Source organism: Limanda limanda, chromosome 17 (assembly GCF_963576545.1).
Source record: "Limanda limanda chromosome 17, fLimLim1.1, whole genome shotgun sequence".
NCBI lineage: Eukaryota > Metazoa > Chordata > Actinopteri > Pleuronectiformes > Pleuronectidae > Limanda > Limanda limanda.
Window position 1 is genome coordinate 11,414,501 of NC_083652.1, and position 138,587 is coordinate 11,553,087.

At 44.8% G+C, this 138,587-nt stretch overlaps 6 protein-coding genes and 1 long non-coding RNA gene across 8 annotated transcripts in view; 5 read left to right on the top strand and 2 right to left on the bottom strand.

The window, feature by feature from the left end:
• The first annotated feature begins 2,252 nt into the window (after positions 1–2,252).
• LOC133023637 (cyclin-dependent kinase 5 activator 1-like) lies at positions 2,253–3,689 on the top strand. Its single transcript, XM_061090711.1, has 2 exons — positions 2,253–2,756; positions 3,198–3,689. Exons 1-2 carry the CDS (start codon positions 2,253–2,255, stop codon positions 3,687–3,689), a joined length of 996 nt encoding a protein of 331 aa, XP_060946694.1.
• An 8,773-nt stretch (positions 3,690–12,462) lies between these two features.
• Positions 12,463–29,273, top strand: nsfa (N-ethylmaleimide-sensitive factor a). Its single transcript, XM_061089885.1, has 21 exons — positions 12,463–12,480; positions 17,362–17,379; positions 19,391–19,476; positions 20,038–20,137; positions 20,258–20,297; positions 20,874–21,040; positions 21,126–21,233; positions 21,852–21,927; positions 22,124–22,279; positions 22,640–22,839; positions 22,922–23,087; positions 23,273–23,347; positions 23,538–23,725; positions 24,949–25,044; positions 25,136–25,292; positions 25,973–26,106; positions 27,156–27,302; positions 27,590–27,724; positions 28,105–28,218; positions 28,886–28,941; positions 29,243–29,273. Exons 1-21 carry the CDS (start codon positions 12,463–12,465, stop codon positions 29,271–29,273), a joined length of 2,268 nt encoding a protein of 755 aa, XP_060945868.1.
• Positions 29,274–34,114: 4,841 nt separating this feature from the next.
• Positions 34,115–94,537, top strand: LOC133023357 (thyroid hormone receptor alpha). The gene is made up of 11 exons (XM_061090380.1): positions 34,115–34,288; positions 43,212–43,293; positions 58,898–60,148; positions 76,148–76,357; positions 85,465–85,526; positions 86,339–86,460; positions 87,849–87,996; positions 90,227–90,432; positions 91,879–92,025; positions 92,782–93,040; positions 94,287–94,537. Exons 4-11 carry the CDS (start codon positions 76,302–76,304, stop codon positions 94,535–94,537), a joined length of 1,251 nt encoding a protein of 416 aa, XP_060946363.1. The 5' UTR covers positions 34,115–34,288; positions 43,212–43,293; positions 58,898–60,148; positions 76,148–76,301.
• A 12,125-nt stretch (positions 94,538–106,662) lies between these two features.
• dusp3b (dual specificity phosphatase 3b) lies at positions 106,663–108,571 on the bottom strand. Its single transcript, XM_061090394.1, has 3 exons — positions 108,432–108,571; positions 106,985–107,217; positions 106,663–106,871 (listed from the first exon to the last, which is right to left on the bottom strand). The coding sequence occupies exons 1-3, from the start codon at positions 108,569–108,571 to the stop codon at positions 106,663–106,665; spliced, it is 582 nt and encodes a 193-aa protein (XP_060946377.1).
• A 1,268-nt stretch (positions 108,572–109,839) lies between these two features.
• On the bottom strand, positions 109,840–111,504 carry prl (prolactin). The gene is made up of 5 exons (XM_061090393.1): positions 111,471–111,504; positions 110,815–110,936; positions 110,463–110,570; positions 110,112–110,294; positions 109,840–110,028 (listed from the first exon to the last, which is right to left on the bottom strand). The coding sequence occupies exons 1-5, from the start codon at positions 111,502–111,504 to the stop codon at positions 109,840–109,842; spliced, it is 636 nt and encodes a 211-aa protein (XP_060946376.1).
• A 2,633-nt stretch (positions 111,505–114,137) lies between these two features.
• On the top strand, positions 114,138–122,452 carry LOC133023370 (uncharacterized). Of its 2 annotated transcripts, XR_009683054.1 has the most exons (4): positions 114,138–114,205; positions 116,511–116,644; positions 121,717–121,841; positions 122,131–122,452. It is a non-coding gene; the product is annotated as an uncharacterized LOC133023370 (long non-coding RNA). The 2 variants fall into 2 exon arrangements; XR_009683053.1 differs by lacking the exon at positions 114,138–114,205 and having other exon boundaries at positions 116,471–116,644.
• Positions 122,453–128,470: 6,018 nt separating this feature from the next.
• The window catches only part of brsk1b (BR serine/threonine kinase 1b), an 11,678-nt gene continuing 1,561 nt past the window's right edge, over positions 128,471–138,587 (top strand). Inside the window, 19 exon segments of the mRNA XM_061090373.1 lie at positions 128,471–128,558; positions 129,025–129,119; positions 130,836–130,921; positions 131,233–131,373; positions 132,151–132,267; positions 132,464–132,497; positions 132,587–132,655; positions 132,794–132,940; positions 134,487–134,518; positions 134,766–134,930; positions 135,224–135,321; positions 135,572–135,722; positions 135,831–135,891; positions 136,609–137,227; positions 137,504–137,552; positions 138,004–138,127; positions 138,228–138,297; positions 138,300–138,328; positions 138,425–138,530. Of these exon segments, the coding sequence (XP_060946356.1) occupies positions 128,471–128,558; positions 129,025–129,119; positions 130,836–130,921; positions 131,233–131,373; positions 132,151–132,267; positions 132,464–132,497; positions 132,587–132,655; positions 132,794–132,940; positions 134,487–134,518; positions 134,766–134,930; positions 135,224–135,321; positions 135,572–135,722; positions 135,831–135,891; positions 136,609–137,227; positions 137,504–137,552; positions 138,004–138,127; positions 138,228–138,297; positions 138,300–138,328; positions 138,425–138,530 (2,281 nt within the window).

Sequence of the window (138,587 nt, forward strand, 5' to 3'; positions counted from 1 at the left end):
CTGCCTCTACTCCCTCGTCTTCCTCCTCTCCCTCTTTTACGTCCTCTTCTTCATTCACCTACTCTCCCTCCTCTTCCTCCTCTATCTCCTATATATCTCCTCAGCCTCTTATATCTCTTACATCCTCTCTGCCTCCTCTATTTCCTTTTCCCCCTCTATATCTTCTGTCTCCTCTTCCTCCTCCATCTCCTCTTCGTCATCCATCTCCTCTGCCTCCTCTCCCACCTCCGCTGTTTCAGCACCTCGGACAGTGACCTCTCTGATTGGTGGACTCGCTCGCGGACCAATGGTTTCAGAGCTGAGCATCAGCAGCATCCCGTCCTCAGCCAATCAGAGAGCTCCGTATCTCTCCTGCATCCAACCCGAATAACTGCAGATGCCCGCATCTCTCTCTCTCTCTCTCTCTCTCTCTCTCTCTCTCTCTCTCTCTCTCTCTCTCTCTCTCTCTCTCTCTCGTTGAGGGTTTAAGCTCACATCTATTTTGGGATTTCATAGTGGCCATCTTTCCCCTCTCGGTAAAGACCCGTGTTGTGTTGTGTTGTGTGGTCCATGTTGTGTGTGTGCGGGAGCTCTGTCAGCTGTCACCTCTCCAGCAGCGGGACATCAGAGATGCTCGCTTCTCGATGGAAGACACGTTTCCACTTCCAGGGGTGAATCCACATCTGGTTCGCATCTGTATTCCAGCCGAGGAGCGGATGAAGATTTGAGGAATCAGACCCGTGAGCCTGCAGCTCTTCAGGGTTCGCATCCCTGCAGGGACCGATCCGCTTCACACCCGGACCCTGCGGGCTGCAGGCGGTGCGGGAACCAGCGACCTGCGGTGCCGGTGGACGAGCCGCTCATCGTGAGGGAGCGAGGTGCGATAGATGGATTTGAAACGAAGAGCAGATTGATCAGAAGGTAAAAACACTAACCGTCTTTCTTTATCCTCCAGTTCTGAAAATGATAAAACCCTGAACCTGCCTGTTTGTGGAGGAGGCCTCAGAAAACACTCAAATACCAAATGTGAGGCGGTTCTTTCCACATGGAGATGAGAATGTATTAAAATGGATCAGGCACGATTCAAGTCATCATTTGATATGTGTGGAATATGCACGGTGTGTGTTTGAGTGTGTTTCTGAAGCTGCTTTATGTTGGGGGTGGGGGGCGTTTTCCTGGCTTCCATTTTGAAGCTAAGATGGATGCTCGTGCTCACTTGTTTCTCATGAAGCCTCTGTGGCCTCATCTTGTTTCTTATATAACACATCAGGCTTCTGGTTTAACACCGAGGCCTCAGCATCGACCTGTGCTTCATGAGTCCGGAGACACATTAAGAACCTGGTCTCACATCAGGACTCGATGGGAGATTCGATCCCAGCACAAGAGGAATTCATGCAGAGGAATTCTCACTGACAGGGAGAGGAAGCTGCAGATACTGTGTTTAGAAACCTGTTTATTAATTCATATTTAGGTTTAATATCTCTGAGATGAAGTCAGATGATAAAACAATTGGCTCTTTAGTTCAATGAATTAATGGCAAGCAAATATGAATGAATTAAAATGTTTTTTATTCCTGATTGATTGAAGCCAAAAGAGGTTTTTAGTTGTGAAGGTTTTTGAGGTCTTGATCTCACTGATGTGTCCTGAGATAATGTCTGTTATGATTTGATGTTTTACAAAATGAAAATGGACTTGAACTTCACTCAAGGGGAACTTGTAGCTTTTGGTTTCAACCACACGTCTTGGTCTTCCACAGAGAAAGCTCTGAAAAAGGGTTTTCTCCTTAATCACACTGTGTCAGAGACAGAGTATTAAAAGGTTTTCTACTGTTTCTTGAAGTTGTTTCATAGTCTCAGTAGATGTGAGATAATATCACCATCAATTGTGTATATTCAGGTTTTTGGATCAGTAACATCGAGGACGTTCTGCAGTTTAATTTGTTATGATTCATGAGCTGAGGAAGACAATGAACTGTGATTGAAGCAACTCTGTGTGAAGCTTCGTTATTTTCTCCAGATTCCTCTCACAGTTTGAACACAGGTTGTGTTAATGGAGGGTTGGAAGTAACAGTAAAATGTTTTCTATTGGATGTTTTCAGTTTCTTATAGTAATGTAACAAGTGGAAAGCACTGACGCTGCTTCCCGTTCTTTTCTCACAGGTGCAACTTCCTGCAGAAGTGACATTTTGAAGATCTTTGTCGCGACCAACCAGAGAGCTTCCCCCGCTGCCCCCCCACTCCACCGTGTCCGCCCGCTAACCCCCACCAGGCATCATGGGTACAGTGCTGTCGCTGTCTCCCAGCTACCGGAAGGCGGCGCTGTTTGAGGACGGCCCGGCCACGGTCGGCCACTACACAGCCGTCCAGAACAGCAAGAACGCCAAGGACGCCGCCGCCGCTGCCAAGTCCCTCAAGCGGCCGTCCATCATCAGCGTGTTGCCATGGAAGCGAATCGTGGCTGTTTCTGCAAAGAGGAAGGGCTCCAAGAAGCTCCAGTCCGAGGGCGGGGACGGTGGAAAAGGAAGCTCTCCGGACGGGCACGCCACCGCCAACTCCGCCTCCGACCTCCTGCAGCTGAAGAAGTCTCAGTCCTGCGCCAACCTTTCATCCTACACGTCCGGCCAGGACCCGTCAGGCACCAGCACCACTACCTCCTCACACCTGCCCACCTCCAAGACCCTGGCCAACGTGGCTGTCGCTGCTAAGAAGAACTCGCTCACGGGCTCGGGGATCCAGCCAGCCACCGCAGTGGGCACGCCAAAACGGGTCATCGTCCAGGTAAGAGCTGTCATAGAAAACTCGATAAATCGGGATAATTCAAAACCCAAACATTGCTCTTTCTTACCTTCTCTCTATCTCGTGTATTCCCTGTTCTGACTTGGACTCTTATCCCGCACTCACGCCTCAATTCCATGTTACAATAACACACACAACAGTATATTGCATATTGCACATCCACATTTCTCTCCTGTTTTGCATTTTACTTTTTATTTTACTTTTTATATCTTGTATATATCTGTTTTGCATTTTACTCTTTATTTAAGTTTTTATATCTTGTATATATTTTTGTTTTGTTTTATATACAGTTATTTCTTTCTTATGCGAAGTACTTATCGTGTTTTTATGCTTTATGTTAAATGTATGCACCTATTTACCAAAGAAAATTCAAGGTAGGTGTAAACCTACTTGGCAATAAATCCTTTCTGATTCTCCACCCAGGCCTCCACCAGTGAGCTGATGCGCAGCCTGGGGGAGTTCCTGTGCCGTCGGTGTTACCGGCTGAAGCGTCTCTCCCCCACGGACCCGGTGCTGTGGCTGCGCAGCGTGGACCGCTCCCTCCTCCTGCAGGGCTGGCAGGACCAGGGCTTCATCACCCCGGCCAACGTGGTCTTCCTCTACATGCTGTGCCGCGACGTGGTCTCCTCGGAGGTGGCGTCGGAGCGCGAGCTGCAGGCCTCGCTGCTCACCTGCCTCTACCTGTCCTATTCCTACATGGGCAACGAGATCTCCTACCCGCTGAAGCCCTTCCTGGTGGAGGCGGAGAAGGAGGCCTTCTGGGACCGCTGCCTGGAGATCATCAACCGCATGAGTGGCAAGATGCTCCAGATCAACACCGACCCGCACTACTTCACACAGGTGTTCGCCGACCTGAAGAACGAGAGCAAGAAAGAAGAGGAGAAGACCAAACTCCTCATAGGCATCGACCGATAAGAAGGAGGCTGGAGGGGGGGAGAGAGGATGGATAGAAAGATGGATGGAGTGGAAAGTTTGAGGACTAGTGTAAAGAATCGTAGCGACACCTTGGCGTAGTGCTGTTGTCTGGCGTCTCTACTGGTGTGTGATTCACTGAATTTCTTGTTTGTTACTCAGAGCTAAGAGCTTCTGGGATTAAACATAAATTATTTCACTGGGACATTGAGCCACAGGAACAGGATCTTTAGGTTTTCACTCACAATGTAACTGACACACATTTGATCCAATGCCTGCACATCAGGCTTTATGATATTACGTGAACAGACTAGAGAAGCAGATCTTTATCGTCTGACCTGAACCTGGTTTGCTGAGATGAGACATGATATCTGATTCCTGTTAAAGTCCTGATTCGGTTTGGAAACGCCAGACAACACAGACTTACAGAACTAAGGGTGAACATTATTATAAATATAAGGAATATTGATATTGTGTGATAGCGTCCAGGCATTTTTGATTGCGTATTGCAAAATACGAATCACACTGCATGAGGTCACCTCATATCTTCTTGCACATGACCACCTGCTTATTGCCAACTCCATTTTACCTTGTCCCTTATTGACCTGCTCGAGCTTATTACACTCACCAACACTGGCTGCGAGACTTTAAGAGCATTAACTAATTCACCATAACCAGCCAGAATCTACCAGAACAAAACCAGTCTGCAAACTGGTCAGCAGACTGGACTGTGAAATTTACATCCTGATTAGGTGTAATCGTGCTGAAGCAGATTAATTGATTCGTTTTAGATCAAGTTTAGAACTCAAAGGGGAACATGTGGGTTTATCTGTGGATTAGGAGCTCCCTTCTTTTATCTAATCCCTTCGCTCACAGATTAATAATCATTCACCGAGCTCTGCTGAAAGCTGTTTACTTTTACAAAAATATTAAGGGAAAATGCAATACTGACCCCTCTAGGGAAAACAAGGAATTACTTCATTCCTTCCTTTACCCTGCACTTTGTCCTGCATTGGTGCTGAAGGAAGGAAGGAAGGAAGGAAGGAAGGAAGGAAGGAAGGAAGGAAGGAAGGAAGGAAGGAAGGAAGGAAGGAAGGAAGGAAGGAAGGAAGGAAGGAAGGAAGGAAGGAAGGAAGGAAGGAAGGAAGGAAGGAAGGAAGGAAGGAAGGAAGGAAGGAAGGAAGGAAGGAAGGAAGGAAGGACGGAAGGACGGAAGGAAGGAAGGAAGGAAGGAAGGAAGGAAGGAAGGAAGGAAGGAAGGAAGGAAGGAACAAGGTGCTTCATACTGTATGAATGACTGAGTCATGGAGGACATGGATCATCGAAGCCACAAACCTCAGAATGACAGGAAATGGGATCAGATCCCAGATGTGCGAGTTCGGGGGCAGATGTGACTTTTCTTCCAAAACAATGCTTCATGTCCCCGCCCCCCCCGCAATCTCTCCTCCCCCCTCGCCACTCATTTGTCTCCTCACCACCTGGACTGAGACAACTCGTCTGGTCTCATGTCCACAGACTCTGAGGTCCACCGACCCGACGGCTTAGTATTCAGTTGTTTGATCTGCATGTGTGCTTCTATAGGTTTCCTAGCATGCTGCTTTGTGTTGGGCACACTGCACCACGTGTTCCAGAAGAGACTGAGCCTCACCCGGCAGCTGGGAGCCCGACTCTGAGATGTGACCCCCGCTCAGCTGAGGTGCGGGGCGGCGGTTGTATCCGTAGATTGCACATGTCGGCAAATCCAAACATTGGTCCTTTATCCAAATCGTCCTAACTCTTGATTCCAGGCGGCGTCCGGGTCTGAAAGGTTCGTTCAAGACTAAATCATTCTTTAAAAAACGAAAATTTCTAAATCTAAAAGTTTCCTTGTTTACAACTGGAGCGCATCAGAAACACACACTGCCTCCTGAAGCCAAGCATCAAATCCCACACCTCCAGTTTGAAATGAAATATATCACATTTCAAACAAAAAGGCTTGGTCCTACACCTCATGCACAGATGATGTTTATTGGGATCCAGCTGCTCCAGATGTTTCCTGAGAGGAGATCCCCTGCTGTGATGATGTCACATCACTCAGTCTTTAATGTGGGTGAAGCTCTGCCTTCTCACACGGGGGGGGCAGAGATCTTGTGCCATATCATCCTAAAGACTCGTGATTTCATACAAAACAACAACAAAGGAAACACAAAGAAACACGAGCCGACTCAAAGTGGTGACGGCTGAAACCAGAGAGACTCTCCTGGAGGAACCTGTCAACCTGAAGAGAGAGTTTTTGTGTAGAAATGTTTAACATGCAGGGAAAGTTTCATGTGCCACAAAGTGTAACGTGGAGTCAGGGGGTGGGGCGGAGCGCTCAGCGTGGTGTTCTCCAGTTTATTATTTTTGGTCTGATGTGAATATGAAGAATCAAAGTATTGAGGATTTGACGTGTAAAAGCCGAATGACGCCTGTTTGTTGGTGTCTCCACTCGAGAGCTGGTTCCGCTGGTTGAGTTCAGATCACAAAGCGACTGGGATGTTGAACACACACATGTAGCTTCGATCCAGAGTCGACCTCAGGACACAAATATGCACATGAAGAATGAATCCATGGCAAACGAGCGTGTTCACAAATGTTTCTGATGGGTTGAACAGTCGATAAGTAGCATTCCTCGCAGTCCCAACACGACTGTTCAATCATGTTTGTTTTGTGCTGTAAGAGCCAAGCTGTAGGTTATTGGGGTGAAAACACAAACATCCCTGCAGGTTGAGATGCATTTAAAGGTGCTGTATGTAGGTTTTCTCCAATTGCAAGTTCAGCATCGACCTGCGTCCTCCGCAGGATTCAGCCTCTGAATCTGGACCAAGCCCCTGATTCTCTGTGTTTAGGTTTGTTTCTTCTCAGTTTCCAACAGGAGACGCTGTAGCCTCCAGTCTGTCCTGAGGAAGTAGCACCGATCAGAACACAACTGGTCTTTTAAACACTTTTAGCGCCGAGGCTCTTGGCAACGTCCATCGCCACGGGCAGGAATGCACATTGCAGAGAAAATTTACATAAAGCAACTTTAAAGGTGGAAAAGACATCGAGAGGGATGAAACCTAAAACCTAAATTCATCGTCCAGGATGTTCCTGTTGAAATCCAGAACTGTGACTTGTTGGTTCTTGTGGTGAATCTCAGCTCCTTTAGTTACTGCTCCTGTTTTACTCTATTTTACAGATTTCCTTTTAAACAATGGCTCCTTGATTTTAGGCTGAGACAGAAACATGAGCTTCTCATCTCTTGCCAGATGTTTGTCAGCCGTCAGTGGGAGAGTGGATCAGCTGTAGATAGATATTAAACCTGATATCTGCTCAATGAGTTGGTTGAACTGTGTCCTGATGACGTCCCTTCGGTTTCCATCCAGTAAAAACACCTGATTCCTGCTCGAGGACTGAAGCTGCAGCCGAGTCCAGTTGAGTCAGAATTATTCAGATCATGATTCACTATGAACCTCGATTCCTCAAGTTCAACAAACATCAGGACCGAGCTGCGATCGAGAGCCGATCCTCTGATAGTGTCCGGGATCATCTCCAGTGGTGAACAAGGCTTTTTATTTTTTATGTGACCACAAACACCACAAAGTGATGAATGTGCCCCTGAGCCCTGAAGGGGGGGGGGACTGAAGGTGCAGCGATCCGGTCGGAGCAGATCTGAACTCACGGCTTCTTCCAAACGACACCTTCACTCTCACGCTTTTAGAAAAGACGACAAAGACGGCAACCTCCTGCAAACTGTGGAGATGCCGTGAGTTCCTCCTTCTAACGACAGCAGCAAGCAAACCGCCTCACCATGCGTGGAACTATGAGGCTTAATATGATGAGTGACACACATGCATTAAAAGGGTTATATATTGATTCCTCAGTATCACGTGGACGACAGACAAGACGAGTTCTGGTGATTTTCTCTGTGAAACAAAAGAACTGTTGAGCAAACGTCCCGACATGTGAAGCTGCTCAGCTCAGATCCTCCGGCTGCGCAGACGCAGACACCAGGAGGTGGGGCGGCGGTCTGGATTGACCACGCCCACTTCCTCCACATCCTATCATCATCGACCGACTCATTACGATGTGCCATATTTTATCTTGCAACGCGTACAAGACGAAAAAAACGATTGATCGTGTAACATATGAAGTTAATGGTAATGATGACAAAGTTATTGCAGTTTTTTCTTCCTTTTCATTTGTGAATTGTGCAAACGAGAATCTTCATGGAACAAAGGTCGAGGCCTCTCGTGACCCTGAGGCTGCTGTCGCCATGGGGATGTATGAATATGTATGTGAGACATAAGAATCATTTGATCAACTGTTACAGGTACTTTATATAAAAACCTTTACAAGCACGGTCGTCCTCCTTTCTTTCCACGTGGTTTTATACAGATTGAGACGGTTGCTGGTTCGAATCCCAGTTGGACCAGGGTCCCTGTGTGACAGGAGACACTGGTGCTGACCGTGGTGCTGAATGTGCTCCTCACTCAGCCACCAGGGGGAGCTGCTGCGGTTTAATCTCATGTTCAATGTTACAGCAGGATTTCATCACTGGTGCAGCCCCGCCCCCTTCCACATGACGGGACCTGGTCTGTACAGGAGGGGGCGCTCTCCTCGACTGAAAAGACAAAACAATATTAAAAGATAGATTTAATTTATTACTTTCCTACATTTGGAAAAAGAAGAAATAACACAATTTTTAGAATCATAAAAAAGATATATCATCAGTAACATACAGATAAAATAAGAATAAACATAAATGTAACATAAGTTACTGAACAAACATTAAAAAATTAAAAAATACGTTTTATGATCAGTACAGAAAACAAGAGGAGGAATAAAAACACGTTGATACAAGAAGAGAAGAAGATTTGCATTTTTAACCTTTGATTATTTAGAAGAGAGAACAGAACAATCAATATTTGTTAATTCATGATGTTGTTATGTTGTGTTATTGTGATTTTTTATTTATATTACCTTTTAAATGTTTGAAATAAAGTAAAATAAACTGACTGGACAGTGGGGGGTGCACAGGCTCATGTTTGTGAAGTGTCCTGGTTGAATGTGTGTTAAAGTTGGTTCGTGTGTATTTGTGGTGTTTGTCTGCTCAGGATTGTTTTGAGTTGTGTTTGCTGATTTTGACTCTTTAGGATCCAGCATCTGTTGATTGGATCTGAATGAACTGTTCACGTGTGGCAGACTGAAGTGGATCCTCAGAACCTGGATCCTCAGAACCTGGATCCTCAGAACCTGGATCATCAGAACCTGGATCCTCAGAACCTGGATCATCAGAACCTGGATCATCAGAACCTGGTTCATCAAACTCTCTCCACAGTGAGGATTGAACCAGAGTCACGTCATATGTGAAAAGAGACGAAATTAGAGTCAGTTTCACACAAACACACACACACACACACACACACACACACACACACACACACACACACACACACACACACACACACACACACACACACACACACACACACACACACATACACTTCTCACGCACGCCACATGTTTTCCACCTCTGTCACTGCTTCCACGTGAGGAGGAGTGATGCGACCCATCCTCACGCACGCGCCTCCCACCGTCAGCACGCTTCCGGCGCGCTCAGCCAATCACAGCTCGGCATCCTGCTGCCTATAAGCCCCTGTGCTGCCTGGCTCATCAGTCCCCTGCCCCCCCCGCCGACCTGAGAACCACCGACCCGAGCTACAGACCCGATCCACCAGCCGCGAAGATGACGACCCGGGTAAGATGCACAGATTTATACACGTTATAGATATACACGTTATAGAAATACACGTTATAGATATACACGTTATAGATATACATACGTCACGGGTTTAACCCCCCCCTGCACCGAGCTGCTGGGATCGAACATCCAGTAGCAAGATGTCGGTCGAGCTCCCGGTTCCATCTCCGGTGTGAATGTCACCGTGAGGAGGGGGGGTGGGGGTCCTCGGGAAGCTTCAGCCTCACACCTGTCCGGGGGTTCGATTCCCATCCGGCCGCAGGAACCCGCCCGGGCCCGCAGCCGGTTCCCGCTCCGCTTGTCCTTGAGACGACGCTGTCACGCGCCGTGCACGTGCAAGAACGGGTGTGCGCGCGTCGGTGAGGAAGCACCAGAGGGGATCGAACCCACGGCACCGAGGTGCAGCGGGCTGACCGAGTGACGCGCTTTGCTTTAGATCCAAACCCGAAGCTTAGTGGCGTCGTGTAAGCGGGTTGCGCAGCAGAGCCTGGTGCGTGTGTGTGTGTGTCCGTGCGTGTGTGTGTGTGTGTGTGTCCGTGCGTGTGTGTATGTGTGTCCGACCTGTGCACGCACCAGGGACAAGGGGGAGCCCGGTGTCCACTGCAGAGCTGAAGGTCCCCGGTCCTCCAGAGCTGAGGTCCCCGGTCCTCCAGAGCTGAAGGTCCTCGGTCCTCCAGAGCTGAGGTCCCCGGTCCTCCAGAGCTGAAGGTCCCTGGTCCTCCAGAGCTGAGGTCCCCGGTCCTCCAGAGCTGAAGGTCTTCGGTCCTCCAGAGCTGAGGTCCCCGGTCCTCCAGAGCTGAAGGTCCCTGGTCCTCCAGAGCTGAGGTCCCCGGTCCTCCAGAGCTGAAGGTCCCCGGTCCTCCAGAGCTGAAGGTCCCCGGTCCTCCAGAACTGAAGGTCCCCGGTCCTCCAGAGCTGAAGGTCCCGGTCCCTTAGAGCTGAAGGTCCCCGGTCCTCCAGAGATGAAGGTCCCGGTCCCTTAGAGCTGAAGGTCCCTGGTCCTCCAGAACCTGGGTTCAGTCAGGATTCCACAGACGGAGCATTTCATTTATTCTATTGGTCTCTGCGTCATCTGCTAGCTACATACAGGAGATGATACAGGAGATGATACAGATGTTGATACAGAAGATGATACAGATGTGGTCCACCTCAGGCAGTGATGCAGCCCTGGTGGTCTCCTCGTGGTCCAGACAGAATAAACATGATCCCACTCGTTAAATATCAAACGTGGCGTGATATCAAATCGTCCTCTACTGGTAAACATGTAGATCTGATGGAACCTCTGTGGTGAATTGGGTCTAAATAGCACGAAGCTACTTCAGTTGGTTGAATTGCTGTGTTGCTTTGAGCAGACTGCCCAGGTGCCATCAGTGCACGTGGTGTGTGTGTGGGCCGAACCACAGGGGAACAGTTTGGTCCAGGACCATGTTGTGGTGTGGGTTTGTTGTGTTGAAGCATCTCAGAAGCAGCAGGTTGTGTTTGAAACGGAACAAAGATGTTTCCATGCAGCTGGAAACAGGGTGCATCTCCATGCAAGCTTACTGTTCTGACCACAGGGGGTCAGAACAGAATGCTAGTTTGACAACTTGCATTCTGTGACTTTCTGGCCAGTCATGCTGCAGCACTTTCACGAGCCAGCACCGGAGGCTGAGGGAGGAAACTACCACCTGGTGTTTTCAGGCCAAATCAAAGCAAACTCTGCAACAAGGTGGAAAGTGAAGAGAGGAACCGAGCAGAGTGATGAGTACTGTTCACCTCTGTGACAGTAAATCTTTGTCTGGTGTATTTCTCCATCACCTCATCATGAGTCGGCACTTTAGAAGAAGTTAGAGATGGAGACGAGCACTGGAGGACACGTGTGATTAGGCCGGTGCTTTTATCCAAAGAGCCTCGATTATAGATTTTTCTCGTGTATCAGTGTCACGGTAACATTAGAAGCATCACAGGCTCTGTCACATGCACTCTCACACTTGCACTCTCACACTTGCACTCTCACACATGCACTCTCACACGTGCACTCTCACACATGCACTCTCACACATGCACTCCAACAGCGCTAATGGTGCTTTTCTCTTTAAAGTTCACTAGCAAGATGAATCTGTAGGACACCATCAGGAGAACTGGTCACTGACTGGTTTGTGCTGCAGAACCCAGACGTGTGGTCACCAGTCAAACTGCTGCTGGGTCTGATCATGTGACCTGATGTGTTGATGGCGCTCAGCGTCCAGAGGGGCTCGGTCAATACTGCACCGAGTTCTCAGGTCATATTCTACATAAGCAATTGGATTTACCTCTTCGAGTGACTCATTAGTTGAAACGTTTCCAAGCGGCTGCACGGTCGTGACGGATCATTTCTAATAGTTCGATCCACGAAGCTGCACAGAGGAGAACGAGCTTCGCACTTGATTAATATATTATAAAATGGCTTTAATAAAAGCTCTAAACTGGAGAAACGTTGCCAGACAACCCTTAGTTACTGTTGCTACGCCCGTGATGTTTCTGTCCTCGTGTGCTCAGCTTCTCTGAGAGGTTTAGAACAATGGGTCCTCGATGTCTCACAAACGTGGACAAAAGCAACATCTGGTTTCCAGGTGACGTCTGTGAGAATCGTGTGAAAAGGTTTTTCATCCTGAACACGTTCGATAAAACGCTGAGGCTGCATCGTTATCTGGAAAAAGATCCTTCTAGAAGAAATGGTTCTTTTAGTTCATTTTCAGTATTATCATACTGAGGGTTGTGATGTCGACCCCCTGGACAAGTCTCCAGCATCTAATTTAAACCAAAGTGACCAGAAATCTATTCACTCTACCAACGGGCTGGTCCCCCCCCCCCCCTCACTCTCAGACAGTGCAGACAGATCTTTTGTGTGCGCAGGTGAGCGCCCTGTAGATTCAGCTGATGACTGAATCCTGGGGTCCGCAGTTTATTTCCTGTGCGTGGGCGGGTCCAAAGCAAAACAAGAGGTCTGAGCCAAGCGGGTGTCAGAGGCGGGGCTAACTGTTAATCAAAGAAGTAATGGCGGCAGCAAGCGAGGTGAACAAACGACAGAGGAAGTCTTTTTTAATGTTAGTATTATATTATAGCCGTCGCTCTTTAGTTATAAACTGAAGAGCGACGGCTGAAAGGAGAAGCTGACGATGCAATAACAGCAGCCGAGCGTTTCTCATTGGTTCAGTCGACACCGAGCTGTGGAGATTCATCAGGATGAGTCAACTGTGTCCACTGGCATGTTGTCCACACACACACACACACAAACACACACACACACACACACGACCTTCCCCCTCAGCTGACCATGTGCTGTTGCAGTCGCTTGTCAGAGAGAATCAGGACAAAGAAAAAAAGAGACATATCCAGAAACTCAACATCAGTGTTGTGTAACCAGTCACGGTATTAATGTTATTAATCTTCTGTTAACATGAGGATGAAGAGGAGGAGGAGCAGGAAGATGATGATGATGAGGAGGAGGAAGAGGAGGAGCAGGAGGAGAAGAAGGAGGAGGAGTCAGGGAACAGGGCGAGAGGCCTTAGTTAAAGTCTGGCCTCATATGCATCAAGCTCTTTGGCTAATTGTTTTTTCTGATTCAAATCTTAATTGACATGTCAGTGGTAACAGTAATATCCAGATGGTCCAGATGTTGGCTCTGATGTATATATCATAAGTCATGATATAGTGGAAGTTTGCTGTCCTCTGTCACTGAAGCTGATTCATCAGGCTCCGATCACATGACCCTTCTAGAAGGAAACAACCTGCTGATAAACGCTTGTATGGACAGAGATCGTCTTAGTTTTTAAAAACGCTGTTGAGACATATTTAATAAATATATATCACAGCCGCCCTCCTTCATTTATTTAGCTCCTGTGGGATTCAGATGCAGGAGCAGCTTGATCAGTATCGATCAGCAGGTCAAGTGTTCAAGTGACCTCAGGATTCAGGGAGGGATTGAAACACAGACTTCAGTGCTGCTCCGCCTCCTCCTGGAGTGGGTTGAAGGTCAGGGAGGAGGAAGAGGAGTCAGAGGAAAGAACCAAAGACCCTTTGTCTCACTGGTCCTCATGAAGCCACTGACACAAATATTAAGGAATAACTTGGTTTAGCCTAAATTACCAAAGACCTGAGCAGATGTACTGATCTGTGAGGGAACCGGAGTTCATGTCTAAAACTGACTCAATTAACTTAACTCTAGTCTGAGGCTCGTAACGGGATTCAAACCTGTAACCTTCTGCTGTGAATGAATCACCTTATGAGTGAAGTGAGATAGATTAAATCAGGTTGCAGTGTTTGACTTGAGGTGTTGGAGACAAGAGCTGAATCGTTCAACTCAATTTAACCTCTGACAGTTCACCAGCTCTGTGTCGCAGCTCACAATGCAAATCCACTCAATCTGAAAGAGAGAGGAGAGAGAGAGAGAGTGGGGGGGGGGGGAGAGAGAGGGAGAGGCTTCTCCTGTGATGGAACAAGTGACGGGTGATAAAAGATGGAAACTCTCCATCTCTCTCGCCGTCTTAATGAAGTGGAGCCGCTGCTTCTCCGTGTGATTTCCCTGCAGTGCAGCCGTCGGCTCCTCAGCAGCTTCCCCTGCTGCACTTTAATCAGACACACACACCACGCCCCCTTGCAGCTCTATCTTCTTCCTGATCAATCGACTGCACCAGCGTTGACCCACAACCTGTTTTGTGTACGACATCAACACCAGCATCTCCGCCCCGCCTCCTTTTTCATTTGCAGCCTTCCTCTCCAGTCTTTCCTTTTTCTGTCTTTGCTTCTCTTCCTCCCCTGCTTCCCTTCGCGACACACACACACACACACACACACACACACACACACATAGTGTAGATTGCCAGGGTGCACCACCCGAATATCAGATGATTTTATTTCCGGTTTAAGCCTCAGTAATTCTCTCGTATAATCCCTGCAGCACAATGTGGATGTCGGCCTCACACAGTGTCACTCCGTCTTCTTCTCTGGTATTTGACAGATTGTTGATGGAGACTTCATTGCCCCCTACAGGCTGAAGGGGCTTTTTTTTCTAGATTTTTTAATTGGGGTAAAACCTGCGTCGACAGCAGCGTCGACAAGGCCTCAGTGTGTGTGTGAGCAGGATCCAGATGGAAACCTGATGTGTGTGTGTGTCTTCTGTAGCTGCAATGTGTGTGTGCGTGTGTGTGTCTGTGAGACTTCTGTACATGCAATCTGTATGTGTGTGTGTTTGTGTGTGTGAGAGAGATAGTAATGGTTAATCCGAGTCTCAATGCTGGGCCTCCCTCTCTGAGCTCTGAGCTGTTGCTATTTTTAGAGAACCTCCCTCGCTCTCTGCTGGGGGCAGCCGACACACACACACACACACACTCACGCACACACACACACACACACGCACACACACACGCACACACACACACACGTTTACACACACACACAAACACAAACAGAGAGACACCCACCTACGCAGTGTCTGTGAAGCAGCAGCGTTCTTGAGTGTCTGTGTTTCTCGTCTGTTCTGTCATCAGCTCAGATAATGTGACCTGAATCAATACCACAACTATAATGATACCATAAATTATTCATAATAATAATGTCGTGGTTAATGTTCAGATTTGATTAATACATTTCCTAAAACTTCTCTTTTAAATCTTTTAGTAATGATTTGCATTTATTTATAATGTGGTCATTTATTTTATTATTTATTATGTTACTTTACAGAGAGTGGTGATCCATCTCTTGTCATGTGTTTTTGAATCATACATGTCTGCAGCGGATTTTAGCAAATTAATAAGCCTGTGTAATAACAATAAGAGAAGCTCCGCCCCCTTTTCAGTGTTACTCACTCACTGTACTTCAGGCTGTTTCAGCTGCTCCGCTCCGCTACACTCAAACCTGTCCCACGTAAAACAAAAACAGGTAGGAACCAAGTTACCTGGAGGGACCGGGGACAGGCAGCAGCAACTTAAATGTTACACAGGAAAATATATATAAATCCAATACTAATTATACAATCTTTGATTAAGTGCTGCTGAACGATTGATGCTCAGTCACAGTATAATTAATCTCAAAGAGAGAAGGAGCCCGTGGAAAATAAAAAGCACGATGTCGCCAAGACTTTACTTAGTTTGATTTATGGAAATGGGAAAGTGAGTTGGCTCTTTTATGCTTCTTATTAATTTGATAATGTGCAGTGAGATGCATAGGGTTAGGGTTGAATCCTAACACACAACTCACAGCTTCACACACACACGCACGCACACACAGAGGTGCAGGGCTCATATTCAGGTTTAGCTGCAGTGACATAAATGATTTTCAGATTTTGGACGAGTACGAAAAAACAAAAGAGTCAAGACGAGTCTCCTGTGGAAAATAAATGATTTTCCTATAATGTGCTGAGATCAAATCTGAGCACTTTGCAGCAGCTGTTAGAAACTTGATGATGTGCGACACCAGCAGTGATGTCAACAGTGTGGACATTTTGTGTGTGTGTGTGTGTGTGTGTGTGTGTGTGTGTGTGTTTTGAGTCAGAAGATGGAGTCTTCTCTGTTGGAGGCTGTAACACATTGATAATATATTGATATCAGATAAATCAGTAAATCTGTATCGGTAAAATAATTATCACTTGATTGCTGGTCAGACACGTGACACAGCAGAATGAATCATTTAATGGGACGGTGATTATTTTGCTGCTGGAGGGCAGATCTTTAAACTAATGGAAAGTTAGAATCACCTCAGACTCTCGACCTCGCATCTTGAAGTCGCTGAGTCGTGTTTCTGACTCTGCTTAGTCGTCGCTGTGTCGCAGACGCTTCAGTTTTTTAAAACCAGAACTGAGCTCCGAGCTCCTTCTCTGTGAGCTCCTCCTCTGTGAGCTCCTCCTCTGTGAGCTCCTCCTCCGTCAGACCCTGTGTCTCAAACCCTCAGATTCTGCTGCAGCTTCACCGCCCATCGACTGCAAACGTCTGCCTGGATTCAACGGGATGAATAATTTAAAGAGGTGCCTGGAATCAGAGGAATATTTAGAGCCGGTGGGGGGGGGGGGAAACCAGGGAGAGAGACTTCGTTCTGCTGCCTCTGTTTCTGCAGAGTCACCCACTGCTCATGTTATTCTTCTTCTTATGAGTCAATGGTTCCGTTACCCATTTCTATAGAATCTGTGTTTTAGTCCCAATGCATCCAAACCTTCTCAATACACAAGGAGTTATTTTAAAATGACGCAGAAGATGATGATCAATAGAAAGTTATGCAGCCGGTGCAGAAGTTGTTGAATCTCTGCTGCCGGTCGTCATGAGTTCATAAAGCTCGGATCAGGAGACGAACAGGGAGAAAGAAACGTGATGTTAATAACTTGATCTTGTATATTTCTTCTAACCTGTGATGTTTTGACAGTTTGAGCTAATGCAGCCTGCTCCGGTCCAGAGACACAAACCATTTACTTGTACTGGTTTGAATAACGTCCCTGTGTTCTCTACCAGAAAGTGTTACCGAATGAATAATTGGTGAAAGCACGTACTGGCACATCCCAGTCAAAGTTCCCAGTATGATCATTTCCCCTTTTATCTCTGAACAAGCATCTGAATCCATGTCTCTCACCACAAGAAGACACTTGTCCCTCTGTCTCTTATGTGGGGAAGATGATAAACGTGACACTGTATGTTGGCATGACGATCTGAACATGGCTCATCAATCCACCACCAGATTTGGGGAGTAACTTAAAACTGGAAAATGTTTAACTCTGAAAATTGGACGTGAAAATTGAAATTGGTTTTAAATCCAGTCAAAGTGCCCCCCCCCAGCTCTGGCCTGCATGCACCATCCCAACCTGCAGCCTGAACGCACCCGACTGCAGCCACCGCTCCTCTTCGCCCCCCCCCTGTCTCAATCCATGTCTTCTGTCCTCCCTCTCTGCTTGCCTGCGCTGGCGGCCACAAGGTCGTCATATTTTTCAAGGTATGTATGGAAGCACTCTCGTTCTAGCTGCCACCTTCCTCATCATGTGGACTGTATTTGCTGCTGTAGTGTGGTTCCGTGCTGCAGGACGGATCTCTGCCTGGAGACACGTGCACATAGAACGTCTCGCACCATTGCAACCCAGCGACTGAGTTGCAATGTCAAAGTGGTGTTAGCTGCTTAGACATCAACTCGCCTGTTGCACTTCAACTTGTACAGAATGCTTCACACTCCTTGTTCCACGAGGAGCCGGATGTTTGGATTCATTTAGAAACTCATCTACTCTGCTGCAGAGCTTCAGAGCCACTGACACAGTTTGAGTCTGAGAACTCAACTGAGATGTTTGTAAACGATGACGCTCACGACCTCTGGCTCCTATAACCTTCTCTTATTCTTCAGGCTCCTGTCACATGACTCCAGAACAGAAGAAAACAAGCAGCTGCCAGAGTAGAACACAACACGGAGAATCAACTTCACGTGTTACTGACCCTGTTCAGTTCAATCCTGTTCTAACAGTTACACATTTCTTTATTTCTCCCTTTTCTGATCCGTCTCTGTCTTCGTGCTTCGTGCTCGGTCAGAAAACAACATTATCCTCAAATAAAATCAGTTTCAATGGATGTCGGGACCAGTCTGAAATCACCACAAGTTAAAACCTCCTCAAATGTCCTCTCTCTATTATATTTCACTTAAAGTTCACGTGTTTGCTCCAACAGGTTCTCAGAAAATCCAGCAAACCTGTCGTGTGCAGTGAATTCTTTCTCTTCACCTGCAGCCGGACATGTGTCCGTTTGTCTCTCTGTTTGTTAGCAGGATTAAAATCTTAGTGCGAGGCTGGAACACGGGTCAGGGGGCGGAGCTAGGAATGTGTCCAGACACGGCTCAGATATTTAAAGATCGTTACTTTTGGGTTTTTAATAAACCATGTTGACTTTCTATCTAGGTTACCCAGAGTCCTCTAGGACAGTCAGTTCACAAATAACCACACGTCCTTTATTTATTTTCTGCTGGAAGCAAAATCTCTACCGTCTCCATCTCCACTTTTTGGTTTTTGATAATATCTGAGCCATTTGCAGGTGAATCTCCAGGACTCATAGAAACTCAACGACTCACTTGTGAAACACCTGAACCTTAGACTCTAGTGTTTATTGAATATATTGATGTAAACCTTCTCAAATTCAATCTGAGACTTGGCCCTTTAACGTAAAATCCACTGAGTATTTGTAGAAGCTGCACACAAATCAAATAGGACACATGTTGAGTGTGATGTAATTCACCATATATAAAATCCACGAGAGCGGAGATGAATGAGTTGAAACAATCTGCGCTACGGAGCCGTTCCAGCCTTCAGCCGACTGTAAATCCTGATTTGTCATCAGAGGCCCCGTGTGATGGCTCGGTGCAGTTGCCATGGTTACCACTTCACGTGATCGGTGGGATTTCTCTCTGTGCCTAACGCCGGTGGTTGAATCTTTGCACCTTTGCTTCCCTGCGGCAGAGAAGTTGGTTGTGTCTTTTCCATTGAGCTGGACGGTGAGAGGAAGAGAAGACTTCCTGTTGAATAATTCACGAGTCTCTCTGCCGGACGCACTTTACTGTGAAAGGTCATTTAACCAGTTTGAGCTCAAAATAGAGGGAGATCCTGAAAGATGAGAAATCATACGCTTTGTGAATTTTGTTGAAAGAAAAACAAAAACAGACTAAATATTATTTCTGTGGACGACACTGGTGCAGATTAGATAAAAGATGAGGTCCCTGTTTCTGTTCTTTCAACATCCAGAAGGTTTTCACTTCAGAAATAATCAAATTCCAACAAATAAAGTAGAAATTCATTTAGTATGCACCTCTGATGTTCAACTGATATTTAAAAAATTTAAACCTGCACAGATTTGTTAGAACTTGTTTTTTGACACCAACTCAGGATTCATGTTTTGCAGTAAATTCAAACTAAAACACGTACAACTGGAATTGATAATTTTCCTCCTCTTCCTCCTCCTCCTCTTCTTCACAGACCATGCAAGCGGCGCGATGCCCGACGGACGAGCTGTCGCTGACTAACTGTGCTGTGGTGAGCGAGAAGGATCTGCAGTCGGGACAGTGAGTCATCGTTTAAATCACGTGTTCATCTTTGGATTTGTCACCACACACACGTTGAATCAGCTGCTCTCTATTCAAACTCCCACGTTATCAAATCACATAATCCTCAGCATCGATTTCTGTTTCTGCCAAACTGAAAAAGTCTTCTCATTAAAGTCTGGATCTCATGAGAAGCTGGTATCCTAGTAACCATCAGCCGTTAACCAATCAGAAGTGAGCTGTAATGGCTCTGAACTGGTTGAACTGGGCTCTAATCACACTGATGTGCAGAACTCACCACCAGAGACGTGCACCAGTGAAAAGGAATTCATTAAATAAACTCAAATCAGTTTTTCAATCGACGGAATAATTCTGTTTATTAAAAAAGAAGAAGGCAGAGCAGGAAAATAGATGAAATTTAAAATTGTGGTCACTGCACAGATCAGAAAATAAAACGTTGGGTTCAGATAATTTAAACAGTTGTTAAGATGAGTGAGTGTTTTCACATTGACTAGAATCTCCACATCACTGTCTCATCAACACAAAGAAGAAATAATAATCACGTGTCTCCTCTGTCCTCAGACACGTGACCGTGAAGACGACGCCCAACCACAAGTTCGCTTTTACAGTCAAGACTCATCACACTGTGGCACCTGGAAGCATCGCCTTCAGCCTGCCGCAGGTACACACACACACACACACACACACACACATACACACACACACACACACACACACACATACACACACACACTGGCTCTCTGTGCTCAGTCTCTAATGATCCTTTCCTTTATCTCTCCAGAGGAAATGGGCGGGACTCTCCATCGGTCAGGAGGTGGAAGGTAAAGTCCTCTGAGGTTCACTGCTCATGGAGACGAGTCACATTCTGATCTTATACCGTTTATACTTTTAGCACAAAAAAGATTTACCACTTGAAAGTTGTTGATTTTATAACAGTAAAATAACAGCAGCTCAGTTATATGTGGCAGCTGGGGATAGACAGACAGACAGACAGACAGACAGACAGACAGACAGACAGACAGACAGACAGACAGACAGACAGACAGACAGACAGACAGACAGACAGACAGACAGACAGACAGACAGACAGACAGACAGACAGACAGACAGACAGACAGACAGACAGACAGACAGACAGACAGACAGACAGACAGACAGACAGACAGACAGACAGACAGACAGACAGACAGACAGACAGACAGACAGACAGACAGATAGATAGATAGATAGATGGATGGATGGATGGATGGATAGATATATATACAGATAGATATACAGATGATGGATGGATGGATTGATGGATAGATAGATGGATAGATAGATAGTTTCAATCTCTCGTTCTGTCTCACACTCACGTTGTTGTAACAGATACATTTCTCCATTTTGTCTCCCGACAGTTTCCAACTACAACTTCGACAAGTCGAGGCAGTGCATCGGCTCCATGACGATCGAGATCGACTTCCTGCAGAAGAAGAGCACCGACTCTTCTCCCTACGACTCCGACAAGATGGCCGCCGAGTTCGTGCAGCAGTTCAACAACCAGGCGTTCTCCGTCACTCAGCAGGTTCACGTCCACACGCTCACACACAGAGGAACACGACTCTCCGGCCTCCTTCTTGACTTTTAAAATCCTCTTCTCTGTGTCTCAGCTTGTGTTCAGCTTCTGTGACAAGCTGTTCGGTTTGATGGTGAAAGACATCGAGGCGATGGACGCCAGCATCCTCAAAGGAGAGCCGGTCACCGGGAAGAAGCAGAAGGTACGAGGCCTCGCCGGCACCGCTCAGGCTTCAGCTGTGATGAAGCAGCTCCGGGTTGAAAGTCTTTGTGAAACAGAAAAACTGCAGATGCTAGTCGGAGGAAACAGGAACGTGTGGACTGACTCTGGTTCCTCAGGGTTTCACTGATCGTTCAGGACAAACACATTCACATGAACCCTTCATCACGAAGCTCTAATTAATAGAAACGGTTCCTCATCATAAATCACATTAAGATGGCAAACATTGGTAAATCATATTATACAGTGAACCGCACAGTGGTGATGTTTAATGGCCTCTAGTTACTCAACACGGTCACGTTTGAGGATCAATTATTATCTGTTCATCTTCGTGCTGAAGTGAGAACAATAAATTAATAAATTAATAATAATAAACTTCATGTATATATAAAATACAGTTTTACGGGGGTCTTAAAGATCTAAAGAGAGATTTGAAAGAGGATGAGGAGTTTGTGTTGTTCCACAGAGAGGGGGCGCTCTAACAGAAAAGGACTGGTAACCTCTGTTAAGTTATGATTATTATGGTGCATTGATGGTGTTAATAACATCAGCCTCATGTTGCTGAATGAACAGAGTCTCAGTGTAAATGTTCCTCTGACAGATCGACGTGGGCCTGATGGTGGGAAACAGTCAGGTGGTGTTTGAGAAGGCCGAGAGTTCTTCCCTCACACTCGTTGGTAGGTTTCCTCTTTCTCCTTATTCATCTTCAGGTAACTGTCCACAAGATGGCAGTAGAACAACATCACAGTTGTATCTCAGAGAGAGAGAGAGAGAAATATGAAAATATATACACAGTTTATAGTCAATATAAAGTGTAACTTTCCTTAATAATATACTTTGTATTTCCCACCTAACCTGTTCTCGTCCTCACAGGAAAGGCAAAGACCAAAGAGGCTCGACAGACCATCATCAACCCCGAGTGGAACTTTGAGAAGATGGGAATCGGAGGTCTGGACCGGGAGTTCTCCGACATCTTCCGCCGAGCCTTCGCTTCCCGAGTCTTCCCTCCGGACATCGTGGAGCAGATGGGTGAGAAACACATGATTTTAACAAGGTTTCTCTGTCCAATTAGGAAATATTCTGTCTAAATATTTGAGTACATCTCATTGATTTTGATGGATCAGATTATTTGGAAGAGGTACTTTGTGTTACATGTTTTCACAGGGTTACACACACACACACACACACAGTAGTTGTTGTATGATTCATTCTATTAAACCAGTGTTTATTTCACTCTGGTTCTGAGCGCATAGAGCGATCATAAGATTCAATCATCTTTTCCTCTTTCCATCTCTTCTTTGTCGACTCACATTTTCTTCTCTCTCTCTCTCTCTCTCCCCTCCCCTCCCCTCCCTCCCTCTCCTCCCTCTCTCCCTTCCTCCTCTGCAGGGTGTAAGCACGTGAAGGGCATCATGCTCTTTGGCCCTCCTGGCTGTGGTAAGACACTGATGGCCCGGCAGATCGGCAAAATGCTGAACGCCCGCGAGCCGAAGGTCGTCAACGGGCCGGAGATCCTGAATAAGTACGTGGGCGAGTCCGAGGCCAACATCCGGAAGCTGTTCGCAGATGCAGAGGACGAGCAGAAGAGGGTGAGAGCAGCTGCCTGCACCTCTGTGTCTGTACGACTAACACAACCTGAAGCTAACAGTTCTAAACTCCACCTTCCTCCAGCTGGGAGCCAACAGCGGCCTCCACATAATCATATTCGACGAGCTGGACGCCATCTGCAAGCAGAGAGGCACGGGCGCCAGCAGCACGGGCGTGCACGACACGGTGGTCAACCAGCTCCTGTCAAAGATCGACGGCGTGGAGCAGCTGAACAATATCCTGGTCATCGGTGCGTAGCTGCAGATTTATCCTGAGCACACCAGAAGGTTCCCGGTTCAAATCCCAGAGGGAGATTTTGATCAAAATGACAAATGCCTAATGTCTCCAGAAAGTGCAGTTTTAATTTGTCGGTGATTCATAAATTGAGGAATATTTCCTGAGTCTGACCCATAACACCCCCCCTCCTCTGCCCAGGTATGACCAACAGACCCGACCTGATCGATGACGCCCTGATGAGGCCCGGCAGGTTCGAGGTCAAGATGGAAATCAGTGAGTAAATAAAACTCTGTCTCGCTCTTCAGGCAGCAGATCTCTCCTGTTCTTCCTCCCTCCTCCTCCTCCTCCTCCTCCTCCTCCTCCTCCTCCTCCTCCTCCTCCTCCTCCTCCTCCTCCTCCTCCTCCTCCTCCTCCTCCTCCTCCTCCTCCTCCTCATCACTCTCTCCCTTCCTCTGACCTCCAGGTCTGCCCGATGAGAAGGGCCGGGTCCAGATCCTGACCATTCACACCAACAAGATGCGAGGCTTCAATCTTCTGGCCACTGACGTGGACATCACGGAGCTGGCGGCTGAGACCAAGAACTACAGCGGAGCCGAGCTGGAGGGTTTGGTCCGGGCGGCTCAGTCCACGGCCATGAACCGGCACATCAAGGTCCTTTCAACACACTTCTCATTTCTATCGACATCTACTTATAGATCCTGCGTCCTCCTTCAAATACACCTCACTCAAATGCTCACCACGAAATAATGATGTGATGTTACTTTACCTATTTTATTCTCATTTCTATCATCTACTTATAGATCCTGGTTCTTCATTAATCAGTTCACACTTATTTTTATTAGGGCTGGGCAAGTTAACTCGTTTTAATCGAATTAATTATTTTATCTCGCATTAACTCAGGTTTGATTATTTATTGTTTTATTGTGAAAGTCAGGCTTTTATTTTGTGAAAGTCTGTTGCTGACTGCTGCGGAACCGGAAAAAAGAAAATAATTGGCGGATAAACCATGGATAAGGGTACGGAGCTTTTACATGGCCATTTTCATTTTAAAGTTCTTCCAGACGGCGGAGTCGACAGAACCAAAGTAATTTGTAGCCACTGCCAAGGTGAATTTTCTTATCACCGGAGTACTTCCAGTCTAAAATATCACCTGAATGCAAAACACACAGTTGATATCAGCAAATCACTCAACGAAACAGCGAGCGGAGCCAGGCTTCGGCAGACTACGTTAGACGCAGGGAGGAGTATACATTTTTCATAACGAAGAGGATAACATTAATGCCCTGGCAGTGGCATTGAGCTTTAATTTTGTATTTGCTTTGATAACATTGTTAATATTTACACTGAATATTTTATTTAACTGCTACTGTATTAAATACTGATGTTAAAAGTGTTTGCACAACAAATGTTATGGCACTTTCCTTCATATGGCAGAACATTGAAAATAAAATTGCGCTATACACTACTTTTTAATTCATTATTGGATTTTGCGTATACAAATGCGATTAATCGTGATTAATCAGGGAAATCATGCGATTAATCGCGATTAAAACTTTTAATCGTTGCCCAGCCCTAATTTTTATCTTCACTTATATTTTAGACTTAATTCTTTATTTATTCTTGCTTCTATATATTGTTCTGTTCTGTAATCTTCAAACAAGCTGTTACAAGATTTTCCTTCAGGATTAATAACGTCTTATCTGATCTTATCTAATAAAAAACACAGTGTAATGTCAAAATCTATGTGAAAGTAATTTAGTGTCATGTTAACAAATCGACTCCTTACTTGCTCAGAGTGTGTTTGTCCTGAGCTCAGAGACGTTGACGGACTGTGAACTCGCTCTGAAGCAGATCATGTGATTGTTGCTCCTCAGGCCACATCCACAGTGGAGGTGGACATGGAGCGAGCGGAGAAGCTGAAGGTCACCAGAGCCGACTTCCTGGGATCCCTCAACAACGACATCAAACCCGTAAGAACCAGCTGGCGTCCTCACTGCAGGATCCAGGCCAACGCTCCCTGAACCCCCGCCCCCCCCTCACGCTGTAGTTCTGTTTCCTCAGATGTTCGGTACCAACACGGAGGATTACTCCAGCTACATCATGAACGGGATCATCAAGTGGGGCGACCCGGTGACTCACGTCCTGGATGACGGAGAGCTGCTGGTGCAACAGACCAAGAACAGTGACCGCACCCCCCTGGTGGCTGTGCTAGTGGAGGGTGAGGATCCCTATTCAATCTATTCATTCACCGTCACAGTTGTTTACAAAAACTTACATCAGCCCAAGGGCAATTTTCTTTCTTCTGCTGTCAACCTTTTTCAAAATTGGGTGACTTTGTACATTCTGGGAGAGGTACAGTGCGTTCATGTTGACAATAATCACAGATCAGTAGAGAAAAAAAATAATAACTGAATAAAAACAAGCCGAATAAAAAGCAACATGTAAGAGGGTGATTTGAGCGAGAATGGGATAGCGGTCCGTGAGGCTCGCTAAATCAAGGCAACATTACAGGGTCATTCATTCAATACTTCCACAAAGTCTGGCCTTAGGGGTTTTACATATCTCACCCGTTTGCTCCATAATTGGATGAACACAGTTTTCCGAAGACGAAGGGAGAAAGTAATCCTTTCCATAACATAAATGTCATTTACTATATCTATCCACTCCTCTATCGTGGGGGGCTCAGGAAGCAGCCAGCGCCTTGTGAGCGCTTTTTCGTAACAAGGGTTTTATTGTGAAAGGAGCAGGAGCAGAGGATTCACAGCTTCCTGTCGAGTCCTGACCCGAGTACAGAGACCTCATGTAGCAGCTCTGCAGACACACAACCTGTGCAATGCAGGCGTTACACAAACACACACACACAATAAACTGTTCCCCTCCTCTGCTCTCGACACTCAGGCCCCCCCCACAGTGGAAAGACGGCCCTGGCAGCGAAGATCGCCGAGGATTCTCAGTTCCCCTTCATTAAGATGTGCTCTCCAGACAAGATGATTGGACACTCGGAGATCTCCAAGTGCCAGGCAATCAAGAAGGTAAGAGCTGTTTGTGTTGTAATCACAGAATCACCACACGTCCACACTGAAAACATGGAAGGATTTCATCTGTTTGATTCTGTCTCTCTGTCCCTCCTCATCCCTCCCTCTGTCCCTCCTCATCCCTCTCTCCCTCTGTCTCTCTGTCCCTCCTCATCCCTCCCTCTGTCCCTCCTCATCCCTCTCTCCCTCTGTCTCTCTGTCCCTCCTCATCCCTCCCTCGCTCTGTCCCTCCTCATCCCTCCCTCGCTCTGTCTCTCTGTCCCTCCTCATCCCTCCCTCTGTCCCTCTTCCCTCCTCATCCCTCCCTCCCTCCGTCCCTCTGTCCCTCCTCATCCCTCCCTTGCTCCGTACCTCCTCATCCCTCCCTCGCTCCGTCCCTCTTCCCTCCTCATCACTCCCTCGCTCTGTCTCTCTGTCCCTCCTCATCCCTCCCTCGCTCTGTCTCTCTGTCCCTCCTCATCCCTCCCTCGCTCTGTCTCTCTGTCTCTCCTCATCCCTCCATTCCTCTGTCCCTCCTCATCCCTCCCTCGCTCCGTCTCTCTGTCCCTCCTCATCCCTCCATCCCTCTGTCTCTCTGTCTCTCCTCATCCCTCTGTCCCTCTCCCCTCCTCATTCCTCCCTCGCCCGTCTCTCTGTGCCTCCTCATCCATCCCTCGCTCTGTCTCTCTGTCCCTCCTCATCCCTCCCTCGCTCTGTCTCTCTGTCCCTCCTCATCCCTCCATCCATCTGTCTCTCCTCATCCCTCCATCCCTCTGTCCCTCCTCATCCCTCCCTCGCTCCGTCTCTCTGTCCCTCCTCATCCCTCCATCCCTCTGTCTCTCTGTCTCTCCTCATCCCTCTGTCCCTCTCCCCTCCTCATTCCTCCCTCGCCCCGTCTCTCTGTGCCTCCTCATCCATCCCTCGCTCTGTCTCTCTGTGCCTCCTCATCCCTCCCTCGCTCTGTCTCTCTGTCCCTCCTCATCCCTCCATCCATCTGTCTCTCCTCATCCCTCCATCCCTCTGTCCCTCCTCATCCCTCCCTCGCTCCGTCCCTCCGTCTGTTTCAGATCTTCGAGGATGCCTATAAGTCCCAGCTCAGCTGTGTGGTGGTGGATGATATTGAGCGTCTGCTGGACTACGTGCCCATCGGTCCTCGATTCTCTAACTTGGTCCTCCAGGCTCTGCTGGTGCTGCTGAAAAAAGCTCCACCCAAGGTCAGAGTTCATCAGCGTCCTGTCTTCATGTTGTTTTATTATGAAACCTTTAGCTTCGTTCCTTCTCACCTCATCCTTCCACATGGTTCATGTTCTTTTTCCTGCTGACTAACAAACACACAAACAGCAGAGGAGGTGATGGAGGGAACATCTCCGCTGCATCAACACATCAGTTCAGGCCTCCTCCTTCATGTCTCTGTCTCATTCAGTATTGTTGTGTGTGCTGTATTCACCCACATTACATTTCTAAACCGACAATTAACCTTGTGACTTCCTCGTGTGCACAGGGTCGGAAGCTGCTGATCATCGGCACCACCAGCAGGAAGGACGTGCTGCAAGAGATGGAGATGCTGGACGCCTTCAGCACCACGATCCACATCCCGAACATCTCAACCGGGGAGCAGCTGGTCGACGCCCTCGAGGTGAAGTGTGAACGCACACGTGCACAAACTCTTAATGTGACACAACACAAGCGCATTAGAATGTTTGAAGGTAAAGATGCTCACAGTCGTGCACAAGGACACGAAGAGAGATTAAATTAAATATAGCCTTCCACCCGTTCTCAAGAGAACACACATGAACACACGGACACCTACACACACACACACACACACACACACACACACACACACACGTACACACAGCCTTGAAAATCCGTAATGAATGAAGAACTCTATTCACCGAAGCTGCAGAGACGATGATAAGTGGCAGACCGATGATTCCGAGGCTGTTTTCTTCTTCCTCTTCACGTCGGGTCTTATTTTGAAACATCTCTAACAGATCTGTTGTTTGCTTTCTGCAGCTGCTCGGGAGTTTCTCGGATAAAGAGCGAGTCAGCATCGCTCAGCAGCTCAAAGGGAAGCGAGTGTGGATCGGCATCAAGAAGCTCCTGGTGCTCATCGAGATGTCACTGCAGGTCTGTGCCCCTTTGTTCAGATGACCTTGAATAACCCTTGTGGAGTTTGCAGGATCTCCTTGTGTCTCTGTGTGTGTTTCCTCTGGTTTCATCCCAAAGTCCAAACATACAGATTAGGTTTGGTGGAGACTTTAAGAATGAGTGGAATCATTTTACTGCTCCGGACTTTTCATGAAATAACAGTTTGTCTTTAGTCTCATACGTTAAAGATCAAAAAGTATTTTTACTGTTTGCCCTTGTGTGATCATTGTTCACTTCTGTTGCTGAAACCGACTCGAGCAGCAGAGCTCAGCGTTTCTTCTCGTATGATAATCAGAAGTTTCACATTCTGTACGACAGACCCGTGGAGATCTGAGCTCAGCGCACAGGGGAAACCACCCGCTGCACCAGTTGAACCGAGTCAACTGTGGACGTGCATGTGCAAAAAGCAGGAATTCAGTGTGTGTTTAACGTTTGAGAAGAGAAGTCCGACTGGTTGATGAAGCTGGTTTTGATCATGTCGCTGGACATCGGAGGAGAACGAGTGTAGACCTCAGACAGCCGAGCTTCACTAGCTCCAGTTGCTGGGAGATTTCTGACGTGTCGACACCTTATTGACTCTGTACGTCTGTTTGTTTATGCTCTTGACAAACTGTTCGATCCCTCCCTCTCTTCGCTTCTCTTCTAGATGGAACCGGATTACAGAGTGACCAAGTTTGTGACTCTGCTCAGAGACGAGGGGGCGTGAGTACAGCCGCTCTGCACAGATTCACCTTCACTTCCACTGCATCGCTTTAAAAAAGACATTTTATCTCTTCATTTTCCCTTTTTATGTTTAATCCTGCAAGCTTCTTTTTTTAGACCGTAACATGTCAGAATATCGTAATTCCTATAGACGCCATTGACCGAGTGTATAATGAACAAGGCTCAGTAATGACACAGAAGAAAACATATTGATTTCCACAGAGTGGGTGTTTTCACTCTCAGTCTCTGAACTCTTCTCATTAAACTTCTGACCTTAACGGCTTTATTTTACCATCACCAGGTTGAATGAAGGAGATCAGATCAGAATTTAACGTGTCCGTCCCCCCCCCCCGTGCACCGGTAAGATCAACGACTCATCGTCGAGGCTCAAGCCCGACGGGCGAAGCTGCTCACACACTGTGCAACCTCAGAAACGAGATTCAGTCTCACACTGGTCCAGAAAATCCTCTGAGACGAGAAGACAAAGCTCATTTCAGTCACAGGAGAAGTTGTTGTCTGACAAAGCTAACGAGGGAGAAACGTGCCGCCTCGACCACATGTGTAATTTTATAATAATACACTATGTTTGTACAAAACCTTTCATACCAGAAATGCAGCTTTACATAGAATATAAATCAAATGTAGTTCAAAATAAGCAGAGAGCAGATTTTAAGAAACACAAGAACATGTTAAAATGAAATTTCTGGAGGCGTCAGCATCTCAACACTCAGGCCGACCAGGATTTGGCTTCTATAAAGTAAATGGATCTTTATCTCCTGTGCTGTGAGAAGCATCCTCCAGCCATAAATCACATTTCTCCCTATTGGGTTTAGGCCATTTGTGCCAACACAGTGAGGGAAAATGTGCTGAGTGTGTTGGAATCGACTCGTGACTCTGCCTCAGCTGCAAGAGACCTGATGACACTTCTGACGTCTCAAGAATCTGATCCTTCTGTTCACTGCATGACAACTAATGCTCCACAAAGCTGGAAATCTGTTCGACTCTAAAATGTGAAGCGCGACTCAGAAACTCGCTGAACTCGCACAGTGTGTGTGACGCTAGACGCACAAAGTGTGTAGCTTCCCAGTCAGTCAGTAGATTAGACGTTTCCCTGCCCTGTAGGATAGTGATTTGAGTAACAGCTTCAAATATCCAGGGGTTGTGTTTTAGTGTAATTAGTATAATTTTAATGTAAAATTCATTTTAGTGAATGTTACTGGAATTAAAAATGTCACAACATCTTCACTTCTTTCTTAAGAGCTGAAGTGATTCTTACATTTTAATTTGTGGTTTTGTATCTTCTATAATTTAAAGCTGCCTCTAAATTCACCATCATCTTTCATTATCTTTTCACTTCATTTCATTTGTCACTTCCATGCAAGCACCTTCATATGTATTTGAATGATTCTTTGTATTAATGTTGTATATGTATTTGGTTTGGTTGCACACTTTGGTTCTTATAGCCCTAATGTAGTTGCAGAACTGGTCCTTAGGTTTAGTTTTAATTAGTTGGTTTCACCCGCTTCTGGTCAATTCACTCTTAAAAACAACTCATTGCTCAAAACTCATTCTTCTGCAGGAGAGGACCTGTACATACATGTAGCTGGAACTTAATTATCTGACCTGATCATTATAATGCTGTTTAATAAAAGGTATTAGTGGAAAGATTTATCACAAAACTAACAGTTTACATTCCAATCCAAACACTGTGCTGATAAGATCAGACTAAAGCAAGTCAGATATTTTCCCTTCAGTCTAAAATCAATGAATTCTATTAACTCTGAGTCTTGAACCTGGAGCAGAGCTGCCGGGGGACAGAGACACAAGAGGGACAGAGACGCCTGCACACACTGCTCGACACTTTGAGTTGAGTTGTTTGAATTTGTGTTAAAGACGAAATAAACTATGATAACACGTGATTGGTTTGTCTCTGGTTGTCCAGCTCAGCTCTGTCCACATGTCTCTGTCCACATGTCTCTTGTCTCTGAAGCCAGGGAGGGTTAATTGTCTAACATTGACACTGGGAGTTAGATGCACTGGAGTTTTTTCTTAATTGGTACGTCTACCCACCGGATACTAAAATACATGTTGTCCTCTTTCTAGTGGACGCAACTTCTACGAGTAGAAGAATGAAACGAGCATCTCGCCATCAACAAGCCGATCCATGGGACACAACGAGGAAGAGGAGGAGGAGGAGAGATCTTCCTCCTGTTGATTCACCCGCTGATCCATCTGAATCCACTCCGAGTCTATGAGAGACAGCAGTCCTCTTTATCTCAGCATGTTCCCACAGCCAGACTCAGCTCCCTCTTCTCCCTCTCCCTCCTCCTCCTCCTCCATCTTCCTCTTCCTCATCCGACGCTGGCAACATACACAGCAAACAAGTGGAAGTCGTATACTGTTATAAACCTGTCATCTGTAAAGAAGTTGCAATAGATGATTGTATAAAAGTTCTGTTTCGTGCATCAGACATTAAGAAAAGTTGTGTGTTTAGCTGTAGTGTTTGATGTATTCGTTGCATATCTCTTGTGTAGCTGATGTAGTTGTTGTTTCCTCACACACGAGAGCAGTATAAACACAATATACCAGAGGCTTTTAGTGAAAGTGTAGTGGCTGTAAAAAGATGCTGTCATGTGTAAATGTTTCCCTCTAATTATACAGTATGTCCACGTTCTGTAAATAGTATATATAGACAAAAGGTATATCTTAAAAACGATATAAATGACGTCTCCAGTTTATTTGGTGCTTTATCAGTATATGATTCTTCTTCCCTGTTGCTCCACAGATGTTTGACTGTGATAGTGAAAGTGATTACTGGGTAGTGGGTCTGTGTGTGTGCGTTGTGTTCAGTTCAGTTCAGTCCGAGTGTAGCTGCGGAATCATCAGTGTTAAAAAAAGACGACAAAACCAATAAAAAAACACTTTTAACTTCCACTCGACAAAAACCTTCAGTACTTCTCTCATCTGTGACTTGTGGGAGTTGGAGCTTGTGTCCACTTGTGTGCATGTGTGAGGAACTAAATGCTGCATGTGTGTGTGTGTCTGTGTGCATCTGAATCCAGGTTTTTTGACGGTCGATGGTTAATTTGTATTCTTTCTCACATCACGTGTTCAGTGCTTCTCGTCCACAGTTCTTGTTTCGTTTGTGTGTGTAAATATATGTCAATATGCAGATGTATTATTGCAATAAAAATAACACAGATGCACAAGAAACGACTCTTCCATCTTCTCGTCTCGTTCATTCATCCTGGATTTGGTGCACTCGGGGAATCTGAGCTCGATATCCACTCTCTCTCAGCTGTGTCTGATCTCCACCGGCACCGGGGGGGGGGGGGGGGGGGGGGGGCGGCTCGGCAGCTGCTAAGTGCTGCACCATGTTCACCAGCTCCTCTCCGGCTTTGTGTGTCTGTGGTGCGGTGCCAGTTGTGTGAAGTGGCTTTTTAGAGACATTTCACAGAAAGTAATTGCAGCTGAGAGCCAGGCCAATAGAGGGGGGGTGGGGGGGCATGAACTGTAAATAAAGATGGACGACACAACTCCTGTATTTGGAGTCTGTGCAATATGACAATAAAGGGGCGGAGCCGCGTAATCAAACTCCCACTGACACAAATACTCGACCAATCAGCTGTCAATCATCCAACATTTGTGTAACATCAAATAACTAATTAATACCAAACTTACAGGAACAATCATCAGATTCTTAAATGACAGAAACTATCTTTGAGAAAATTTTTCATCTTTGTTTCTGTGTGTTGTGCTGATGTTGAACAAAGGAAAGTTGTGAGCAGATGATTCTCTGTATTAAGAATCAGTGAATCACACAATCAACACACAGACAACTTCAAGTCTCCATCAAACACCATCAGCGTTTGTTTCGACTGTGGGAGGAAGACGGAGCTGCTCCACCTGAGATCTCCTCCACTAGAGACCCAGAGCTGCTGGTCTGAGTCTCTATGAACCTGGATCCTGGGTCTAGAACATCTGAGTCTCTGATCTCAGACGTGAAAGGTTCCAGAGTGGAATCAGATCATTATAGATGCAGACGTCTATATGTGACTAGTTTCTGTCTTTTTTACTCTTCTTGGCTTTTATGTGTATTTTAATCTATGTTTTTTTATCAGGACCCAGAGTCTGATAAGAAGATATATTTTACTTTATGTTTCTGAATGTAACTGAATGTTATTGTTTCTGAATGTAACCGAATGTTACTGAATGTAACTGAATGTTTCTGAATGTAACTAAATGTTACTGAATGTTTCTGAATGTTTCTGAATGTAACTGAATGTAACTGTTTCTGAATGTAACCGAATGTTTCTGAATGTTACTGCATGTTTCTGAATGTTATTGTTTCTGAATGTTTCTGAATGTTATTGTTACTGAATGTAACCAAATGTTACTGAATGTAACTGAATGTTTCTGATTGTAACTGAATGTTTCTGATTGTAACTGAATGTTTCTGAAAGTTTCTGCATGTAACTGAACGTTTCTGAATGTTTCTGAATGTTTCTGAATGTTACTGCATGTTTCTGAATGTTATTGTTTCTGAATGTTTCTGCATGTAACTGAATGTTTCTGAATGTTACTGCATGTTTCTGAATGTTACTGCATGTTTCTGAATGTTATTGTTTCTGAATGTTTCTGAATGTTATTGTTACTGAATGTAACCAAATGTTACTGAATGTAACTGAATGTTTCTGATTGTAACTGAATGTTTCTGATTGTAACTGAATGTTTCTGAATGTTTCTGAATGTTTCTGATTGTAACTGAATGTTTCTGATTGTAACTGAATGTTTCTGAATGTTTCTGAATGTTTCTGAACGTTTCTGAATGTTTCTGAATGTTTCTGAATGTTTCTGAATGTTTCTGAATGTTTCTGAATGTTTCTGATTGTAACTGAATGTTTCTGAATGTTTCTGCATGTTTCTGAATGTTATTGTTTCTATATGTTTCTAAATGTATCTAAATGTTTCTATATGTTTCTGAATGTTTCTGAATGTTTCTGATGAAAACAAACGGTCCCTTTAATGCTCGGTGATTATGCAAACCCCCCCCCCCCCTGTCTGGGCGGGACAGTACCCCCTCTGGCCGCTGGAGGCCGCTGCAGAGCCCGGTGGTGAATCATCCAAGCGGCGGCTCCGCGGCTCCTGACCCGCATTCACCCGCACTGTACCGGCAGGGGAGGAGCACCGAGCCCCGGGAGCAGACCCACAGAACCCTCCGGCCCCCGGCTCCATGGCTCAGCGGACGGTCCCCGGCGGCTCCCCGGGACCCGCTCACCTGACAGCGGACTGAGGAGAGGCCGGACCCGGACCCGGAGGAGGAAGCAGCGCCGCCGCGGATCAGACGGTAAAACCTCCGGACTCCGCTCGGGTCCTGCGCGTCGGTTCCGCTGGGTGTCCCGGATCCGGTCCCGCGGCTGCACGGGACCGGACCCGGTTCTGATCGGATCGTGTTTACGGTGTAAAACCGGGTCTTTCTCCGCGGGGGGGAGGGAGGGAGGGAGGGAAGGGAAGGGGAGGGGGGGGGGGGGGGTCTGCTGGCCGGGGGACGGCGGTGCAAGGTGAGCGGTGTCCTCACGTCAACCCGGCGGCCCTACAGGTGACCGGGGCCCGGGAGCCCCCCCACCCCCAGTCCCGGTGCAGCCCGACCCCCCCGGCCATGTGCTCCCGCGGATCCAAAGTGCACGAGCAAAGTTGGAGCTATAGGACGAGCGAGTGCAATCAGAGAGAGACGTGCACGCGCGGGACTCGGTGCCCTACATGTAGATCTGACCCTAACCCGGGGGGGGGGCACCGGGCTTTGTGCACGGCTGCTCACGGGCTGCGTGTGCATGTACAGTATGTGTGGAACCTCCCAGTGTGAGATTTACTGCGCAGTCATTGTTCACATTCCTGTGCTGTGACGTGTCCAAGTGGGTCTGACTGGGAACCAGTGGGTCCTGCAGACTGGGTGCGTGCGTGTTGCTGGGGCAGAACGTGCGCACCCACCTATAGACAGAGGCGTGGTGTGGGTCTGTGTGTGTGTGTGTGTGGAGAGGTTCAGGTAACTGTCCCTGTTCATTCCAATCAGGTGTGAGGCGTGAGGTTCAAGAGGTCAGAGCAGGGGTCAGAGGTCAGGGTGAGATATAAGAGGTATAATCTGATCTGTGAAGTTGAACCTGAGGTCGCCTCACGCGTCGTCATGTGGAAGAGACGAAGCACTTCCCACAGGACGCCACTTCTGATTTCTGATTTTGTCTTATTATTGTAAATCTTTAAACGTATAGTCAAGAAATCTGTCGTGCGTGTGACGTGTTTCAGATCAACACATCCAGAGAAAACATGTAAACAAGGCTGAGTGTGAAGCTGGAGTCACTGTGAATTAAAAGGTTTGGGAGCTCGGCCTGAATTTAAAGTAGTTTGAGATCTCCTGGGTTCCAGCTGTTGAGCGTGAGATATAAGAAGTAAAACAGGACAGTGAAGGTTCATCAGCCGCCAAGGTGTCGAGCTTCCACGTGAGCTGACACTTCTCCTCCACGCTGCCATCGATTAGCTGAACACGTCCAGAGGGAAACTGTCACGTAAACACAGCTGAGACAGGAAGTGGAATCCCAGCGACAGGATGAGATCTCCTGGTTGCCCTGGTAACCCAGTTCATCATCCCGCTCGCCAGGTCAGGAGCATTTTATTAGTTTCCAGCTCCTTCCCAAAGGTTGAGTGTTTGTCTGTGGGAGTGGGCGGGGGGGGGTTGTGTGTGTGTGTGTGTGCATTGTTCTCTTCAGACAGCGTTAGAAGCCAGGGCACAACACAGAGATCCTCTTAAAACACATTTATTAATAAATTGTGTGAAGCCGAGTAAAACGGTAAAACTGAAATGAATCTTCCTCTTGAAGAAAATTATCTGAAAACGATGCTGCGGTGAATCCAAGTAAAAATATATATGTATGTCCGTGTAAATGTATACGTGTGCAATGCATACAAAGCCATAATCTCCGCCAGCAGCCAGACGTGACCTCTTTTGACGTCTATATCCCTAACGCCACCCCCCCCCCCCCCCCCTCACTCCCACAGCTCGCTGCTGGGAGGCAGTGCCCTGGTTTCCCGAGGTAGGCTGAGGCTTAATGTATAGAGCGAGGGGAGGGGTGAGGGGGAGAGACAGCCCCACCCCCCCTCTCTCTCTCTCTCTCCTTCCTCAGTCTGAGGGAAACGGGTTACATAACATACATAATAGGGCGTATGGCGTCGGCCCCCGAGGTCCCACGGCCGGCTGACGTCACACGGAGCGAGACAGAGAAGGGGGAGGGGCTTAGACTCACACATGTATGTGCATGCAGCTGGTTCTGAGGAGAATTAACCCCTTCAACGTGCCGTCACAGGGGGAGTGATGGGTCGCCCACAAGCGTCCAAAACCCCCGGTGACTGAATCCACAGAGAGAGAGAGAGAGAGGGAAGGAGAGAGAGAGAGGGAGGGAGGAAACCAGTTAGAGCTCAGCAGCTTCCACGTCTAATAATCTATATAACACATTTATATCATCTAAGTTGCACTAAACCGTTAAGCTGCTGATTATTTCACCATTGATTTTCTGACCAACAGTCCAATAACCTATAATTAGGTATTTTAGTACAAAGGTGTTTTAGGTGCTTCGTTATAAATCACAAAAACAATTTATTGGAGAATAAAGGAAGGAGCAGATATTCAGAATCCTGCAGATTCTATAAAGCAACTTAACTGGTTGATTGATTAATCAACTCCACACCTTCTATCTGTCAACACTCTAATTGATTCAATGCTACATTTAAGTTCATAATGGAAAAATAGAAAAGAGAGTTTTTGCCATTACAATGTTTTTATACAGTTTGATAAAACATTTTGCAGCTTTCTAAACCAGGGATTGTTTTGTTTTGATTATTTTGATTACACCGTGTCGGACTGACTGATTGATGCGGATCTCAGCAGTTTGTCTACAAATTAAAAACACATTTGTTTATTATTTTGCTGCAATACTTCATATCGAGCTGAATTACGGAGCTTTTATTTTGAAAAGCTGTGAACTTGGGTCTGCAGATTGTGTCGGTTGTTTAACAGAAAAACTTCAGTTTCATTTAAAGAAAAACAGTGACTGTAAAATCTTCAGTGCAGATGAACGAGGTTGGATGAACACAAAGTCAATTCAGATACTTCACTGATATAGTACACAGTGTACAATGTGAGTACAAAGTGTACTATGTGTACTCAAGGGTGTGGTGCATGGATTTCAACTGGGAGTTGTCTCAAGTAAAACTGTTTCCCACTCACTAGAATGAGGATGGTGATGATGATGATGATGATGATGATGATGATGATGAGCCCAACATTTGTACCGTGGGCCCTTGATGTTTTGAGCACTGATGGAGATGACCCCCCCCCCCCCTTCGCTGCGTAGCCAAGATGGCGGGTGGTGAGGGCGAGTAGCGTCCATTTCTGTCCACACAACCTTGTGTCTGTTATGACGACAACATGCGAGTACTCACAGTTCACTGCATGTTGAAGTACTTCTTCAGATGTGAGTATGGAAGTACACGGTCCTGTACTACTGGGTTAGGGTCCAATCCACCACAGGAAGTGAAATTATATGGTGAAGATGGCTGCATACCATTTAGTTCTGCTGGTTTAGGGCCTTTACATTGAACATGGTGGGTCAGTGGATCAGTGGGAGGACGTCCAGGAGACATCAGGTCCTCACAGGACAGACATGTATCACCAGTCACATGTGTGATTCTACTACTAAATATCTGCATCTACACTCAGGCTTCAACTGGAGAGTTTTATTCATTTTCATTTTCCTCCTACGTTCTCTTCTTCTCTCTGCCGGAGGAAACGTGCACGACTGCACTGAAATGCTCATTTCAGGGAATTTGCTTTTTTTGTCAGTTTCCAAATTTGCACAAGCTGCCTCTGAAATTAAAGAAGAGGCGTTAATTAGCGGCTGCACCAATCTGCCCACATCACCGTCGGTGGAGTTCTCTGCCAAATTGAAAGCGTGCGTGCTGATTAAAAGGCGAAGTCAGTAAACCTGCTCTGGTTCGTCCGTGGGGTCGATTCTCATCCAATTAGCAGAATACTCACATCCAGCTGCAAAAGAAAACAGCTCAAATTCATAATGTCAAACAAAATCAAAATGGCTCTTCAAATGTAAAGGACGCTGTAAATAGCATTTAAAGTTCTAGCACTTTAAATTAGATCTTTGTAATTGAGTTAGGATTAGATGCATTAGACTGAGACGCCGCTGGCGGGGGGGGTGAAGTGGTTAAACTCACACAGCTCCTCTGGAGGAGGGAGGTTGTTCTCCCTGTGCCTCCCACACTCCTCCATGCAGGTACATGGTTCTCTGTCCTTCCGTCCATCTGTCTCCTCCTAGGTTGTCTCAGCATGTGAGACAATACGTCTTCATCACTCTCAGTGTGTCCACTCTCTTTGTCCTCTCGGTACTTTAGCTGTAACTCATCTAACTGCGTCTCAGCCTTTAAGAAACACTCTGTCCTCTGGGAAGCAGCGATGCTGAGGACAACTGTGGGGGGGGGGGTAGACCTGCAGCAAGTGACTCAGAGGACAGACAGTAGATTCTTTACCAGCTGTACATACTCACACAGGAGTATTTTATCATAACAGTATAACATGTTGTGAGCGGGAATGTGCATAATTAACGTTTTAACCAACAACAAGTATATTGAGCGATTAACAGTTTCACAGTAAAAACCGACGGGTCAAATAGACGGTGCCGGCCGCTTCAGTTTAATTAATTAGGTAATAAATGGGAAACACTGATTTCTTCATTGTATTTGGAATAAACCAACATGAGGACATATTACAACCTGGAGGATTCATTGTTCTGCCTTTAACTTTCTCAACGGATCGAACAGGAATAAACTATAATGTAGTTTGAAATAGATTATGTGTGTTAATGTTTTGCACTTGTGGCACTACTGTACCGGCTTATCTGTGTCTCGTCATACTAACAAAATGATATATCTTTGGATTTTGGACTCTTGTTCGGACAAAAGAAGACATTTGAAGACATTGACCTAGTCTGTTGTAAACTGTTTAGAAACAAAGACACAGAGGAGCCGAGGCTGTTAGAGCGGGAGGCGTCCCCACCTGGTGGATGAACACAACGTGTACACAACGCCCGACTGACTACAACATCAATCATGCAGCAATATAAAACATAGTTCTTAAACACACATACAGGATTACAGAAGAGCCTCAGGGTTCCTGCGTGGTACCAGCTTCTCTGGAATGTCCTGTTCCTTTCCTGTGTTTAATGCAGCCGCTATTCAATTATTGTCGAACACATGCGTCTCCCACGCAGAGAATGAAACATGCATCGGTCCATCAAGGACAGTTCTCCTTCCATCTGGCAGGAAATAACTTATAAATGTATTAAATCAGGGTTGAGAGTCACCAAATCTCCTGACATGTCCTTTTAGGGCCGTGACGTGCTGCTGGAATTGCTTTTCAGTCTCAGTATCATAACATGTTGTGTCTTATGTGTGATTAAGAGGAAGATGCAGTAAAACCAGGATGATTAAGAGTTGGAGTCGTGCGTAGGAACGAGTTTATGTACGTTTCTTCACTTTTTTTTAGTGCAAATGCAATTTGTTTATGGATCAAGCGAACATATGGAGGGATTCCAGTGTAGCCACAGAAAAACAATAAGTGCTTAGCTCACATTCTTCCAGGAAAGAGGACAAAGTGGAACAGTCTCTGCTTGAGAAGGGAGCAGGAAGGTTTCCTGCCCCAGAGGCGAGACTCGGGTCTGTCTGCGAAGCCGGAACGATTCCTGTTTTACACTAGCTATTGTTCAAGTTTATTCTTTTCAGCCTCAGGATGATTTGTAGTTTTATTGATTCTAATTTGTTCTGCCACTGTTTCATAATGATGACTTTCACTCCCCAGAAATAACAATCAAGGTCTCTAAGGTGTTTTACGCTGTTATTTCACTTTAGATCTCTTTCTCTCACTCTCCTCTCTTCAGTGTGCTATTAAAACATCCATAAAGTGTCCCTGTCCTCTCGTCCTAGCTCCGCCTGTAGGTGTGTGTTGTAGGTGTGTGTGTGTGATGACAGTTTACCTTCTCCCAATGACCCCCACCAGCACTTCATCAGCCACACCACAGTATTCATCAATTCATCAAATCAAGAGAGATTTTCATGTTACCGAGCCTCACGTTGCTGCATTTTCAAAATAAACCAATAAAAAACACTTAAGGAAAGTCTTTGTAGAGTGTAGTTTAATAGTGTAATAAAAATATATATAACCTTATCAATACAGGATGTGTTTGAGTGAATCTGGAGGCTCTCGACAGAATAATGGCGCCCACTGTCCATTTTAATTCATTTGGAATCATGTGTCTGGCAAATCTAATATTCAATCTATTTTAGCTCTGTAGGGAAATACCTGCCTCTTTAGCTGCTTAGTGCTCGACTGTGTTCCCCAGCTGTTTGGTGCTGGGGGGGGGGGGGGGGAGGGAGTGTTCACTTGGTTTATTGGAGCTCGGGGTCGATGAGAGTATGAGAGTTGATGTGAGGAAGTCCACCTCCTTCCTGGGCCACATGGACCTTGAAGGCCAAACCCAAACGAGACGGTCCATTACCATGAGCGGAGTCATCAACTCGTCCCGCCCTTATTGCTGTTGCCTAGCAACAGAGCTGAAGTTGGCCATGATGAGAAAGTCTGAAGGCCCCATTGGCCGTTCAGTCGAGTTGAAGCGTGGAACTGGAGCGTCCATTACCTCTCTGAGCTGCTCACTAAAGTGCAATGAGTCCTGTTCAGAAGAAAATCCAGTGTTATTAATTTGATTCCTGAATATCTTGTTATTGTATTGAAGTGATGCTGTGTTAGGCTCCTCCCTCGTCCCCGGCGCCGCTGCTGTGAAGTCTCTCTCACTTCCAGCAGCTTCCCTCAGGAGCCTTGTATTGTGTTAGCGGATAAAAGAGGAAGACAAAAAAAAAACTGCTTCAGTGAGATGAGAGAAAGACTTCATAACAATCTCCCACCCTCCAGGGAGGATTCTCTCTCTCACATGTCCTCTGTGCACCGTGCAACACACACACCCCCCCACACACACACGTACTCTGTGCACACACACATGTACTCTGTGCAGTACACACACATGTACTCTGTCCTACGGAGAAAGGAACCAAGGCGTCGGGAGTGGCCACAACAGGAAGTGGTCCAGGGATACATTAAGAGGACGGACTCCCTGCTCAGAATGAACCGCAGCCGAGAGGTCGAGCCCTTTGCTGCTCCCCTCGGGGGGGGTGGGGGGGGGGTACAGAAAAGCTCACGCAGTGACTTTAAAAAGAATATTTTTCTGGCATCGTGCTGTTCTGAACATCTGAGCGAGATGGGGCAGATGGGGGGGGGGGAGACGGGACGCTGCCGAGGGAATCAAGATCAGGAGAGACAGAAGGAGGCTGAAGTAAAGGGAGGCGCAGTAAAGGTCATGTCCCCCCCCCCACTCCTCCTGGAAGCCTCCGACAGAGAGGACCTGCACTGAGCTCCGTCTGATGAATTTCATCAGCTGCGTATTAGCATCGCTCTTATTGTTTTTCTTTATTTTTCTGATCAGATACGAGTTATTGAGCCGGGAGCACATGGAGGTGGGGGGGCAGTCTGAGGCTTCTAGGGTCAGAGTTCGGAAAAGAAAGGAAATGTCACAGAGGCCGAGCAGTCTGCTAGTCCAACCATATTTAAATCCTCCAAATCTATCAAGTTAAACGCGTTAAAATCATATGCAAACTTCATATAGACGCCAAGAGGCAAATAAATGTTGACTCCGTTATGTCTGTGATTTCTTTCGGCTAAAGGATAAATCAGTCGGGCTCTTCTTACCACAGCAGACGTCTTAGTGCTGCTGATGTCTTAACATATCAACATATCACGACTTGTATATAATATCATTCCATAAAAAGCCCCAAACCCTGAAACTATTAAATTCATAGTGGATAATAGAGATAACAAGATAACTGACTATCAAATGGAATCTGTGCCTGATGAGTGAATTAAAGGAGGATTTCTTATCTGATGAGTTTGTGATTATCTTTCTCATTTCAAATCATTTCCCAGTTTCTGACGTCACACAGTTTATGTTAATTTGCAAAGAATAGAACAGGCTTAATTGTCTCAGTCTGAGGTCAGAGAAGTGACTAAGTAGTTAGTCCAGACTATCAGGTGGAACCCACACACAGTCAGAGTGAAGGTCGGACTCGGGTCAGCACCAGGTTTGTTTAGTCCTGGTGGAGGATTCACCAGCGGCTTCACTCACAGCCACCAGTTCACCGGCTGCTGGATTAACTGGTTCTGGGTTTTTCATTAATCTCACTAGTTCCAGGCCAGCAGCCGATATTCCACTGGAAGACGGAAACTCCACCTGGAATCAGAACCATGTGATCTGACTTGAGGCTCAAGTTGACCCTCTTATAAACAGTCTGGACATTCAGACCCCCCCCCCCTCCCCTTTCATTTAAACTAAATCAGCTTATCAAGGACACACACACACTGTCCCATATGTTGTGCAGCTTCACATTATTTAACAGTCAGTGTTTCATTGGACTCGATGCTCAGAGTCACAGGAGAAACCAACAAGGCTGCAAATAGCAACAAAGCCGAATCTCTGGAAGTGATTTCAAACTGGAAGTGCTGGTTTCCCCTGGTGATTGTCAAACTGGTAATGAGGCAGAATCAATAAGGAGCCAACAGGTCGGTACCATTCAGACTTCAGTGAGTCTCACCTCTGAACTCGAAGGTGTAATCCTGCCTCCGAGCGCCGAGGGAACAGTTTGATTTGATTTGATTTGACTTTACATTACAGCAAATTGTATATTTCTCGTCTAGATCGTCTGAAACAGTTTGAACCGAACAGACGACCTGGTAGCGGCTAAAGCTAACGGCGGCTGAAGCTAACGCCTGCTAAAGCTAACGTCTGTGACAACCATGATTACACAAACACCTTAAGTTAGATTTTTTCTGCCATGTCTGAAATAAAACTCATTCCATAACCTCAGCGTTGTTTGAAATACATCACGTGAAACCTGAGTTCTCTAACGTTTACAAATTATTTTAATTTCTCAGCGTCTGAAGCCGATAGAGACACGAATTTAAAGTATTCGGACGAATCACAAAGTATTTCATCAGCATCATGTTGTTAAATGATGACGTCAAATAAGAAAACATGATCAAATATATTCATTGATGAAAAGAGTCAAATGTCATATTTTCACACAAGATGTTTTCTTCTGTTTCCTTCCAGAGTTCCTTGTTCCCTTGAAGACGTGCCGCTGTCCGATGGTCGTGTGGGAGAAGGAGGCCGGACTCTGTGGTCACAGCAGCAGGTTGGTTCACCTCCTCAAACCCCCCCCCCCCCCGCCCGCTCCAGAGCAGTGGAAGTTAACGCACAGATGGTTTTCAATCAAAGCTCCTGGTATTCACTCGGCTCCTCCCGTGACTTTCTGAATCTTATTCGGCTGTAAAATTGTTTTGAGATGACGGTAATTTACATAATTATGAATAAGTGCTGGAACCATGCTAAATTATGCTAATTGAAAAATCTGCAGAGGTGACATGTACAGTGACTCACAAGTTGTGTCGAAGAAAGAAGAAACTGGGGGCTGAGTAGAGAAACGCACACAGACACACACTAATTGAAAAATCTCAGCGGTGTCATCTGATGCAGCTTCGGTTTGTTTACCTGCTGCACATCTGTGACCCGGTCGCTGGCAGACTGTGGATTCCAGAGAGCGGAAGTGAAATCAGCAGTTTGTGAGTGAGTGAGATGATTGTGTGGAGCCTGCAGGGCGCCGCCGCTACACAACCACAAGGTGAGAGAAGAGAGAGAGTCTCCACAGACGAGCAGCTCCAGGCTTCTGCCTCAGGAAGTTCTCCTCGTGAGGCTTTAATTAGAAAAGGCAGACGTGCATTGACATGAGCTTATTAGACCCTTTCCCATGTTTTGACACATTTTTTTCCAACAAGAATTCGTACACTGTGTATCGGAGCATAAGTAACTTGCTCAAACCCTCATGTTCCTGCCGACTGTGGTGAATACTGATTTGTGTCAAACGCATCAAACCAGAAGCTGAAGTTTCCTTCTGATCACGGTAGTCAGAAAATACATATTTTTAGTTTTGGTTTTTGTAGAAAATCTTCCTGAATAAACTGAGGAGTTAGAGGGAAACAAAACCCCCAAAAGATTTATATCAAGAATGTGCGTAAATAGGCTCAAGCATAAATACTGTGCATTACTTCTTATGTAACTGAGTGTATTTGTGTTATTCATGTGAAACACACAACAAATCCTTTATTGACCTGTGAAGCTGGATTAGGCAACAATGACCCTTTTAAAACACAAAGTGTCAAGTCACCTCGACCCCTGCTACACTCTGAGTACATCACAGCAGTTCTGTTACTTGAACCTGTGGACATGAGCAGCAGCTTGTCTCCCTAACCCAACACAACACAACACAACACAACACAACTACAACCAAGTAGCTTCATCAAACTCACTTCTTAGACTGTATTTCTGGAGAAAGGATCCCAACTCTGGGATGTGTGCACTTACTTTTATTTGTATATTTAAGAAAAGTATAGTTTAAACTTAACATACCTATATGTTTTAACATTTAGACCTTAACAATAAAAAAGTTATCATTGTTATCGAGTTTAGGATCAAGCATCGTTGTAAAAGTATCACTTTAGCACCGTTATCGACAGAAACCCCAAAGCTGTCTGGAAGATACAACAAAAGTTATATCAAGATTTAATTAATAAATATCAATAATTATCACGACAAAAAGTCACATGATTATTTATTAGCAGATTTTTCCTCCTGAATGAAGGTTTTGGTTTTAAACTCTTCCTTATGGGCATTATTTAAATGTTTGTAATTCTCTCCATGTGCAGAGTTCATCACTGTTGTTTACTTTTCTTCTTCACACCTGTAATGTTTAATCTAGTAAAATAATCGGCTCATTCATTCGATCTCTGCAGCAGAAGAACTCTCACGGGTTCCCCAGGTCTTAAATTAGCAGTGCAGAAGAAGTGTGTGAGTGTGTGTTGACTGTAAAGTGCTGCCCCCCCCTGCTGTGAGAGAAATGCACGGACAATAGATCATCCTTGTATGGCGTTATTACCCCCCCCGCTGGGTGAATGTGGAGAAAGCCGTGGGACTCTGAGATCTGTGCTGTCGACGCCCTGACCTGATGCAACATGACAGGACGTATTGTGACGTGAGGGAAGACGTGATTGGATTTGAAATAACTTCATGTCTCACGCAGCCCAAATCATCTCCACACTCGTCAGTTCCCTGGATGCTCAGACGCTCCAACACATGTTCAGGACTCGCTTCCAGGCCGAGTTCACATCGTCCTGATTCCCTCACATGCGACGTCTGAGCTGAGAAGCTGCAGCTGCACCACATGGTGTGATGCTTCTATCTGGAGGACAGGGTCGGGCAAGAGTTTAAGAACCAGGCTTTTATTTATTTAAGCCACTTCAGTAAAGTGCATAACCTTCAATTGTACAATGATATGTGGGAAATATCCAAAGTAAAATAGATAAAATAAAACTGGTTGAGCTTTCCTGCAGCAAGAAGAAGAAATTGAATGTTAATGTGAACGATAAACACATCAGAATCAGATCAGAATTCTTTTATTTGCCAACTATGTTTGCACATACAGGAAATTGCCTTGGTCTCAGCTAGTCAGGTGCAGCTCATAGAACCAATAAAGAAGGAAACCAGCAAACTCTTCAATGTTGAAGATGCACTGAACATAAAACAACAATATATAACAAAATAGAATAAAAAAAAAAATAGAATAAAATAGAATAAAAAATATACATTAACAGAGTTATGGGCACGTGCGGTGCTAAGGTGCAGACATTTAAATAAAGGTTTTGATAAAAAGAATATTCCTGATCTACCGAATCCAACGTGTTTTATTTTCAAATTTTCTATTAATTTAGGATCAGATAATTAACGGTAAACACTGGATTTCATTTCTCGATCAGCTGAGACATGGAGCGAACCACCATGAGAGTTCAGCGAGTTCACCAGTTGTCTTCCATGGTTTGATCATATCGCAGCAGTTATGTCATCACACGTTGCAGTTTTACTTAAACAGTTTGCTTGAGTGTGAAGTTCGTGTTGTGGAGTTTTTGTGGGATCTAAAAAAAAAAACCCTGAAACCCTCAGTTCATGGTGAGTTCACGTCACTCATCCGAAAGTGTTTCTGGGCCAGTGGGCGTTCAACCCTCTCAGAGCCACGAACATGTGCTGTAGGATGCAACCCCCCCCCACCCCCCCCTCGGCCTAAATTATACAGTCTTCTAAATGTTGCATAAATGATTTTGGTCGTTGGTCGTCCATGAACACACGCGAGTACACGAGCGACCCAAAGGCAGAAAATGCATTAACCTACATAACAGCGGCGGTGAGTTGTCATGAGCAGTTTAGTTTGAATCTACTTTTCATTTAAACTGTTTGTTTTACTTCAGTTATGAGACACTCCAAAAAAAAAAAAAGATCTGCATACATTTGGCTCTAAGCCACAAAAGCTGTTAAAGGTTATGGAATATGATTTACCGCTGATAAAAATAAACCCTGGCTCCCTAATGGCCGTGCTAATTACCTAGACACTGAGGGGTTTGTCCATCTCCAGGCAAAGCGCTCGACCCCCCCCCCCCCCCCCACGGCCTCGTGCACTGTCCAATTATTCCCACAGCTCGTAGAGCATCCTGCAGTCAGACGCTCTGCAGCCGATTCACCCGTCGTCCAGCAGCGTGGAGCCGACTGAGCTGGAGACGGACTCAGAGATGTCTTCCTCCTCCGCTGATCCACCAGCTCACGGCGTTAGCAGCCACGGCCTAATGGCCTCTCTAATGCAGACGCTTCCTGTCCAGCCCAATCCTTCCTCTGCTTGCCTCCTCCAGTCTGGCTGTACATGCATTATCACATCCTGAATCCATATGCAAAGGTCCGAGGTGGTTTACTGTAGACGAGTCTCAGAGATCACACTCACGCCTCTTTAACCTGAAGTTAGCGGCTTTAAATGCGTTTTTTTTAAATGCTGGTAAAGGCTCCTGTCAAATCGCTTGTAGAGGAGTTAACATTTAGATTTTTGAATTTTTCTGAGCTTTAAGATTAAGATTTTTGCTTAGATCACTGCACGTTGAAATAGTTTTGACCTTGGTTCTCTCAGTCACAGGTAATTTAAACAACAGCTCGGTGAATATGGAGCTGCAGAGGTGTTTGTCTCTATCCCGTGCGACAGCGACTCCTCATCTCAGGGACATTTCAATGTAACTTAGATAGATTGATGGATACTTTATTAATCCCGTGGGAAATTTAGATTATCCATTAGCTTATACATTTATACACTTATACACCTCACCGACATACATACATAAATCACAGAAACTAAGGACAACATATTACAGATACATGAATGGGTCTGACCTTATGCTACAGAATACAGTGATTGTGTCAGTGTCAGTACGAAAGTGTTCTTGTGCTGCCGGAGTGGATAGTACAAAAAACTTAGTGATGTGGGTACATGTAGGAGGAGTAAATATTATTAATACGTCTTGAGAAGATGGATCAGATCAGATCTGAAACCTCCCGAGTGAGACTCAGGATTCTTCCTATGTGGAATGTGTCTCGGATTCGTTGAATCTGTGTTTCTCTCTCTCGTGGAAAACCCAAAACAATAGAACATCTGTTTTGCTTATGTCTCATGTGAAGTCCTTACTATGCCAGAATGGTCTCATTTAACCAGTGTGTCCCTGGAGCCTTTTAAAACAACCACATGCTTACGTCCTAATTGTCCTCGTGATGGTTTGGATATTAAAACGTTTCCAGACCCACAAGCAGGAAGTGAACGACACAAGAAGAACACAATCATGTAACACGCTCAAACTGTCTTTTCTCTAAGTAACATTGTCTGGATTTAATCGGCCAAAATAGAGATGCATCCTCATAATGTTATTCCCAGGGAATCCCAAAGAGTTCATCAGCATTCTGTGAGCGTCTCTGAACAGAAGTTTCTTCCAGAGGCGTTTTGGTTGAGTCAGTCACATAATCTGCATTATACAACAGAAGCATCGCTGCTATTTCCGTGGCTGCGGTAAAAGATCTGAAGACAGAATAATGTGAACAAAGTGTTTGATTTATTTTCAGTCTTGTTCATATAGGAGATCAGAGCCGATGATAAAAGCCTGCGGGCCCCAGGGTGACATCTTCCTTCTGGATGCAGCGTTTCCGACGTGATGTGATTTATGTTCCGCTCCAGCTGTGAATCAGAATCTCCGGCGCTGACACAAAGAGGCAGAGCTGCTTCCTCAGCGGCTTTGGTCTCAGTGCTTTAGATGTGGCTGTCGCACAACTGGTCATATGGAGGAAATTGTTTATAATCCTCGGCCATGAGCCTTAAAGAGAAAGACCAATTACACATATAGAAATTCACTCATTTCGCTAATTGGACGAGTTTTGGACCAAAGAGTTTCTGCTCAGGAGAAAGTTAAAGTCTGTGAAGTCTGTGCAAACAACCTGTTTTTATATATGTTTAAAGATTATGTATATAGAGTGTTTTACACTTGGCTGAGGTGGAATGTGTGAATGCAAGAAGTGTTACTCTGACTCAGGCTGCAACTTTGTGTGTGTGTCTGTGTGTGTCTGTGTGTGTGTGCACCACCATGTCCAAAACTTACGTCGCTGACCAAATCAAAACACTGTTAGGTATCATGCTTCTTTCCTGCCCCTCCCCCCTATACATGTGTATATCTCTGTGTGCCAATTTATTTTGTGGACACAAGTTTGTTGTGTGTGAGTTCCATTAGTTGTCTGTGCTCATCAGACTCATCCTGTCCGTCTCAGAGTTGCCGGGACAGGATCGGACGCCGAGCTCGTCTCCAGAACCATATTGAGAAGCATGAATCAGAAGCATGAAGCTCTAATGAAGCAGCTTCTCTGAGCAGCTCCCTCATCTGTTGTGGTCCCAGGCCTCGTTTAGAAAAGGGTCGAGTTCTGCAGGGTAGGTTTGGATAATCTGGTGTGAGGCCCATACACCACGGGCGAGCCCTGAGACAAGGAAACCCTTGTTCCCCTCGGAGCGTCCCCCCAAAACCCACCAGCACCACCGCCCCCCCGTTGTCCCCCGTCTCCTGTACGATGCTGCATGATTGAGTTGAACGTCAAACCTCCAGCTGGCAGCTGACCGGGGGATGACCTCATCGTCAGGTCGGGGTCAAAGGTGACGGTGGACATCTGTGGGGAGACCCAATTCCTGTCCTCCAAGGTCGTGGTTCTTACGATGTCGGGGAACTCGTCTCGCTTTGTTGTGACGTCCTGAACCGACCGAGAGATCGAAGCCAATCAAAGCTTTTTGAATGACTCGGTATCAGCTGCGTACGAGGTTCTGTTTACTGGGTTTCAGTCTCGATGCAGCTGGTTCTGTGCATCAGACTGAACTGCTCCGGGCTACATGGTGTTAAACAGTCACAAGAAGAAGTTTGTTCCTTTCTTTAGTTCTGCAGGAAAACAACCAGATGAGATGATGCTCGTCTTGCAGCAGAAACACCAGCAGAGTTCATTCTTCAAACCAGTCAGAGGAAAAACCAGTTCCCAGTGAACCCACTGTAAATTACCTGGAGAACAAATGACCAGTTTCTGCTCTCCTGGACTCAGGAACAGTGTCTTAGACTTGTTTACTTACACTCTGTAGTAAAAGTACCCTCAGTGTGTACTTCTGTATTCGCGTTATATATTTTAATTCCACAAAGTTTCAAGATTTATTAAAATAACATTAGGCCTTAATACTAGAAATCTAACAAGGTCTAATGCCCAATTACCACAGCAGCTCAGGGTTTTCTCTTCATCTCTTTCCTTCCCAGCTTCACTCGAACACAGAAACAGCAACAACACATTTGACATTTAATATAAAAACACACATTCAGGACTCATGGACTCACACCTCGGCAAAGTGAACACAATCCTCGGAACTGAATCCCCCGATGAAGGCCTGGTGGCAGCTGTGCACTGAGCCGTGAGAAACTGAATGTGACTGTACATGACCACAGTGTCACTTACCCCCCCCCCCAGGAGTCTGGGACTACGTTTTGGTTGGTATTGCATTCACCTGATTGGTTCTTATCAGGCGCAGGTTGTGTCTTTACTGTGTGTGATGAACCAGGAGCTTCTGATCAGCTCCTCACGTCCATGGAGCTGATGATCCTGTTCCTGAACATGATGCTTTGCCTAAAGACATAGGTGCTAAACTAATTATCTGCTATCGTGTGCACTTTATGTTTGATGGATAAACTTACTATTTAATAAAGTCTTTCAATGTTTGCTTTTATATTTTAGCAAGGACTGACAGGTCTGCTGTGCCTGGTTAGGTTGAGATATGATTGGATGATGATTGGATGATGATTGGGCGATTCAGTAAAGACTCAGTTAACTACATCTATTTGAAATAACTCAGACCATCGATTGAGTCTCGATTTGAAACATATCTCTGGTGACTCGTCGAAGCAGCTTCATCGTGTTCAGCTGGTGAAAAGTGTCTCGTTGTTCCGAGCTGTGATCGACACCTGATGTGTTGCAGAGTCGGCTCCTGGCTGAAGTGTGCTCAACACTTTGAGAATAGATTGCAGAAGAGCTGAGCTAACAAGTGAGTGTAGATACTTGTGAAGAGGCTCGTTGGTCTCTTGAAGGGAGAGAAACACTTCGCTGCATTGATCTGCTATTGAGAAGAATCTCTCAGAGAGTCGGGAGGAATCTGGGCGGGCGGCGGAATACATAACGTCAAATATATTCATGAAGCATATTCAGGATTCAATATGTCCACATATTCAAAACCTGCAGGTGACGAGTGTCCAACAGCTTCATGTGACATCCAGATAATCTATGCATCACAGAGAACGAGTGACAGCAGAGAAATCACTGAGAACATTCACTGAATCTGTGATGAGACTCTTACTGTTCAGCTCACCGGTTTAAAATGATACTAGAAGCTTTAAATGACACATCTGACAACTGGAATATCATCTTATCTTATATTGTATTATATATTCATATACATATTACAGATCTGATGTTTTATAATAACAGATCTGAACCCTCGGTGATGAAACTCATCTGTTTGGATTTGATTAGATCGGGTGATGGAGGCAGAGACTTGCTGCGCTTCAGTGGATCTACATCTCTTTACATATTCAACCTTTTGGATTTATGTTTTCATATGTAGTTATTTTAATTTAAAATGTGGCTCCAGCCCATGTGTCCTGGGTCATTTCAGACGCCAGATTATGAAGATACAGATCTGCACGTGAACGTATTGAGCGATGAATATCGTTTCCACTGGGACATGCAGAACATTCAGTGTCAGTTTTACAGGATTTCTGCTTCGGTGACATTAATGATAACACGGTACTGTACTTAAGAATTTCCATTTATTCCTTCCACATACTTCAATCCAATAAATCAGAAGTAATGTCTGTATTTTGTATATTTATTTGACAGCTTAAGTTACTTTTAGAATAAGGATTTTAAACGATGGATGATAATGTAAAAGACATGTCTCCACATGTTCTCTGTAAAGTGTCCTCAGTGGATTACATTCACAGTTCACTGTAAAACGTGTTAATGTGTATATGTGCTCATGTATGCATGTGACAAACTAAGCAAACACGGGCCTGTAATGTCCCTGTTCTATAACCTCACACTCTGTAGATCTGTGTCCCGGTCCAGGGTCAATATTTGCGTGGTGAGGTAAGTGAGTGCAGACAGGCAGCAGATCCTGCATGTTCCTCAGTGCACAGCACACAGCCTCCTATAGCACCGCCCCCCCAGCCCGGCCTCAGGGGACAGTTACACAAGCAGGCCACGCGAGGACACATGGACGCAGAGACACGTACATTACCAGGACAGCCAATCACGTGCAGGCACAGGCGCAGTCACGACGTATAGGAAAATGCATCAGGGAATGCACATGCAAGGGAATTAGGGCAACAACACACACACACACACGCAGAAGGGATTATTCACACGCACACAGGCAGACACGCACACGCACACGGTAGTTGTGTGTGTTGAGCATGAGGACAAGGCTGTTGTATGTAAGGAATTCTCTATCGCACACACACATCAGCCCACTTGTCAGACTGCGAGCACGGTATAGGTGACCTTGGATGGCGTAAGCTTTGCCAGCAGTTGAACCAAGACCAAGACAGAGGGGGGGAGGGAGGGAGCATGAACAGATTGGAAGTGGTGCCGGTGCAGGAGGGACAAAGAATGAGGATGGTGACAGATTAGCAGGCAGAACCTTGGAAGGAATGAAGAACACGAGGGAGAGGATGAAGAGGAAGAGCAGCGGGTGGAGGTGTGGAGAGAAATGAAAAGTGAGAGAAGTGAACTCTGCTCAATCTGCCAAAAAGAGAAGAGAGAGTCCGTCTCTGCTGTTCAGCCAATCAGAGACAGAACATCTCCCCCCTTTGTGCAGCAAATACATCCATACATCATCCTACACACACACACACACACACACACACACACACACACACACACACACACAGACACACACACCCTGCAGTGCCAGAGAGGAGGTGGTTACAGAGTGATGAAGGAGGAACACAGGGAGATGAAACAGGGAGATATGAGGAGGGAAGTTATCCAAAGAAAAAACGTGTAGCAGGAAAAAAAAAGGAAAGATAAAAGCTAATTATTTATGAACGCCATTCAAGGCATTGTGGGTAATGTTTCCTCTTGTTCATTTTTCATTCCATCCATCCGTGACGCTGTGCTACACGCAAACATTCATCAATCTCCATTTTGTGTTTGTTGTTTTGGACCCAAATGGAGGGAACTTGTTTTAGATTAATCAATTTGTGTTGAGCTGGATCTTATGAAGACGAATGCGTGTTAGTGGCATGTTGGTGGCGTGCTATTGGCGTGCTCCAGCCTCTTCAGCGTGTGTAGTTACCTTCTGAGCAAGGCTGGCTGAGCAATAAACGCTTTCAATTCCACTCCAGCCGCTTCTCTTCATCAGGCGCCGGCGCGAAAAGCTGAAAATGAGAATCTCTTCATTCACCGCATGGACGAGGTTAAAACTTGCAGTTCAGAGCAGTGGCCTCGGAAAACTCTCCTTTATTTTATTACTACTCTTCTTTATGCTTATTCACGGCTCACTTGACCAGCTGCGCTGCAGACGGATACAAATAAAAAAGTGACAAATTATCTCCTCAGAAGGTTAAAGTGAAACCAGCAAAATGAGACGATGAATGTTATTATCACACTCTGGATCTGTTCTGCTACGTTTTCACATATTATTTATGATCTAATATCTGTAGATTCACCTGGTGTCCACAGTCCAGCTGCAACATGTTCACACAGCAGACACATCTCATTAACTGCTTAATGAAGCACAGTTAATACGTTTACTTTAACTATATAACCACAGGTGTTAACTAAGACCACAGAACTGACACTGACAGATAATTTCAACCTGAGTTCTGCTCTGCTCTCGTCTGACGTGTCCTCATCACCCGGTGAGAACGTCTCTCTGTGTGTTTCTACACTAAACAGTCCTGAGGCTCAATCATTCTATTCACTCTCTCTCTTTCTTCTTCTTGAAGCCCTGCAGGTGTTCCTGTCCCTGCTCTCTGGCTGCAGGTTGAGTCAAACCTGTTCTGATAATAGATCCACAGGCAGCGTGAACTCTCTCACTCCTCCGGGTCCCGAGCACACAGAGGACAACATGTCCCAATTAGTATTTCAGTACAGGAGAAAATTAGCCACATTCTGCGAAACTGGTTAATTTATAGAAATGTGTTAATTTGCATTTGAGCACACGTCACTTCCACCTTCATTCATTCAACGCTGATTGGCTTTCGGGACATTTCATCTTTCATCTCCAGTGAGTGAAGTCGTGTCTCACAGACAAACTGGAAGAGCAGCATTCTGTGTAAGGACACAACAAACTGGAAGAGTAAAGATCCATAAATTCAGCTCTCAGGGTTTAATTTCATTATTTGCAGGTTTGAATAAAACATTAACACGAGTTATCAGCGTCCGTGGTGTTTTCTGCGTTGTTCCATTATGAGAGACAGTTCCACATAAGTGGCTTCAATTTCACTGTAGAGGTGGATGATGTTACTACAAGAGACGAGTCGGCTGTTGTGGAATCATCGGAGCGTGAAAAACACACACACACACACAAACACTCGCACACACACACACACACACACACACACACACACACACACACACACACACACACACACACACACACACACACACACACACACCAAAAGCAGATGAAATAAAATTAGAATTCAAATTAAGCTACATATACTCGTGTCCCAAAGCGAACAGCGCTCACTCCTGGAACATCAAAACATATTTTTAATACTTTCACAGATTTCCAGACTTTTTTTGGGGGTGGTGGGGGAGGAATTCTAATTAAAGAAGCCGTATCATTTACATGTTGTTAGCTCATTGGTTCTGTGATATTAAATCAGGTCCGTGTGGAGGCATCCGTGTGTATTAATCAAGTTGTAAAAATTTCATTAAAGCTCGTGTTTTGTACCAGAGAGATTCTTCATTTGCATGACATTACTGTGAAATGGAAATTATAACGAGTGCGACTGGTTGTGCGGCTGAACTCGCCCCCCCCCCTCCTGAGTGGACTGTGGTTTTGGTCCACGCTGTCCTACAGATCGTCTTTCTGTCCTCAGCGTTAATCATCTCAGACCCTCCAGTCACTGATCATGTGTCCTAACCTACATACCAGCTTCCCCCTCTGTATTTACTCAACCTGCGTATGTCATATTGCATATACATCCTGGAGTCACATGGTTCCTGAACGGCAGCGAGCGCGTCTCCGCCCCCCCGCAGTCCGCACGGCGGGAGAGCAACTCCACACTTAACAGGCCGGACGTGGACCGAATATTAATTCATATATAACGGATATCTTCACATGAGACTCCAGCTACATTCTGATGTGATTCCTCATTTTACGGAATTATGAAGACTTGTCTTTGTTCTATTTAATTTATCTTTATAGAATAAGACTGCGTGGACACACACGTTGTCTTGGTGGATATGGGAACTGTCGCAGATTGTTTTAATATCATCGTCTCCTCATGTTGCATGATAGTAAAATGCAGAGTTTAACTGCATTTTACTTAAAGATTTTGTACTTATTGTTGAAACTCGTGGCAAAATGAGCAATTTGAACATAACTTTATTGAGCTTGTGTTATGAGGTCATCCCTGAAGATTTATACATCAAATGTTAAATATCAAACCTTGATTGCTCCGTGGTTTTCAACTTCTTGCAACTTTTACAAGGAAATATCAGCTTTCTGCAGAAGGTCACATGACACCAAGTATCACATGAATTCACATCATAAATCTAGTTCCTTTGTTATTTCCTTGTTTCTCACATGTTTCCTTGTAAGACCAACAGTTTTCAGCTGCTGATTTTCAGACAGTTTCAAAAGAGAGAAGGTTGAATTCAGACGTGTGAACTGTCAGAGAACTATTCATTAACCCCCCCGGTGAGAACAGCACTCAACCCAAACACAGCTGGGATATTATCAGCCGGTAGCAACGGTTTACTTCCCTCAGTCTATAGAACTCAATGCATTGCTGAACAGGTTCCTCCAGGTCCGTGGTGTTAGGTTTCCTGTCTCAGCCTCAGAGCTTCACATGCACAGCTTCACGTGCACAGCTTCACTCCACAGTGCCACACGCTGATGGAAAGATACATGAACCCAAACCTACAGCTCAGATACAAATGTGTTCATGTTCAGTTACACTCACAGATTGTTCTATTGTCTTTGTTCGTGCTCGTTTGTGAAATCAGATCTTTGTAAATACTGCGAAAAGAACATTTATTTAGCATCTGACGGTCGAAGGGTTTATATCCTCCTCACTGTTTGGAAGTCAGAAGGTCTTACACACACACACACACACACACACACACATTTGGCTTAAAACCAGCAGTCGTCCCTGCAGAGTGTGTGTAGGCGGGGGGGTGGTGGGTGTTTTTTCCAGCCTCCAAATCCATACTCTTCCAAAAAATCCTAGAGGAGTCATGATAAAACACAACAACCTTCGATAAGAATGCAGCGTGACCTCATCGCTACCTGCTGCCAAATACTAAGCCGGCCAAGTGGCTGCTCACCACACACACACACACACACACACACACACACACACACACACACACACACACACACACACACACACACACACACACACACACACACACACACACGTGCACACACACACACACGTGCACACTGATCAGCTGCCAGCTGGTTGTGCCAGCCTCTTATAGGAGAAGACAAGTCAGCAGGTTCAGAGACAATAAAAGCAACACGCTGATAGTTTATTGATAATCTTTGGTTTCCAGTCTCCTCTGAAGTTTCAGGTCAGAGTCAGAAAACGACAGGCGGCCGAGTCACTTGCCAAGGTCCTACTAAATATATACGCGTGTTTATTATATAGATATATATTTAGTATTGGATAAGTATAGTTGCCTTTCCAGTTTTCACATCTTTATATCTGCAGACATGCTTCTATATGTCTTTAATTATCTGGTCTGATTTTCCAAAGACTTAAATCCCTGAAAACTACAAAACCAATCTGAAAAAATTGAATTACTCAATCAGATGAATTTAGAAACTGACCACACTGACCACAGCTCATCCGCCTGGTTCCTGAATATCTGGGCTGGAATTTTTTGGTCATCTCTTTAGACCACAGAGTGACCACCAGACCCCCCCCCCCCTCTTTTTACTTTTCATCTCTTGTCTCCTCCTCCTCGGCCAAGTGGTCACTAATTTGGACAGCGGCCGGTCATTTATTTATTTTTTTGGACTTCGCAGCTAATTTGGCAGCCGGCAGCGGTGATAACAGGCTGCACTGTAAATCTGTCACAGCCCCCAATGGGGGGGGGGGTTACAGAATGATGCATATTGTTAGAAATGACTCTCTGCTCTCATCCCACTCGCTCTCCTTCCATCTTCCTTCATCACATTAATCTGGACGTCTCTTTCATTTGTCGTTTCCTGCTGTTGCTTCATCCGAGTCTCCGGTGTTTGCCTCAGAGATGTGTGTGTTGGAGGAAGAGGAGGGTTGTGTGTTTGGAGGAAGAGGACGGTTGTGTGTTTGTTGTTGTTTGTCACAGAATAGAATTAAAGACAGCAGAGGGACAGATGGGTAAATGTGCTGATATCAAGATCAAGATTTCTAGTTTTATCAAACAAGAAGGATATTTCCAGGAACATATACATGTATTTATGTATATATGTACACGTTTGTACATATAAATATACAATTTATATACATGTTTATATATGAATATACAAACATGTATGTATTGTTTAGTGGAGCTACTAATTATGTCCAGTTTTATGCAACTTACTGTATTAACCCCCCACCCCCCCATGTGTGGGTGTAGAGTTTTAATGCATCTCATTTCATTTGAATATGTGAGTTGTGTGTTTGTGTGTGAGTTTGAATGTGTAGGAGTGTGTGTGTGTACCCGTTTTACATAGAGCCTCAAGTCACTCAGATGGAGGCTGCACAGTTGAAAAGGTTTTAGGTCTTGAATCAAGTGGTGGTTTAAGTCGGATCATGGTGACTCCCGTGTGTGTGTGTGTGTGTGTGTGTGTGTGTGTGTGTGTGTGTGTGTGTGTGTGTGTGTGTGTGTGTGTGTGTGTGTGTGTGTGTGTGTGTGTGTGTGTGTGTGTGTGTGTGTGTGTGTGTGTGTGTGTGTGTGTGTGTGTGTTTGTGTGTGTGCGCCCCATGAACCTACCTTTCCCTCATAAGGAAGATGGTCACACAAAGAGAATTATGTGCGTCTGTCAGAAACCCAACCCAAGTGCAGCTTGCACAGATGGAGACAGATTAACACGGAATGTGTGTGTGTCTGTGTGAACATTGTGTGCATTCGAATGCGGGCTGCCAACAATAGATTTTCCTCCCAGTAGCTGCTTTGCATACTGAACAAGTACTGTAGCTTTTGTGATTGCAAGAAGAACATCCCTCATTTGTTTTCTGTTCTGTCGTCCCTGCAGAGCCCGTGTGTGTGTTTGTGTTGTGCAGGGTCACAACACAAACACACACTGGAGCTTTTGTTTGCTTCTTTACATTTATCACTTGTCTGCTGCAGCATGTGTAGTATATCATTTTGCATCGCTAAACTCTAAAGAAGAAAAAGCATCATTTAGTTTGCATGTGTAAATTCTCTGTCACTTCCGATGTGCAGCCGGAGGATTTGCTGCTCAGCTGGGAAATCTGCTCTGGAAGCATTTGACGAAATTACATTTGTTAAAGAACAAAATCCAGATCCCTCGTGATTCAGAAATCTGATAGAAGCTCGAGTCCTATATGTGCTGGTAGAAGTTTTCCTGTAACAAGACGAACAATCCAGACTCTTCCAATCACCTTATATGTTATCGTCTGGGTTTGTTTCTGTGAAAGTCGTTTTTGTTCCAGGCGAATGAGAGTGTGATCTCCATGCTGTTCAGTGCCAGCTCAGTTCTGCTCTGGCTTTAATATCAAACTGTGACAGTGAAGTGTTTCTGTTCTTCACTGGGAAGTTCCATCCCATTCACGGTGGAAACCAAGCTTCCCAGATTCTCTCCTGCTGTTTTAACCTCATTGCTCCTCTTCAAGTCCTCGGCCTGAGGACTTCCTGGTCGGGTGGGAAATCGGCTCCGGGTCGTTTTCTCATAAACTCACTGTAGTCGTTAGTAGTTCTGATATTGTCGGAGAACTCTTCCAGTTATTAGCTCAGCAAACTCAACACCCGGGGAAGTTTGGTGAATTATTCCTTTGTGATTGGCCTCCCTTCCCCCTAGTGTCCAATTACAGTACTGCTCTGGATGTTCTGCTGGGGTCGCACTCTGACCTGTTGTTGTTTCTCCGCAGGTGGAACCCCTGAAGGAACCGACCTGTTCATGTCAAGAGGCCGAGCAGAGCATCGACTTCCTCAGATGGACACTGGAAAACCACCAGCATTCTACTTTTTCAAAAGACACAAGATAGAAAAAAACAGTGAAGATTGAAGCAGCACAGTTTTACCTCCCGCCATCCTCTCCTCTCGCTCTGAGCCAATCAGAGAACACCTCTTCAGCGTTCTACCTCCCAGCGAAACAGAAAAGGAAAAACAAAATCAGCAACTTATTATTTGCTCTCAGTTTCCTCTTTTTTTTCTTATTATTTTCTTCTGTTGGTGCAACATTTCTCCATTTACCTCAGGGATCTTCTCCCACTGCCTACCTCCTCCACCGAGCCAGTGACTGGAACACTCAGCGAGAACACGCCTGTGACCTTCCACTGCTGTTGCCCTGACAACCTGTATTGCCTCTCAAGCTCTCCCCACTGAGGCCGTAACAACCAGCAATGACCTTTGACCTCTCGCCACCTGCCAGCTCAGATCTGCTCACTGCATGAATTGTACTGATCCACAGTTGTAGCCTGGACCTTGGGCTAGTTCGTACCGAAAGGAAAGGTCGTGTTGCCACAAAGGCAGCTACACACTCACAGTATCCTCACCTTCTGTATAATATACCTGGAAACAATATACCTCAGCACACACATCTTCTACAAACTCACTCAGTCAAGGAAACAGAAGGGAACCCTTCCCTGTCCTGGTGCTCGACCCAGCAGGTAACACGTGCTCACCAGCCTGGTGCTTCAACCTGCCCGGTAGGCACCTCACTCCAGCATCTTCCATTTGCCTTAGAGGCAGGAGTAAAGCAGCAGTAGCGCCGGCGGCCTCCAGAGAAGCAGAGAGAGACTTCAGAACATCAACTGGCAGGAAACTTCACTCCGAGCGCTTCTCAGGCAGCAAAGTCACATCACACACGAGCCTCATGGCATAAGCCGTAGCATCCGAGGCCTTCAGAGATCTCTCAGAAGTTCCTCCTCTGCCTTGAGCTTCCTCTTCAGCCGGCGGAGCCTCCAGAGAAGTGGAGCTTCCCTCGGAGCAGGAGAAGTTCTCATTAGCTTCTCTTGCTCGTGAGGGGAAACTGCAGAGACTGAAGCACTTCCTGGCAGACTCCACTGTAAACCTTGGAGAAAGTGAGAAGAGTATACACTGAGAAGATCCATTCTCTGTACCAGCGAGGAGGAAGAGGAGGAGGGGGAAGCAGTACGAGTAAAGAGAAGAATGCAGCGGTGAGTTGTGTTTTCTTTTGTTGTTCATCAGCATGTGTCCTTCTCCTCTTTCTTCTCCTTGTTGACAGGATGTGAAGAAGATCTCAGTCATATCGTTCACATGAGCAGGATCCAGGTGATTTGTTCCCTGCTCACGTCACTTGCCATTTTATACTAACAACAAAAGAAAAGTACTTTTTAAGTTTCCCTATTTCTATATCTTTGTGTCTAACTGACATTTAACTGGCATTTCTGCCTTATTAAATGATACAGAGCAGAGACAGTCGGGTATTACGAGAGATGGAAGGAGCTCTGAGCTGAAAAGGTCATTAACTGAATCTGAGCGTCTTACAACTCACGTCTGAGCGGAGGAGCCTCAAATAGAAAATGAGAGTTCAGTAAAATAAAAAGTTTGACGCTTGACGAAGCCTCAAAGTGAGTGATCAAGAAGTGTCGAGATTTGACTTAACGACTCCACTAAAAAGTAAGTTGCTCAAATTTACTACCCCCTGCCGTGAAGATTTTATTTTTAGAACATCCCTTAAATGTATTTTAACATTTCTCTAATAGGTTTTTTTTTACTGCCTCATTTTGAATATACGGCTCAATAAAGTCAACAGGAAAAGGTCCCATCAATCAAAGAGGATGACCTCCGACCTGGAGTCTGCAGGTTTCTCACTGACCACAAACTGCATCCGGACCCAGAGACACTTTGACCTTCAGTCCGAACATCAGGCAGGAGAAAGAAAGCTGAAATGATCCGTGTTCCATCACCTGTGGAACCTTCCCTCTCAGTCATGAGACCGTTGTTCGATCCCCGCTCACAGATCACGCTCCTGCTTTATAACGAGCCTGTTCTCTAAACTCTGATATCATGCAGCACTTTGGTGTCGTGGTCACACAATGTTCTCTTTCTGTGAGAATGGAGAGAGAGAAGGGAGGAGAGGAGCATGTAAAGAAAGAGTGAGAGATGGAGCGAGCTGTGTGTGTGTTTAGGGGGGGGGGGTTACAGAGGACGAGCCTCACCTCAGACACCCTCTGTCCTCTGCCTCCCTCCCACAGTCCTCCAGTCTGAGTCACATGTATGTTCCCGCCTCAGCGTCATCGACAGTCTCCTCACATCTCACACTGGCCCCGCCCCCTGGTTCGTGTTGCCACGGCGATATACAGCCTGCCTCCCCCACCTGTGACTCAGATACGCCGTAATGTATAGAACGCAGAGCCGGCGTCGGCCAATCAGATCGCTGCCTTGTGTGTTATGCTGTGTGTGTGTGTGGGGACCAGTCTTTTAAAAGTAGTTTGCTGAAAGTGTTTGTGTTCAAATGTATTGATGCAAAGTGTTGTGCGTGTGTGTGTGTGTGTGTGTGTGTGTGTGTACAGGTACATGATACTGGAGCATTGAATGACTCATCCATGGGCTCTCTGAGACTATTGCTGCAATCCTGCTGTGTGTGTGTGTCTGTGTGTGTGTGTGTAAGTGTGTGTGTGTGTGTGTGTGTGTGTGTGTGTGAGTAAGTGTGACATTACTCATGTTATAGGGCAGAGTTAAATCAGTTTGAACACAGTTGGGACTTGTTCTCCTTATGGGAACAAAATGTCCCCGTCACAGTACAGCTGTTTTCAGACGTGAACAGTTGGGTTCTGAGTTCCTCTGGAGTTTCTCTGGAGTTTCTTCTGGAGTTCCTCTGGAGTTTCTTCTGGAGTTTCTCTGGAGTTCCTCTGGAGTTTCTCTGGAGTTTCTCCGGAGTTTCTCTGGAGTTTCTTCCAGACTTTGTTATTCCCAGATTAGGAAAGTAGCAGGAGAGTCTTTCCCTGGTGGTGACCATCTCTTTTAAACGTTGCTCTAACTGAGCTTTGGGACATCGGCACTAAAGAGTCAAACTCCCTCAGACTTCCAAGCGGCTGGTGACCAGGGTGGCAAAAAGTTAATCTGTGCTTTAGCTCTTTTTTATGGCAGCACACGTCTACCAGGCAGTGATCCAGCGTGTCGGCCGGTCACATGCACGGGCACATACCAGCCAGAGCCTTCATGCCTCCATAGCAACAACACAGAATTAATATTTATCCTTTAGAACTTTGCAGAGTTTGAAAATCCTCAAAGAATGAAACTACTGGGAAACGTTGATGAGCTTTCAAACTGGTTTCTGTATCCAGCTTCAAGTCATTGCTGCATCTCCACAGTTTATTTCACTGTAGTTTATAATGTACGCTAAGTTCATAATGAATCTTACTCCAAGTGGCAGGAGGAGTAGTTTGAAACAGGTTTTTTTAACGGCATATTTTTCCCTCGTTCTCGTTCATGTGTCGACCGTTTCAAACACGCACCGTCTCACTTTGTGTTAAATACAGTGAATCAGTGAGTGGAAGATGTGTGTGCGTGGGCGGGTTGTGTTCACTGTGTAACTCGACCAGTGGACCATCGCAAACAGGAGCTGGGTTTGTCAACATCTGTCCCTCCATTCAAGTGTACTTGTTCCGTGCATAATGCAAAAATCAAGTATGTGCCTGAAGTGTGTTTACCGTTATGGCACCGACACGATAGGATTTAGAATAGTTTATATTTTATGGTGGAATTGGAATTATAGAATCTAACATTTCTTATTCTTATAATTAATTACACATTTTAATGTGAAGCCTTTAAAGATTCAGCCATGAATAATTTATTGCACCAAATCTCCAAAGTACCCCGGTGCACTTTTTAAAGTGACTTGTTCCAAACGTCATGCGACAGGTTTTCTGTGGATTTATCTTAATTCAGTTGTTTCCGTCACTTCTCGTGATTCTTCACTTTTAGTTTGAGCTTTCTTATTGTTGGTATCGAGCCTGTAGAAAGTACCTGCCTCTCTTTGGAGCTTTTCGTGTTTTATCGTCTCACAGCTTTGATTCCAGTTAGATTTCCCGGGAGTTTCCTGACACTGATCAGTGCTGAGTCTAAGTGGATCGGTCTGATTCGGCTCTGCTTCCCCTTTGCTCCTGTTCAGGCTCCGTCAGGCTGCATGGGGATAATGAATGAAAAGCCTTTTTCAAGTCCATCCACAAATTCTCAGTTGAATGTGTTCTGCGGTTCTGTGTCCTCGGTTTCAGACTCTCCATCTTCTCAAAGGTCGGACCTGTCACGACGGATCGGTCAAAGTCATATTTTAACTACAGTCAAACTCTCTGTGGAGCGCAGATTAATTTCACCTTCGTTTGTGACAAGAATAAATAGATTCTGCCACTTTGAATAGAAGCTTTAAATCTTGATCGTGAACTTTCTGTCTTTCTTTATTTACATTTCATCAGTAATTAACTCACAAAGTGGCAATTAATAGCTTTTTCAAATTTTAGATTTTACACGGACAACATAACAATGTGTCTGAAACGGTTTAATAATCTAATGAATTTCTTAATTTGCTCATTTTGCATTAATGTATAAAACATAAATAAAACAAAATCCGTCTCAAAAAGTCAATAAAACACGTGTTGTAGCACAAAGGGAGGAAGTGATCTGCTCAGTTCACGTCTCATATATCAGCTCATAACATCCATTGTTTTGTACGTAAAGGAAGCTCATTATTAATTCATAGCTATGAGATATAAAAGAACAACAGATAAAAATATCTCACTTCAAGGCAAAGGAAAAACAACGGGGACAAAATGTTATGCAGAGATGAATCCGGGGTTGGATGATAAAATGTAAATGATGAGAGGAAGCAACACTTTCAGATGGAACTTGGACGACGTGCTTCACGGATCCTCACAGAAAAAACGCCTCTCCTGCTTTTATGGAAATTGCTTTTCTCTGTGTTCCCTGGGAGAGTAACTGCATCGCTGTTTATGAAAACACTGACAGGAGCCAATCAATAGTGTTGATGCAGCTACACTCCATCCCACTATCAATCCTTATCAGCTTCTCTTCTAATCCCTGGATCGGATATCAGCTCATGACTGCAGGATAAATACGCAGTTAGACGGTTTCAGACATGAACTCCAGAGAATCTCCACACAAATGGGTCAATCGCCATGAACTGATTTCAGTGAATAATGAAGCGTTTCATCAGTCACATGACGTTGTGTATGAGACACGTTTTAATCTGGCTCCACAGAGAGAAGCAGGCAGGTGTCGAACCTGAACTCTGAGGTGTGTAACGCATGTTATGTTCTGTGTAAACACATTCAGTTCCTATAAGAAGACGCTTGAGGACATTGCTCCGCACGTTACAGATCGTGAGGAATGTTCTGTGAGTCTCGTGGTTCAGAGGATGATCAGCACCTGTCACTCACGTCTGCACACGTGTAATGAGGCCAGATCACATTCTGTTCTTTTCTGTATTCACCTGGTTTCTCCTCCTGCTCCCTCACCTGAACCACTCCCTCTCTCTCTCTCTCACTTTCCTGTTACGAGTCCCCTCCATGTCTCTGACGTGTACTCCGTCCCTCTCGGGTTTCTAAACAAGCCTTTCCAACATGTCCTATATCGTCTGTTCCTTGGCTCGCCTGCAGGAGCATTGATTGAAAGTTGGAGGGACATAAAGTCCTTGGCAGCCTTCGTTTCAGTATGTCAGCATGATCCGGGCCCTGCCGTCAGCTGTCCTCATATAGAGGCTCCGCTTTACAGTAAATACATCAGCTGCAACCTGGCACTTCTCCTGCTTCATATACAGCCTGAGATCAACCTGCGGTTTGGGGTTTTACTGCTCGGCTGCAGTTTGCAGTTTGCAGTGTAGGAGCAAATCCTTTCTGAAACACACGTGTAGAGAAGTGTTAAAACTGTAGATGGGAAGTGGGACTGCAGAGAAGCATTGAGAGAGCAGCTCAAAGTTTGAAAGCTCTACGTGGTGATTTGCTGCCACGAGGCTGAAGGGTCTCAGTTGATTTCTTATTGTTAAATGAAAGAAGCAAAACTGATTGAGAGCTTTTGTAATTTCTCCGATCTCGAGCTCTCACTATAAGACGAGTAACTTCACACATAACTGGTGGTTTTTGCACCTTCTGTAAATTACCAATATTACTGTGAACATCTGAAGCTGTGATCTGCAGAATGGGAAACTCTGGGAAACGAAAGCTGGCTGCTAATGGCTGTCGCTCAAAATGCTGCTGAATCTGAGCTGCTACAGTTTTTGAGATGTGGTGTTTAATCGTAGTTTCAAGGAATCGGACGTGACAGTGAAGTGGCAGCTGCTCTCTCTGTGAAGGCTGTGAATCTTTGTTCTGTAGAAAGACGACCACTTATCCCCCCCCCCTCATTCCTTCCTCCCACATGATCATTTTCTATGACATTTCACATTTCACACACGTCCATGTTTCTGAGCTCGTCCTCTGTGACGGTTCTAATCCTCAATTTGACAGATTCTCTCCATTCTGCAGACGAGACGTCGGGAGAAGTCGTTTCTCGTGGGTTTGATTTCCTCTGCAGAGACTCTGAGACGTTCCTGCTTCTCGCTGCTCGTTCTCCAGGAGAAACTCGGGCTTTACCGAGAAGCAGATTGAGATGGATGGCTCTGTGGTGATATGGTTCATGTCTGGCTGCTCCCGCCCTCGCCTGTTCCCGTGGAGACGCCCCCTTTCTATGCAGCTGTTCAGGGTTGATTAGTAGTCAATCTTCTGGCTGCTGATTCCTGCAGTGTCACATGTCCCCGCCCCCCCCCCGCATACTGTGTCCTTGTATATGACATACGGGTCTACTGCTGCTCTCAATCACAGCAATAAATAGACATGTGAAGACATAAGTGGGACACTACTGCGACTCAGAGACACAATAAACATGCTGCATGCTGTGCTAAACAAACACACACACACACACACACACACACACACACACACACACACACACACACACACACACACACACACACACACACACACACACACACACACACACACACACACACACAACACAACACAACACACACAGAGTTAGCAGAGATAGAGTAAACATGCTACATGCTGTGCTACACACACACACACACACAACACACACGTCTATTTGTTCCCATCTCTCCAGAAAGCGTGTAGAGAGAGAGTGAGAAGTGCTGCAGTGCATGATGGGAGTTCCCTCAGCAGTCGAGGCTGAAAGCAGCACGACTGAGAGACTCTGAAGCCGATGGAGATAAGAAGGTCTCTGCAGGAGAAACGTCCCCCTTGACTCTGATGTTCAGCTTCTCTCAGGATCATGAAGAGTCTGAAGCAGGCTCATGCTTCTACATTCTCGTTTCCTTCCCTTTACATAAAGCTGCCGACTGTTTTTCTAAATTATGACAAACAACTGCAAGAAACTTTAAATTTGACGAAGCTCAGTGATGTTTCACAATTAACTCGGCTTTATTGCATTTTCTCTTTAGTCTTGGAACAAAGTCTTCTCATATCTCACATTTAAATCTCCTGGGAAATGATTCCTCTACAACATATTGCAGCTTGTTTGTCTTTATCAGCCTGAATGGCAGCTTATTTCCAATTATGCTGCTTTTTAATCCACAATAACAATTCAGACAGAAAAAATGAATCTCATTTACAGCCCAGGAAGAGACGAGGGATTCAGCGTCACTCACAAACCCGAGTGGCTCCCGGTCCTGTAATATTTATCAATCACAATTCACTGCCTCCCGTCTGAAGTACTCCTCAGAATTGATTTAATTTAATTGATTTGTTTTTTTAATATACTGTGGGAGGTGCACATTGACTGGGAGTCAGGTCCACACATTATAATCATGCAGCTGGGCTTCAAAATGAACTCGACTGATACATTTGGAAACTGAAGCTCACAGAACAACAGTGACAGAAACACACTGATAAAGATGAATATTGATATTTGTTAAAACGACTCATTTAAGATGAAGAACAGGGAAAACATCTGGTTCTGTTGACGGCTGGATGTGCAAATGAGATATGAACACGAGTGGGAAGGGTCCATAACATCTGGAGACTGTATGAATCCGAGCTGCTCTCTGACTTCTGTCTGTGCTTCAGGAACCTTCTCCTGATTCTCTCTTTGTGATCGAATCCTTTTCAGACTTTTGCTGAACATTCCGGTGTCGGCGATTAAATTCACGTAAATATTTCCTGAATCGTTCCCGTGGCGACTCGCTGTAGCTTCTGTTTAAATGAGACTTGTGATATTTGCTCTACACACGTGTGACTGTGACTCAGGTGTGAAGTTATAGTTTAGTAAAGCGCTGAGTCGTTGAAGTGTCGATCTGATTCAGGCCAGGAACCAGAGCCTGATTCAGATTGTGGTTCCCGACCTGAGGTCAAAGTGGCTTGGACATGTCAGGTAAATGAAGTATAAAGTACTTATCATGTACTTGTAGTGGAGTAGAGGTTTAAAGTGGTACACAACAGAAAATATTCAGTTATAAGTAAGTTTCAATACCTTAAATCTGTACTTAAAGTACAGTACTTGAGTAAATATACTTTGTTCTCCTTTATATCTATGTGGTAATTGTGTCCCTCCACAGAGAAGCAGGACACATTCTAGCTCTGAAGCATCTTGTCCACAGTGATCAGTGTTTCCCTCATAACAGTGAGAATGACGACTTCCTGCAGTTTAGCTGTTTATTTACAACCTCCCGGCTCACAGAGAGAGAGACCTTCACTGCTGAGCCGCCCTCCACAGTCAAGTGCTGCTGGACGTCCAGCGGGGGGGGGGGAAACTCCAGCTCACACGTCTCTGTCTCTGCAGATTTGAATCTTTCTAGAACTCGAGCTCTGACTCGGACTCTGAAGCTGGAGGGAAACACTCGGGCGTCTTTGGGAGTTTTAATGTGAGAGGCCAGTATAATGGGTTTGAGATACTGATAGCTGTATAAACACATTTTACAATGATGTGTTACAGCAGAACAAGAGTGTGTAGCAGCCTTTGTGTAGAGTCGTGTGTCCCGGAACATCGTGCTTCTCATGTTCTCAGATTAGAGCGTCAACATTGTGAGAGGCGAGTGTGAGCGGCGCTGCTCTTCTACAGTCGGGATTCCTGAAGTGACAGTGAAAATTATCTTTCACTTCAGGTTCCACGTGGATACTTACAGGAAAGCTCTCCATCTTCTCTGGAGACAGAATCTATTCCTTTGCTTTTATTGTGAATATATAAGCAGGAGCAGAAGATGCACAGCTTCAAACTGTAGAATCCAGGTATCGAGTAAAAAGCTTTAATTTGAGGAACCAGAATCCTCACGTAGCCGCGCTGCAGCGCTCGGATTCCTGAAGAGACGTCCTGAATCTTTGCTCTGAGATTTTGCAACCTGATATTAATCCTTATTTATTTTAAAAGGACAATGCCACATTAGTTAACATGCAAATTTAAACCATGTAAAAGTTAATGTCAGGTTAGTGCCTGTCAGATTGATGGGAAAGAAAACCCTCCAAATAACATATAGACATGTGTATGATAATTAATAATAAATCCATGATATAACTTAATGACATATGGACAAACACTGGGACTTTTTATTCAGCTTTAGTCTCATTTTGTTGTGGAAGAATTCACCTGCAGCTGCAGCTGAAGTAAGATGTTTTCTACCTATGGGGGGGGGGGGTGAGATTAAGACGGCGACAGCAGGAGGGAGAAATAAAATGAAGGAGAAAAGGACGGATTCAGGCAGGAGGTTCGCTGCAGGTTTATTTTTTTTCATTCCAATACCCAGTGCATTTCCAGAATGACTTAAAGTGATAACATCAGATATATATGAGATTGGACTGGCGAGGAGCTGAGAGAGGAATTACAGGTCATATATAAGGAAAGGATTAGACGAGGAAGAGGAGGTCAGGGGAAGGAAGGCCGGGCTGGAGGTTATTGAGTCCGTCCAATAACAGAGCAGTCGAGCTTCTCTCCAGCACCGGCGCCGTGTCCTCAGGGTCACGGAGCAGTTTGTCCTCAGCAGGAAGAAGCTTCTGCCTGAGACGCTTCACCGAAGATGTGAGGAGCACGACGGCATGAAGATGATTTCATAGCAGCAGCAGCAGGTGTTGTGGAGCATAGATATATATAAAGACTAGATGTCTCGTCTGCGTTGCCGGCCAACGGAGACGAACGTCCGCACATGGCGGCCATCTTGCTAGGGGGCAGCTCGCTCACCCATAACATTGTGTTGGTAGTGGTAAATAAACATTACTTGATCAATTTCAACCGATTTTTAAACGTTTTTTTTTTTTTAATAAACGTCAGAGATGTAGATATGACACTGCATACTTATGAATAATTATGTTATTTTCTAAAAAATTCAATAATTTATGCAGTGTCATAACTACATCTCTGACGTTTATAACAAAGCCAGACCATTTAAAAATCAGTTGAAAATTGAGCAAGTTATGGTTATTTAAAAAGTAAGTACCACTACAACACAATGTTATGGGTGAGCGAGCTCACTCAAGCAAGATGGCCGCCATGTGCGGACGTCCGGCTCCGTCGAACGAGACATCTAGTCTTTATATATATCTATGTTGTGGAGGTTGTGACAGTTGCAGGATCTCAGCTCCAGTAGCTGCTGCACTTTGTCTCTGATTTATTATCAGACTAAAGACCGCCCACATCTTTACTGTGCATGAAATCAAAACATCAAATACATTTGTCTTGGATTTTTAACACATTTTTGATTTGATATTGCAGATTTTGTGTGTTTATCAAACATTTCACACACTGCAACATCTGTAGAAAACAAAGCATTTGTAAACACATTTCACAAAGCACAATATTTTTAAGAAAACACATTTTAGAAAAACACCTTGAATGAAACATAAAATATGAGAAAACACAAAAACATTTCACAACTTCAACACAACATTTCATCGCTGCTGGAGAGAGGAACAGAAACAGGAAGTGACATTGAACTCTTTGTTCCCAGCGACTCAGATTCTTTCTTCACAGTGAAAAGTGTTGTTCGTCCATTTCTCTCATCAGGGCCACGACATCAAAACATGTTTACATCTCTCAACTCGTACAAAATACAACCATCATGTTATCTGAGCACAGCTACACAGTGTCACGGGTCTGATGCTGAAGCAGCTCAACATGGGTCAATCATGCAGCTGCAGCAGCTTCTGCTGAAGGAGTAACATCAACAGTTGAGGGGGTGCAGTCGCTCTGCATATAAACAGGGAGGAGAGGCGAAGGGAAGGTCAGCCATGGCCCACATTCTTGGCTGCCCTCACCCTGACTGAGATGGGGGGGGGGGAAGGAGGAGGATGGAGGCAGGAGGAGACTGGGGGGGGGGGGGGGGCTCTGATCTCACAAGGTCACTCTTTGCTTTTATGTTTGTCTCACAGTGCACGTGGGCTCGTTAACACCGTGAAACAAAATGGAAATGATTCATTTTTCACTTTCCAATTTTAACTTGAAAGAAAATGTTTTAGTTTTTATTTGATTGTTGAGTCAAGATGAAGAATAAAATCTGCCTCTTAATTTGAAGTGTTTGAAAACTATCACTTGTGATCTGAGGGTTTTCTGAAAAGCTGACGAGCAACATTTACCAAAACTTTAATTGCTCAGCCTCTGATGCAGAAGGAGACATGAAATAAAAATATTTGATCTTTTGAACCTTTTGCTTTCTTGTAAATCATTTGCTTTGTGAACAATTAAAATCCAAAATCCTCAACATGTCTTGTTCAGCAAGATCAACGTCAAATGCAGAATCCACACCTTCTCTCCTGGTGTAAATGAAACTTGATTTATGGAACAAAACATTTTATAGCCCAAATGATTAATAGCAAAAGGAATGAATGTGACCATGTGTGTGAACCTAGCGTCGGCTGCTCTGGTGCAAGGACACTACAAAGTCACACTTAAGTGAATTGAGGACGTAAATCATCTGAAGTTTTCTCTGTAAAGCTGCAGCTTCAATCTGAGATACTCTTATATTCTTTTAATCTGTGGATGAGCTGATGGGCGGAGCCGACTGCATCCGGACATCTCAGATTAGCATCAGGATCGAGTCTGCGTGTGTTTCCTCACTCTGAGAAGTGTCGGCTTAAAAAGCAACTTAACACCCACTCGCACATGTGAAGTCACTTTGTGGCGTCTCCTGCTGATCCTGGTTCTGCTACATGGCTTCACAGGGAAACTCTTTCTCCCTCTTTCTCCGATAAAATCCAGTAATTCAATAAACTGTTCACTTCAGTTCAGCAGCTTTAAGACGCTTCAGCAGTGAAACGTTCAGTGACCAGATGATACTGTCACGTGACTTCAGTGCATTACGAGGAACCTGGATCCTCTGTTATCCACAGCGTTATCAGCAGGAGGAGAACAGCCAATCAGACGACAGCCTGCAGCGTGCCCCGCCCATGCAGCGCCGTGATGTCCTTCGCACATTTTGTGTTTATTAATACGCAAACTTTTCGACCTCAGTCAAACCTAAAGTACTTTAAAAATGATGCACATAGAGATATTATAATTGTTGCAATCACACACACAGTTGGACACACACACACAAACATGCACACCAGAGGGATTTGTGTGTGTGTGCTCGCTACCTCATTAGTGAAAACACACTTGTGTGCAGACACAATGTCACACAACTGCACTCCTATATGAGAAATGTGTACACCCACACATTTACACACACAAACAGACACACACTTTCTCTCCCATCGGTTGGTAATTACAGTCTCTGGCACAGACACACCAGCCATACATAGTCAATGAGAGCCGGGAACACAATGAACACACAGAGCAGATGATTACTGTAAATAAAGGAAACGTGAAGCGAGGGAAGAGGGAGAGACGGAGGACGCCGCGGGCTCCAAGAGAACGAGGGCAGAAATAAAGAGAGAGAGAGAGAGAGACGGAGGAAGAGAGGAGCTGAAAGAGAACGAGGAGGGAGGACGTGGATCTGGAACTTTCCACTTCTGTGTCAGTTTGAAATATTAATGTGAAGCAAACTGTTTCAACACATGCAGGGTTTTGGCAGAAGGAGGAACTTTTTTTTATTTGAGGAAATTCTGCAGGTGAGGACAGAGAGGGGGGGGTGACAGCTCCGATAAAAAGAGTTGACGGCTGCAGTAATTCCACGATGACCTTCAAACACTTTACTGTGACCTTCTCTGTCTGGAGCGTCTGGGTTTTACACTGCGTCTCATCCGGCTCTCTGATATCTGACTTCATGTAGATACTGTACGTCTGGAATCATCTTCCTCCTCCACCTGATATCTGACTTCATGTAGATACTGTACGTCTGGAATCATCTTCCTCCTCCTGCTGATATCTCACTTCATGTAGATACTGTACATCTGAAATCATCTTCCTCCTCCTGATATCTTACTTCATGTAGATACTGTACGTCTGGAATCATCTTCCTCCTCCACCTGATATCTGACTTCATATAGATACTGTACGTCTGGAATCATCTTCCTCCTCCTGCTGATATCTGACTTCATGTAGATACTGTACGTCTGGAATCATCTTCCTCCTCCTCCTGATATCTGACTTCATGTAGATACTGTACGTCTGGAATCATCTTCCTCCTCCTCCTCATATCTCACTTCAGCTGGTAAACATCCATAAATCATCAGCCAGCGTGAGTCACTGGAACGTGAAGCTGTGCCAGGTGCTTGGTTGTTGTGGTTTCCAGGATTAAGTCTGAACTGTGATGCTCACACCCGACAGGTTCCTGCCCCCCCCCCCCCCCCCCCCCCCGTGGAGCAGCTGGGGGGGGGGGGGGGAGCTGTGCACACTCTTGTTAGCAAACAGTCACCGATTTACACATTCAGCAAATTCACCTGAGAGACGTTCTGTCCTGATAAGTTCTCCAGAGACACTAAAACATGATTGTGGAGGAGGAAACGTTCTCAGGTCAAAGGTCACAAGTTGGAACCCTCACTGCAAATGACTCAGTTTCTATTTCTCCTTCGATCAAATATAAGTACATGAAGGTTTTATTATTACTTTGAAAGCAAAGTGCAATGTGAGCAGTGATCGGTGACTCGGGTGAAAGGTCCAGAACTGGCTCCACTGGGACGTTGACTTAGGAGCGATTGTGTCAACATTGATCCTGAGGACAGTTTCAGATTTGGAATGCTTCCCAAATCAGAATCAGTCTCTAAACCAGGTTGTAAAACAAGTGAAGTCAAACTCAAACGCTTATTGATGATCTGAGGTCTCACAGCTTCACTATTCGTAGATGAACATGAAATGAGTCCTGCTCTCGTGTCTTCACAGAACATCTCACACGTGCACGTCTGCATTTACCTGTTGATTCACATGCACTGTGTGACCCAGGTCCACTGAGACAGTCACACTGGAACTTCACGCCTGTCGTTAGCTTCTTGCTCTGATACAATCATCTAAGCCCAGAACATCCTAATTGTTTTCCTGGACTCACTAAGTCCTGCCCACACCCCCGCTGATCTGTCAGATCCACAGATCTCCTGCAGCGACGGATCTGCTGCTACGTTACTTAGCTCAGCCGGACTCACATCAGCTCATATGGACTGTACAATACATACAGTCCTCTAGTCCTATCACATGCACATGCACCCCCTGAACTGTAAGGTCTCCAAATGTCAGCTGCTGCTATTTAACCTCCTCACTTGCCTCACTTGCCTCAGCCTGTCGGGTTCAAGACTGAAGTTTAAAATTCACTTGTACGAGGATCTTTTTTTTAAATGCTACAGAAAATGGAAGTTTGAATCTCTGACCTTCAGACATCAGGTGATATAAATTAAAGCTTGAGGTGTGAAATACTTTGTTCGATGTAGATCTGTGTGAAATGTGCAGATTCAGGATTTCACATCGTTATCTTTACAGCAAAGGAAGTGTTGGTTGTTGGAAAAGCAACAAGAACATGTTCACGCTGTGTAATAGATTCAATGAGACCAACACTGTCTCCTACTCGTCCTTTTGTGTGTCCTCCTGATGCATTGTGTTGATGGGACTGCACCTTTATATATATATATATTCCAAATCATATACACTGCAATACGTAGTATGTTGTTAGCTGTGATTGTTTCTTAGAGAGTTTGGGGGGGTCCATGAATCTGGTTGACGCTGAAGAAACCTGGATACGTTTCCTCTAAGTAAAAATAGAAGTTCCCTGGAAGTTACTCCAGTTCTATGATTATGTAAGTCAGAAATGTTGTAAAATGTGTATTACAAAACAAATTTGACAAACTACACAATTACACAAGCTGTATCCCAGAAAAACAGGCATATATGTATTGTAATATTTCCCCTACTCGTCCTTTTGTGTGTCCTCCTGGTTTCTCTCTTCATTAATGGGGCTTATTGTGAGAGTGAGAGAAAGTAGAGAGAGAGAGAGAGAGAGAGAGAGAGAGAGAGAGAGAGAGAGAGAGAGAGAGAGAGAGAGAGAGAGAGAGAGAGAGAGAGAGAGAGAGAGAGAGAGAGAGAGAGAGAGAGAGAGAGAGAGAGAGAGAGAGAGAGAGAGAGAGAGAGAGAGAGAGAGAGAGAGGGAGGCAATTTGGAGGAAAACAGAGCTGGAGGAGCCGGGTTGAAACTAACGGTCATCTTTGATCACGCTGTGTTTTCTCTCCATCTAATCAGCTTGGACGCCGTCCAAACCTCCGACTCTGAGACAGACTACAGCGAGTGTGTCTGTGTGCGTGTGTGTGTCTGTGTGCGTGACTGTGTGCGTGTGTGTGGTGGTTAAATAGACAGTGAGTGAGTATGTAGGCTCTTGTGTGTGTTGTAATAGTTTTATATAATCTCTTGTATGTCCTGTTTCCACACAGACTGGTACAGTACGTCCGAGTGTATGTACTGATCTGTCGTTAACAGACAGTACATTGATCTGTGTTGTCATTGGCCCATTGGCCCATATGATGTTTACACCAACTGTACGTGTATAGCTCCTCCTTTACCCCCCCTGAAGTATTTTTTTATTCTTTATTTTTCTTTCTTCAGCAAATTCAATTTTATTGTTCATTTCAGTTTGCAAACATTTTAGTTACAAATTGGAAAAGGTAGAAACTGAATCGAGTACACACTCACACACTTCATAAGCTGAAGTGTTGGTATTTAACACTGAACTCCACAGAGTCGTGTGCAGTGCTCTGTGGAGTTCAGTTATTATTTTAAATGCAAATATCTCCAAAAAGTCATCATATAGTCCAATAAACATGCAGCAAACTAGGTTGAATTTATAGATATTATGTACATTAGAAAAAGCTGCATTGTCTCAGTAGAAATCACACCCCCATGTTTTCTTTTCCTTGTGTCCATGTGCGGCCTCAGTGTAAACGAGCTGTTATTGGTTGAGAAGTGTGTCACGAGGGTTTGAGTCGTGTGTGATCTCTCAAACTCTGCTGCCATCTAGTGGATCGACTGGGGAAGTGCAGCTCGGTTCCATCCGGGTCACACTCAGGCTGCACCAGCGTCACAACATAAACATTGGAAAAGAAACACGTTTAACATTTAAGTTATAGATCAAGAAAAATGTGGGCTCTTCGTTTCTCTGTTTGAAATCACTCAGCAGGACTTGGTGATATTAAATATATTCATATTCGTCTCTAAGTCACAAAACAATCACTATTAATTAATCAACAGACTATTTGTCCAATTTTTAACAGTTAATTAACAGTCAAACTCAGATTATTGTTTTCACTTCATCGACATTAAAAAGCAACAAATCCTCTAAAATTTGAAGATTTTTTATGGGTTTTGCCTTTGAATTAAATAAGACGTCTAATAACTAAATTACCACTTTAATTTATACCATCACTCTTCTAGTGATTTACAGCTAATCAACTAATAAGCCTTAAACAAAGGAATTTGATGACATCAGAAATAGAAGAGAAACTTGTTCCCTACTAAATCGCGATGAGCATTTTCTTTTTAAAGACTAAACAATTTAATGTACAGATGTAAAATAATCTGCAGATTCAATGTTGATGAAGATAATAATTAGACGCTGCTCTAAAATGAATGTGTTGTGTTTTATTTTACAGCTGAAGTAGATCATGTGTTCAACTCTGACATGGTTCCTGTAAATCTGCATGATTGACAGGACTAATGCATGTCTCTAAAATGTAATGTAATACTTGAATGGACAATGTTAATGACACTGTCTGTGTGTGTGTGTGTGTCTCTTCTCTCCCCTCCAGCTTTTTATTGCTTCCTCCGACGTCCCCCCCACCATGCTACTCCTAGTTTCTCACGTGTCTACTGAAGGTGCCGGCGGCGAATGCTGAGCAGGCTGGCGAGGCCGGGGTCCGCCTCCTTGTCCTGTGATTGGCCGCTGGACGGTACTGAGGCAGAATGGAGCCAATGTCCAACAAGCAGGATAGCAACTCGTCAGAGGGGGACGAGAAAGGGTGAGACGGGGGGGTTGGTTTGTGGGCTGAATGGAATGTGATGGATTGTCCTGCCTCTCTCTCTCTTTGTGTGTCTGTGTGTGTGTGTGTTCATCAAAGCACAGGCGAGCGGTGCTTTGACAGCAGTGACAGATGAGAGAGTAGCCGCGGGCCTTGATGGACAGATTGATGGATGGATGATGGATGAAAGATGGATGGATGATGGATGAAAGATGCAGAGCAGCTCCGGCACCTTTTTGTTTTCAAAGCACATTCCTGACACCAGCTCATTTCACAAGTAGATGCTTTAATGAGGAGGAAGAGCAGAGAGTGAGAAGAAGAGTGGTTCTGCTGAATAAGCTTTATATAAATAAATCAATGGATGGGGGGATGTTAGATGATAGAGGGATGGAGGGATGGGGCGGGGGGGTAGAAAGAGGGGGAGGAAGCAGAGAAATTTTTGGAGAGGTAAAAGGGAGTTAGAACATTCTGTCACGCTGCCATCTGTGCTGCTCTGTCTCAGTGGCACGTGGAGTCGCACACACACACACACACATATACACACACACACACACATACAGTGTGAGTTGTGAGACGATAAGGTTTAATCCCCATCGTGGTGAATATTAAACAAATAAATACACAGTAATCACTTCAAAACATGTAATGACACAATCATTTTTCAGAAACAAGAATAAAATGATTCAAATTCAACTCGTGACATTTATCTGTTTTCATCAACAACCTGGAAGTGCTGAACACAAAGATGGACGATGTGATGAAATGACAGAAGTTTAGTATGAACGAGGTGTAGATGAGAAGTTGTATAATATTATAAACCTCATGTTAAACCACCTTGTTGTTGTTGCTGTTAGAATCAAGTTGCAATAAATGCAGATTTCCAGGAGATGGAGTTAAAGAATCCAGAGAGAGGTTGTTGCTGTTGTTGCTGTTGTTGCTGTTGTTGCTTTGACACGTGAGTTCATCAGTCAACACATCTCAAGTTGTTCAGAGAGTTGTTGTGAGTGCAGCTGCACAAGCCACAACTCTTCAAAGAGAAAGAACAAATATCAATAATTTTGAGCTTAAAACTTTTGCTATTGTCAGAAACAGTTGTGCACCGTCATGCTCCGTCGTGCACCGTCATGCTTACAGCAGACAGGGCTGTATTGATTTCAATGACCTTCAGATTCAGGATCGTGCTGCTGTTGTGTGCAATGTTACACAACACAACACAACACAACAGCATCTACCTGGGGAGATAATTGATCTTTGGCAGAAGCCTCTTTCCTCTGAGGTTGTGAGGTTGTTTGTGAGAGGAGGGGTGTGTATTTTATTTAGGATGTACGTAAGTGTGTGTGTGTGTGTGTGTGTCCATGTGTGTGCGTGTGTGTGCATGTGGATTAGTGCAGTGCACAGAGCTGGATTAGGAGCAGCGAGGGCAGATGGAGCCACAGAAAGCAGAGGACAGCTCAGGACGCCTCGATATGTGACATCAACAGGGGATTGTCGCTTTGTGTTTGTGCGCATGTGCGTGTGTGTTTCTCACACAGTGTGTCATTGACCATGCACGTGTTCTTGTGAGCGCTGCCTCATGCCCTGACCCCTCCCCTTTGCGATTTCTGAGTCACAGAGCATTCTGGGTAAACACACACGCGCGCTCGCACTCACAGAGATGTTGCAAAGCTTTGTGTAGCCTGGAGAATGTGACGAAAATAGAATCTGCCGTGTGTGTGTCTGTCTGTGTTGTGTTTCTGTCTGTGTGTGTGTGTGTTCAGCCTTAATTTCTTATTCTAAAAACATAAATCACAGTTTCCTAGCATCACAAAAACAAAACAAACTCTGATATTTGTGTCGGTATATTTATCTATTTTTGTCGTATAATGATTTTGAAATTAAAACTAACCACGATAGAAAAACTCTGATATCCCGACACAGGAAGTTGCAGCTTCATCAGTCCTGTCAGCTGAAGTCTCTGGAGTTTTAATTAAGTTATGAAACAAAAGCCATTTCTATTGTTTTCCAAGAGTTTAGTTAAGTTTAATGAACTAAAACAAGGCAGATAACAACCATAACGTTGGACTGCAGCAGTGCATTGTGGACGCTGTAGTCTTTAGATCTAGTGACAGGACTAAAGTCTAAGCTAAAGTGGACTAATAGGTTTTTCCCTCCTCGGCCTCTCGTTGAATCCTCGTCCTCAGACGACCTCTCTGTACTCGTACATTGAGTTTATGAGTTTATCATCTGCAGCAGCAGACTCAGAATCAGCTGCTCTGATCCGAGTGTCGGAGAAACGCTGACGTCAGCAGTGAACTCAGTGTGAGAGTCAAACAGTGTTAAAGGGTTCAAATGTGCATGAACGTCTCAGAGTCATAGATTTCAAAGCAGAAGTTATTTCATTAAATTGGAATTATGTGATTTGAGGTGAGGATTCTTACGTGTGTGTTGATCTTTGCAACTGGTGATTCAGTTTGAATAACTTGTTGAAAGAAAGTTTCAGTCACTTGACATTTCTCAAGTTTTCATCCAGTTTTTCATCCCTGACATTTTAGAAGTTTATGTCCGGAAGGATCCTGGTGGTGCAGCTTCCTCTTTGTGTACAGTAACCATGGTAACAGCAGGTGTTTGTGTCACAAACTGACTCAGTTAATCCAGTTAACGTTTCCAAACCCGACTGTCTGAGCAGAACCAGGCTCTATAATCTGGACTGAAGAGAAACAGGAGCTGAAGAGAACCTGATCCACTCTGAAGAGCTGAGGTCACAGCTGTGGATCTGGGATCTGAGGCAGGAAGTCTGGCTCCGGCCAAACAGAAAACCAGAATTTGTTCCGTTTGCTGAGCCGACTTTCTGCTGACGTCACGAGCAGCGGTTCTTATTGTCCAACTTTGAAACGCTCTGTCAGTCCAGATGTTGCTTCATACAGATGTTAGTCCCCGTGACCAGAAGAGATTTACACACGTTACATCACTGGTGTGAGACTATTCTCCCCTTTGTGTGAATCTAAATTAAAAGACAAACGTAAAAGTAAATAAACCACATTAGAAAGTACACATCACACTAGTACTTGTATAAAAACATTTGTATCCACAGACTCTGGATGTTTTCATATTTCACCTTCAGGAAAAAAACATCTGGACCCCGGCACCATCGTGTGTACTTATATCTGTGAGGACCATTGTGATCTTAGACCCTAAAGAGCTGGAGAATGAATTATTCCTATCAGTGTCCTCAATAAGATTCAAGTACAAACATATCTTCCTCTTAAATAGTCCCAGAGGTCAGAGCCCTGATATCTGACCACTTCCTGCGCTCGTCACTGTTGGGTTTTACATACGAGCACAAACGACTGCTGAGTCAACATCCACGAGCTCAAGCTGCACGTTGACTTTCTCTTCACTTGACTTTCCGACACACGACTGACGTGGTGGCGTTCACCTTGAGGTGTTTCTAAAACGGACGGTGCTTGGTTGAGCTCTGACAGAAAGGCAACACCGTCAGTGAAGTAGAGGAGACGTGAGCAGGAGAGACGGGAGGAGAAGAAGAGTGGCAACGGAACAAAGAGCAGAGTCGAGCTGAAGATAAAGTTTAACATCAGCCGGTTGAATGAAAGTGACACATCCTCTGACAGCTGAAATATTCCTGAGAAAGTCCACAGGAAATATTATTTATTCAGCCGGTTTAGGATAAGTCTTATTTTCCTTATATGATATTTGTTAAACTTGCATCAGAGACGATGGAAATCGAACAGAAACAGGATTAGAAATTACTCAAGTCCGTTAACGACCTGATTTCCTGAACTATTGCTGCTCTTTTATCTCACGTGTAGAGAAAAGATGGAGTTTCTGCTTTGTTTCCATCAGGTCCTGTGAATGTGTGTCTGCAGTGATGCTAATACATTCATATTTTACATCATGTAAAAGCACATTTTTGCGAGGTTTAGCAGAGGTTGCTTTTCATTTCCGCGGTGATTCCTCCAGAGGATCCGTCTGTTTCCTCTCATGAGCTCATTAACCAGAGACTTTACTTTCGAGCTGGCAGGAGAACGTCCGGAGCTTTCCTCTCAGAAGTGGGCGTGTCTCCCTTTCAGCCCCTCTGGAGAAGGTCCGGAGATTACCCAGAGTTCAGTGCAGGTCTGAAAACAGCTCAACGTCTTTTTAAAACTCCGGTGGACGTACAGTATATTTCCCAAACTCTAATTCCATCAGTACAACAGGAGTCTTCCTCTCGCTCTGAGCTCTTCCCTCCTTCTGATCTATATTTAGCTGCTGTCACTGAAACCCTATATTTCCTGCTCAGGTATTTCCCATTACAGTCCCGACGGTGGCTGATACAGAGCCGATCCCCCCCGCTGTGGGAGGCTGTTAAACTACCACTGTAGTTTAAACACTTATAAAGAGGAAGGGACTATGAATGGTTTATGATTGAGAACAGTATTTCTGTTAGAATAATAAAACCAGTGCAGGACAGTGGGATGTATGATGGAGCAATCGCTGTGTAAATACACCTAATGTTAAATTCTAAAAATGTTTCCCATTACCCCAGCTGGGCTGTTAGACAGTTTCCTTTCAGGTCCACTTCTCAAGGTGGTTCTGTATCCAGCTGTAACTGTTGCCTTCACAACAAATGGTTCTTATCACATCGGAGCAAAGACAGATCACAGACGAGTCTAATTCAATTGATGAGCTCCCTGGAATCTGTGTGTCCTCACAGGACTCGTCTCAGCTGCTCTTATGTAACCGAGTCAGCATTAGAGTTTGTTTGTTTGTTGTTGTTGTTTTGTTTTTTCCTGTGGGACAAAACGAAAAGAGCGAAATAGAAGAGAGGTGGAAGTGGAGCAGGACGAGTGACAGGAAGTAGAATATGAAGCAGGGATGACAGGTGACAGAGAAGAGAAAGACGACAGGAGTATAAAGATGAAGTGAGCGAGGAGAGAGAGCGAGTGTGTTGGAACGAGGCAGACGAGAGCATGAGGAGGTGTGTTGTGATGACGGAGAGCAGACTACACACAGACGGGGGGGAGGGCTGGACCTGAGCAGCCGAGGGAGGGAGAGAGAGAGGGAGGGAGGAGGAGGATAAACAGAGTGGCTGTTCCTCCCAGCAGCCAGTGTGCGAGCCGCTGTTCCCTGTGACAGCTGATAGACTTCCCTCCCTCTGACCCGAGCTGCTGAGGGATCTGAGGAGCTTTTCTCAGAGGAAGACAGGGAACCAGAGCTGCTGGAGAAGCTGATCTGTTGTTCATCTGCTCCACGTTGAGGTGGAACACGTGCTCTGACTCAGCTGCTGCTGGAAGCTTCTCTTCTTCTGGTTTCTCCTGCACAGGCAGCATCATGCATATCTTACAGCCGTACTGCATCAACAGGTTGGTGTGTGAGTGTGTGTGCGTGTGTGTGTCTGTCCACATGCATCGTCGGGGGGGTGGTGTGCCATTAGTCCACGCACCACATGCTCCCATCAGCTCAGGAGCGGCTCTGTTTCCACGTCCTCGCCGTTTATCACACAAATTTATTACTGCTCAGAACAGTTGTTCACAAATTGGATTTTCAGAGATTATCCCATTATAGTACTTTCATCTAATAACAGTTCAGGACTTATTTGATAAAACCAATAATCCAGTTATTCACATGATTCTTTGTATTAAGCCAATTTGTTGTTTCTTTTCTCTGCTGAAGTCGTTAAGAGGGAAAGTCCCTGAAAACAGAACATTGTGTTTCTGAAAGGAGGAGGTTCTGCAGCCTGACAATCAGCTGATGCTCTGTTTGTTTACTGTGGGAGGGGGGGGGGGGGGGGGGGGGTTATGAGGCCTTAATGTATGGAAGTGATTCTATAAACAAAGCATCTTCCACCGGATGATGTTTCAGCTCAGAGGACAGAGCTGTTCGCTGATGATATCAACAATGAATATACATGTTCTTTAAAATGTCAGAATCAAACCTACATGACAAAGAATGTAATTGAGGTTTTGATATTTTACTGTTTCTAAACTTTTTTAATAGAAAGTAAACACAAATTCTACCAAAGATAACATAAATACAGTGAAATAAAAGATTTAATTTCATCAACAAATAGAAACTGACGACCTCACTACGGAGAAGTCCTCGTGCACGTTGCTGCTCGTTCACGGTCGATAAACTTTGAACTGAAATATTTGATGAAATCCTCGGAGGTTTCACTTTGAAATATCAGAGACGTTCTGATGCTGAAACTCACAGAAAGTCTCTGAGAGGCTAAAAGTGGACGAACCCAGAGTCCGATCCTCTGACTGGTGCTTGAATGTTTGTCTGTTCACCAGAAAGCAACTCGTTATGCTTCTGTTCCTTAATGAGCTCGCTGCCACTGAGAGAATCTGACAGAGATAATTAGGACTTCCTGTGTGAAGTCAAGGAGCCGGTGCTGCTTTGTGTTCGACTTCACATGGATGTAAGGAAACTGCAGCAGGATGAAATGTTTCCAGCGACTGATGCTGATGCAGATGAAATCAGAGGCTTCATGTTTGAAAGCTTGAAAAACACTGAGAACGTGTCTGACGTGTTTCCAGCTTGTTCTGAGTCGACAGGATGTTCTTCACTGCGCAGTTTCATCGTCTCTCAACCAAAGAATCATTTCATTTGATGTGTTAATGAACGATATATACACCAGCCCCCCCGCCTCCTGTAACATTCATCTGTTCCCTGATGTGATGATGTAGAAAGTCGATAAATCAACGTCGACACAAGAACCGCAAAATATCATTTATTGAAGATTGGGTTTTGTTTTTAGTTGCAGAAATGTCAGAGCAGGTTTGTATCTGTGATCGTAGCTCAACACATTCTGTTCTCCAACCGGAGGAGAAGGTTTCCCACCGTGTGACTGTCTGACCACACCGCAATAAAATTAATAAGTTTGCTGAAGCGTGAAGAGCTGCAAGAACCCAGAGACATGGGAGGATTTCAACTCCCCCCCTTTTTTTTTTGTTGGAAGAGGAAAGTAGATTTGACAGCCAGCGAGACGGAGGGGAGGGGAGGGGGGGTGTTACCTAATACTGCTGTTGGGAGTTTAGAGAGGAGACGAAGAGGAGGCGAGAGGAGAGCAGAGGAAGAGGGTAGGAAATGAGAGGAGAGGGAGAGGAAGAGGAGAGGAGGAAGAGAGAGGAAGAGGGTAGGAGAGGAGGAGGAGAGAGGAAGAGGGTAGGAGAGGAAGAGGAGAGGAAGAGGGAGAGGAGAGCAGAGGAAGAGGAGAGGAGGAGGAGAGAGGAAGAGGGTAGAAGAGGAGAGGAAGAGGAGAGAAGAGGAGAGGAAGAGGGTAGGAAAGGAGAGGAGATGGAAGGAGAGGAAAGGAAGAGGAGAGGAAGAGGGTAGGAAAGGAGAGGAAATGAAGATGAAGAGGAGAGGAAGAGGAGAGAAGAGGAAATGAGAGGAGAGGAGAGGAAGAGGAGAGGAGAGGGAGAGGAGAGGAAACAAAGGGAAGGGCATGGAATGGAAAGGAGAGGATGCAAGGAAAGGAAAGGAGGAAGAAGAAAAGGAGAGGAGACAAGACAGCAAGTGTGAGAGTAGACGAGAGGAAATAGGACACGAGGAAAAAGTAGAAGAGATGAGGGAGGAAGAGGATGAGATGAACGGAAAGGAGGAGGAAGTATTGGAGACGAGAGGAAGTGGGAGATTAGACGAGAGGAAATAGGACACGAGAGGAAAGAGAAGAAGAGGAGAGGAGAGGAAGAAAGGGAACAGAAGAAAGGAGATGAGACGAGAGAGGAAGAAAGAAAGGAATGGAAGAGGAGAGGACAGATGGAGAGATGAGAGAGCGAAAAGGAGAGAAAGGACATGGGGGAGACATTTAATCCAAATCTGCTGCCAGTCCTCAGAGAGTGAGAAAAGAGGAAGGATAGAGAATTAAATGGAGGGATGGAGGTGTGTGTGAGAGACAAGGGATGGAATTATATATAATCTGGAGTGTGTATGTGTGTGTGTACTTGTGAGTTAGTGTGTGTGTGTGTGTGTGTGTGTGTGTGTGTGTGTGTGTGTGTGTGTGTTTGTTTGCTCTTTCACTTAAAAAAAATTAATTTAAATTGGATGTGAAAATTGAATTTCGCCGAAAGTAAAAGCAGAATTCACGATACTGTAATATTCCATATATATTTCTTACTGTACAGATCTTATTTATTTACATTTTCCCTTTAATATGCACAATACTCTGCACTTTAATGCCTTTTTTTGTTCTGGTTAGATGCTAAACTGCATTTCGTTGTATTAATACTTGTACTGTGCAATGACAATAAAGTTGAATCTAATCTAAATGTGAAGAAGAGATCTGCAGTCAGGACGTGTCCCTTCATAACAGATCTACTGTCTCTGAGTCCATTCATGTCTCTATGAGCGTTAAAGCAATTACTCAAATCAGATGACTGCGTCACACTGGTTTATTTTGATAAGGAAGTTTCCTGATTGAGGAGCCTTCACAATAATAGCTGCTTGAGTTCCCTAAATGAGAAGGAAAGGAGCCTAGATGCTTCCTAACTTCTCTCCTTTAGCAGAGGAAACACCGAAGCATCCTTATCGGTAAGAGATGAGAAAATACCGCCACACAATTAATTTTATAATCAAACTAATATAAATATCATCATCAGAACTAAATACAAACATAAATGTATTTCCAATTCCCTAATTTTAGAATACACACAAAAGTCTTCAACTTATATAATGTTTTCTCCAAGTAATATCTCATGTTTTTATATTATTTCAACAGTTTTATTCTTCATTTATTGAAAATCTCTTTTTTTGTTGCTTCCTGTGAGTAATTGATGGTGAAATGTTTCCTCTGTAGAGACTGAAAATCTTCTTATTAGGTTTTATTCTGTTATTCATAATTCAGTTTAGTCGTGAATTGCAGCCCATTAGAAACCTTTAGTAATGAAATGTGCTGAAAGTGGCTTAAACCGGAAGATTTGGACAATTATCAAGCAGAGCTACAGTTTCTAAACTTTAATCCAATCATAAACCCAGTTTATATTTTGAACAATTTCAATGCATCTCCGGGAAATGTGATTTTTTATTTTTTGGCTTATTCCTGTTTGTTGAACTACTCGAGTTGTTAATTTAAAAAATCCCTTTCTTCTTCTCCCTCCCTCCTCTTCTTCCCTTCTCTTCCTCCTCAGGTGGCCAGATGTGCCAAAGAGAAAGAGGAAGAACAGCCAGTGTTCGATGAAGAGCATGTCGGGTAAGGACTCGTCTTCTCTCCCCCCCCTGTGTGTCCGTCTCCTCACAACAATCAAGTGAACTCAGCCGCAGACAGGTTCCTGTTAAGCCAGCCCCCCCCCCCCCCCCCCCCCCCCCGGGCTCCCACTGCCGGCCTGGGACTCATTACTATGATAAGCTCCTCCTCAACATCTCATCTCTCCCTCGGAGCTTTGTAGGAAACAGATTAGTTTCCCCAGGTGACCGAGGCCTCAGAGCTCGTTCAGTGTCGAGAGGATCAAACTTCTACATTTGTTACAAACAGGAAGTTCATCCAGGACATGGAGTTATCATACAATACAAACAAATAGAAAAGAGCTTGATTGTCCACTAAAGTAGATAATTGTTAAATCAATTAACCATTTGACATAATTAACAATTGAGACGGATTCTACATGGTTCATTAAACCATTAAAATAGATCTTTGATAATATAAAATCCAGACGACAATTTTGTGCATCAACACCACAGCTGAGAGGTCAGAGTTTAAAGTGAATACCAGTTTCGAGTATCAAGAACTCTTCCCTTCTCCAGAGAAATACATAAATAAGCAGATGAAAAGTCCTGATATATAATGTATTTCTATAATAAATGTGTATAAATACCTCAAAGTCGTTTATGTTTCATCCTGTATCAGTCTCCTGGGGCCAAATGCTCAGGAGCTTCTTTGAGGATCCTGTGATAACATCCAGCTCCTCTCCTCCTCCTCCTCCTCCTCCTCCTCCTCCTCCTCCTCCTCCTCCTCCTCCTCCTCCTCCTCTTCCTCCTCCTCGTCCTCCTCCTCCTCTCCTGTAGCTCTCAGCGCCTCTGTCCCAGGTTACATCCCCAGCTACCTGGAGAAGGACGAGCCTTGCGTGGTGTGTGGGGACAAGGCGACGGGATACCACTACCGCTGCATCACCTGCGAGGGCTGCAAGGTACAAGAGCATCACAGACCTTTACTCATCTTCATCTATAAGAACATATGAAAAGAGAAAATATAGAATAAGAAAGAGAAAATACACACAGCTCAATATAAATCGAATCAAAAATCTATACACATTCAGAGTGTCAGGATGCAATGGAAAGGTGTGTGACAATTTATTAATGCACGTAAAACAAATATGCAAAGGAGAATTTGAACATGAGTTGAATTATGAATGAAGAAGCCGATTAATTCAACCTAAACTTGATATTTTAAAGTTTATTGCTGCATGTTCTGCACAGGAAGTGTTGAAGATTAGAAGGAGACTGAACCTCTGATGTGATTTAAAGCTCATATAACTGGTCCTGGAGCAGCAGCATGTTAATCTGGCCCTGAAGCCTGGACTCACAGAACAGAACCTGTGAAGTTCCCAGCCCCCCCCTTCAGCATAATGAAGTTCATTGGTTTGTAATGATGAACATTTATTTAATCAGCTATTCTGTCTAAAGCTAAACTACAGTTTAAATAAAGGAGCAGCACGTGTATCTGTTGTCCTCGGCTTCAATGGAAGTTAAAATAATAACTTGAAAGGAGATCGGTTGAAGAAGCTGTAAATCACAATCTGCATCAATGATAGAATGGTTCACGTCTCCTGTCTCCGAACTGGGAACAGCAAGGAATGATGATGATTTGAACATGATTAATAATGAATCAAACTTTTCAATGTCGAAAAAACACAACAGATACAGAACACATCTGTGCATTATTTCCACTTGTGAAGGGGAAATTTCATTGGTCATCGCTTAATCTGGTCCTTGATTGGCCGGGGAATTGTCATTGACTTGTTGCACAAACAGCTGGTGGCTCTGTTGTTATGAATTAAAACACCTGCCAAGAAGAAAGTACATGAAAGTACAGGTGTTATTATACCTGTGTTATATTGTTGAGTGATGGATGGAGATTGACCGATAAGCAGAAAGGAGTTTCTCTGTTTCTGCTCAGTTTACTTTAACATGAATTCAGATTTTTCCTTCTTGCTTCAACAAAGACATCTGAGCTGCTCCATCAGTCTCGTGTCAAATCTATTTCTGAGACCTTCAGTCAGGCCAGCGCTTCATTACTTAACCGCTCTTGTTAAGCAGGATCCTGCCATGCAATCACCAGCCTCCCATGTGATGTGCCCCCCCCACCCCCACCCACTTGTTTTTCAACAAAAAACACAAGAACATTTAATTGGTGGATTTAATTTTGAGGTTATGGTAAATTTAAATTTCACCTCCGTCACTGAATGGGCTCTTCTCTTCCTTCTCTCCCTCCCTTCTCTCTCTCCCTCTCTCCCTCCCTCCTCCTCCCTTCTCTCCCTCCCTCCCTCCCTTCCTCCCTCCTCCTCCCTCTCTCCAGGGTTTCTTCCGCAGAACCATCCAGAAGAACCTCCACCCGGCCTACTCCTGTAAATATGAAGGCTGCTGCATTATTGACAAGATCACCCGCAACCAGTGTCAGCTGTGCCGCTTCAAGAAGTGCATCTCTGTGGGCATGGCCATGGACTGTGAGTGAATCTGCCTTCATGTGTTCTCACCAGGACACTCGTTAGACACAGAGAATCATGAAGCCGGAGTTGCCTGGTCATAAACCCCGCCTCCTCCACGTTAACAGACAGGACAGGAGCCAAACTGAAAAGTACATGTTAAGATGGTTCCTGTCATTTAGGAAGTCTTGGTAGTTGAGCAAAATGTGTCACACCGGGGTTGTACTTTGCGTTTATTAGCTAATATCAATATGCTGATATAATAATATTATGCATGTATCAAGCACAACTTCCCAGAGTCGCTGACACACTAAACCAAAGCTACATGCTACAAAGTCCTGTCACATGACCCCCTAGGCTACCAGTGTAGAACACAACATGGAGAATCCATTACAGGTGTTTCTGACCCTGATGTCTTTGCTTACAGCTGCTGTTACAATCATACAACTGAGGAGAACAGATATTATTTGAGTAATCTGCGACAGTTCCATGTGTCGATTGGGAAACGATGCCTTCCTGTTTCCGGTTGAAAAAAACATTTTCAGACGGAATGAGTTTTTAACTTTATCCATATATTGACATTAACGAAGACGACACATCGCAGCTGCTAACGCGGAACAGAGGTTTTATTTCTATTTCTATGTTAAAAACCTCTCTCAGCACCCGTGACTGTGTTTATAAGATAATAATTTGTTGTAAAATGTGAGCAGCTTCTGTAGCAGATGTTGTGAAGCCGAGTGCTTCGCTGGTAGAAACAAAGCACTGACTGTCAGTGAGCTCCGGGAGGACGGGACACGTGTCTGTGGTCCGTCTGTTCACGGATTCCTGCTCGGCCTCGAGGACTCGACAGAGATGAAGAGCCGAGCACACGCTCACATTCCAACATCATCTCATTACATGTTGGATATTAATTTAGCCGGACATCTGCTCTGGTAGATATAGGAAACTGTTTCTTCTCCTCTGGACGTTTTGATGAAAACACAAATACACAACATCTGGACCTCACTTCCAGCACTTTGAATTATTGTGTTGCTTAAATTTGATTTAGTGAAGCGGTGGCGCTCCTTGGTTTTGCAGTGGAATCCTGATAATGAATAAACAGATAAATTAACAACACACTCAAACCGTTGTGTCTCATGACTTCTGAGGACTTTGACTTGCACTGATTTCCTGGAGACTCTGAATCTGAACCTAAACCAAAACTGACCTTTTTCAAGTCCTGGTCAGTTTTTAAAAATGTACCCAGATCTCCTCGCAGCCATCATGCAGAGACAATGCAGAATACAACGTGCACTAACAACATCTGCAACATAAAGTCGATATCTTTTCGGAGGAGGTGTAGAAGTATTCATCTGGTGTTGAATGTTCAACAGCAGCCTTGTGCACAGCTTCTATAAAGCAGCTCACAGATAAAGCTCTGTTTTATCCTTCTGGCGTTCAGGGTTCATCCGACAGCTTCCTGCAGCCGCCTCTCAGTATTACACTTAATATGTGTTGAAGGTCGTCCGGCTACGGTTCTGAGAATTCTTTAAATCCAGTAACTTTTCTCTCAGATCCGTCTGTTCTTCTCTTTTCACACCGGAGGCGAGAAGTCACATGTTCTGACCACGTTTCTCCCCCCGCACGTTTTGGAAATGTGAGGTTGACGAGATGTGATCGATGTTAAATGTGCGCCGAGCGGAGCGATGACACGGTGGAGCTCTGCAGTTAAAAGCACTCTCTGTATAAGTCACAAAGCATAAAGGATTGATAGTTCCGTCGGTTCAGGTTCGTTACTCGGGCCATTAAGAGTCGTCATTAAATATTAAGATTCATTATGAAGAAAAACGGTTTCTCAGGCAAGTCCTGGCTCCTCCACCTCTGTTAGCAAAACTATTAAGATGTGTCGTTACGAGGGATTTAGAAAGAGATGAGGAGTTTCTAACAGAAAAGGTTACGACCTGAACATACTCATATCAGAACGGCCTTTAAAGTCAGCACTTAAATCTTAAAATCAACTTTGAGATTTACTGGAAGGCAGCGAAGAGAAGCTTGAATCAGAGAAACGTGATCCTTTAACAAGATGCAATTCATTTCGACTCAGTTTTGCTCGGGCAGGTGAAGTGAAAATTACAATAATTCAAATGAGAGGAAACCAAAGCATCAATGACATGAAACTTTCTGATCTGTGAAAGTTTCCTGAGTTTCAACATGAGAAGGAACATGATTAAACACCTGATTTAATAGGTGAGTGTTTCTCTCCCTTCTCCAGTGGTGCTGGACGATTCGAAGCGCGTGGCCAAGCGGCGTCTGATCGAGGAGAATCGAGAGAAGCGGAAGCGGGAGGAGATGGTGCGGACGCTGCAGGTGCGACCGGAGCCCGACACGGCCGAGTGGGAACTGATCAAGCTGGCGACTGACGCCCACATGAACACCAACGCCCAGGGAGCCAGCTGGAAGCAGAAGCGCAAGTTCCTGGTGAGTTTTAAACCCTTTGAGGAGGGAGCATCGTCATGGAGACCGACGCTGGGGGTAGTAATTAACCCAAATGTTTCACGAGGAAGTCAGAAGCCGACATATGTTCAATTCAGGTTTTTGTTTACACAACAAACTCACTCAGACGTTCTCACCTCCAGCTCCTCTGGAGAATGTCAGGAGATTACCCAGAGTTCAGTGCAGGTCTGAAAACTAAACTCCTCCCACTCCTGTGAGAAGAACGGCTTCCATCTCGTCCATGAAAACTTTAAAACACATTCAAAGTAATTCATTATGTCATATTTTCATTCACAGGCGTCTGGATCTTGTTGGATCTGTCGTTCTGATTTAGATTAATTACTTTCAGTCTCCACGCTTTTTTATGTTGCTCGTTATTCCAAAGTCTTCGTCCCACAATAAGCTGAGAGTTGTTTCCACTTCACAAATCAAGCTATCGCATGAAAGAGGGCGAGTTCTTTTCAGTTTCCAGTGAACACAGTTTTGACAGCGCTTCTTTTCATCAGCAACTCGCTCTGTGGCGTCGCACATGCTCACGTGCACGCACACGTGTCAGCGGTTACCTTGAGGCCGAGGTCACGTGACTGTTACCAGGCAACTGTTTTCATGAAGGCAAATAGAAAAAGTCAAATACAGATTTTTTTTGCCGAACAATTGCTGTGGTGAGTCCAAGGTGAACAAATATGAGAACAAGCATCCAAAAACACAAATAAAGACTTTCAGATCAAATTAAAATTAACCTCACTGTCAATAACAGATAAGATCCAAAAGGTTCCTGCAAGACACCAAAGAGTTTTATAACTGCAGCAAGAACCGTTCAACTCTCGTCCAAAGTTGTTTTATACATTTTGTATTTCGTCTTTTATCATATTCAACATTTCTCCTTGTTATTAACAAACTCTCTTTTCGTCAGCTTGTCGCAGCCTCAAGCTGTTTCCCGTCTTTTGTAGCTTTTCAATTCCCTGTTTCATCAAAGCGCGACAGGGATCAGCGGCTCCGAGTGGAAACTCTCAGATAATCAGATAACTTCTTACCTCAGGCCCGTCGCGGCTAAACGCTTTTTCACTTCCACTTCCCGTCTGTGTGTCACGTTCTGATTGAGAAGAACATCGATGTTATCAGATTCAAAACAACAAAAACAAAGACACGCATTCATATTGATGCTCAACTCGTTTGTCAGGTTCTGCGTCACGGCTCATCTAATAATTTAGGAATTCCTCGTGTGTCTACTTTTCTGTCCCAGACGAGTACTTGAGTCTACAAATAGAATATCTAGATATTTCTACACATCTGTTTATACAAATCTCTCACTTCTCTTGAATCCAGTCTCATTGGAACAACCTATGAAATGTACAGACTGTAATGTACCGAGGCGGGTGGGCCACGTCAGTGATCGGTAGTTCAATTCCCGGTGCGCTTGTGTGTTTCCAGTCGGACGACATCGGGCAGGGTCCCATGGTTCCCACGTCCGACGGAGACAAGGTCGACTTGGAAGCTTTCGGCGAGTTCACCAAGATCATGACGCCGGCCATCACACGCGTGGTCGACTTCGCCAAGAAACTGCCGATGTTCTCAGAGGTAGGTCCAGTGTGTGTGTGTCTGTCTGTGTGTCTGTCTGTGTGTGGCGTATCTCCTGAACCCCTCGAATCATCAGCTTCACACTTGTGTTTTTAAAAGATAAAGAAAGTGCAGAGTCGAGTTCTGACCAACGATGTGTTCAATATTAATAAAATGTGAATTAACAGGCGACCCGCTGTGGGGGTGTGGCTTAACAACATGGCGTCCTCGACAGCTTCAGATCATTTTGATGATTTGATTATTAATAAAGTAATTTGTCTTCAAAGTAAAAGCACAGTTCTTGTTTGGTTGCTGCAGTGCTTGATATCAGAGAGTTACAGAGCTTTTATTTTAATAAGTTGCTTTGCTTTATTTGATGATGTAGTAGAACTCTCTCTCTGTCTCCCCCCCCACCCCCCTCTCTGTGGACGATATGATGACTCACCCGTCTCTGGTGACGCTCCCCTCTCACACTAACGATCTCCGAGCGAGTGGAGCTGAAGTCTCCATGTTTATTGTAGAGGTTACGTAAAGTGGAGCTCGGGACTTGTTGTGAATAGAAATTTAGTTTTTCTGTCTCCGCTGTGAAGCGACGTGATTGAAAGAAAAGCTGTGATATCACATTTTATTATACATTGCAAAGGATGATTTTTCCTCCATGTTTCTGTATCTGTGGCATGAAGCTTCCTTCTCAGCACTGAGGACATAGTCGTGTGGACATGTCTGTGGTCTTCAGATTCTTCTTGTGATTTCACGTGTTGTCCCGTCCGTCCCCAGCTGCCTTGTGAAGACCAGATCATCCTGCTGAAGGGCTGCTGCATGGAGATCATGTCGCTGCGCGCCGCAGTGCGCTACGACCCGGAGAGCGAGACGCTGACGCTGAACGGCGAGATGGCGGTGAAGCGTGAGCAGCTGAAGAACGGCGGGTTGGGCGTGGTGTCGGACGCCATCTTTGATTTGGGCAAGAGCTTGGCTCAGTTTAACCTGGACGACACGGAGGTGGCGCTGATGCAGGCCGTGCTGCTCATGAGCTCAGGTGAGCAATAAGTCATGTGATCATCGTCTTACTTCCTGTGTTATGACGTTTTCAGTAGTGGAAGTTTTACTTTCAGTATTTTTTGTTTCTCTCCTCACGTGTTTACAGCTGAATTTTCTTCTCTCTTGAATAAAAGATGCCGTAGAAATCTGAGTAAAATATTCACCAACTTGCAGATGAATAATCCAACGAGTGAAGTCTCTGCTCCTGAACTTCACTTCACTTTTTACCTTTCCACATAATTTGGCCTTGTAGAGCACTTACTGACTTTAAAGCACAGAATCTGCGAGCAGTCGTTTGTGTTTCACCGGCCGTGTTGGAGCTGTAGAATTTAATTCATCCTCCTTTTAAGAGTGAGTGGAAATTGATATTGATAACATTCACATGAACCAGCTTTACAACCTGTGCCAGAAATATTGGATTAACCAATAGACAGTTATTGGGCTTCAGGTGGAATCGCGTCTGTAAAACAAATCTAAGAATACGTTTCAGCCTCAGCCCAAGTCGCTCGCCACTCTGATCAGAACCAAGTGAGTGGCCTGTGGATCAGAAAACACATTTCTTATAGATTACTCCTCTTAAGAATTCCTGTGGATTATCGGTGTTTGAATGGCCACAGATTCAGCCAGGTCCAAAGTCTACTCAGGTCTAATCCGGTCTCGGTTGAACAATAACGTGCAGGACTCTGCAGCTGCTGCAACAAATAAAACACTTAGATCTGTGTTGTACTTGTCGTGTCTTTCAAGCAGCAGTGTCTTGTCGAAGTCGGTGTTTGAAGAGAGGAGACGCAGACCCAGAGTTTAACAGAATTTATTACACAGAAGTTTCACAGGTCAGACGGGCACCATGGTATACCCGGAGACATCACAAGCCAATAGTGAAAGTCTCACTTGCCTCTTGCAAGACAACGAGTTTTATTTGTGGAGGTGGGACCCCATGGGGAGGTGGGACCCCAAAACTAGAGATAACATGACATCACACAACGGGGTCTATTCATTGTACAGGTCAAAAAGTATTCTAAGGGGGAAAGAGCTAACGAATAACATCTGGAATAGTGTTCAAAGAGTCTGAGCATAAGAGTCGAGACGCCTTATGCTTTTAAAATGTCATCATGTTTTATAACCATGTTCAAAAGATCTATTGGCTAAAATATACTATATACTCATCAGGAGACGAGAATAAAAGCGATATGGAACTGTTGCATTGAAATTAACATGACGTTCTCCCTCTGGTGTGTGTGCTGCAGACCGGTCGGGCCTTACCAGCCTGGAGAAGATCGAGCAGTGCCAGGAGGCCTACCTGCTGGCGTTCGAACACTACATCAACTACCGCAAGCACAACATTCCTCACTTCTGGCCCAAGCTGCTGATGAAGGTCACGGACCTGCGGATGATCGGGGCGTGCCACGCCAGCCGCTTCCTCCACATGAAGGTGGAGTGTCCCAGCGAACTCTTCCCCCCGCTCTTCCTGGAGGTCTTCGAGGACCAGGACGTGTGACGCCCCCCCTCCCTCCCCCCCAAGAAGCACCCTGGACAAAGGACACACACGAGGGTGGCTTCGGTGTCAAAAGACAAATGTGGGAAAGACAAGTGGAGAATTTTAAAAAACAGGATTTTCTTTCTTTTTTTTGTTGTCCCTTTTTTTAATCAAACACCCACAAGCCCCCCCCCACCGCCCGCCACCAGCAAACACATCGACTTCACCCGAGAGACACACACTGACAATCTGCTCATTCTGAGAGGTACACACACACACACACACACACACACAGTTTAATTCCAAACTCGGTGCCATGAACGTACAGTTTATCTTTATGCAAAACACAAATCCCATCATTTAACTCCTCGTGCACCTGAATGGAACCCCCCCCCCCCCCCCCCCTTCTCTTTTATCTCTGGGACCTGACTCTCCTCACGCAGACCCCCCCCCCCTTCACACGCCCACCTCCCTTTTAACTGCTATGGCAACCGACCTCCATCGTGTCTGTCCACCTACCTCCCTCACGTACTGACCTCTCTCTCTCTCTCCGTCTGTCTCAACTACACACACACAGACACACACAAGCAGGACTCACACTCGCCTACACTTTACCTCATACCTCGTTAAATGTGTTTCCTCGTTTATTGTGTGGGCGGCGGCTTCTCTAATGAGAAACTCGGCTCACGTTCGGATTTACTTCTCTGCTGGAGTTAGACGTGACACTTTGGATAAAACCCTTTTTATATAACTTTATAGTTACACACACGTTATCATGCAACTATAATAGGTGTGTGTTATTATGTCTTGTTTATATAAGACTTCCTGGGCGTGTGAATAATATTTTAGAGGGAAATAAGATAAGATTTCTGTGAACATATTGAGGAGAGTGTGGTTATTTTAAGGATTTTTATTCTTAAGCCAATATAGCCTCTGGTGCTGTGAAATCATTAAAAAGGTCATAATGAACATATGACTTTAAAACATTTGATTTAGAGGAAAGACTGTATAATTTTTTATATAATCCATAATCCATTGCAAATGACCCTTTTCCAAAATGTAGCATAGCATGCTAAACGAGCAATTGAAAGTCCAAATCAGTATTTATATAGTAACGACCGATTATATAACCACTTGCATGTAATACAGTGATGATACAAGACACAAATAATCAATAAACACAACTCAGTCGATATGTTCACAGGACTTTAATCTATAGAACTAATTATGGTTTTTAAAGTAAACTGTGTCGTCACAGCAGGCGTCACCGGATACAAGTTACTGTTATGATTTTATTTTGGCGTCGCCCACTGGACTGAACAAAGCAGAGGAGTAAATCCATCACATTCACTAAACTTCATTAACTGAAACTAATCATGAAATCATGGAGCTACATAACCTGAAAATGTTGAAAAACTGTTCACACACATGAATATAAATATACATACACACATATATTTATAGAATATATATCTAGAATACCTCTCCAACACATACCTCTTGTTTTCATTACCTCACACACCCATTCAGTTTTTTATTGTATATTACCTCAGTTGTTTGTTGCTCGTCACTTCCTCCTCCTGAATAACCACGGGACCGCACTTCCTGCCTTCCATGTGTGTTTGTGCGTGCGTCTTCTCAGTGGAGCCCCGCCCTGTTTACCACACCCAAGCCCCGCCTCCTCGCCTCCCTGCTGTCACGTGATAGGTTCGTTGCTGGGCAGGTGGCGGTCCCGCCCCTCACAGATTCTACCTCTCATCTCAGTGCAGCAGCTTCTCACACACATGTATATATTTCCATATGTGTATATACAAATATATATAGGTGTGAGTGAGCTGCAGTACCCACAGTGACCAGCAGGTCTCTCCTCTTCATCTTGTCACACGGGACCAAGCATCACTTTGGATTCCTCCTCACTTCGGTACCTGAGTCCACAGAGCAGCAGTGACGGGGGGGGGGGGGGGGGGGGGGCTGAACCTGGGACTCCAGTGGAAGACATTTTGGCCCAAGCGAGTCAAGCCAATGGATTATGTATGTGTGGGGGGGGGGGACTGGGAGGTAAATAAACAATCACGTCAGCAGTATTTTGCCTGTGGATGTGGTTTCACTCGGCTGGCGGGGGGGCAGCGGTGACCGAGCGACTGTGGTGGTGATGTGACTCAGGCCAAGCCGACAGAGAACCGCCACACAAATAAATGGACCCTTTCCTGGCACTTACAGATCCTCGCCGGCTACGCCCCCTCGCCGCCGCCGCCGGCCAAATGGACACGAAGCCATTTAAAAGACTTTCTGAGCGACTCTCCGTTCCCAGACTCACTCACATCCTGAAGGAGACGCGGCTGAGACCAGCTCCGCCCACCAGACCCCAGCTCGCCATCATCCACTTGAAATAACTATCAGGTTTTTTTCTGTTGCACTAAAACCACAATGTCTGTATCCCTCAGTGACCCTGACCCCTCCCTCTACCCCCCGCCCCCCACCCCACCTCTCCTCCTTCTGCCTGTCTTAAGCAGTCTTAATAATATTCTTTCAAATATGTAACACACACACAGACAGACACACACAGTCCACTATCCCATCTCTTGATTCCGGGACTGGGGCGTGGCCTCAGGTGCCGCCACGCTCAGTGTTACTCATCTTTGTTGCAGGGTATTCAAATAGAACTGTAAGCGCTGATAATACAGGGATATAAACTCACACACACACACACACAGACGATGGAGCGGTGGAGTTTCCACTGACTCCAGGTCTGTGTGTTCTGCTCACTATCACTGTGAATGAAGCCATGTTGCAACCGGGTCGTGGCTCCGACTGGGAGCCGCTGGCGATGTGCCTCACAGAGGTTAGTAATGCAAATATACAGTTTATAGATAACAGATAGAATACACATGTATGTGTGTGTATATATTTAATATATATATGATACAGATATACATATATATATATATATATGAAGGTGACTGCTATGCTTTGTGGCATTCGAGCGATCAGCGGCTGTCTCAAGCTTCCAGCTCAGACAGGGACTCGTGCAGCCGAGGGAGAACCAGCTCCGTTCGCCTGTTTTAACGTCTGTAAAACAAAACTCATGAGTTGTTTTCAGCTGTTTGCCTTGTGGTGATCACCCCCCCCCCCCTCCAGTTCACCTCATAGAGCACAAGAAGTACCTTCTAAAGTAAAGTGTTGAGAAGCGGCGTGGGCGACTCTCGTCCACGTGAAGCTGCACGAGGTGACGTCTGGTTCGAGCTGGAAGCACAGCCTCTCTCCGTCTGTCTCTCTTTCTCTCTCTCTCAGCCAAATGATCAACGGAGAAATCCTCTCGCCGTCCTTTAAAAAAAAAAACGACCACACCAGCACCACAGAGCACACTGCCTTCAGCTATGATTAGTTGCACCAGCATAGCAGAGAGACAGACCAGTAGTCCGAGAACATCCTCTTCACCAAAAAGCCATTTGAACTGGACATCCTGATGTTCAGACAGCAGGCGAACCTCTCACATCTCCTTCATTCACACCGACCGACACTATCAGGTTTAAAACGTGACCAGATCTAAATGTTTGGTTTGTGCAGGATTTTGATTTGTTGTGATTGCTGCAACGACTCGAGCTTCTGCACCCGACTACAGACGTGAGTCCTTGTTCTCACGGCTTCACGAGCTCTGCAGCTCGTCCAGAGAAGAAACTTTCTTCCTCATTTCCTGCAATATGAAACAAACGGATTTGGGGGGTGCAGGACGCAGCTCTGCAGGCAGAAGAGCCACAGGGACTTTTTGGAATGTTGCGTTCTGTATCACGACCCCGTCACTTTCCTAACTTCCTCCGCGAAGTGAAAACAAACCGATCAAGTCTCCGTCTCATCCGCACAGCGACCACAGAATTGTGTTTCCTCTCCTTCTCTCAGTTTAAAGTTAATGTTACGTTTACACTGAACTCAAATGTGAACTTCACACTAAGCTCTGCCGCTGCAACATGGCACAAATAACTCTGACAAATACTCTGAGGAAGTTCTCATGCAACTCGTCTAATAAACTAGTAGAACTACTTTTCTTACTTATCCAGGGACGCATCTCTTCTCCCGTCCTTCAGCCTCATTCCGTCCCCCAGCGCTCCCATTCCACATCCTCCTGCATCCACTTCACTCTGACCTCTTAGTAATACGTACCCTTAAACCCTTCCCCACAAACACACACACAAGCAAACACACACACACACACACCTAACTGATGCTAACACTCTTGGTGGAGAAAGACGACAATCCCTGCAGCAATATGTCCACATGTGGAATGTAAAATACTGACATTGTACAATTGATGACACTCATGTTGTTTTTGATGTTGTTGATGTTGCTTTCGTTGTGCACCAAGTGTTCGTTGTTCTGCTTATTGTGGGATGGATGAGTTTGCGGGTGGAGTTAAAAACTCCGATCGTGTGACAGACCGCGACTGATGAGTCCTTTTTATAGAAAAGACACAAAGATGCGGTTTGAAAAGACTGAAAAGCACGAGACGAAGTGAAAAAGCTGTTTTCTTTTCAATGATTATTCTTTGATGTCATTATTAAGTTGCATCTGATTTTCTTGGTAAGTGAATGTCTATCTGTGTTGATGCTTTACTGTGAGAAAAATGGCTGTTTATGCACTTTCAGACCATCGTCGGTGCAGTGGTAGCTTCCGCTCAAACGTCACCAAGGTCCGGGTTCAGGTCACGTTCAGCTCAGCTCATTGCTCCTTCAAACGATCACATTTCAAATTAACCCTTAATAATCGCACGTGTTCATGAATACACAATGAACGATAATATCAGGCCCATTGTGTGTGTGCTCGCTTCTAAATACACATGACAAGGATCAGAAGCTCTCGTAGATTTAGGGTGTTAAAGCTGTGAAAGAGGACGTATGAATAATAGCAACTTAAATTATTCTGTCTTTCATCTTTTGGTCGATACTTATGAGGGAAATGTTGTTCCTCCACCAAAACACGACCAATCACTCTTTCTGAGACTTCCACCCTAACGAGTCGTAGACCAATTAGAGAAACATGGATGAGTGAGCTGAGCTGAACGGGATCGAACCTGATTCCTGATTCCACTCTTGCTTGGGCTGTATCACTTTCTACGCTGAGCACTTGCTCGTCCCCTGGGTCAATCAAAAAAGAAAAGACAAAAAACAACAACACCCACTTCCTGATCTGAGACCAGGGCTCATCTGCGATATATAAATCTGCCATATATTAATATCAGTGTTGTGACAGAATATTGCTTGTGATGGCGGATAAACCTTCAAACATACAAGAAGGAGCGACATCGAGTAACACGATAAAAAGATCACAAAATCGAAACCAAAAAAATAAGAGATTCATACAACTTTTCATACCTCATCACTGCTTTGTGCCAGAGTAAGGGAGTGGGGGGGTGTGGTCAGTCTCAAGCACAGAACTCCACCAGTGGTCAGAAGCTGGAGAAGTTCTCGTCGGAGTGCTTCAGTTCCTAGCTCCTGACCAAAGTCTCCAACTCCCTGAAATGAAAGTCCCGCTCACACGCACACGAGCGTCTCAGCAGCGAAACGTTCACTTCCTGTGAAACGTTCACTTCCTGTGATGAAGCCAATCACATCATGGCTTCAGCTTTGGTGAAACTCGCTCCACGTTCGTGTACGTGTGACTGGGACCTAGGATTCAAAAATAAAAACAAAAAAACAAACTGTCAAGATGTAAAATTGTAGAATCAAATTGGTGAAAATGCTTAAATGATCTGTTCGGGTTGCAATGTTGTGGCTCTAGAAAAAAAAATCAGTTAGCAAACGAAAGCACTTACTTTGTTATATCTATAAGGAACTGGTCGCATGAACTATGAAGCCAAGCTTTGAGTATGTATCATCAGCTGGAAGATATTTATTCCTTCTCTACGTGTGTTCCGCCCTGACAAACCCCGGAGAGGCCTGGAGCTCGGGCAGGACTCCAGCTAAGTGCATTGAGTCGTTTGGCCAAGTGAATAATGGAGAATGAATAATGCAAGCTCAAATTACAAAACCCTCGTCCAGGCCAAGAAGAGCGCTGCTTCCCAAACGGCTCGAGGACGATTCTGCTCCTCGAGCCTCCAAATCTGCTCCAGTGCAAACGTGCACTTATATTTGTGACCCTTGTACTTTAATACAGGCCAGTAAATTGTGCCTTTAAAAAGAAAAAGTCCAGGACTCCGAGTCCCAGACGCCCATTCCCATGATGACAATGTCCTCTCTTTGTTTATATGTGTTGCTCCCCCCCACCCCCACGTGACCTATGCAGTAAGCACACGACTCGGCCCCAATTCGCCAAATCTGAGAGACGTCATGTGAGGCCCCCCCGCACGAGCAGACGGCGACTTCCTGCTTGCGAAGCAGCCGTGATTTTGTTGGCACAGCACAGTGTTGAATGTAAAGCTGAGTGAGATGTGGTTGGAGAGTCTGACGGTGTTTTAACGATGATGCTGCTCATGGGTTTGTATCGGGCACAGTTGTTGTTTGTCTTGATTTCTGTGACAAATCATTCATGGCACAATCAGAGAATCTCAACGGCTCAAAGCTGTTTGTGTTTGTGGCTATGTGACATTCATTTTCAGCATTATAAAGTTATTTGATATCAGTTTGTCTTCTTGGTTTTTTGAATGAACGAAATGAATGATGTGATATTGTACATGAACATGGACAAACTTACATGGTTTCAACAACTTCATCTGTTAATCTCATTTATTAATATTAGTTTTGTTTATCCTCGGTGCAACTGGAATATTTCACGACAAATGTTAAACGCTGCATCACATTGATTTTAATGTGTTCACAGTTTTCAAGCTGCACGATTTAACCCTTTCATCCTGTAAGAAGAGTTTTAGAAAAAGAACAAACTACATCATTATTTATTGTTCAAACATAAAGTAAGATATTGTCAGGAGGTGATTCTGGAGGAGAGAAGTCTTCACATGACAAAATGAAGGTGTATTTTAGTTTGTAGTTTAATAACACATCATAGAACCAGTTCATAACTCAGTGTGTATGTTCAGCTTCACACAGTCGACTCCAGCACTTCATGCTTGACCTCTCACACCTGAGGTGACTCCAGTGGTCCAACATCTGTCGGGTTTGGTTAAATGTGCAATTAGAAGAAGAAAATACAAGTGTCAGAGCTGATTAGATTTCAGCGTCCTCACACGCAGAGGTCATCTGGGGTCATGACCCTGTTTCTAATGAACCAGTAGATCCTGTGTGAGGGAAGTTACTGACACCAGTGATCCCACAGCAGAGACACATCTCCCTTAAATCTCCTTTATTAAAATCTGAATTATTATGCAGCACGTGCAAGAGCTAAACACATTACCCACGATGCACCTCTGCTAAATTTGGAAACAAACTACTGAATTATTACAAGATGGGAGACTCGGGAGAGATGCGATGTCAGATGTGTTTTAGGGTTTGTTGGGGAGGAGGTGATGTAACAGTCAGCAGCTTTGCTCTCGACCAATCAGAAGCCACCTCGCTGCCCAGCCCCCCCACAAAAACACAGAGGAGGACACAGCTGGTACAGAGCAGACATGTCGCAGACTGACATGATAGTGAGTGTGCGTGCGTGATAGTGTGTATGAGAGTGTGTCTGTGTGTGTGTGTATGAGAGAGTGTGTGTGATAGTGTGTATGAGAGAATCTGTGTGTGTGTGTGAGATTGACAGAGCAGGACATCCATTACAGATTTTTCCCCTCAGCTAGAGGAAAGTGCTTCCAGCGAGATGCTCAAATAGAACCCTGTGTTTTCTGATTGTTTATAATGTTCTTAATTCTTAGAGACACACACACACACATTCCTGGCTCTGATTTAATAATCCTTTTAATTTAATAACATGTTCATGATAAGATCATATGAACGGATTAAATAATATGTTGGAATTATCATGTCAGTTCTGAGATCATACATCACATCTAGATGAGAAGAATCTATACTTCATATCTAGAGGAGACAAATCTATAAATCACATCTAGAGGAGATGAATCTACACATCACATCTGGAGGAGATGAATCTACACATCACATCTAGAGGAGAATAATCTATATATCACATCTGGAGGAGATGAATCTATACATCACATCTAGAGGAGATGAAACGTACATCACATCTAGATGAGAAGAATCTATACTTCATATCTAGAGGAGACAAATCTATAAATCAAATCTAGAGGAGATTAATCTACACATCACATCTGGAGGAGATGAATCTACACATCACATCTAGAGGAGATGAATCTACACATCTAGAGGAGAATAATCTATATATCACATCTGGAGGAGATGAATCTATACATCACATCTAGAGGAGATGGATCTACACATCACATCTAGAGGAGAATAATCTATACATCACATCTGGAGGAGATGAATCTATACATCACATCTGGAGGAGATGAATCTATACATCACATCTAGAGGAGAGAAATATATAAATCACATCTAGAGGAGATGAGTCTACACATCACATCTGTAGGAGATAAATCTTCACATCACATCTAGAGGAGAATAATCTATATCACATCTGGAGGAGATGAATCTATACATCACATCTAGAGGAGATGAATCTACACATCACATCTAGAGGAGAATAATCTATATATCACATCTAAAGGAGATGAATCTATACATCACATCTAGAGGAGATAAATCTATACATCACATCTGGAGGAGAAGAATCTATACATCACATCTAGAGGAGAAGAATCTATACATCACATCTAGAGGAGAAGAATCTATACATCACATCTAGAGGAGAAGAATCTATACATCACATCTAGAGGAGAAGAGATGAATCTATACATCACATCTAGAGGAGATGAATCTATACATCACATCTGGAAGAGATGAATCTATATATCACATCTGGAGGAGATGAATCTATACATCACATCTGGAGGAGATTAATCTATACATCACATCTAGAGGAGAATAATCTATACATCACATCTAGAGGAGAAGAATCTATACAACACATCTAGAAGAGAAGAATCTATACATCACATCTAGAGGAGAAGAGATGAATCTATATATCACATCTGGAGGAGATGAATCTATACATCACATCTGGAGGAGATGAATCTATACATCACATCTAGAGGAGAAGAATCTATACATCACATCTAGAGGAGAAGAATCTATACAACACATCTAGAGGAGATGAATCTACACATCACATCTAGAGGAGAATAATCTATATATCACATCTGGAGGAGATGAATCTATACATCACATCTAGAGGAGAAGAGATGAATCTATATATCACATCTAGAGGAGATGAATCTATACATCACATCTGGAGGAGATGAATCTATACATCACATCTAGAGGAGATGGATCTACACATCACATCTAGAGGAGAATAATCTATACATCACATCTGGAGGAGATGAATCTATACATCACATCTGGAGGAGATGAATCTATACATCACATCTAGAGGAGAGAAATATATAAATCACATCTAGAGGAGATGAATCTACACATCACATCTGTAGGAGATGAATCTTCACATCACATCTAGAGGAGAATAATCTATATCACATCTGGAGGAGATGAATCTATACATCACATCTAGAGGAGATGAATCTACACATTACATCTAGAGGAGAATAATCTATATATCACATCTAAAGGAGATGAATCTATACATCACATCTGGAGGAGATGAATCTATACATCACATCTAGAGGAGAGAAATATATAAATCACATCTAGAGGAGATGAATCTACACATCACATCTGTAGGAGATGAATCTTCACATCACATCTAGAGGAGAATAATCTATATCACATCTGGAGGAGATGAATCTATACATCACATCTAGAGGAGATGAATCTACACATTACATCTAGAGGAGAATAATCTATATATCACATCTAAAGGAGATGAATCTATACATCACATCTAGAGGAGATAAATCTATACATCACATCTGGAGGAGAAGAATCTATACATCACATCTAGAGGAGAAGAATCTATACATCACATCTAGAGGAGAAGAGATGAATCTATACATCACATCTAGAGGAGATTAATCTATACATCACATCTGGAGGAGATGAATCTATACATCACATCTAGAGGAGAAAAATATATACATCACATCTAGAGGAGAATAATCTATACAACACATCTAGAGGAGATGAATCTATACATCACATCTAGAAGAGAAGAATCTATACATCACATCTAGAGGAGAAGAGATGAATCTATACATCACATCTAGAGGAGATGAATCTATACATCACAGCTGAGTCTTCCCCAGTTTTCCCTCCTGTGGCTTCACTTCAGTTCTGTTTCTTTCTTAGATCCACTCGTGTTTTGCTCTTTGAGTATTTTCACTCTTTGATTTACTCTGCTTGAGTTCTCGTCTCTTCCTCCTGCAGCCGTGCGTTGGTTTTGTGTTTTAACAATGTTCAACTTCACCAGCGTTTGTTCGTGTCTGCATGGAATTGATTGCAGTCTCAGCAGCAGCAGCACCTTCATGTTGACGTGGCCGCTCCGTCTGGTGCACGTCTCTGGAAACGTTGGAATCTGCACCAGAGTTTGAAATCGACTTCATGTGGTTTGTAGGTAGGTGCAAAAGTCTTAAAAACGGATCCAGCGGTTTGAATAATTTCATATTTCATGGTTCATTCATCCTTCACAACACACATGACTCCCCCCCCCCCCCCCCCCTGGATTCATTCATGCACAGCGGTGTTATGTAAGAGAGCTGAACACACACATGTCCTCAAATCAACTGCATGTGTCAGAGCAGGACACACACATGCAGAGAGAGAGACATGAAAGGGCGAGGGAGGTAGAGGGAAACCTGGAGAGAGGGAGAGAGGCTCAACCTCCTAAACCTGTGGAATGCACACACACACAGACAGACAGACAGACACAGACACACACGTGCTGAGGGAGGAGGAGGAGGAGGTGCATGCTACAGGGCCACTGGCAGGATGATGGGATTCACAGGGAAGCATCAGAGGACGACTGTTCCCAGAGGAGTTTGTTTTGCTTTGTCCTCGAGGACGACGTCGACAATGTCAAAGAGATTTAAATATTCTAATAATATCAAAGAACACTTCTTCTTATGAAAGTGATGACAATGTGTTGAGGAGTTTTATTGTTTTTAAATCAATAAAATAAGATTATAAATGAATAAAGAAATATAATGCAAAAAGATGAACTATAAAAATAAATGTTCAATGAATACAAAAGATAAATGCACAATAAAAGTCCCGACAGGTACAATGAGTGGTGGAAGGTTTGATGGTTTAATGGCTGCAGAGTTTGTTATGGATGTAATTGACGAATAGATGTTTCTTTGATCTGTCAATAATCTAAATGTGTTGCAACTTTAACCCTTTAATCAACACATCAACGAGTTAACACACAACTCATCAACTAGATAAACTCCTCAGGTTAAGTTATAGAAACACTAAGGTTAGTTTTTGTGCAGAATCTTTATTATTCAGTATTTTATGCCTCAACCTTTAACTTTTGTTGACTGATCATAACCTCGCAGCAGCTTCAGTGGTCCTACTCCTCCCTCTACAGGACAAAGTGAGTACTGCTCAGTCTAACCAGGTGTTAAAGGTACAGTTACATATGTTACAGATGTTTCAGTTAGTGTGGAACATCACCTCAATCATATTTTACAAGAAACTCTGAGACTTTTATTACTGAACGTGTGAAAACTCTGGCACAACAATCAGCAGTTTCTGAGGTTCTCAGGTGACTGAATACATCACAACCACAGTCACAGGTTTAGTAATACATATTGTGTATAAAGCACAGTACAAATACACATCCTGCAGATGCACATAAACAACAGAACAAAGCTTTACAATATTAACCTGCAAACACACACTGTGCAGAAAATGTCGACTGAACCAAACAACCACAGAAGAGAAACTTCTTATAAGTTTACTTTGACATTTGACTTCCCGTCCACTAACAGCTGGAGTTTTACAAAAAGACGTCTCACTCATGCTCATTTAAGAATGTACGATCAGGACATGGACACACCTGCGTCTTCATCGTTGTCCTCTGCCCTCACTTCCTGAACACACATCTGCAGCTGGTTCAAGCAGGAAGTGATGTGTGTGAGTGAGGTCACGTGTCCTCTCTCCTCACTGGTCACAGGACTCCCTCTCGGCCTTCAGCCTCCGGTTCAGTCGACAGAGCTGCAGCAGGAAGCCGTCGTTGGGTCCGATGTCTCTGCTCCGCCGCACCGTGGCCACGGCCGAGTGGACGTCCATGTTGTGGCGAAGCATCAGAAAGGCAATGACCAAGGTTGGCGAGCGGCTGTAGCCTTCCCTGCAGTGAACGTACACTTTGCCTGCAGAGGAAGAAAAAGACAAATGATCCAGTTCCAGTCACAATGAATCTTATCACAACTCGTTGGGCCTCAAGCAGCAACACGAGTTCCTCTCTGCTGTGTCGTCCTCTGACCTTTTCCATTGTTGTACGCCAGCGCCTTCCCGATGAAGTCTGCCGCCTCCTGGAAGTAAACGCTGATGTCGAAGTGGTCGAAGTCACTGGCTGGGATCCCGTGGTAGACGAAGCCGGTGCCGGCGTAGAACTCGGCGTTGGTGTTGACGTGCATGAAGGAGTTCCCCTCCGCCGCGTTCAGGATGTGGGTGGCGCCCAGACGCTTCAGCCGCTTCTTGTTCCACGCCACAGACCTGAAGTCAATATAAATATTTATCGGCAAATAAATTTGTATCAGCTGAAGATCCAAAAATCCATATCGGTCGGGTTTCAAAAAGCTTGTTGCCTGCTTGGAGGTGATCCGTTCGTTTCTGGTGAATTCAGATGATTTATTGACTAAGTTAACTTTCAACCAGCTAAACACTAATTTAGTGTAAATTTAAAAGTTACAAACATCACTAAATAGTTGAGTAGTATTTTCCTGCCATTTGTTTCTGGGACATTTCTCATCGACAAAGTGTCAGGTTCAGATTTCAGAGCAGATTTTTCCTGTCTTCACTTCTCCTGTCGTACAGAAGAGAGACAATCTGCTGTGACGCTCTGGAATTGAACCACCGCTCGGCTCCTCATGCCTCTTAGATGTCGACGGCTAAAAATAGAGACGGAGCTAATTCTGAATGCAACTTCACGCCTCCACAAAGTGTGTGCAGGCGTCCAGGCAGCAGCGAGGACAGAAGGAGAGAAGAGGAGACACCGTGTCACGTCAGAGTCCAGGTGGGTTCAGGTCTTCAGGACCTGGTCTGCAGGACACCTCACAGACTGGGGATCAGCTGTAAAGAGCTGGGACTGAGTCAAGTCCTGTGGAAACCAGGTCATCAAGAGTAATCTGCCTTTTCAAGCTTCCACTAGTCAGGAGATGATGAGAAGACGTTCCTGGTTCTGTCGTCTCTACTGAAGCTCACTGATGTTTCACCAGCTTTTAAACTGCTGCAGTTTGAGTTCTCCAAGCTCAGTTTGTTATCAAGAGGCCGATGGACGGAGGCTGAGAGCTCAACACAACACATCACATCACAGATACACAAACACGCTGCTCAGAACCAACACAACACCAAGTACGTTTCCAAGGGAACCCAACACACTGATGAACATATAGTTCTATGCAGTTTGCAGCACGTCTCTGTAGGTGCACATAAAGACTTCCTGAAGTAAAACAAAGATAAAGTTGTGTTAAATGTCCCTGTCTGTTCCAACTGACTCCGAATCAGTTTGATTTAGATCTTTTGTTTACAACAATTAATCAAATGATTTCTTCGTTCTTTCTTCATGTGGTTGGAAACATTCTGAAGAATCACAGAAGTTTATATAGTAAAAGAAATGACTCAGATTCACTCTGATCCAGTTTAATATCTGATTATGAATCTGTGGATTGTTCATGTTGGATCAACAGACACTGAAGTCAGAGACTCACTCATTACCGACACAGATCCCAGGATGGACCTGGTCCCAGTCGGTGCTGGGCCGGATGAACAAGCCTCTGTGGTCCATCAGCAGGTCGTTGAGCTGCTGGACAGAAACCTCGAAGCTCTCCGGCTCCTCCAGGTTCTCCATGAGGAGCAGGAGGCCGCAGACAGGGAGCCGGAGCCGGGCAGGGAGCTCAGGTGTCGGGTTCCCCGGGCGGTGGATCCGCCTTCAGTGGCCTCCAGATCGGATCTGAAGCCCCAGAGGACCCGTGCCCCCCTGGCAGGGCCGCTCCTCACTCTCAGGGGGTCCGTGGGGCCCAGGGTTCATTTATAAATCACCTTTCATTCACAGATTCAAGATTCTGTGCAGGGGCAATAAAAACCCACACAGAGGTAAAGACAACTATTTAGAATCTGAAAGCACATTTTAAATTTGTTTCAGCAAAAATAAAAGTTGAAATGAGTAGTTTCAAGAAGAAAGGAGGAGTCTGTAAAAAATATTTCTAGGCATCAGAATCGTTAAAGCAGTTTTGGATCTTGATCAAAACAAACAACAGACAACAAATAATTAGACTGTGCAAGATAAGCTTTTTATTGACATACAGAAGTTTCAGTTGCTTTGCGTGGACGATGCTCTGAGGAAAGTAAAGTAAGCGCTGCAGTTTGTCTTCAGGAGAGTTAAACAGTGATTCTCTGTGAGAAGCAGGAAGTTGAGGCCTCGGTTCCTCTCGTGTCTCAGCAGCTCGACGCTCGGCCGGCAGCTCGGAGGACAAAGCTTCAGTGGAAACGTAATAAGGAGGAGTTGTCTCAGCGTGGACAGCTGGAGACATCTGGGGACGTGTGGTCCTCCCTGAACCTCTTCAACCTGTGACTCTGAGGGACGGCTCTTCACTCATCACTGATTATTTTAGTTAATTTTGTGCTTTGAGCTCAGTTTTTAATGATCAGAATCATCTTTCTGTCGTGTTCTGGATCTCAGAGAATCTTTTGACCGTCACATAAAGGATCTGAAGACGCTCAGAAACATTATTGTTTATTCCCCGAAGTCGCCGAAGATTCTATTTGATTCTTTTAGGTCCAGACGTTTTTGTTTTTGAATATATATTAATTCAATGTGTTTCGCCCCTTCTGCTCAAACGTGATTGGTTGAATTAACAACGTGAAACAGGAGGTTTCAAAGTCCTTCACAGATTCTGTTAGGTCGCATGTAGAATCTGTTTATGGAGATTACATTAGAATTGGATCAGTGCAGTGTTGTGCACGACGACGGGTCACAATAAATAAAACCTGATTTCCTCCTGAGAGCTCATCACTTCTCTCCCTCAGCAGTAAGCGCAGCAGACAGCAGATCGATAGAACAAGCTACTCTAGAGTTGACAGGGAACAGAAGCTTTGGGTAAATCTCCCCTCGGACCCTCAGCACGTCTCCGGCTGCGTGTTGGTAGCTCGGCAGCGCAGGACCTTCAGGAAGCTGTCAATCTTGTGTGAGTCACGTCGGAAGCAGGACAATAGGAAGTGGAAGTTGATCAGTTTGGAAATCCTGTCCTGGCCGAGGTCGTTGCCTCTGTAGGGCAGGAAGGAGAGGGTCTGATCCGCTGCACCCATCTGAGAGAGAGAGAGAGGAGAAACCCTGTGAGCTCCTCTAGTTCCTCTGATCACAGGTCGGACTCTCAGATGTGGACACCTACCTTCCCAGAGAGGACGTCCAGGCCGTCCCACAGGTACTTGGAATGCTCCTGCAGCTCGCGCACCTTGTTGAAGATGCTGCTCTGAGCCGGGTGAGGCAGAGAGAAGGCCGAGGAGGACAGGACGGACAGAGGGTCGTCCCAGGCCTGGAGCAGAGAGCGAGCCAGGGACAGCAGGTCGGACTCCTGCACAAAACATGACACACACACTGATTGTTGGATTGGATCTGCAACAGACAAACAGACAAACAGACAAACAGACAAACAGACAAACAGACAAACAGACAAACAGACAAACAGACAAACAGACAAACACACAAACAGACAAACACACAAACAGACAAACAGACTCACTGATACTTGCAGAGCTTGTGTCTTGTCGTTGGGCGTCTGCAGAGCGGAGGTGTGACACACCGAGGGCCGCGGCGTGATCACCCGACCAATGGGAGGGAAGTGAGAGTCCTGGGCGGGACCGAGGAGAAGGTTACTGTGTGTGTGTTTGTGTGTGCGTGTGTGTGTTTTCTACAGATGTTGTGGAACAAATACATTTTATCAAACAAACGTTAAATCAACTTCAGCTGGGGTTTTTTTTGCAATATGAAAAATGTCTTTAAAATCATGTCTGTACTTTTTTCTCCCTTTAAGTGACCTTTAGGTAACACACACACACACACACACACACACACACACACACTCAGGTACTGACCAGCTCCTGGCTGAGAGTCGTGCTGAGCGAGTGCAGTTTGTCTGAACGCTGCGATGCTCGGTCCAACAGGTCGTTGATGGGGACGGCGCTGCATGATGTCATCACATACAACATGACGGCAGCTGAGGAGATAAACAAAGATTCAGTTAGTTGTGCTTTTTGTTTGAAAAAAATCTGAATTACTAAAGTTTAAAGCTTAACAAACCAAATTGTTGATTTTAGAATTTCAAATATTCTGATATGTTTTTTTTTATTTGTCCTGTAACATAAGGTTATTAATCCTAGTTTTAAAAACTATTCTCAGGGTAAATCCTCAGTGATACATTGTGCAGGTGAAGAATGTAAACTCGTATATAACGGTAATAATTCTTAAATGACTTATACTATATAATTGTTATTTATCTTCTGCAAATATCTGTTTTTGTCAGAAGCTGCATGTGTCAATACCATAAAACTTCATCTCAATACAACTAATACTGCTATAAATCAAGTTATTGGTCTTTCTCTATATAAATATCTCAAATCTCAATTTGTTGAGAAATATTCAATGTTCAACAGTTTTTTTATCTTAGTGGAGCAAAGAGAAAAGATCTGAAACTTTTAGATTTTTCCTTAAATTGATAATAAATAAACTTGAGGAGCCGAGCGAATCTCACCCATCATGAAGAGTCTGGTTCTTCTGTGAGTCATGGCTATTCGTCTTTTCTTCTTCTTCTTCTTCTTCTTCTTCTTCTTCTTCTTCTTCTTCTTCTTCTTCTTCTTCTTCTTCTTCTTCTTCTTCTTCTTCTCCTTCTTCTTCTTCCTTTGTCTGAGCCTCTCGTCCTTGTTTCATCCTCCTGCTGAATCCTGTCTCAGTTTTATAGCAGCAGGACGACGCTGTGCTAATTGTTTGGTTCAGTTCATAATGAGAAACATGGTCCGAGGGATTTGAATGAATGCAACAGGATGCATAGGTGTGTGTGTGTGTGTGTGTGTGTGTGTGTGTGTGTGTGTGTGTGTGTGTGTGTGTGTGTGTGCACATGGAAAAAGTTCCTTGCAGACCTAATGAAGTGGATGAATAAAACACACGTTCACACAGTGTTTTGTAATAACTTCCTCATCTGAAGGTTGAATGACGAGTCACAAGGAGGCTCAGCTCCGCTCGCTGGTCCAGAACCAGATGAAACCACCAGTTACAAACTTTACTTATTATCATTATAAACTTTATTAATACAGCACATGTTCAAACTCAGTGAAACGTTCATGTACAGATTGGAAATAGGGAACAGAAGCATTTTGATGATGACACAGCTTTAGAGCACAAACACAAAACTAAAAGAATATTTAAAGTAAGGAAAGAAAGAAAAAGCCAGATGAAGATAAAACATGATTGAATCATTAAAGAAGTCAGAAGAATAACTTCCAAAGTAAAACATTATGAATTCAAACCCTAATTCAAATAAACCTGAACCTTTATAAAAGTACAAAATACACATGACTGACTTTATTCAGTGCCAAGTTAAACAGGATTCTCCTGCTTATATGATCTGTGTTATTTTATTTAAGAATAAGTAAGTAAGTAAGAATAAGAACTGAAGTTAAAAATATTCTTCACGCAAACTGAGCTCCCTCGTGATGAAAGGCCCGAAAATAGAGAAACTAAGTTCAACAGCGTCGTTATCTCATCAAATCAGAGGCTTCATGAACAGATGTGATGATTCTGCACAGAACTTAGTGACATAACTTTATATTTAAGTTAATTTAGAGTAAATATGCACCTGACACACACACACACACATACATCTCACAGGTGATGGACAGGGGCGGGGACTCAGTGAGGACATCTGGTGGACATGTGAGGAATTGCAAATGAAAAGAGGGAGGAATAGAAGATAAATATTTAGGAAGTTATTAACAACTGCGGACACACACTGCACGTGCACATTACACACATGTGACATCACACTCACAGACACACACCAGTGAACACATTGAAACTTCCTGGTTCTCTCTCATGTTGATGTTGAAATGTGAAGCTGTTGGTTTGTTTATGTCATTTTGTCCGAAATAAAATAAAATAAATGTTTGAAATAAAATCCTGAAAAGAAGATATGAAGGTTTTTATGTTCTTTAAAATGCAGCAGTTTTATAATATGTTTTTTTTTTCCCCATGTGACTTTTTCACCACTTTCAAGGATAAAAATAACACAACAGAGGATCTGTGTTCACAACACTAGAAGAAAAAGAACATTATATAATCAGTCTCTCTACATTCTGTGCTGTGTCTTGGATCAGGCCCCTCGGCAGACACCCATACCCTGAATATTTCCCATGAGCCTTTGCTGTGAAGGCCCCTCCTGGCAGCTTCCTGTGTTCGATCTGCAGCTCCACACATGATGCACACTGCATGTTAATGTACACACACGCACTGCAGCACACACGTGTCACTGCGACCTACAGGCTGACTTTGAAGGCCCGTTGCCGGGAGATGTCAATGAGACACACACACTGACACACACACAAAGACACACACAGACACACAAAGACACAAATATGTTGCATTGTCAGAGAAACAGGTTTCTGCTGCTGGCTTCATCTTGACAAAGTAAAGTGTGTGTTTGTGTGTCTGTGTGTGTGTGTGTGTCTGTGTGCACAGTCAGCACAGAGCCTCAGGATCTTATCTGTTTGCACATGATGAGGCAGTGATAAGGACGAGAGGCCTGAAGGAGCCATGTTGTATCTCCTGAGACGTCGACCTTTCTCCAGACGACAAACAGACACACACACACACACAGAGACACCCACACACACACACAACCAGACCCACACACAGACTTAGACCCACACACACAGACCTACACACACACAGGCCCACACAACCACCAGACCCACACACAGACCCACACACACAGAGACACACACCTACACACCCACACACCCATGTTAAATATTTCACAGACCCCCCCCTCTCTCTCTTTAACCCTAAACTCAAACAAAGGGCCTCCATCTCTTTTCTCTCTCTCTCTCTCTCTCTCTCTCTCTCTCTCTCTCTCTCTCTCTCTCTCTCTCTCTCTCTCTCTCTCTCTCTCTCTCTCCTTTTCTCACCCTGTTTCTCTCACGCCTCAAACGTCCTTCTCATTCTTACATCACCCCCCCCTCCCCTCTTCCCCTGCTCCCTCCCCTCGCGTTCTCTTTCAGCCCTGGGCTGTGCATACTACGTACACACATGTACACACATGCACACGCATGCACACACGTGCACACGCATGTCCATACAGCGCAGACACACCCCCCCTTCCAATGAGATCCCGTTCCGCAGCCGGTCCCAGCCCCTGTCCTCCTCACTCGCTGTCCTCGCAGAGACACTTCTCCAGCCGTCACCTCAGGACCAGGACGTCCCAGCCGCTCGTAGGTAGGACCGAGCCGTGTGTGTGGTAGATACTGGTTCTTCTACTGGTTCTCATACTGGTCTGTGCGCTGGGAGCCCCTCGTGCAGCCCAGGGTACACGGTGTTCTTTCTCTGCTGCTGCACTGGGACTCACTGGGAGGAGGGACTGGGCTTCCCCCCCCCCCCCCTTTCAACACACGCTTCTATTTTCTAGAAACTTCACCCACATGAGATTTGTACAACAAGTAGTTTGATGAATAATGTAGTGTTTTATAATATCAAACTATATAAGCCTGGTTTTGCTTTTCTTTTGTTTTATTCGGTCTTAATTTGCTCCTGTTTCATCTGTTGACTTTATGCATGAAAGGTTGTGTTTTTTCCATGCAGGGAGTTAATTACTTGACCTTTGATGCAAATGTAATTTAGGAAGCTGCAGACTTCTTCTTTATGGAACATGAATGAGCAGCGTGAGCTATTCTAGGAACGAGGAAAGGCCGATGTGGGTTGTCCTTGATTCAAAACCTCCAGGAAACTCTTGTAGGAGACGAAGAGCAGAATTATTTATAGACCCGTCGGTGAAGAGATGTTCTGCTTCTGCAGTTCCTCTGATTTCACTTTGAGGTTTGAGCAAAATCTCTCTAAATTAAAATGAATGAAAATAAACAAGAGAACAGGAGGAAGAGGAGAGAACTTGCAGGACTCCTCTTCCTCCTCTACTTTAAATATTCAACAGTTCCTGAATGGGAGTCGCTAGAAGTTCAGGCAAACACTCAGGACTACAATTCCCATAATCCTCAGAGGCAGGTCCTGCTCTGCTAAAGGGCCGAGCAGGTGCAGCAGGTGAGACAGGCCCCAGTTAGAACCAGAACCAGGTGAGACAAGGCAGAGTGTTAACTGTTTGACTTGATGATGTTTTATAAGCTTCATACTCAGAATATTAACTTTACATGCACACGTGTCAGTGAGGGATCAAAATGCTAGAGAGTCAATTATCTCTTTGAGCTTCAGACACTAGGAAACAAGTGGTTCAGATATAACTTGGAAAAGTGAAATGAAAAGTGAGATTGTTGTTCTCCTGCAGCTGAACCCTTTACACAGACTAGTACAGATCTGTAGTTTGATGTTTAATCAACTTCCTCTCAGCCACTGAGGGTGAAAATAATCACCAGGTGAAAGTTCTTCAGGACATTTTGAGGTTAAAGTTTGAATGTGACCTTGTGAAAGTGAGTGAGACACAGCTCAGTGCAGCTGAAGCTTCATATCATTGTGTTAGTGTCATCAGTGAAAGATGCTCATAGATGATTTAAACCTATTTTAGTTGCTTCAGCTCCAAACCTGAAGTTTCTGTTGATATTCAGGAGCTTTATTCTCTGACCTTGGCAACATGGCTGCCATGTGCTGTGGTGCTGCTGCAGCCTGATGCTGCCACCAGGGGGCAGACCCCTCTCCCTGCTTTCATGTGGGAGCTGAACTAAGATAAGACTCAAGAACAGTTTAAGTTCAAACTTTATTAATCTGACTCAGACAAGAAAATAAAATAATCAAGATGTAGATAATATACATGGAGATATTGTTTTTTAGAGAAAGTACAGAGTGAAGTACAGTTACACAGAATGATTACATGTGAATGTAAAACTGTATTTGTACTAATGTAGAGGGAGATATTGCAAATAGGTTTATACAAATATATGCAAATAAACTTAGCATAAAGATATTTTAAATATTATTATATAATATAAAACGATATGTCCAACATATACGTGTGTATGTATGAGATTATAATAGTATACATTAGGTGAATTTCACAATAAGAGGCATGTGGAATATAACATAATTTGTTTAAATTCTTTATCATTAAGATGTGAAAGGAACTTTTTACACACACACACTGTACATGAGGGTTTTCCTCAACTATTGAAAGTTTATTTGTTGAGCAGAAGTTGCAGCTGCTCTGTGATTGGATAAGATCGCTATTCCTTTTTAAATATCAGGTGTTTGAAGATCACGTCAGTTCAATCAAACTTTATTAGTTTCCCTCCTTCACGTTTAATCACAGGTCTGAGTTTATCACGATCTTCTTTATACATGAGTCTGAACCACGTGAAGGAGGAACCCCCAACCCCCCCCCTTAACCTCAGTCAGGTCACTGCCCCCTCACCCTGACGCCCCCCCGCCCTCCCTGCTCACTGTGCTGCCCTCTCACATGCTTATCTCCTCCCACCTCCCTCCCCTCCTCTCACCAACTCATCTCCACTCTCTCTCTCTCTCTCTCTCTCTCTGTCTCTCTGTCTCTCTGTCGGTGGCGCTGGGATCCATTGGCTCTCTGGAGGACAGGAACCGGACTCGCACCCTCAACCCACACACACACTGCACCATGTCGGACTCCGAGACCGCTGCCGCCCCCCCCGCCGAGGCCCCCGTCCCTGCTGCGTGCGCCGGCATCAAGGCTGACCTGGACAAATGGTGGGTGATGGTGTGCAAGTTGTCTAATGTGTGTGTGTGTGTGTGTGTGTGCATGAAAAAGTGAAGAGACGCTCGTCATCATGTCTCCAACTTCTAGGATCCATCTCTGAAGGTTTCGGGTTCTCTCCTCCAGCATCAAGACTTTCTCTCTAAAATGAATTCTTCCTCAGACGCCGTCGGCAGCGACCTGATTATTTGAATCGTGTCCGATGATCATGATCGTCGTCTAACGAGCGTCTAGGTCCGAGGGTCCGGCACAAATTGGTCTAAATTCTGAGCTGAACTTTGCACTGATGCGTGGGGGGGGGGGGTCGGCGATTAAATCATAATTCAGCAGCATCCTAACATGCGCCACGCTAAAATGGAGTCTCTTCATTGGACGCAGCGGTCAGCACGAAAAAAAAAGGGAATGAAATGTTTGATGTGAAAACGTCCCGGCGCCAGATGAGGGGAAAGGTTGTGAAAACTGGGGGTCTCTCTGCAGGGAGGAGGGCTCGGGGGGGGTTAATGATGTGTGGCAGGAGGGTGATGTTTCATTCTCATCCACACGCATGGATGAAGGCTGGGAATCTGCTTGCGTCACGGCCCGTCCCTTCCCCAGAATGCCTTGCGTTCGCTCGCCATCTCCTGTCACCTCTCGCTGGAGCCGCCGGCTTCTGGGTTATTTTTATTATGTAATATCAGTTTGAACAGAACAACATGGACGACTCTTCCCTCTCTGTGTGTGTGTTCATAGAGACGTGCAGTGACACAACACTGTGGTTTCTTCATGTTTGTGGCTTCTTGGCTGTCGGGTCTTGATAAGGTGTCGTGGGTGTGAATCCTTCAGATAAGAGCCGGTTCAGGAGGGAGGGGGCGTGATGCACATGTTTCATGTCACATGTCACTTTATCCTCCATTTTAACTTTTTTAAAGAAGTATTTGCAGACTCAAATAAAACCCTCGAACCCTGGAGCTGCTCTTGTATTCGGCCTCAGGTCCAGATGAGGTTTTTATTGCCTCTTGTTAAAGAGCGTGTGTCTCTATACAGGGATTGGACAAAGGTCGACTCTCTATAGATTGTTTCAAAGCTCCAGACTTTAGGTTAACACTGATAAGGAGTCGCTCCTGTAACTTCTCCTGATGTCAGCAGAACCTCGACCTCTGACCTTGAAATGTTGACCTTCAGGCGACAGAAGTGAGTTGTGCCTGAATACATGTTGGACTGAGGGACTCAGTAAAACCCTTAAAGCTTCAGGGTGTAGGATTCAGTGGCATTTAGCAAGAAGGTTCCTGGTTTGAATCCCGGTTCCTCAGCTTCCTAAAGTAGCTGCTACCATTTAACATCCCACTGGTTTTACTGGTATTGACTTCTGCCGAATGGGATCCAGACGTAACGTAGAAGCTCAGCTGTGGAGATCAGGTGTTTGTTGACAGAACATCGACTCCGGCTCCCGTCACCAAACACCTGAATCTCCTCGTCGTTCTGAATCCACATCTTTCACGTCTTCTTCCTCATGTTTCATCCTGAGATATTTTGTATTTCTTGAGTTTCTTCTGCTGTTTCCTCATTTTCACTGAGGACAAACTGACTCGAGACATTTCCCCCCCACACGGCCGCTCTGGAGAATGTCGGGACGTTACCCAGAGTTCAGTGCAGGTCTGACAGCAGATACAAATCAACATGTGTCACTTGCTGTCGCTGGGTAAAGGTCAGAACTTGGGATTCTTTCAGACGGGAGGATTCTACAAACCTACTGTTCTAATATTAGCTTTGTCTAAAAGTGTTCGAATTTCCAACACTCTGCTCTGTCCTCCTGTCTGCACCTTCCACTGAGGATCCAACATGGCTGACTCATGTGAAACCAACACCCTGTGTATTTATAGGAGTCTTTTTAAAGTCCTGCATGGAGGTGTGTGTGAGACTGTATGTGCAGGAGACATGACATGCTCCAGAGATCATGTTACTGCTCCACCTTCTTCTTTTCACCCTGACTCTCATGGGGGCGGCCATGTTGGATTTAGGCCCTTGTGTGGTGATGAATAAACATGTTTCTGTCAGATTTAATTTGTTTTCCATAAAAACAGGAGCAGACTCTTCATGTGTTTTGTGTTTATGGAAGATAGATTTTTTTTTTTTTTTTTAGTTTTAAAGCCGAGCAGGAGTTTTGACCTTGTCAAGGTCAAATGAGTCAAGATTCAGAAGTTTGAGCAGCAGGTTCCACAGTGAACTTAAGAATCTAAATAAAGTGGCAGTTGTTAAAATTCAACTTGTTTAATGAAAATCTAATTCAATTTGTTCAACAGCCGACCTCGTTCTTCAGGTTTCATGATGCTGACACTTTAACAATCATTAATTCACAAATTCATAGATCTTAGTTCAAATATATTATTATAAGTGTGATCAAATATAAAGCCAGATATGGCCGCATGAAACTTTTTGCATGTTTCCCACACAGGACAGATCCATAGTGCAGGTGTGTACATGTGAAGTAAAATATGTTACTTATTGAGGCGTTAGTTCTTAGCTAATATTGACCGTCGAACTTCTATAGTAGATGTGTTGCCTGGGAGTGAACCTGTGTACTTTATACAACACACACTCCTTCATGGGAGTTGAATGAAAGCACACACCCCCCCCCGTCCTCCTTCGTTATCTACACACACACACACACACACCGTTGTGACCCCATGACTTCAGAGGACATTGATTCTTATTCTCACATAACCATAGTTACTTCTTCCTTAAACCTATTTCGTCCCACAACAGGGAAATTTGTGATGTTACAGCAGCCAAAAATAGAGACAAATAATAGAAGTTAAACATGCAATATTTCTGACTGCAGAGAAAAATATATTTAAAAGTTAACTTTCTTGTTTACCCGTCACTTTGAATCCGTTATACGTGCGAGTGACCTCTTTGCATGTGCAGCTCAGTTATTACCATAGATTGAATTATATGGGAAACGCTGCTTAACCTTTAAACATGTCGAAGTAAATCCTCGACTCTATGAGTTGCTTTTTGTCCCCATAAGGAAGAGAAGTCCAGATAATGTGACTGTTCAAACAGATTTAAGTCCCCACAGCGTGAGCAACACCCTAAACACACACACACACACTGATCCTAAGTGATCAGTAACTACAGCTCTCAATCACATGATCACATGATCACTTCACTAATGTTCGTCTACATCATCTTTAATTGCAGCACCTGCTCTGTGATCTATTATTAATATCTGACCAAAGAGCGAGTTCAGCCTAAATAATTCAGTTTCCTGATGATGACATCACTCTTCCGCTCGGACAAAAAACATTAATTTCTCAAGTTAATATTTCAATCTGAATATTAGTTTGATTTGATGCTTCTTTTAATGACTGTATTCAAATGTAATAAGTTAATTAAGTCTGGTTTGGCCCCCCGGCTGAGAAGCTGCCACTGGTTGTCATGGCGACTCTGCGTTAGCCTCTGACCCTGTAACGGGACCCGGCTCGGTCGGCCATGTTGTCTCTCAGATGGCGTGTGATGGCTGCACAGATATGAGGGAGTGGCTTGATTCTCATTTCAGCTCGAGTAAGATCACATGCTTTTAATATTCAGCAAAGAATAAAACAGATGCTTTTACTTTTACTTATTACAGTGCTTTTACTGTAATAAAGCACAACAAGGTCGGTAGAGACGCTTCCCCCCCCTTCGGCTCAGTGGGTTTCTCTCTGGATGGAGATTAAACCATCGCGTGTGTCTGTGTGTGTGTTGTAATGGACTCATTGTGCTGCAGCAGGATGATCTAACACAACCACGTTCCACACTGTGCATGTTCCACACTGTGCATTCGATCATTCAATAACCCCACCCCCCCCGAGCACTCACACACTTCTGACCACCACCTAGATCAGTGTCTCATTTTGCTGCACCCCCCCCTGGCAAAGTGCTGAGTGATAATCCGCTGCAGCCAGCTGTGTGTTACATCACCACCGGCAGCGGCGGTGACCCGGTGTCATCAGCTCCTGTGTTCAGACCTGTTCACTCTGACATGTTTGTTTCTCTAGATTCACAGTTTGGATGAGATGAGGTTTCAGGTCTGAACGGGGAGGCGTGGCCTAACGTGTACATTCCACTGCAGAGTGTACCTTTTCGTCGACACAGGATTGTTTCCTACCTGAGATATTTTATTTCTTTTGTGTTTTTCAGTTTTGTGTTTGTCACGTTAGAAACGTTATCCACACACATCGCTCGTGGTTCTCCAGGAGAAATAATCAAACTCTGAAATAAGGTCAAAAGTAGAACGCCATTTTGATAATTAATCATGGTCAACAGATTTCAGATCAGTTTTAATGAGCAGCAGCAGGTCTGAGATCAGTGCTTGTTACAGAGTGAACAGATGAATGCTAAATGAAATTAGATAAACTATTATTCTCTTGGGAACTGGGAGTTTGATTCTTTATTCACACAAACCATTAAACTGTTTTCTGCTCAGTCACAGTATTTAATCTGCTGCTGTTATTAAATCTAAATGTTGGATAAACTCTGATGGATGATGTTCGAGTGGGGAAGGGATGGGGGGGGGGGTTACTGTCCTGCTCTCTGATGGGCTGAGCCATGATTGGACGAGGACGAGCAGAGGATGTTCAGACGTCACGGGGCAGTGGGCGGAGCCAGTGGGTGGGTTTTACATTCATGTACGGTGAGACCCCTCCCCCTGTGGGCTCTGGGCACGATCACGCAACCTTCCTCCCTCTCCAGCGTCCAATCAAACGTCAGGTCTTCATCCACATGGCTTCTCTGTGTCCCTGGCTCCTCCTCTGTTCCCCCCCCCCCATCTTTCACTCCATCACCCTAATGCTCGGTGGCAGCATCGTCTGCCTCAATTCTCTCTTTCACTTTTCATCCCTCTTTTGTCACATCCTCTTTCTGTCCCTGACGTGTTGATCTATCTATTAAAACGTGTTTGCACATGAAACGTGCGTCTGTTTGTCAACACGTGAACTCAGACTTCTGCTGCTGACACAACAAAACCTCACGTCTCCTCACGTCCTCTCCGTTTACAATCTGTGAGAGGAGGTGATATTGAAATGTGTGTTTTCTGTTCTTGCAGTGTTGCAGGGAACGGAGTGGAGGGCTGCAAGGACCTGATGGAGGCGTTCGCCGCCTGCGTGAAGAGCGCCGCCGAGTCCTGAGGAGCCGCCTCACACCCCCCATGTCAGGATCTCCCATTACCTGGTGATTTGATTTATTACTGGTTATTTTACTGTCTGATGCTAGTGGTGTTAAAATGGTTTAATTCAATGCAAATGTTTGAGTGAAACTAATTTTCACAATGAAAACCACAAAGAGAAAAGAACAATTTAAGGTTTAAATCGAAACATCAAAGGTAATCGAGGGGAATCGTGCTACTCTACGACCTTTGACCCTCGATATTCACATTTGTTTGTGTGTGACCTAAAGAGTGGATCTCCTGCTCTGAGACCTGACTTCCTGTGCGACCTCTAAACGCCTCCCTCTCCTCCAGGTCCACTGCACTGACTCCTCCAGGTTCCCAGCATTCCCTTCTGCACAACAGCACCGGACTGAATGATGACAACAACGATGAAGAAGATGATGATGATGATGATGGTTCCTGTTGATTCAGGCTACATTTGGGATCTGGCAGCAATAACCCTCCCTCCCCCCCTTGTTAGGCTTTTCTGGTGTCCCTCAGTCTTACCCCCCCACCCCTCTCCCTCTATGGCTGATATACAGAACATCGACTTGTAGTCGCTTCCAGAGCCGATGGGCTGTAATGTGATATTGCCGACTTGAACTTATAAATGGAAATAAAAGTATGAAATATTCTTCCTGGTTTGTTTCACTGTGGATATGAAAGAGGCCGATCGGGTCTGTGTGGGTTTTCCTCTGCCTTCATACATCTGGTTACACAATTTAACAACACAATCATTACCCCTCCCCTCAGGGAGGCCCTTTCACAGTGACACTGTGAAGTAAAGTACAGGTTGTGTAGCAGGAACAGTTGTGCACATGTAACAAATCATCACATGTTCAAATCGATCTGTTGAGACGGAGAAAAGCAGCTGAGATGAAACCATGTGAGACGCCGGGGGTTCGGTCACAGAGCGAGGAAGTGGAGCGGCCGCTTGACCACCGTCACACAAACAGACATCAATACATTCAGCTGTTTGTTCGGCTCGTTCTGCCCTGGGGGGGGAATTCAGACACAGACAGACACACACAGCCTGATTTACAGCCTGTGTGCATGTGACTGTAACTCGTCTACGGACCTGAATATACACTGCACAAAAAAATTAAAGGAACACTTTGAAAACACATCAGATCTCATTGTGAAAAAAAATGATGTTGGATATTTATACTGATATGGACAGTTTAATGTCTTAGGAACAAAAGGATGCCACATCTTTGAAAAGTTTTCAGCCTACAGAGGGCTCAACTTTATAGACACCCCGAAAATCATAGTGAAAAAGTGATGTGGCAGGCTTGTCCATTTTGCCAAAATTCAATTTCTGCAACTCAAAATGCTTCTCAATATCTTGTGTGGCCCCCAAGTGCTTGTATGCATGCTTGACAACGTCGCGGCATGCTCCTAATAAGACAACGGATTGTGTCTTGTGGGATGTCCTCCCAGATCTGTCTAAGGGCATCAGTGAGCTCCTGTAAAGTCTGAGGAGCAACCTGGCGGCGTCTCATGGACCGAAACATAATGTCCCAGAGGTGTTCTATCGGGTTTAGGTCAGGCGATCGTTAGGGCCATTCAATTGCATCAATTTCTTCATCCTCCAGGTACTGCCTGCATACCCTTGCCACATGAGGCCGGGCATAATCGTGCATCAGGAGGAACCCAGGACCTACTGCACCAGCGTAGGGTCTGACCATGTGTTCAAGGATTTCATCCCGATACCTAATGGCAGTAAGACTGCTGTTCTCTAGCCTGAAGGGGTCTGTGCGTCCCTCCATGGATATGCCTCCCCAGACCATCACTGACCCACCACCAAACCGGTCATGCTGAACGATGTTGCAGGCAGCATAGCGTTCCTCTTTGGCTTCTCCAGACCCTTTCACGTCTATCACAGGTGCTCAGGGTGAACCTGCTCTCATCTGTGAAAAGCACAGGGCACCAGTGGCGGACATGCCAATTCTGGTGTTCTATAGCAAATGCCAATCGAGCTCCACGGTGCTGGGCAGTGAGCACAGGGCATACTACAGGACGTCGCGCTCTGAGATCACCCTCATGAAGTCTGTTTCTGACTGTTTGGGCAGAGACATTCACACCAGTGGCCTGCTGGAGGTCATTCTGTAGGGCTCGGGCAGTGCTCAACCTGTTCCTCCATGCACAAAGCAGCAGATATCGGTCCTGCTGATGGGTTGAGGACCTTCTACAGCCATGTCCAGCTCTCCTAGAGTAACTGCCTGTCTCCTGGAATCTCCTCCATGTTCTGGAGATTATGCTGGGAGACACATCAAATCTCCTTGCAACGGCACGCATGGATGTGCCATCCCGGAGGAGTTGGACAATCTGTGCAACTTCTGTGGGGTTAAGAAATCGCCTCATGCTCCCAGTAGAGATAATGACTCTAGCTAAAGCCAACACTAATGGAAAACCAGTCGAAGTGATCAAGAGGGAGAAACTTGAAATGACCTCCACATGCAAAACCACTCCTATTTTGGGGGTCGTCTCATTGTTGCCCCTCTAGTGCACCTGTTGTTAATTCCATCAACACCAATGCAGCTGAAACTGATTAACAACCCCCTCTGCTACTTAACTGACCAGATAATTATCAAAAAAGTGCAATTGAATTCATGCCATACCCTGATGAAAAAGTGTTCCTTTAATTTTTTTGAGCAGTGTAGTACATACTTGTATCTGTTTTTAAATACATCATTTTAAATAATTATTTAATAATTAAATAATTTATATAAATTCACACAAAGATTTTACAGAATCTTTATTGATTAGTCCACATTTTTAATATAACCACAGCTGAACACAAGATGGAGCCAAACCTATAAAGCTCACTCAGGTATTTTTCTTGTAGTAAATCATGAGGAAACTTCATACAACAGCATGAGTGTGTGCACGTGAGCTGACTGTGCATGAGTGTGTTTGAACGTACATACATGACCTGTGCAAACATGTTCTGTCGTTCCAGGAATCTAACCCCCGGCAGCAACATGTGAGAGGACAAACTATGTCGCAACTCACAAACATACACACACACTAACACACAGCAGGTACTTCCTGTGAGGACACTGTGACTGAAACTATTTAATTTAGCAATATTCAAACTTATATCTTTACACTGACAGGAAAAAGTGTCACTGATCATTAACATACACTCACAAACACACACACACACACACACAAAGTGACACAGTGTTGTACATGGCAGCACGTGTTGCAGTTACATGAACACAACTGCTCCGCTCTGCACTTGACATCAGACACTAGGCCCCCTCACACGGGCGTCCTGCTACATGCCTGAGGCAGATTCCACAGAGGTGGTGGGAGGAGCCGAGTTTCAGCCTCAGTCGGCACACAGGAGACTAAAGGTCAAAGGTGAGGGGTCACACAGCAGAGTAGGACTAGAGCCAATAATTAACCCACAGTGTTTGGAACCAACTCACTTCCCTCCAACTCTGATTCCCTAACACTGCACTAATATATGATGAAACAGCAATCTGATATTCAGATGATAAACAGAAATGAATCAGAAACACGTTTTATTAATTGGTGCAGTTCCAGCCTGTTGAGGGTCAGAGGTCAGAGGTCAGAGGTCACAACCCCTTCAGCTGGAGAAGGTGAGAGTTTAACTTCTGTGAGCCGACGAACCATAAAAACTAATTGTACGACAAAATATCAACTCCTCAGGTTTAAATCTGTTCGACTGTCAATCAGCTGTGAGTGATATATAAACACTGATGATAATAAACACTGATGATATATTAACACGACATGAAAATCTCCTTCTCTACTATATCTTTAATATTTGAAGCTCCTTCATTTGTACGTGTTGAAGTGTTGAACCTGCAGCGTAACAGCGCCACCGTGTGGTGTAATACCAGCAGCCCCCACACGGTTAGAGATGCATGAGGAAAACAGGTACCTCACATAGACTGTATGGTTCCTCATCAGGTTCCTCATCAGGTTCCTCATCAGGTTCTTCACATGTTCATGTTTATCCTGTGAGAACCTATCGGACCAGACACGTTTTATTAATAATGTCACACTCATAGAGGAAACACATCTCATTTTAGATTTGTCCCCAGTGAACACAACCTACTGCACAAAGACACACACACACACACACACACACACACACACACACACACACACACACACACACACACACACACACACACACACACACGTACACACACTCAAACACACACAGACACACACCATTAGATAATCTGAGCTACATCGACCTGATGGCATCAAGAGATTAAGATTAGAAGGGATAAAGATTTGGGAGTCATACATCACAATGTGAACCTTAATCACAGATTCTGTTGGGGGAACATTATGAATCTGAACCGGTGCTTCGTGTTGTGCTCTCACTTTTCATCCATTATGGGTTTTCAGGATATTTTTGAGAACCAGAGATTTAAGCACATCAAAGCAAAATCCCTCCAGAAAAAAAATTATATATTCCCATTCGTATTAGTGGAAAGCCTGAAACTCTTAACTTTGAAAAATAAAATATACATAAAACACACAAGAACAATATCTAGTGTACATCTACAGTAATTTAATTGAGCTTCAGATTTCATATCTATCTATCTATCTATCTATCTATCTATCTATCTATCTATCTATCTATCTATCTATCTATCTATCTATCTATCTATCTATCTATCTATCTATCTATCTATCTATCTATCTATCTATCTATCTATCTATCTATCTATCTATCTATCTATCTATCTATCTATCTATCTATCTATCTATCTATCTATCTATCTATCTATCTATCTATCTATCTATCTATCTATCTATCTATCTATCTATCTATCTATCTGTCTATCTATCTTGAAATATTAATTTGACAACATTGACAAAACTGACAATTTTGGTAGAAAAGAAGTTAAATATTTTTTATGAACAAACAAACAAAGACTAAACTTTGTTTGATGAAGCTTGACTTAATCCTAAATTAAGTAAACTACAAAATATAAAGTATAATTTATCATCTTTTAGCCTACAAGATATTCAAAGTGATTAATCCAGCTGTGCTTCAGAGATCATGTGTTAAAATCACTATTTAACATCTCGAACACATTTAGTAAATTCTGTTTGATAACATTTTTTATTGATATTTTATATTTGATGGTTTTCTCTTGTTTTAATGTTTAGGGGTTTGTAGGTTTTTGTTATTTTGACAGAGCAGTTTGGTAAATGATGTTCTGCACGTTGCTCGTCCTGAAACATAAACATGCTCCTCAGTAATTTAAACATTGATCCTTATGCTGCTGCCTCCCTGCATGTTTTTAATAAATTGTGTTCATTCAGGTTGTTGGTGATTCTTTGGTCCATGTGGTGTTTGCTGGTTATCTCCAAGTGCTGCTGCAGCCAATCACATCCCGAGGAGCTCTGCTGTAGTAAAAGCAGGGGGTGGGGGCAGAGAGGGAGAGGTGGGGATGCGGGACCCGGATGCTGATGCTGCCCGATGAAGAAGAGGAAAGAAAGGGAAACGCTACGGGTCACTTTATGACAGCCTGAAAAACATCACATCCGAGAGATTTGTCCAGATTTTTCTTCTTCTGGATTGTGCTGAGCGGCGGACTGAGTGGGGGGGGGGATGCGCACAGAGGAGGAGAGGAAGCGAGAGGGAGGACCGGGAGGAGGAGAGGAGGAGGAGGAGAGGCGGCTTCCACCAGCTGAGGATGCTTGTTGTTTCTAGGATTTAATCACCGGGCCTGAGCTCATCCTCCTCCGGCACCTCGCCCTCCTGCAGGCCCCGGGCAGCCTGGAGCATCCTTGCCTTGGTGGTGCTGGGTGCTTTTTTTTTTTTCTTCCTGTATTTCCTGATGCAGGGTCCGGGAGGGGGGGGAGCCGAAGTGTGCACCGGATATTGGAAAACCCATTCTGCTAGCTGATGCTGTTACGATAATAGATTCTTATCCGGACGCGTCTGCACGCAGAGGAGCATCCTGAGCAAAACCAGTACCGGACTAGGAATGTGTGAACTGGGACTGGGAGGAACATGAAAAGCTCTTTTGGACGGTAGCAGCAGCAGCAGGGGGATGAGGAGGAGGGGTGGGGGGGTCCCTGATATCGATCACTCCATGGATTCAATCAGAGCTTTCTGACTTGGGATATTTGAGACTCTGCTCTTACAGAAATCAATTTGTGGCGAATGTAGCCTTCCTGTCCAGGTCTGAGTGAGGAGCTGCTTCTCACAGAACCAGCTTTAAACTCCTCTCTCCCACAGCTGGGGTGGAGGAGAGCACTGTGGACAAACCTCACACACCCCTTCTCCTTCTCCTTCTCCTTCTCCTTCTCCTTCTCCTTCTCCTTCTCCTTCTCCTTCTCCTTCTCCTTCTCCTCATCCTTCTCCTCATCCTTCTCCGCTCAGAAACGAGGCTGCTGCAGTGAGTCACACCAGCCGATCCTGGGAAATGCTTTATTCTAGGCCTGGTAATAAAAGAGTGGAGCCCGGACCTGACCGCATGACGAGCCGGTGCATGGGAGTTTCCTGCAGGGCCCGGTTCTAGATAACGACCACGCCAGTCCTCCTCTCTTCTCCTCTCCTCTCCATGTGCGGAACGGGATCACGCACGGAGCAGGACCGAGCCCTATCTTGATCCGCCTCGCATCGGGAGAGAGAGAGAATTTCAGGATGAGCAGCAAGGAGTTGTCGGTGGGCCTGTCCAGCCAGTACGTGGGGCCCTACCGGCTGGAGAAGACCCTCGGGAAGGGCCAGACAGGTAGGGACCACCCAGTCGCATCAGCTGATTCCAGGGTGTTCACACCCTTATTCAGAGTCACTTTACAATCCCCATTATACCCTGATCTCATGGTTTAATCCTCATTGTGTGTCCTCTTATCTTCAGTGGTTTTATTCTGAAAGAGCCTCCTTAATTCCATAATCACGTATTTTAATATTCAGGGAGGGAAAGACGTCCCAGCAGGCCTCTGAATAAATATCCCAGTATATGATGAGATTGGTCAGTGTTTGTGACAATGTCAGTAAAGCCTCCTGAATTATGTATGACATCCCCTCCTTCCAGTTCTCACACTGCATGATGATCCTGATCCATGTGCCTCCTCTCTCTCTCTCTCTCTCTCTCTCTCTCTCTCTCTCTCTCTCTCTCTCTCTCTCTCTCTCTCTCTCTCTCTCTCTCTCTCTCTCTCTCTCTCCCTCTCTCTCTCTGTCTCCCTCTGCCTCTGCAGGACTGGTGAAGTTGGGCGTCCACTGTATCACGGGACAGAAAGTGGCCATAAAGATTGTGAACAGGGAGAAACTCTCTGAATCGGTTCTCATGAAGGTACAGAATCTACAGGACTCACTTGTCCCAGATAGCGGATGTGGGCCACTGTTCAATGATGCGGCTCTTCTGGCCTTCTTGTGTGAAATCGTAATCGTGGCCCAGATATCCCAGAACACACTAGGGCCACCTTCTGCTTATTGGTTTACATGTGGTGGTTCTATGGCTTATACCTGTGGCCCAGATCTGGCAAACAGGGGCGGACCAACCAAGTGGCGTCATCCCACGTGGGCGGGACAGAAGCCAGTGCGACAATGTGGGTCAAATCTTGACCAAAGCAATTCTGCCATGTGGGGTCTGTCTCCAGTCTGTGAGCCGTCTCTGCTGCCGGGCCGGTAATCACGTTCTCTGCAAAGCTCGACTACGCTCGAACCCTCAACCTACAGAGAGGGAGCTTTCATTTGAGTCAGACAGGAACCCGGAGTCGGCGTGTTGTAGCTCTGAGCGGCCGAGTGTGTGGGCACTGCCTCTGTGCAGCGAACAATAGAGATGATTTCAGTCAGCTCCTCATTACGTCCTGTGATGAAAGCTGCTGCAGCTGAAACCCGCTGGAAGCTGTTTGTGTTTCTAGTGTCTCTGATCACTTGAAGCAACGTGCAGGTCAAACTTCAGACAAAGAGAAGGGCAGCATGTGTTTTGGTTCTTATCTCTGTATCGTCACTCTCATTTTGACGAGTTCTTTCAAAACCTGCACGTGTAGAAGTAGAAACTTTAGAGATCAGGCGTCTGGTACATGAATTACAACCTGCATACGTTACACTGCTGTATACTAGCGTTAGCTGCGAAATACATCTAACGGACGAAACTTTATTTGCTTTTTTATCTCATAATCCTAAATGTGGCTTTGAGTTTTTGTCTTCCTGCTGCTTATTGGTGCTGAAACCTCGCACCACAGATATGTTAGCATAGCTTTAATAATTCAAACACATAATGTCATAACTTTAATCATGTGTCAGTTTATTTCTTGGGCCATGCACTTCAAGGCAGCACATGAACCCGGAAACTCATCACAAAGCTCAACAGTGAAAATCCCATTCGTTTTCTGATTATCAGCCGTAATATTTTTACCATCCTAGGTAGACTCACCGCAAGATATCAGAGTGTGAACCCATGTGATCTTCTCATGTTGAAGCCGCAAATTCTGAATGATATCAACTGCATTTTAAAGAAGATGGGTTTTATTTGCAATGTCAAGAAGAAGGACTACAATTCCCACAATCCTCAGGTTTAATAGCAACGTCTCTGATTGGTGGAGCTCGCTGTGACCGTGGAAATGACTCATGTCAGCTACGACCAGATGTTTCAGTGTTACATCACGTTTACAACAGAACAAACATGATTTCTCTTTCTAAGTTACTGTGGTTTTTAAAGTCGAGAAAAAATCACCAGGTTTAAATTCAAGGTTTAACTAAAAAGAAAGTAAAGCACTTTGTAAGAGGAACTGCTGAGTTAGTGATATTTCTGTGTGTTCTTCTATAACAGCGTCACATTAACATTCACTGTTTATATAAAGTTCAACTTTAACTTCATCTCTGACCTCACTGATACTAATACTGGCTTATTTACACCTTTAAAGAATTCACAGTTTCCTTCTGCTCCATATTTCTCTTGATGCTAACTCATCTTATTTACCTTCCAGCTGCGACTCACGTTTCCTTTTCCAGCTTCTCTAACCTCCCGTCTCTTCACCGCTCCCTCCCTCCTCTGTCTGTCCAGGTGGAGAGAGAAATAGCTATTCTTAAACTAATAGAGCATCCTCACGTTCTGAAGCTGCACGATGTCTATGAGAATAACAAATACCTGTGAGTATCTCTTTATCTCGCCCGGCTCTCCGCTGACTTGTTCCCTTTCTGCCTCTGGATCTCTGCCAGAGTGAAACAACCTTGAATCTTAAAGACAAATGAGAGATGAAAAAAAACCACGAGACATCAGAGATATACGAGGCTGTGAGAGTGTGTATGAGTGTGTATGAGTGTGTATGAGTGTGTATGAGTGTGTGTTTGTGTGTGTATGAGTGTGTATGTACAGCAGAGGCACAGCAGTGACTTATGAGTATGAACACAGAAGGTTTCTCCTCTTCCTCACCTCTCTGACCTCTGCTCCTCCTCTTCAGGTACCTGGTGCTGGAACATGTGTCCGGAGGAGAGTTATTCGACTACCTGGTGAAGAAGGGACGGTTGACGCCCAAGGAGGCCAGAAAGTTCTTCAGACAAATCATCTCCGCCCTCGACTTCTGCCATAACCACTCCATATGGTCTGTAACCTAGCTTTACCCATTCTGTCTTATTCTGTACTTAAATACCTGTATTTTAATCATCAGTTAATATTCTTAATCAGCCATGAGGACATAACTATTATATTATCTGATCCCATGTATCACATGGATAGACCTGTTCATATTGAGCAAAGAGTTGAGTCAGTGACAGCAACGTTTTCAAATCTTTGTTTTAAGTCCAAGTACCTGTGCATCAGTCAAGAGTTAGAAGGTGCTTTACAAAATAAAGTGCAAAGTCAGCGAATGATAGAAAAGCCAGATAACATCAAATAAAAATAAAATCATGTAGTTTTTACCTCCTTTTTAAACTTTCTAAACGTGAGGGAAAGAAGAAAAACACAAAGATGTTAAAGATGTTTTACCTCTTTTCATTTAATATTATTGTTCAAGTAACAACAACTAACAGATTTCTGATATGAGACAATTCTTCACTTTGATTTCACACTGGATTCTATTCTGTAAGATACTCATACATATATTTAACCATAAGTACTAAAAAGTGTTGGTGGGTGGCTCAGGAGGTAGAGTGGGTCGTCCAATAGAGGGTCGGTGGTTCGACCCCTGGCTCCTGTATACTGTAGCAAGACACTGTGGGTGAATGGAAAAACCGTAGAGTAAAGACAAGAAATACAAATAATATAGCATTTAAAAATGGAAATATGTTTAAGTAACTGTACAATGTGTGTGTGTGTGTGTGTGTGTGTGTGTGTGTGTGTGTGTGTGTGTGTGTGTGTGTGTGTGTGTGTGTGTGTGCAGCCACAGAGACCTGAAGCCAGAGAATCTTCTCCTGGATGAGAAGAACAACATCAGGATCGCAGACTTCGGCATGGCGTCGCTACAAGTCGGGGACAGTCTGCTGGAAACCAGCTGCGGGTCAGTACTGGGATCAGTGGGGGGGAACAGGAAGCACGTCTTCTTCACGTAGTCGATGGATTTGTTTATCAGAGGCTTTTTGAAACAGGGATTTATCAGATAAAGCGTGTTGCTCACATCTGGAAACGTAAATGTGTCTTTTGTGTGTGAATGTTGGTGAAGTTGTGTAATCATTTCCTTCTTTTCCTCCTAAAAGGTCCCCACATTACGCCTGTCCAGAGGTCATACGGGTAAGTTACGTCCCTCTCTGAGTGTGTGTGTGTGTGTGTGTGTGTGTGTGTGTGTTTCTAACCCTACCCTCCTGTGTTCATGTCTTCAGGGGGAGAAGTACGACGGTCGCAGGGCCGATGTTTGGAGCTGTGGAGTCATCCTCTTTGCTCTTCTTGTGGTAAGCACTTTAGATCATCTTCATCTTCCAGCTTCTGTAAATTCTGAATTCCAGATTCTTTCCTCTGATTTCTCATAATCCACCTCATGTACGACACTGAACTTTTCACATGGTCCGTCTCCTCCCGATCTTTCCCAGGGTGCTTTGCCCTTTGACCACGACAACCTGCGGCAGCTTCTGGAGAAGGTGAAGAGCGGCGTGTTCCACATGCCCCACTTCATACCTCCGGACTGCCAGGCGCTACTCAAGGGAATGATAGAAGTCAACCCGGACAAGAGACTCACGGTGAGAGAGTTCAAAAACGTCCTCAATAAAAGTTAATAACAGTTAGTTTGATATGATGGTGTATTTATATATGTGATATATTTAATATTCAAAAGGTTACGATTATCAAGCCAAAGCTTAATAATAGAATCAAGGAGAGATTGTCAAAGCAGATGAAATGAAACATTTGAACGAGGACAAATACACGACAGCGGACGGAGGAGAACAGAGTGCACGGAGGAGTTTGTGGAGGGGAAGTGGACTCAGCCGTTAGTCCTGAGGTTTTATCTGTGTCCTCGGAGGTGGAGGTATCTTCATGTATGTGTAATGTGACCAGATGAATGAAGCAGCCTCATCAGGAGCTGAAAGGAGGAACGCACTCGCTGAGGGTGAAGGAGAGGACCTCTCTTCCTTTTCAGCTAAATGCCAACTTTCCATGGCGACAGCGAGGCCTGAAAAGAGACCGGCAGTTCATAGAGAGACAGTGTGTGTGTGTGTGTGTGTGTGGGGGGGTGAATAGATGACAAAGGACGACTGGAAGAAATTCCACAGCTCATAAAGGGAAGCTGGGCTGAAGCCGGCGTGCAGGGTAGAGAGCGGCTCGTGGTCGCGAGGCAGAGAGACGGATGTGATGATGTGGAGCCGTGAAATAACCAGCGAGAGAAACCTCTGGTCACTTAGTCGCTGAGCTAAAAAGCAGATTTAATCAGAGCTGTTGATTAATGGAGCCTGAAACCAGGTCAGACTGTCTCTGCTCGTCTGCTCCATGGAAACCAGACCACACACTGTAAACCTGAGTTTGTACTTAACAGTAGAAACAGCAGCTGTAACGGCGAGCGGACACTTTTAGAACCGCTGGTCTTCCTGAGGTGAATCCCTCCTTCATTTTCTCCTCTGACGGTAAAAAGGGTATAATTCGTGGAACCAGGCCGAGCAACTTCAAGATAAATCATTACATAAAAACATTTGGTTCAGAGCAATAAAAACATTGGAAAACGTTCAACTGCAAATGTACAAGACTGTGAGAGTGAGGGACCAACCATCCCATAAACCATCGCAAATGTTTGCTTTCCAATTTATTATAGGTAGTAATATAAAAATATCCCTGCACAAAATACACAAAATATTTCTACAGCTTCAAAAAATTTTTACACACACACACACACACACACACACACACACATACACACACGCGCGCACACACGCGCGCACACACACACACACACACAAACACAAAGATTATGTATGACTACAACATGATTTCACGAGCCCAAGATATTAGGGAAGCTAATATGATCCCGTAGCATAGCGCCATGCTAACAGCAGCATTGGTAACATGCTGATGTGAAGCAGTTGAATGTTAGCATGCTGCTAACACCTGCTCATTAGCAGGATGATGACACATCACATATCACATTCAAACTTTGACCTTTGACCTTTAGTCACAGCTTCACAAATGCTTTTAGTGTTTTGATTGACATGTCATTGACTTGGTTTTAAAAATGGAAGAACGTGTTTTAATATCAACCAGCTCTTTAATATTGTCTTTTATTTCTGTGGGTTACAGCTCGAAGCAATACAGAAACACGCCTGGTACCAGTAAGTTCAACTTTCAGTTTTCTCTAAAGCAAGAGTAGAAATCTTTTATCTAGTGGATATGTATTAAATATCAGATATTAACAATACACAGACTGTGATTGATTCCACAAATCAAGAAACTATTCCACATGCTTTCATCTCATCACGCATGGTTTCCTGTTGCAGCCTTTTGAAATGCCTTCATAGAAAACCTGTAGACTCTGTCCTGCAGCCTCCCTGACTCCATGCGCTGGTGTCTTCCTGTCAGGAGCGGCCGTAACGAGCCGTGTCCGGAGCAGCCGGCGCCGCGCCGCGTGTGCGTGAAGAGGATCCTGTCGCTCACGGACCTGGACCCCGACGTGCTGGAGAGCATGTACTCGCTGGGCTGCTTCAGAGACCGGGTCAAACTCACACAGGACCTTACAAGTGAGGAGTGAGTAAATCCATCAAACACCTACTCTGTTGATCCAACACCGAGAAATGAACAGGTCACACGGCTGCCTATGGTCATTAGTACAGAATTCAGAGTCTCTCGTTTATCTAATTTAAACCGTTTCAGACATGAACTCCGGAGATGTCTTCGCAAAGTCGTCCAGACTCTTTTCTAGTCTCATTATTTACACTGAGAGCTGCAGAATGTTGTTGCGATCCTGAATAGTCTCCACTGTCTCTTCTGTCTCTTCTTTCTCTGCTTCTAACCCTTGATTTGTGCGTCTCTGTCTTCAGGGAGAATCAGGAGAAGATGATCTACTACCTCCTGTTCGACAGGAAGGAGCGATACCCCAGCTGTGAGGACGAGGACCTTCCGCCCAGAAACGACCTCGGTGAGGAGAGTCGTTCTTTTCATCGTCGAACCAGAAACAGCTTACGTATAGATTGATGTAAATTAGCATTTCTGCGAACTCCAGCAGATTTTTAATAGATTTTTATACAAAAATATTGCCCAGTAAATAAACAAATAAGTAAAAAATGATTAAAGGCTTTATTAGGATTTTTTATTTCACGTGTTGACATTTTCTCCAGAAATATGTATTTTTGTGCACTTTTGAAAAGATAACATGTCTCTCCTCACAGACCCCCCCAGGAAGCGCGTGGACTCGCCCATGTTGACACGTCACGGACGCTTTCGTCCCGAGAGGAAGAGCCTGGAAGTCCTCAGTGTCACGGAACAGGGGTCTCCCACCCCACCTCGCAGGGCTTTGGACACGAGCGCACACAGCCAGAGGTTTGAACCAGCGCTGATAGAAACTGAGACACATGTAAATAATAACTTTAAGATTGTAAAGTACAGGAGAATCTTCTGACGTGTGTCTCGTTGTTGTCTCTTGGAAAGGTCTCGTTCAGTTAGCGGAGCGTCCACTGGTCTGTCCTCCAGTCCCCTCAGCAGCCCCCGGGTAAGAACGTCTCTCCTCAGATACCTGCACTGTGCACGTCTGTCCCATGTGTCCCATCCACAACATGCACGAGTCAGTTTACCAATTTGTATTCATCCACAGCTGAAAATAGTCCCATGTAGGTGGAAGCATTGACTCCTTACTTAGGTTGAGTTTGATAAAAATAACAGAGAACAGTTGTTTTCAGGAATTGATGAACTTTAACTGACGCCCGGGCCTCACAGAGAGTTTTGTTTTTCATATCGTGTTTCTGTACCTGTTTCAAAGTAAAGGCACTGGAGCTGAATCCTGAAATACTTGCAGGACTGGAAGATCTACGGCTTCATAGATTTACTTGTCTTTTATTCGAGGAAATACGGTCATCAAATCTCTGCAGCAGAAACACACTCTGTGTAAACAACAGATCTGAGATTAGTTTAGATCTGAGGCCTTCACCCTGCGATGATAAGTTAAACACAGTTTCCTGAGGAACCAGAAAAAGCAACTTCCACTGATGTCTTTGAATTCGTCTCCATGTCTCTGTCACACGTCATGTTCATCTCACCTCATGGACACATCTCGCTGCCTCTGTCTCACATGCTGATACGGACATCACTGAATCCATCTTGTGTTCGAGGCTTGTTGAACAACTGTGTCCATGACTCATAATTCATGACCATTACTCTCTGTCCATCCCTCCTCCCCGCTTCTCCCCATATCTCTCTGTCTGTCCATCAGAGTCCGGTCTTCACTTTCAGCCAATCAGAAGTCACCTCCACTTCCGCTCCCAACTCCAAAGACCCCAAACCAGGAAGTGCGGCCACCAGCGCCCGGCCCACCCGCCCGCCGCCGGACACTAAAACCATGACCCTGCCCTCAAAGGGCCCGACTGAACGGACCCAGCTTCACTCCATGAAGTCCCTCCCTCTTCAGACTCCACGCTCCCCCTCCCCCTCTCCGTCCCCCCTCCTGTCCCCCATCCCACGCTTCTTCAACTTCCCCTCGCCATCTGTCTTCAAGTCCAAGAACTCCCAGTCGTCCTCTAACCCCTGTGCCACCCCTCCCCCTGTTTCACAGGTCACGCCTCAGGGCTCGCCACTGCCCACCCCGCTGGGCACGCCCGTGCACCAAATCCAACACCCTTCCTCCACCACCCCTCCCTCCTCCTCCTCCTCGTCTTCTTCTTCCAGAGCCGACGGAGGCGGCGGGGGGGCCTCGCTGTCGCTGACCCCGCCCTCCAGTCCGGGCGGCAGCGGCGGGATGGCCGCCTCGAGCTCCGCCCACTGGAGAACGAGGCTCAACTCGTTCAAGAACAACCTGCTGGGCTCGCCGCGCTTCCATCGGCGCAAGATGCAAGGTGAACCAGATCAGTGACATCACTTCCTTTAAAAGAAGCGGTTTATATGCAAATATAGGTTCTTGTTTTATTCTGTATTTAAATGCAGTATAGAATAAACAGTCAAATAAATAAAAGAATCAGATTTTCTTTTATTTATTTGACTATTTATTCTACACTGCATTTTAATCCAGGATAAAACAAGAACCTGTATTTGCATATTTGTGACTGCTCGGATAATTTCCTGTCATTAAAACTCACTTCCTCTGTTCTCCCTCTTTCTCTCTGTTGGTTTAGTCCCTACATCCGAGGACATGTCCAGTTTGACTCCAGAGTCCAGTCCAGAGTGAGTTCACACGTCTCCTTTGATAGTTCCGTGTTTTCTGTCCAAGTGCAAAACATCAACGCAACAGTTTTGTGCGAAGCGACAACAGATGTTGACAGTGAAACGATGATGAAATGTGATGCTTGTATATTTGAGGTGTTACTGTGCAGGTGCTCAAAGCTCGTTTCCCTCTCAACATCCGTTGTCGCTTCACGTTCATTGTGGTTGTGTTTCTGTTGTGTTGCTTTGTTCTGGCGACAGCACAGGTCCTACACACGCCTCTGGCATGTTAGTGGATGGGTCTTTTCAGTGAGTTGTGTTGTCAGAGCCGTGGGCTTCAGTGATTTATCTGTGTGATATGTGAAATCCAATCATACCAAGTGGTGATTTACTTTATCTTGTAATGTTTGAGATGAATGGAGCGTTAGTTCCCTTCAGCAGAATCACATGTGACACTCTGGTTTATCTGCAGACTGGCCAAGAGGTCGTGGTTCGGTAACTTCATCAGCCTGGAGAAGGAGGAGCAGATCTTTGTGATGATCAGAGACAAGCCGCTCAGCTCCATCAAGGCTGACATCGTCCACGCCTTCCTCTCGGTGAGTCCCGCCCACGACCGGCGTGACTTCATCTTCCATTTATGACTTTAACGGCTTGAGCGTTTATCTTTTTATGTGAACGTCTTCCTCTCCGCTCCAGATCCCGTCCCTCAGCCACAGCGTGGTGTCTCAGAACAGTTTCCGGGCAGAATACAAGTCCTCGGGCGGCCCTCTGTCTTCCAGAAGCCTGTCAAGTTCCAAGTATTGCTTCATTTTTCTTCTCAGCCTCAACCTTTAGGAGGAGTAATCAGAAATTTGAAGTGAAAATGCTTTTCGTTGGTTGTGACTCTTCTGTAGGTGGACATTGCTTTCTCAGAAGGAGAGAGGGAGCGAGAGAAGGAACGAGCAGAGAAGGAAGGAAGGAGACAGATGGGAATCTACAGCGTCACCTTCACGCTAATTAACAGGTACAAGGACTTTTATTCAAGAAGGAAATGGAGACACAAAGCTGGAGGTGTAG

Coding starts and splice junctions, on each gene's coding strand:
- LOC133023637 (XM_061090711.1), top strand. CDS start 2,253: ATGGGTACAGTGCTGTCGCTGTCTCCCAGCTACCGGAAGGCGGCGCTG. Junction 2,757..3,197: donor CAAAACGGGTCATCGTCCAG/GTAAGAGCTGTC, acceptor TTCTCCACCCAG/GCCTCCACCAGTGAGCTGAT.
- nsfa (XM_061089885.1), top strand. Junction 19,477..20,037: donor AAGGATCTGCAGTCGGGACA/GTGAGTCATCGT, acceptor CTCTGTCCTCAG/ACACGTGACCGTGAAGACGA. Junction 25,293..25,972: donor GGTGGCTGTGCTAGTGGAGG/GTGAGGATCCCT, acceptor CTCGACACTCAG/GCCCCCCCCACAGTGGAAAG.
- LOC133023357 (XM_061090380.1), top strand. CDS start 76,302: ATGGAGCCAATGTCCAACAAGCAGGATAGCAACTCGTCAGAGGGGGAC. Junction 86,461..87,848: donor TCACCTGCGAGGGCTGCAAG/GTACAAGAGCAT, acceptor CCCTCTCTCCAG/GGTTTCTTCCGCAGAACCAT. Junction 87,997..90,226: donor TGTGGGCATGGCCATGGACT/GTGAGTGAATCT, acceptor TCCCTTCTCCAG/TGGTGCTGGACGATTCGAAG.
- dusp3b (XM_061090394.1), bottom strand. CDS start 108,571: ATGGAGAACCTGGAGGAGCCGGAGAGCTTCGAGGTTTCTGTCCAGCAG. Junction 107,218..108,431: donor GGGATCTGTGTCGGTAATGA/GTGAGTCTCTGA, acceptor TATTGACTTCAG/GTCTGTGGCGTGGAACAAGA. Junction 106,872..106,984: donor GGCGTACAACAATGGAAAAG/GTCAGAGGACGA, acceptor CTTCCTCTGCAG/GCAAAGTGTACGTTCACTGC.
- prl (XM_061090393.1), bottom strand. CDS start 111,504: ATGACTCACAGAAGAACCAGACTCTTCATGATGG. Junction 110,937..111,470: donor AACCAGACTCTTCATGATGG/GTGAGATTCGCT, acceptor TTATCTCCTCAG/CTGCCGTCATGTTGTATGTG. Junction 110,571..110,814: donor CGACTCTCAGCCAGGAGCTG/GTCAGTACCTGA, acceptor GGTCCCGCCCAG/GACTCTCACTTCCCTCCCAT.